This window comes from Macrotis lagotis, chromosome 3 (assembly GCF_037893015.1).
Source record: "Macrotis lagotis isolate mMagLag1 chromosome 3, bilby.v1.9.chrom.fasta, whole genome shotgun sequence".
NCBI lineage: Eukaryota > Metazoa > Chordata > Mammalia > Peramelemorphia > Peramelidae > Macrotis > Macrotis lagotis.
Window position 1 is genome coordinate 32,290,358 of NC_133660.1, and position 144,179 is coordinate 32,434,536.

The 144,179-nt window shown below is 35.9% G+C and overlaps 1 protein-coding gene, 4 long non-coding RNA genes and 1 other non-coding gene across 19 annotated transcripts; 3 read left to right on the plus strand and 3 right to left on the minus strand.

Annotated features, from left to right (window-relative positions):
• Positions 1-10,011: 10,011 nt before the first annotated feature.
• STATH (statherin) lies at positions 10,012-109,214 on the plus strand. The gene is made up of 5 exons (XM_074228391.1): positions 10,012-10,030; positions 60,926-60,988; positions 105,137-105,160; positions 108,054-108,281; positions 109,025-109,214. Exons 2-4 carry the CDS (start codon positions 60,938-60,940, stop codon positions 108,231-108,233), a joined length of 255 nt encoding a protein of 84 aa, XP_074084492.1. The 5' UTR covers positions 10,012-10,030; positions 60,926-60,937; the 3' UTR covers positions 108,234-108,281; positions 109,025-109,214.
• On the minus strand, positions 11,463-47,871 carry LOC141517424 (uncharacterized). Of its 14 annotated transcripts, none has more exons than XR_012476851.1 (9): positions 43,284-43,505; positions 36,145-37,003; positions 29,244-35,716; positions 25,447-28,518; positions 16,478-16,539; positions 16,034-16,060; positions 15,773-15,799; positions 13,523-13,621; positions 11,463-11,659 (listed from the first exon to the last, which is right to left on the minus strand). It is a non-coding gene; the product is annotated as an uncharacterized LOC141517424 (long non-coding RNA). The 14 variants fall into 14 exon arrangements; XR_012476853.1 differs by having other exon boundaries at positions 29,244-29,434; positions 30,309-37,003; positions 43,284-43,491; XR_012476854.1 differs by having other exon boundaries at positions 29,244-29,434; positions 32,199-37,003; positions 43,284-43,461.
• LOC141519814 (U6 spliceosomal RNA) lies at positions 26,790-26,896 on the minus strand. Its single transcript, XR_012477449.1, has one exon. It is a non-coding gene; the product is annotated as a U6 spliceosomal RNA (small nuclear RNA).
• LOC141517421 (uncharacterized) lies at positions 68,155-73,534 on the minus strand. Its single transcript, XR_012476846.1, has 4 exons — positions 73,428-73,534; positions 68,788-68,850; positions 68,324-68,347; positions 68,155-68,240 (listed from the first exon to the last, which is right to left on the minus strand). It is a non-coding gene; the product is annotated as an uncharacterized LOC141517421 (long non-coding RNA).
• On the plus strand, positions 78,268-80,717 carry LOC141517422 (uncharacterized). Its single transcript, XR_012476847.1, has 2 exons — positions 78,268-79,600; positions 80,524-80,717. It is a non-coding gene; the product is annotated as an uncharacterized LOC141517422 (long non-coding RNA).
• A 20,355-nt stretch (positions 109,215-129,569) lies between the features above and the next one.
• On the plus strand, positions 129,570-142,576 carry LOC141517425 (uncharacterized). The gene is made up of 5 exons (XR_012476862.1): positions 129,570-129,675; positions 134,136-134,198; positions 134,639-134,662; positions 141,468-141,641; positions 142,386-142,576. It is a non-coding gene; the product is annotated as an uncharacterized LOC141517425 (long non-coding RNA).
• The last annotated feature ends 1,603 nt before the right edge of the window (positions 142,577-144,179 follow it).

Genomic DNA, 144,179 nt, shown 5'->3' on the forward strand with positions numbered 1-144,179 from the left:
TTAGCATAGTGACTCCCTTTTACAGGAGAGGCAGATACCAATGAGGTGAAGGGGACCTCAGAATTTAAATATCTCCAGAGCAAGTTAATTAAAAAGGAGGTTGAGGCAGACAGAGAGGAATGAGTGAAGGGATTATATCATGGACTTTTCTGAAATAATGTTCCTTTACCATGACTTAATGGATGGTCAAAAGGTCAAATATTGGTTGATCTTGCTTATTGCTTGAAGATGTCAGCCATCTTTCCCTAGTTGACATTCTAAGAAACAAAAAAATACCATCAGCAAATGTCTGTTAAATTGATGATTAATTATAATAGCTAGCATTTCCATAGTACTCACAAATATGATCTCATTTGATCCTCATAACAATATTGAGAGGTAGATACTATTGCTACCCTCATTTTGCAGATGAGAAAACTGTGGCAGAGATTAAGTGACTTGCTCAGGATCCCACATCTGAGGTAGGATTTGAACTCAAGTCTTCTTGAATCTAAGTACACTATTTTATTCACTGTGCCACCTAACTGCTTAGATGATTCAAGGCAGATGAGGATTGTTGCTAGGCAGAGAGGTGAGGGGTTGGATTTCAGGAATGGAATGCAATCTGTTTAGGAGAAAGAATAGCAAACTTAGGCTAAATAGACAGTATTCATGTTGGTTTGAAATCTAAACTCACTGAAAAGGAGTAATGTGAGAAGTAATATGAAATAATAAAGGAAGAATAATCTGGAGTCAGATTGTGAAGGTCCTTCAATGCCAGAATCAGAAAAACTCCTGAGTCATCATATTATTCTAGTAAGGAATGGTCAGATGCATCTTGGGAAGATTATTTTGGAAACTACATAAAAGGTGAATTTGTAAAATATTCAGGTTAAGGAGTAAGTAGGCTGTGTGATCAATTTATAGATTATATAAAACTGGGAGAAATACCTGCTGTATTGAATGTCAATACAAGTACAGAATATCTGAGAAGGGTTAAAAAGTAGATTAAACTGGGGCAGCTAGGTGGCAAAGTGGATAGAGCACTGGCCCTGGAGTCAGGAGGACCTGGGTTCAAATCCGACCTCAGACACTTAATAATTTCCTAGCTGCATGGCCTTGGGCAAGCCATTTAACCCAATTGCCTTGTGAAAAACCAAAAAACAAAACTTAAAAAAGAGTAGATTAAACTAAGATGAGACTTAAGAGGAAGAAATGTAAAGTTCTGCTCATGGATTAACAATCAGCATAACATGTTGTTGCACCCTTCTGCAGGTGCTCTCACAATTTATACTTGTCACTGTCCAGAGGGTGACTATTATTACTTTCAGGGTTGTGGGGTAACCATTAGGAAGTGTGCATCTTGACCTATTGTTTTTGAGCCCCTACTAGTTATCGTCCTATTAACAATCAGTCAGCCAGGCTTAGTTAGCTTTTAGAAAAGGTACAGCAAAAACACTTGGTACAAAGTATTGTACCCCAAATCGGGAGTGCACTCTGCCCCAAACACATAGCATCGATTGAAAAGGCAAGGTTAAACTTATAATGCAATGGTAATGAGATACAGGGGCAGGGAATAAATGTAGCAAGCCCTCACCATTAACTCTTTGTAGAGTTCTCATGTTGTTTCCTGTATGTGAAATTCTGGGCTTTGAGAGATGATCCCTTCCTTGATTCCATGGCTGACATTTCTCTCCAAGAGGAGGGGGTCCCACTACCTAAAGCTCCCACCATTTTCAGGTGTCTGCTTTTCTGCATCCATCCACCATAGCTGTCTCACTGCTATCAGTTCTCACTGCTCCATTGATGGCTGATTCTGGCATCATTAATCACTGCCACTGACACCATTCCTTGCTAATCAATAATGGAACCTGACAGGATAATTCTGGACCTACCAAATCACTCAATTTCTTGGATACTTGTTTAGTAGAATGCTCTCTCACCAGACATCAAGAAAGAACAAATACAAGAAACAGAGATGGTCATGTGATCACAGGCGTGATGACCAAGAAAGAGATAGGACCATCATCCTTCCTTCAACACCTTCAGACATGATACAAAGTAGTTCTGTTTCCCCGGAGCAACAAAGGAAGTAGTAATCAGAAGTGGGCTGACCTTTTTGTATCACAATTGGGTTCTAGGTAAGCAACCCATTCTTTCTCCACAGTCAATCAGAAACCTTTCATCATCATCATTATCAAGCTCCTCAGTTGCATCTAGATGAAAACTGCTTCCCCTTAGTTTGAACTGGAACCAAGGAGGGAAATATTGGTGCTCTCTTCATAGGAACAAATATGAAATTCCATCCCAGAAGGGAGCAATCATGACTTGATGAATAGTTTCTGTAAAAAAAAATCTGGTGATACAAATCTGGTGTGCCAGTATAATATGAGGTACCATTATGGCATAGCAGTCCAAATTGCTATTCGCAATGATGGAGTTATATAATTCCAAGTCTCATTTTTTTTGAAGGAGAGATAATCTAGTGTACATGTGGAAGCAAAGATCTTGAGGTCATTATATCTAAGGATAGGTTGAAGGAATTGGGCATGTTTCAAGAAAAAGAGAACATGATAGCTGTACTCAAATATTTATGAGTCTTTCAAATGGAGGAAGGATTATCCTTATCCTGTTTGGCCCCAGATATCAGAATGAGGAATAATAGGTGGGTATTTCAAAGGAGGCTAATTTAGGCTTGATACCAGGAAAATTTTCCAAACATTGATAATTGTCTAAAAGTGGAATAGACTTCCTTGAGAGGAGATGGGTAATCCTCCTTGGAGGCATAAGCCAAAGTTGGATGACCACTTGTGTCAGGCTTATGACAGTGGCTATTCTATTCCTCTGTTGAATGGTTGGAATAGATGGATATTGACTGGGTTCCTTTCAGTTCTCAAATGAATGTGTGTCTGTGAAGTATATTCTTATAACAAATCTAGATCCCTTCTGAAATATTTGCTTATTCCTCTTGGTTCTGCTATGAGGAATCAAATGTAAAAAGTTTGATCCCTCTTATACAGGATAACTTTTCAACCACTTGAATATGTAGATCTCCCCTCTGCATTCTCTATTATTCTGTAACACTAGCTTTCTTGCTGTTCCTTACACTCAACCTTCCAACTTTAAGTGGTCCATAATTAGCATTTAATAAATACTTGTTGGCTAATTGATTCTAGGCTAAATCTATTTGATTCCTTCAACCTATTCTCATTGGTTTCTATATTGCTTGATATCTTGATTATCTTTTTTTTGGTTTTTGAGGGACAGAATTAGACCTTATCAAAATTGGAAAGGATTCTTTAGTTCAGCATGCAACCGAAAAGAATTCTCTCTGTGGTACCCTATCTAATAAGTGGACATCCAACCTTTGCTTCAAGTATGATAAGGATTGGAGCAGGAACTCCCCTAAACTCTCTTAAATTCTTCTCCCAACAATTTTAAATAATTCCTCAAATGGAATTCTGAAGTGGTAGAATAAAAAAAAGGTTGGGTGAAGTAATCTCCCAGTCCATGACATTTTAGGAGGTTGGCAAGAAAGGTCTATCTCACCAGAGTAGTGGTTAGCATGGCGCACAGTGCAGAGATTATAGGGGATCTTTTGCCTATTTTATTGCCCATACATAGTACCTGGATTACAGTCCCAGGGTGAAAAATCTGTATTATTGATTGTGGTTGCAAGGGAATATGGATTCTAGTCATGGTTCCAGGGCAGGAGAGTGCTTGTGGTCATCCACAAAGTAATATGAACTCTGATCTTAGTTCCAAGATAGAAAGGATGTTCATAGCTAATGTTCATAGCTACAAAAGATCAGGGAACTTGGTCAAGTTCTATGACCAAAAGAAAGACTCTAGTACTTGTGACTTTGAGGAAGCAAGGTCTCTTTCTATCCAAAGAAGTGAGCACATCTCTTGTTAGATCATACCACTTTGGCAGCACTGAATACCCAGAGTTAGATGTGAAAACAACAGTCCCCAAAACCTGAATCTTTGGCCAATGCCCCTTCTACTCTAGGAGCAGAAGCCAACTTTAAGATAAAATTAAAAGTTAAGAAATAGGTTGGTAAGTAAAATGAGCAAACAGCAACAACAGAACCTGACTATAAAGAATTTCTATGATAACAGGGAAAATCAAGACACAAACTCAGAAGAAGATAAGAGTGTTGAAATAATTATGAGTAAAACCTCAAAGAAAAAAAATGAATTGGACATAAACCCAACTAACTCCTGCATGATCTCAAAAAAAAATGTAAAAAATCAAATAAAAAAGACAGAAGAAAAATGGGGAAAAAAGGAATGAGAGAAGAAAAAATTATGAAAAGAGCTTATTAAAAAAAAGACTTGGTAAAATAAGAACAAATACTGAAGAAAATACCACCTTAAGAAATAGAATTGGTCAAATAGAAAAAGAGACTCAAAAATCCACAGAAGAAAAGAATTCTTTAAAAATAGAATTAGATAAGTGGAAGCTAATAACTCAGTAGGATTTCAAGAAACAACAAGACAAAATCAAAAGAATAAAAAAATAGAAGAAAATGTCAAATAAAAGATAATTTCATTGGAGAAAGAACTGCCTTGGAAAATAAGTAGAGGAAAGATAATTTAAGAGTTATTGGACTAAGCTGAGTGACCTTGGGCAAGTCACTTAATCTCATTGCCTTGCAAAACCTAATAAAAGAATAATTGGACTACTCAAAACCATGATTTAAAAAAGATAGAAGTTATATTTCAAAAGAAATTATCAGCGGGGCAGATATAATTTTTTTTTTAAAAGATTGGTCCAAAAAATACAGCCATGATTCCTTACTTCAAGTTTTAAATTGAATTGTCTGTTCCCTTCCATTCTTTCCATCAAAGGTTTCCAGATAACATGTATTTTATTGCAATAGTGAACCTGTAAAAAATAGAATTTAATTTCAAAAAATAAAAGTGTTTCTGTCTCAACAACTGGAAGCTGCTTCTATCCAAGGAGAAAATAATAGTACATATCAACAGTAATTTAAAATTATTCACATAATTATATAAATGAACCCAAGAAGAGTTCCCTGATCCTCTTTTCTTCTAGTTTGTTCTTGTACTAAATGGTTCATTTAAAAAAATCTATTTTAGAAAATGAAGCAATAAATAAATATTACTATAAAAATTCATTGGAAACTAAATAATTCTAAAGAATGAGTGGATCAAAAAAAGAATGAATGGATCACAGAATAAATCACTGAAACAATCAATAATTTAATTTAAAAGAATGAAAACAATGAGACAACATGCCAAGATTTTTGGGACGCAGTCACAATTTTATTTAGGGGTATGTCACTCCTTGGATCACAGTTTACTAATCTATAAAATGAAGGGCTTGGAATATATATAGTCTTCAAATTCTCTTTCAGATCTAAATTAATGATTCCATGGTATCTCTCATGTAAAAGTCCCTTACACTCTCAAAGATAGTTATTATATTTCCCCTTAGTATTATCTCCTCCAGACTAAACTTTCTCAATCACTTCAAGCAATCAGTGAATAGAATTATCTCAAACATCACTCAGTAGCTGCACCTTCCAGAGACTCTAGTTTTCTACATTCTTTCTAGAATGTGATACCAGGTGCTGATTTAAAACATTTTGGATAGTCAGACATTGGTAGAGTACAACACACCTGACCCTTTTTTAGTCTAGGAATTATTTTAAATTTAAAAAAAATTTTATTTATTTAATGCAATGGGTTAAGTGACTTGTCCAAGGTCACACAGCTAGGCAATTATTAAGTTTCCAAGGATGCATTTGAACTCAGGTCCTCTTGATTCCAGGGCCAGTGTTCTATCTACTGTGCCATCTAGCTGCCGCTAGTCTAGAAATTATTCTTTTAATTCACATTGCCTTTTTTGATTTCATCATCATACTATTGGCTGATATGAAATGGCAGTTCATTAATATTACAAGTCACTTTTTCAGTTAAAAAAAAAGCTTGTACCTACTCACATAATTTATATCTGTAAAGTTAATTTTTTTAAAAAAAATGTTACACTACATTTTTTATATTTTCAGTTTTATCATAATTGAATTCAATCCAATTTTCTAGACTATTGAGATATTTTTGAATCCTAATTTCCTCAATCAGTAAGAATGCCAGCATGACATGGTTGAAGGAGAGAATGGCTTGGGGCTTGGAGACAGAAGGATTTAGTAGTTCCTTTCTAAATTCAATGAGTCACTATTTTAACATTTTCTGGAGCTTTACCGGAAATGAAAACAGTTTAAAGATGATCCTCTTCCTTGCTTTGGAAATTCAGGACATTTGTACTCCAACCTTACTGAACCTGTCCTGTGCTTCTAAGCTTTCCAAAATCTTTCCTTTAGAGGTGCTCGGCAGTGATGCCTACCAGTTATTTTTCACCAGAGTATCTAGTTTGTCCTGCCTGGTTGCTTAAACTTAATTCTGGCATCAGACACTCTCTTATTATCTCCTTCTTGATTTCTTCTTTTGGATGTCTTGTTAACCATTTACATTGAATACTTTGTGGTTCAGAAGTCTTCTTCCTAGGAAGCAAAAATTTTGATAGAAGAAAAAGTCAGTAGTTATGTCAGTAACAAGGGTTGTGATTTCAGAGAGAGAAATCACTAATAAGGTGTGGAACCCCAAATTCTTATTATAAAAGGAAAGGGTGAAATTGTGAGGAAAATGTGGGTTTGGGTTCCACAAGGATGTGAAGGGAGGAACGAAAGTTTACATTACAAAGACTGGGCTCTACCTGTATTGCCTTTTGGGCAGTTGACCTCCATCTGATTAAAAACTGATGAGATTGCCCCACCTGTTTTTAACCTAACCTAGAGTCTTGACCTTCTCCTTTGGGCATGCTCAAGGAGATTTAGCTGGTTTGGCTCATTAGTATAATGAGTAGTGATTGGAACCAATGTATCAATTAGATTTGTGACCCCAGGTTATGATCGGCATGAGGGGGCACAACAAAGCCTTTCAAACTGCACAAAAGTGCTTGTATTTTGGGATTTTCTTGCCCCTCTCTCCCACCATGAGAGAGGTGTGCCATTTTGTTAAGGTATCTTAATAAAAAAACATTTTAATCACTCTGGGAAAAAAAGACGTCTTCCACCTAAACAAAGAAAACTAAGGCAAAATAAAAGTGCTCTCCAAACAGTGGAGCTTTACTTCTTTTTGACCATTTTGCCACTTCAAATAGTGCTATCCTTAGAATTTGTCAGTTTGAGCATCATCTGTCACATGGTTGTATCATTCCTTTCTAGTCATAGTCTGTCATCTAATTTTTTTTACATTTATTGGTTAACGACTTCCTAGTGCTTCCCAATTAGCTTCTGTAGACAGATCTCCTTTTTTTCTCTATTTGAGTTTGAGTTTCCAAAACTTTATTCTCACAGATTTCCCATACCTCTTAGCTTCTTCCATAAAATTTTTGACTATGGTCAAGGATGATATTTGGAAGTTTTTTTAGTACTGAAGAAGAGACGAAATTTTAATGGTAAAAATGCCAAAATTGGCCATGTGCTACCAGTCAGAAAGAACTAGCCACAGAATGTTATTTATTAGCTTCAGTGAATAACAATGACTAGGGATATAATAAAAAAGGGAAGAAAGAGACTTTTGTTGTGTAGTTCCAATCACAGGGACCCTTATCCAGTTGCTTTTTCTCATGGTTCCTTCTGTGAATATTCAGCCATCTGATTAATAATTAATTCTCAGCTATACCAGTGTCCTAAGAGACTTAGGGCAGGAGGACCATAGTACCCTACTTTGTGAACAGAATGAAAAAGCATTAGGCAGAAACCATAGTCCTCAGAGAATATATGATCCAGTGTATAAATTGAAATGTATCCTGTTGTTTACCTTTCACTGACATTTAGGAAGGCTTGTAAACTTGGCAAAATTCTTACAGCTTAACCCATTCAAGCCGCATAAAATCTGTAAGGGATGAAGTGTAGGCATTCTCATCTTTATTTTACTGATTAAGAACCTGAGGTTTTGTAATTTTAAGAGACTGGTAAAAATTATATATAAGGCTAGCTTTTGACTTTACATACTTTTATGTTAAAAAATTGCTCTCTGCCTAAACTTTGTAGCTTTTTCATTGAGCATAAATGAGCTATACTTTGTCAAAAGATTTTTCAGCATTAAGTTAATAATATGGTTTGGGTTGCTTTTATTTTTTAATAGGATTTTTTTTAACTTCAAAAGAGTATTTTTATAAATTGTCAGCAGCACCTCCAGTCACTTTTCCTTGTTAGTGATAAAAAATTTCATGAATCAGAAAGAAAAAATGATAATTTTTAAATAATTTATGAAACTATCCCCAACATTTGTTTTTCCTATTGCATTTGTTATGACCAGTTTTTTTTCTAATGTTGGATGAGCCCATTCCTTAAGAATACACTTAAGAACATGGGTCTTTTGCTGATACCAGTCTCCAATAGTTGTAGATACTGTTTCTGGTCAGCTTACTGTGTGACTAAGAGAAACTTCTTGATTGACTACTGAGTCAGGGTATATTTGAATGAGAGGCTTGCTGTAAGCTTTTGGTGGGGAGAGGTCTCCAGCCTGTGAGCTTGAAAGGCAGAACACCAGAATTTTCAGTAGCTGAAGTTTGGGGCTAACTCAAGGCCAGACCACTGATATAGATTCTGGGAGTGACTAGGATCCAATTCAGTATTAGCATAATAGTTGCAACCTGGATGTTGATCCCAATAAGCATGTACACAACTTTAATCATTAGGTATACCAAGTCAGAAGTGAATTTCATGGAGCCAGTGCCTTATAAGTCCATTCTCCCATGCACCAAAATTGTATAAGAGTATCTGTGTCCCTGGATGTTGGGGAAATTTTTGCCATTCTCTTCTTGTTATATATTTTCAGTAAATATTCCTTTTCAAAAACTAATTAGTATTAATTTATTTAAAAATGTAATTTACCTGTAGATGTATTATAAGATTTAATCCACCGTACTTCAGATCTACTGTCCTATCTACACATCTACTATTTTTAAAAATTCTCTTTATATATCTTAATTTCTTAGTCTTTAAAAAATCTGATCAATTCCACTTCATTGTTTTCTCTTGTTTAACTCTATGGGTCAAATTCTTTCCCACTTCAAAATAAACCCAAGCGAGGAACAATTTATTTTGTACTTGGTTCTTCTTATTTTGGACTTGGTAATCAGACTTATTCACCTTTGTTGTTAATTGGTTAAATTGGTTAAAGGAGGCACTAACAAATAAGGCTATCTATGATATAAGGGTTGATATTTAGGAGAGCATACCAAAAATGAAGACTCAAATCAATGGCATTAGAAAAAGATATTTACCCCCAGCTTCTTAGAGGTACTTTTACAACCTTTAAGAAAAGATATGCCCATATCCTGGGCAGCAGACTTGTTAATTCATGGGTAGCTTTGATCTCATTGTATTTGCATCCCAGGTATAAATCCATTTTGATTGTAAGAAATAATTTTTTGAATCAATTGTTGAAATATTCTACCAGAATCATATTGATATTATTAATATGGTGCTTTCTGTCTCTCTCTGTCTCTTTCTCTTTCTCTCTGTGGTCTCTGGTTCTCTTTACTGAAACTTTAACTATAAAAGGGAGATAGGCTCATGGGAACAGACAGATCAAATAGAGGTTTTTGAGAATTAGGGAGCCAGTTTCTCCATTTATGACTAGGAGGATGGCAATGCCTTCAAGAGAAACAAGACACTTTGTAAAAGAAGAGGTTGAAGATAAAAGAATCATTCTGTTTCATACTTAAACAATGATGGGATATGCAAATAGAGATGGAAAAAATATCATGATGATCCAGATTGACATGATCCAGATTGACAGAGGGATATGAGGGCTGGCAGTGTAGACCAGTGTAGACTTTGTTCCACAGAAAGAAGACAAATGAACCCGTGAAAGCTCATGATATCATCAAGGTATAGTAAACATAAAAGAGGAAACAGAGAGAGAGACTAGGAAAAACTGCATTTTGCTATGAAACCTCAAAGGAGACAAAAGGAACATGCATATGTGAGGAACAGCAGGAGAGACCAAGGTAATAATAATAATGAGAAGAGTTAGCATTGGCTTGTACTTTAAGGTTTACAAACTGCTTTACCAACACTATATCATTTTAGCCTCATGATAAACCTGGGAAAGAGCTGTTATAATTATTATTATTTTCAATTTATATAAGAAGAAAGTGGAGTAGAGGGTTGAAACATGTATAAGTTGTAATGAATTAGAGGTAGAGATAACAGGATTTTGGAAGCAGAATGGAGTTAGAGATGTGGATTCAAGTACTCCTGGGGGAAATAACGTAGTACAAAAGAAAAACATTTTATGAAGACAAACAAATTGAATTTGACACATATATGGACCAATTAAGGTCAGAAAGCTGCTATTCATAAGTTATGGTATTACTATGTATGGTCTGTTTCCTTCACTATCTGTCACTCCTAGAACTTGCTACAAGAACATGGTCAGTGGTTGGGTTATTTGGACACAGTAAGAATCAAGAATTATAAAGAACATTTTTCTTCCAATTGTCATACTGTCTCAAACAGTGTAGCAAGTATTTGTTTGAGGAAGCTGGTGTATATATAAATTTCAAGGCATTTGTTCAGAGGTAATATTGAGACTTTTTGCTTTTTTAGTAAAATGCCACATTGTATGGAAATACCAACTCTTTCCTTGGCCATGATGGTTCATCTGCTCAGAGGACCACTTGAAAGAGGACTGCTGGGTGCTCCTTGAAACTGGACTATATCTGACCAGTTAAGACACATTCTTCAGATTTCTAATTCAGATCCTATTCCAGGAAGGAACTGATAATATTATCACCACTTAAAAATTATTGATAGATTTGCTAAAATGGAAATTCACAAGAAATGGAATATGCTTTTTTTTTTAACAGCATCTTGAATGGGTAGTGCTCCAGTTCAACTTAATGAATCAGTCTTCATTTACTAAACAACTATAATAGGGGAGTTTTAGACTGTGGGAATAGTCAGTGAGTTAGCTTTTATTATGTACATGGTACTATATTCACCTCTGAGGATATAAAGAAAGAGAAAAAAGTGAACAATAAAAGTCAAACTGTTCCTCCCTTCAAGAGTTTACATTCTATTCATGGTAGACCTGTGATTTCTTCTCTGAGTTTGCTTATGAATATCATCATATTCTGTCACAATTCTCGATAGTTTTTTGGACCACCAACAGGTTAATTGCCTTTTCCATGGTCACAAAGCTACAACTGGAACCCAGGTGTCCCCAACTCCAAGATGGCTCTTTTCTTACTGTACCATGTTACAAATGTGTGTCTGAATTAATACAGATTTTTACGAATAATGTCATTTCACCTCAAAAGTTCAGTTCTAAAGGGGCATCTCTACTTCTTAGATTAAGAAGCATCACATCTTCTCTTTATGTTATTTTTGTCTACATGATGGATCAGAATTGAAGAATCGAAATAAGGACAACAGAAATTCTTTATGCTGTGAGCTGAATTTATTTATTGCATGGAGAATGTAAAGGAGAGCATTAGTTCCATGGAGGGTTGATTCATATTAATCTAACAAGTTTGGATCTACTATCTAATACTCAGTAGGCAGGAGGAGAGATTCATAGATTTGTTGATTTGCAGATTCATCACAAACAGGTTTCATCAGTCTTCCAGGCAAGCCTAAAAGGAAACAAAAAAATTGCCTTAGGTTTTGCTCCTTCAAATTATTTTTGAGATAATCTGTTCCCATTATCAATGCTATTAGTCAGAAACAATTTCTGTGCATTAGACAGATTCTCACCTAATGATTCTACCTGGTCCCCAAACCATCCTCACAATCTAGTCCAGGATAAGTTAGTGGAATAGTCCATAGAACCGTAGCTGAGCATATATTAAGAGGGCTTCAGAGTACCTCAAAATATGATTTTTGCATTGTCTATTTCCCATTGATTTGATAGAAATTTGTCTATTACTCCTTAGTAAAGTTTATGGGCACTAGAACAATCCTTTCTTATCCAACCATTGAGGGTGAACTTCCCAGCAGATTTTGGAAGCTGGTGTTGGCCAATTTTATGAAAACAATTCATGAATAAATCAAACATCTCTCCACCCTTACAATTCACTTTTCTTACACTCTTCTGTTTTTCCTGTTGTTTCCCAATAGGTTATTGAGAGTTATTCATCCACTGAGAAATCCTGAAGGAAATGGATGGGATGGTCAGAAAAATAAAAAAAAGGTGATACAGGCAGGTAGTAAAGATGAGTGATGAGAATGAGCAGAGGAGGTATTGTACTGGTACCCAGAAAATGAAAAAGGGTGTAAGGGAAAGCCTGTAACATGTCAGTATGCCTTCTAAACAGGAGAGCACAATCAAGATCTGCACAGGACTTGGGCTGCAATCTGCACATTTGAGGGGAAAGCCTACCTCACTGAGATCATAGGACCACAGAAGTCAAAGGATATTACAGAATATCCTATTGAGAGGAAGGAAATAATTTTTTTAGTGTGCCAGTGCAACTGGCTCTTTCTTGTACTCCAGTGGTTAAATCTGGTTGGCCCTGCACTCCTCCTAAGAGAAGCGATGGAAAGTTGCAACTCGGGATGTGAGCACTCAATGATTGCCATTTTCTTGGAGAGGAGGTGATTGTTTTCTCTTACTATAAGGAGTAGGAAAAACCTATGGACTTCTCAATAGCCAAGAGCCTCCAGCTTCCTTTTGCCAAAAGCAGATGGGGAATTTGATCAATGCATTGCCCAGGGAGGAGTTCAGTGGATTCAAGAATCCAGGCCATGGGTTCCCTCGTCAGGGCTCTTTCCCCTAAAATGGTCATTTAGGGAGTCTCGGATTAGGAAACGTTGAACAGTGAGCCATTCTACTTTTCTCTCCTATGTCTGAGCATGAGAAACTGAGGTATGTCCTTTTCTCATGATTGAAAAATGAATCATTTTTTCCCTGTGGAAGTTCAAATCACCGTCAGCTGGATTTTTGAAAAAAAAAATGATATCAGTATGGAGATAGATCATGGAGATGGTTGACCGCCCTATTCTACTCTACTCCTACTCTAGCCAGGATCTAATGCCTGAAAGTCCCAGGGGACAAGAAGAAAGTTGAATCAATCAACATTCAGAGTTTATTCTAAGAGTTAGGGATAAAAAAATAGGATAGATGATGCCATGGATGAGAAATGGCAGGGAGACCAATATGACTGGACCAAAACAGAGGCAAAGTATAAGAAAATTAGAAAGTTAGGAAGGAGTTTCTTTCAAAACCAAACAGAGGATTTATAAAGGGAACCACTAGGAGGGAACTGAACAAGCAACATAGTCATACATAAGTTTTAGGAATATTCCTTTAGTAACTCAATGGAGATTGGACACAGAAAAATCTTCTGCAAGAAAAAAAGATGTTCAGATTTTGACTGGTCCAAGTCCTTCAGCTATTAAGGGGCACCTATGAAGTTCAAATAGGAATTTTAACTGTAAAATCCAATATGCTTGCCACACTACCCATCATCCTTTCAGAAAGTACAGTTTATGTTTACCTTTGTTCATTGAGGTCTTCCTTGTGCATTTTGAACATTTGGAGTATATCAGTAATATATATATCCATTTTCATAATTATGTTCTTTTTGCTGACTGCTCTAAAAGAAAGAAAACAGTAGACATAAAGGTGGGACTCTCTGGTTCATTTTTAGTATTGTAAAATTCTTAGTATCCATGATGGAATTAAAATAATAGGTATATACAAATGAAAGGGGGTGGTCAGGTGGATAGAATGGATAGAATACTGGGACTGGAGTTAGAAAGACTCACTTTCACATCTGACTTCACTTACTAGTTGTGTGACTCTGGGAAAGTCACTCCACTCGTTTGCCTCAGTTTCCTAACCTGTAAAATCATCTGGAAAAGGAGATGACAAACCACTCCAATGATTTTTGCTAAGAAAACTCCAAATAGGGTCATGAAGAACTAGAAATGACCAAATAACAACAATGACACAGATGTATTATTAGGACAACTGCTCACCCATGACAGGTTATTTGGATTACTAGACTCATTTGTATCATTTCAGCCTAAGCTGATATACAGATATAAATATATAATACACATATTTGTATGCATTAATATAATTTTATGAAATCTCTCAATCAGTTAAACTTATAGCATTCACCAATTCATCAAGTGTGATTTATTTAATAAATTGGAGAAACCTCATTTCCAAATAGTAGTTATTTTTTCAGAATTCTTCATTTAAAAATGAAAAATATATTCTCACAGATGAAAAAAAGCAAAAAAGGAAACCATGTATTTTCTCTGACTGCATTGGGAGAACAATGAAAAAGAAAATCCAAATACTTTCCTTGATTCCATAGGGAGAAGATGATTGCTTCTCTATTCTTATGCATGATGCCCCAGAAAGAATTACAAACTTCTAGAATTAAAAGACCTGGCTTCAAATCTTGCCCCTAAGATCTATTTGAACTTGGGTGACTGATTTAATCTCAATGAGCCAAAGTTTCCTCAATGAATGGGTTAGATGAGAGAACCTGCAAGAGTCCTTCCACCTCTGGATCTCTGACACTGTGAAGGAGATACTGTGGTCTCTGAAGGACAGAGGTTCCTAGATTGAGTGAGTTGGAACCTTACAAATCTGGTTCAACATCACTGAATCTTAGAATAGGAAAAGGGAAGGGACCTGGTCAGTGAACAGAGGTAATAAGTGGCAGATTCAAAGTTCAATGATTGGGAAATTGATGACGACTAAGAAGGAAATGCTCTTTGCTTATAAACTGAAATCTTTCTTTAGACACATTTATCCTCAGGCTTAAAGGACATGGACCCACAAACCCATCCACATGGCAGTAAGAATAAATGAAAAGAGTTAATTTTCAGTTTGAAATCATCCAATTTGGTGGCCAGGATTCTTCATTATTCAAAGAGTTGTCACTGGTATTTGCAACAATCTAAAAGCTGTGAGTGCCTCAAGAAATGTTTTCAATTCAAATTCCTCAGATATGGTCAATAATGAATGAATTGGAGAACTGAGCATTTCAGAGAAACAAGCAAAAATCTATTGTTGCTTAGTGACATGGGTGTCATCAAGTCCATGTGGAAGCCCCATTCTGTTTAGTCACAACAATGTGACCAGAAATCAGTTTGGGGGCCAGAAGTTAGTCCAAAATAGAGTAACTAGACTGAGTAAATGGAATTGGAGAGCTCCTCTCTCTCTCCAAATCCAAACCAAACGAGTCATTTGAGTCAAATATTTATTAAGATCTTTTATTGTGCAAAGTTCTGGGCTTTATTTAGGACTCCATAAATAAGCATAAAACATCCAATAGTCCACAGAATTTCTCTGATGTCTTTTGTGCTTGGAATGAGTTAGTGAGATCCTAAAGAGCCATTATTAAGCAAAATCATGTAAAATGTAGAAAAGCAGGAACAAGAGACTGAATATGGACATAATTTCTGGCAGTAAACATTTTACCTTATTCAACATGGTCATTGCAATGTAGCAATTTTACCCCAATCCAATTATCCAGAAGAGAAATATATCCAAAGACTGTGTGTTCTGTTTGTAAACTCCAGGTAGTTCTAGTAGTCGCACATGTAGTGATTAGAAGCCATATCTGTTTCTGATTCATTTAAATCATTGTTAGCTCAGGGATGATGAGTGATGAGATATTTGGTGTGGGGAAAAGGTTAAAGAGAAAGAAAAGGAAATACACTAAGATTTTACAATATGGTAAATCTAAAAATTACATGTTCAACACAATAAATTATAATTTTACCTCAAAGAAAGGAACTTGCAAGTTTTCCTGTTCAAATAAAAAAAATATTTTTAGGATACAGATTACTTTTTTTTTTAGGGTTTTTTTTGCAAGGCAAATGGGGTTAAGTGGCTTGCCCAAGGCCACACAGCTAGGTAATTATTAAGTGTCTGAGACCGGATTTGAACCCAGGTATTCCTGACTCCAGGGCCGGTGCTTTATCCACTACGCCGCCTAGCCACCCCCCACAGATTACTTTTCATTTATTGGAGAATGTCTTACCTCTTCAGATAGAATGTCAGCTCCCTTCTGAAAAGAAAAACAATAACAGACTCCATTATATGACATGTATTTGAAAAACAAAACAAAATACCCCAAACCTAAACAGTTATTTGAAGTAAGTATCTGGGTTATGGAATGAGATACCCCTACACTGAGTAAAGAACAGGATTTTGTCCCAGATAGCTAGATTAAAAATTCATTATCTTCATTTTCTTTAGTGACAGTAAAAATTCTGAATAGAAAATTAAGAGACTATTACCCCAAGGAATTTTTCAATATTCTTCAAAGATTAATACAGATAGAAAAAAAATAAATCAAAATGTACTCAGAGACATGGGAAAACTAATAGAAAGCCAAGTCTACAGATGCTAAAGGATCATAGTTAGAAAGCAGAATGAATCATTATGAACACCAACCCCCTTCTTCATTTCCCCAAGTACTTACAGACAGAGTCATCAAAAGAGCCACAAAAAAAGTTAGAAGGAAGAGCTTCATGGTCAAGACTCCTAAGGAATATACAAAAATATAAGTTGCCTATTTAAAATGAAGAGGAAATTAAATATCTAAATAACCCTATCTTAGAAAAGGAAATTCAACAAGCCATTAGTGAAATCCCTAAGGAAAAGTCTCCAGGGCCAAATGGATTCACACCCAACATTCTTTTTTTTTTTTAAGTTTTTTTTTTGCAAGGCAATGGGGTTCAGTGACTTGCCCAAGGCCACACAGCTAGGTAATTGTTAAGTTTCAGAGGTTGGATTTGAACTCAGGTACGTGCTCTATCCACTGTGCCACCTAGCTGCCCCCACATCAAAATTCTATCAAGCATTCAAGAACATTTGGTTCTAATTCTATATGAACTCTTTGGAAAAACAGGCAAAGACAGAGCTCTGCCCATCTCTTTCTATGACACCAATATGATGCTGATACCTAAACCAGGAAGAGTCAAAACAGAGAAAGAAAATTATAGACCTATCTCCCTATTGATGCAAAACTCTTAGCAAAACGATTACAAGTTATCACTAGGATAATACATTATGACCAAGTAGAATTTATCCCAGGAATGCAGGATTGGCTCAATATTAGGAAAACTATTTATATAATTAATTATATCAATAACAAACCTATCAGAAATCATATGATTATATCAATAGATTCTGAAAAAGCTTTTGACAAAATGCAGCACCTATTCCTACTACAAACACTAGAGAGTGTAGGAATAAATGGATTGTTCCTTAGAATAATAAGCAGTATCTATCTGAAACCATCAACAAGCATTATATGCAACAGGGATAGGCTTGAGGCATTCCCATTAAGATCGGGTGAAAAAAGGATGCCTACTATCACCACTACTATTCAGTATTGTATTAGATTATTGTATTATTGTATCAGCAATAAGAGAAGGAAAAGAAATTGGGAGAATTAGAATTGGGAAGGGAGAGACAAAACTCTCACTCTTTGCAAATGACATGATGGTATACCTAGAAGAGCCCAAAAATTCATCTAAAAACTACTAGAAACAATTAGCAACTTTAGCAAAGTTGCAGGATATATAATAAGCCTTATAAAAACAAGCCATTGACAAATGGTCAAATGATATGCAAAGGCAATTTACAGATGAGGAAATCAAAGTGATCCATAGTCATATGAAAAATTGCTCTAAATCATTACTTATTAGAGAAATGCTAATTAAAGCATCTCTTGAGATACCACCTCACACTTCTCATACTGGCCAATATGACCAGAAAGGACAATAATCAATGTTGGAATATACATTGTTGGTGGAGCTGTGAACTCATCCAACCTTTCTGGAGAGCACATGCTTTGATCCTTATGAAAAAAGAGTAAAAATACCACTTGTACAAAAATATTCATGGCAGCTCTGCTTGTGGTGGCAAAGAACTGGAAATTAAGTAAATGTCCTTCAGTTGGGGAATGGCTTAACAAATTGTGGTATATGTATGTGATGGAACACTATTGTTCTATTAGAAACCAGGAGGGATAGGAATTTAAGGAAGCCTGGAGGGATTTGCATGAACTGATGCTGAGCGAGATGAGCAGAACCAGAAAAACACTGTACACCCTAACAGCAATGTGGGGGTGATGATCAACCTTAATGGACTTGCTCATTCTATCAGTGCAACAATCAGGGACAATTTTGGGGTATCTGCGATGGAGAACACCATCTGTATCCAGAGAAACAATTGTGTAGTTTGAACAAAGACCAAAAACTATTACCTTTAATTAAAAAAAACCCCATTATCTTATTATGTAATCTTGCTATCTCTTATACTTTATTTTTTTCCTTTAAGGATATTCTTCCTCTCTCATCACATTCAACTTACACCCATATAAACCATGGAAATGATGTAGAGACTAACAGACAGCCTTTTGTGGGGGTGGGGAGAGGGAAGCAAGATTAGGGGGCAATTTTTGACATTAAAAATAAATAAATAAATAAATAAATAAATAAATAAGCAAACAAACAAACAAACAAATAAATAAAAGACTCCTATGCAATGGAGAGGAAAAAAATCCTTGATGGCTTTGGTCTGTTTTCTGCTTTGTGTCAAATTTGTCTCTTCAATGAAGAAGCAACTTAGGTAAAGAAATTAATTCCCACTTGAAAGGTGCTTTTAAGCTTTAAAGTGTTTTTATTCCAAGAATGATGAACAAATGTTAATGTTTTCAATTCGCAGATGAGGGAACTGAGTCTCAGTTGACTTGTATCTATGTAGGTAGAGACTGCCAGAGATAGAATTTTAATTTATTTTTATTTTTTGATTTTTTCAAGGCAGTGGGGTTAAGTGACTTGCCCAAGGTCACACAACTAGGTAATTATGAAGTGTCTGAGGCCAGACTCAGGCCCGCCCGTATCCAAGGCTGGTGCTCTATCCACTGAGCCACCTATCTGCCCCCAGTGACAGAATTTTGATTCAGGGCGCCAAATCAAGAAACTTATTGTACAAAGAATACAATTTCTCTCTCTCTCTCTCTCTCTCTCTCTCTCTCTCTCTGTCTCTCATCACATACACACACATACACATACATACACACAGTCACATTTACATATAACCCATAAATATGGTTTTTCCAAGGTTTGAGAAACAATTTTAAAAATTACAATTTTATTTTATTTTCAGTTCTAAATTCTCTCTGTTCCCCTCCCCACTCACTTCAGAAAGCAAGAAAACAAAAGCCATAATGAATATGTAGAGTCATATGAAGCAAATTCTCTTAATAGTTGAGAGATAGAGAAAGGAAGAAAGAATGAAAGATGTAGTTCAAAGAAGAGAAGACAAAGGGGGAAGGGAGGGAGAGAATGAGAAGGTAGGAAATAAGAAGAAAAGAGTTGGAAGCACTTTCATTCCTGTTTAATGATTCTCAGTTTTCATGACCACAGTTGTCCATATCAATTATCCCTAATCAACTGATGAAGAGAGGAAACTCAGAAAATGCTATTGTATCCAGATTGAATGATTGTTCCATGGTCATTCCATGAGTGCAACACTGGGACTATGTTTTTCAAGGGACTATGTTTTTTCTTCTCCGGGGAATTCTGTGCTCAGGAGCCTTAGGGAACTATAGCTCATCGTTTTGGAGAAAAGGATAGGGTCTTGATTTCAAAGTCTCACTGCAATAAAGGACTTTCTGAGGAAGAAATTCTTCCAATGCAGGCTGGCCCCTTCTCTGCAACTGAGGGTCTGAAAAAGTTGCCAGGGACCCAGACAGAGCAAGTGATTTGCATAGGGTCACAGAGCCAGAGTGAGTGAGAGAGACTGAACATTCTGCCCTGAGACCAGATCTTTAATCTCCCTATCTTGGCTCTCTCTACCTCATATGTTTCTAATGCTTTGAAGGTATTTCCCCTGTCCATGAATTATCTCCTCTCATCCTTATATCTCAACCTTGCAAGGTAAGTGCCAGCAGTGTATTTTTACAGATGAGGAAGCTGAGTCCCAGAGAAACAAATCTGAGCACTTCAGACTTGTAGTATCATAGCAACAACTTACATTTACAAAGGAATTTACATTTAAAAAAATGCTTTGGGGCAGCTAGGTGGCAGTGGATAGAGCACCGACCCTGGAGTCAGGGGTACCTGAGTTCAAATCCGTCTTCAGACACTTAATAATTACCTAGCTGTGTGGCCTTGGGCAAGCCACTTAACCCCACTGCCTTGAAAAAAAATGCTTCCAACATTGGCAGTACAGTTGATTGAGAGCTGACCCCGAAGAAAGGAAAATATGGTTTCCTTGGACATTCATTTGCTCTATGAATCTGGACAAGTCAATTAATCTCTGCATCCCTCAATTTCCCCATCTGTGAAAATAGGATAATAATCACACTTACCTCCTAAGGCTATTGTAAAGATGAAATGAGATTTTCATAAATTGTAAATTTTAAAAACAATACCAATGCTGTCTCTTGTGTGCTATTTTATTTGATATACACAGCAAAAAATAAAAAGGACAACTATTATTACCAAAGTTTTAAGGATATGGGAATTGCATTATAGGAAAGATGCGTGGATAGTAAATGACTCAGTCTGGTCTCAAATAGGGGTTTTGTCAATCAACCAATCCACAAATATTTCTGAAGCATTTACTAAGGACAAGACATAGTTCTGGGGCTAAGTCCTTGCCCTCAAGGAGATTATATTTTATGGATAGGAATGAATTGTATGCACATGTTACATTTGGTAAGAAAATAACTCAAACTATAAACTTTAGATAAACTGTAAAAAAAAAGAAACAAAAGACTTTTTTTGGGGGGCGAGAGGCACTAGGACTTGGGGAATAAAGAAAAGACTCAGTGAAGGGGGGCTGGGTTGTGACTGATGATGAACTTTGAAGAAGAAAAATGATGTGTTCTAAGTAAAGGAGAGAAGGAGGAGATGTATTCTAGTCTTGAGGGATAGTATACAAAGCCTGTACAAAGCCAGGAAAAATAGAGATGGATCAAAAAATACAGCAAGAATGTTGACTGGACTGTATTTCTTCAAGAGAGTAAGCAGAGAAGGAAAAAACCTAGAATTTAAGGTCTGAGACTAGTTTTTGAAACAAGGGTCATCATATTTTAGCCTAGAGTTCCTGGAAATTAAGAAATAAAATGATGACCTGATCAGAGCTATTTTTACTTGTAGAAAGGATGGATTGAAGAAGGGAAAGAACAGGGAGACCATTGAAGGGGCTATTGGAATCATTCAGGGGAGAGCTGATGAAAGCCTGACCTCTTTTGGAAAGGGATGCATGGGAGAGATGTGGGGATGCAGCATCATCAAAAACACTGGATATTTGGAAGAGAGAGTATTGGGCTATAGGTAGGTATAGCACAGTAACTGACTCATAGCAGGAACTTAATAAATACTTATTTTTTTCCCTCTTTTCTTCTCCCACTCTGACAGAAATAGGTAAGTTCAAAATAGGATTGGGACAGATAATGGTTCCTATTTTGGTTTTGAAGAGATAGAGACGATTCTGGGCTAGTCACTTCAAAATGTCCAATAACTCCTTAGATGGTGCCATGGAACTGGTACTCAGGAGAGACACCATGACCCTAAGTAGAAATTGCAAAGAGGAAGCTTTAGGTTTCATGGAAAGAAAAATATTCTATCGATTAGAGCTACCCCCAAAAAGAATTGTCTGCCATTGTAGGTAGTGAGTGCCATTCATTACCCTTTGTCACCACCACCACTAGACATCATGTAAAGTGTCAGTGACATTTGTACAATATATTGTTGAGAATATTTTTGAGAACATGTTCCTATGAATCAGACTCACTACCCTATGAAATCCCTTCCAACTCTTGTTCAATCATTTCAATGGTGTCTGTTTCTGTGATACATTTGGGATTTTTGTGGCAAAGATTTTACAGAAATTAATTTTATTTCTTTCTCTAGGTCATTTACATTGCCTTAGAGGAACTAAGGCAAACAAGATTAAGTAATTTGCCCAGGTTCACACAGCTAGTAAGTGTCTATGGAAACCAGAAACTTGGAGTTTTTGAAAGAGCTGCATTCTTTCCCAAATAAGATCTTGGTTAGGTGATTTTACACACACACACACACACACACACACACACACACATACACACACACACACTTGCACATATATATATATACATATATATATATATATATATATATACTTACATTATATATTTATATATCTATATCACAAATATACAAACACAAATATGGAACTCACAAAGAAAAGATGTTAAGGAGGTATGGTGTTTGGGAAATTTATCAGTCCTTGGGCATTCAATAAATTATTAAAATCCATTAACAGTCCTTAGTCTTTCTATGTTTCTCAGCAGTATGTATCTGATTTACTTATATTTACTTGTGTAACTGATTTACCTTAAGACTGAGGTTCCTTAAGAGACCAGGATGTTTTAATTTTTATTTTTTAATATCAATTATATCCAGTCTTCTATCTAGTAGTTTAATAAATCCTCGATGAATCATCTCCATTTCACATATCCTCCTTCATAGGGAAGATTCTAGTAACAAATTTTTACTTTAGATAACAAAACTCATTGTGGGCCCTTTGGTAACTTACAGTTTATCAAATCCATGTTGCCCTCTCCACTGAGACTTAGTTTCCTCTTCTGTAAAATGATTGGGTTAGTCTAAATAGCTTCTGACTTTTTTTTACCAGTTCTAGATCTGTAATTATTTCACATCTCTTTCCCCACCAACAAATATTCATATATTCAAATAGTAACAGTATTTCTCTAAAACATTTACAACATAAACCATTATTAATTTTATACATTGTATAATTTAATCCTCATGTAAATTTTTCATCTATAAGATGCCCATATGGGGAGAGACTGGAATAACAAAGTTAATTGAAATTAGGAAATATTACCTAAGAGAGATGACTGGAAGGAGAGATTTTTTTTTCCAAGAGAACGTGAGCTTCAGGGTATCTCAGAGCTATTTAAACCCAATCATTTTTGATATGCTAATTTTTGACTGGAAATAATATCAATAGTGACCTTTAATTGTCATTAAAGAGATATTGATTTTCTGCCCATTTTCAGTACCCACCCATGTCAAGAAGTCTTTTAACAAGGCAGGTTTCACAAAAGACTGTATAGTTGAAGCTTCCAAGTTGAAAACTAAAATATCAAATACTTAATCCTAGTGTCAATTTGGACAGTTTGAGGTATAGAGGATGTGATGACTTATAACTGGGATGTACGTTCTTAAAATGATACAGTTTGTAAGTCTCTGAGGCTAGATTTGAATTTAGAGCTTGGCAACGCCAGTCGTGGTCCTCTATCTACTATGCCATGCTACCTACAGAGATATTTTAAAAGATATTCCTCTTGAGTCTCCTTAAGTCTGAGATGCTGATTCAGTGATCTTAGCACTTTTGAAATATAAGTAATTTACCGACCAGAATAAGGCTGATGACTTTGGGAACTCCGTCTCACTTAAATCTAATTCACACACAAGTCCTTATAATTCTGCAGGAATGAAAGACTCCCCCCACCCCACCCCATCAATGAAGCTAAAAGGATGCATAGTCTAAGATTAGCCTTTAGAGACTACTTCTGACCCATCCTGACTAGGTTCCTGGGGGAAAGTCACCTTACTACTTTAGACAAGTCTTGATTACTGTATCATATCATCCAGACAGGTTTGGGATTCATATTGCTGAAGGGAATTTCAATGGTAAAAAGTCTCTTGTATCCATACAGAAGTAGAAAATAAGAAAAAAAGTGTGAGTTACTATGCTAGATACTAGTAAGACAAAAATAAAACTATCTCTGCTTTCAATTAAGTCCCTTATTGGAAAGGGAGGAATGTGCAATAGATAGATAGATAGATAGATAGATGATAGATAGATAGATAGATAGATAGATAGATAGATAGATAGATAGATAGGTGGTAGATGGACAGACAGACAGAAAAACAGATATGTAGGTAGGTAGGTAGATGGAAAAACACAAGACAATTTGAAGAGAGAAAAAAAATTAATGATGGGAGGGATCAGAAAAAGATTTAATGTCTGAGCTGAACCTTCAAGAATGGTAAAGATCCTTTGAGGTGGAGGCAAACAGGAATTTATCTATTACTGCATTAAAGGCAGGAAGCATAAGGTGTGCAAATTTTATGGAGGTAGGAGATAGAATGTTGAGTTTAGGAAATGCTATTAAGTCCAATTTGGTTGGAACATGGTGTATTTGAAAGTAAAGTGAGAAAAGAAAAGGCAGGGACAATCATACTGGAGTGAGATTGAGAAAGACAATGGAATTTGTATTTTAGTTTGACTCTTTGGAGCACAGGCCTTGGATTCAGGAGAAAGGGAGTTCAAATCCAACCTCAGACACTTAACTCTTATGGGCTGTGTGATCTTGGGTAAGTCACTTAATTCTGATTGCCCCACATCTAGGCCATCTCCAGTTGTCCTGATTTATATCTGTCCATTGGATCCAGATGGCTCTGGAGGAGTAAGTGGGGCTGACTTAACCCAGCCCCCCCCCCCCACTGAAATCCAATTCATGTGCTTGTCATGGCATCACCTCCCTGATGTCATGGTCTTCTTAAAAAATGTACAAACATATTAATAATAATAATAATATGTATCATCATCATAATAATTATTATTATTGTTGACTGCGCCATTACCTTCAAAATGATCTCCCAAGTCTGGATATGGCATCCTTTTCTCTCTACATACTCCCTCAACTAAAGTCCCTCCTCAATTCCCATAAGTGTCAATTATCACCTTTTTGCAGATGACTTCTAGATCTATACACCCAATCTTTATCTCTCTCTAGAAGTCTAACTTTACATTACCAAATGCCTCCTTGGCATCCTCAATACATACCCTATAAATAGATAGACTCCCAAAGTGCCCAAAACTGTATTTTCTATCTTAAACCTATCTTTTGTCCAAACCTACTTATTTTTTCTGGTAGAACCAAATCTTCCAGACACTTACATCCACATCTTTCCTCTGCCCTCTCCCTCACCCTGCATCTATCTTAACCAATCATGAAAATTTGTTGACTCAACTTTCATAGCTTCTCTAGTATCTATCCCTCTTTTCCATTCACATAGCCATCACTTTAGCTTAAGCTTCCATTACTACCTTCACCAAAATGATTGCAATAGTTTCCTAAACTCTTTTTTTGTTTTTATTTTCTCTTTTCTCCGGTCAGCTTTTCACACAAGTTCCAAAAATGACTTTCTTAAGATTTTTCTGAAACTAAAAATGTCACTTCCTGCTCAAAAAACTTAACTCACTCCTCCTTACTCCTAGACTAAAATACAAATTCCACTGTCTTTCACATTTTTACTCCAGTGTAACTTGTCTTACTTTTTTCTCTATAGCATTACCTTTCAAAATACATTATGTTGCAACAAAATTGCACTTAATAGCATTTCCCATACTTACCTTTCTATCTTTCACCTCCATTCATTTCCACACCTTGTCCTGTTTGCCTTTAAGCAATGATAGATAGACTCCCATTTCCCTCCATTTTAAAGGATCTCTATCTTACCTGAAGGCTCAATTTAGACATAATATCTGTGACAATTTTTTTCCTGATCCCTTCAGTCAGATAAATAGAAAAAGAAACCTGGTAAAGGAAGCAATTGAATATAAGTACAGCTCGCTCCAACCATATCACCCCTATCACATAATCACATAACTTGTAAGAGAAGTAATCTCAAATGAAATTCTCAGGTAAGTGAAATAAAAATATTTTAAAAATAAATTTTCATGTCTTTACAGTTTTATTCCTTGGCTGTATAGATAAATTAACTTCAAATTTCATTTTGGTTATTCCCCCACGTCCCAAAAAACAATAAATGAAATGGAGTCTTGTGTGATTATCTGGATTAATCTCTTTTTAAAAGTCCAGTTAATGTTTTCTGTTGGAGGAAATGAGATCTGCCCTTGAGGTTTCAACTAATAATTGATAATCACTAATAAAGTAAATGCTAAGTTTTGTCCTTGTTTAGTTCACTAGGATGCCACTTGTCTTTAAAAAACTAAAAAAAAAAAAGATCACTTGTACAGAAATACTCATAGCAGTTCTGTTTGTGGTAGCAAAGAATTGGAAATCGAGGGGATGTCCACCAATTGGGGAATGGCTGAACAAAGTGTGGGATATGTACATTATGGAACACTCTTGTTCTATTAGAAACCAGGAGGGCTGAGAATTCAGAGAAATCTGGAAAGACTTGTATGAACTGATGATGAGCTAGATGAGCAGAACCAGAATGTATGTTGTATACCCTAACAACAACGTGGGGTTGATGATAAACCTTAATGGACTTGCTCATTCCATCAGTGCAACAATCAGGGACAATTTTAGGGTATCTGTGATGGAGAATACCATCTGTATCCAGAGAAAGAACTGTGGAGTTTAAACAAAGAACAAAGACTATTACTTTCAATTTTTTTTTTAAAATTGTCTTATGTACTACATAATTTTGTTTTCTCTAATATTTTATTTTTTCCTCAAGGATGTACTTTTTCTCTCAACACATTCAATTTTGGTCAATGCATGGAAACAATGTAAGGATTATAAGACTTGCTTTCATTAGGGTGAAGGGGGGAGGGAAGGAAGGTAGGGGGAAAATTGGTAAAATCCAAAATCTTACCAAAAAATGATAGGTAGAAACTACTATTGCATATAATTGGAAAACAAATGAAATATTTGCAATCTGTCTTAAAAAAGAATTTAAACTGAAGCCATAAATGCTAAGTATTCACTGTAAAACCTTGCAAAAACAAACAAAAAAAACTTCATGAAATTGTGTGTCATTCTTGTTCAGGGGCCATGCTAATCTTCTCTGTATCATTCCAGTTTTAGTATATGTGCTGCCAAAGTGAGCACACAAAAAAAATAACCTCAAAAATATTTTTGCCATGAATTACAAAAGACTACTAAAATATAAAGAGGACAACTGCATGGAGACATACTTGGGCAAGAAAATTTTCAGGTCAAAAAAAGTATTTCTAGACTTTTAACCATCATTTAATACTTATCAATTGTTATATTGTAATGTTTCATCAGAATGATTCTTATTCAGAGTTTGACTTAAGTTCACTAAAATAGGAACTACATGGAAAATGCGGAACTATAGGAACCAAGAATAACAAATATTAGAAACAAAAAGAATCTTGTGAATGCTATCTCGTCATCTCTGATACACTCTCAATAGGAGGTGATTTGAAAAACTAGTGGACCTGAAAATGTCATGATATTTATAATGAGTTCAAAATGAGGCCTTTTTTCCTATTGAAAAAAATACCCTATTCTTTCTAAATGCCAACTCTGTACTCTTAAGGATGTTCTTTCATTTGTTTGTGAAAAACTCACAAAGAATCATCAGTTCCCAGTCGGTGACCCATCAGTGGCCTCTGGAACCCACACCTGACTAGCATCTGGATACTTCCAATTCATTTTCCTGTTGGCTTTTTTGCCAAGAGAAGAGCAGGATGATCCTTATCACCTGAAGTCTACATTCATGAGAGTGATTCATGCCAGCAAAGAGAGAATTCTGAGAAGCATCTTAGTTAATCAGATAAGAGTCCATGGACTCATCTTTTCCTATAAATGCTGATTCAATTTACTAAGGCTCTGGCTCACAGAGGTTAGGTATTGATGCCTGATCCTTAACAGAAATTTCATTGTCAATTTGAAGAGGAAAATATCTTCTAACCAATAATCTGAGAACTAAATTTCGAACATCCGAGGGGTGCTCAGTTTGTGTAGAGTTTTCAGTGTCATTGAGGAGGGGACTTTCTCCTCAATTTTAGAGCACCACTTGAGGTAGAGAGGCAAGAGAAAAGCAGATAAACAAGAAAAGTGGAATCAAATGTGTGACAGGGGAGTAGAGTAATGAGAGAGGGAGAAGCAGAAGAGGGAAACAGGGAGACCAAGTCTACTTAGCTCCATTCTCCCCTGGTTCTTCAAAGCCTAGAGATGATTCTGACTTTTGGTTCAATTGCAGCATTCTAAATTTTGTTTAATTGTTTATCTTAATTTATTTATGTTTTGATACTGTTAATACGTTTCTTGGTTGCTAGCAGTGGGGTGTCCAATTGTATTGTTTGTTGTTTGAGAAAAAGACATTTAGTCCATAGGGGAAATCTTATTTCAGAGTAGTTGGCTGAGCCAATTAGAGGGAATTTTCTAAATTTTTGAAAATATCCCAAAGCATATCTACAAGATTACTGTTAAACCAGGTAGGAAAGAATTAATCAGGAAAGGAATCCTTATCAGCTTGAAGAATAGAGAGGGATGATTTCCCAGGGGTGTACCTTTGATATCTTGTCTCACACATCTATAGGGAAGCCAGGTGACACAGTAGATAAAGTGCTGTGTTAATAATCAGGAAGGCTCATCTTCTTGAGGTTAAATCTGACCCCAGACACTTCGGAGTTGTGTGAGACTGGGTAAGTTATTTATCCCTATTTGCCTCATTTTCTCATTAACAAACCACTCCAGTATCTCTGCAAGAAAAACCCGAAATGAGGTCACAAAGTCAGAAACAATTAAATAGCAACAACAAAAATCTCACAGCCCCCAAATATCTCTGAATAAATCAATAATTCTTCACAAGAACTTTTGATATATATTTCTATCCCAAAGAGAAAATGTTCTATCTGATATTCTTGTTGTTCTACAACCAACATAGGTAGATAAAATTTTAAATTTAAATCAAATCAATAAAATTCTAGCAAGTGTCTCCAGAAGAGGGACCACTATATTAGTACTGTGGGATGCCAAGTTTATGCAGACATGACCCTCTATCCTTTTTTGACCTTTAAGTCTAATAGGAAGATATTAAAATCTTACAGTTATATCATCCTTTGAAATTTAGAAAGCAATTTTTTAAATAAGTGAGCTTATGAAATAGGCTCTCCAAATTAAAATAAATTTTTCTTTTTGTTTTTTTTACTATAAAGCAATTTGAGCTTCAGAGAACATGACACGTTCAAGGTTGTCCAGTGAGTATGTGACAAATGTCAGATTCAAATCTATGCAATTTGAAATTTTATGAGCACTCTATCATGTGGCTATACACAAAAGTTTCATAATTATAAAAATTTATAATAATGCATAATAATTACTTTCCCTCTCAGATTGATTTTTTTGGTACTATGCAAAAAAGGAGGCTCCTTGCTTCTTTTTTTCTCATTCACTTTAATCATTGAGATACACCTGAGGGTCTTACCTTCTCAATAATTTTCTTCTTCTTTTTTCTGTTTCTGTCGCATTCTCTTAACCAGTCTTGTGATTTTTGGTCATTGTCTCAGTCAAACTGTAACCAGGGAAAGACCTAGCTTTAAAAAGCTAAGATCTCCCACTACATCCAGGGCCATCTCTAGTTCTCCTGTTCCATATTGACCACTGGACCCAGATGGCCTACAAAGAAAATGTAAAACAGATGACTTTGCACAGCTTTCCTTCACTTGAATCCAATTCACCTCCCTGATGTCCTGGTCTTCTCTGAGAAAAAAAGAACAAAAAATCCAACAATACATACAAGAAGTGAATGCACACAATGTTTTATTAAGTCTCAGAGGGGAAAAGCTATGATTTTTTTTAAAAAAAGAAGTATATCTGCTCATGTCAAATTTCTTTGATTGGATTTTACCTTTTATGTTAAAACCTATTTGTATGGTCAAGATCTTTAATTCTCTTTAGTCCCAGGAATCCTATATCCCACTCTCATCAGTTTAAATTAAAATGCAAGTGTGTGAATGGAAACTGAGGAATTATGAATCAGATCTAGAATAACTAAAATTGATGTCATAGAGTAAGAATGATTTGATAAATGGTGGAAGGTTAAAAACCTCATGAAATGATGTTGTAAAACTTGAAGATTTTGAGTTTCTATTCAGAGTCTTCAATCCCCAACTCACAGTATGTGGTTGCACATTGCTCATCCTTTTCTTTCAGGATCTGGCTTCAGGCATTTCTTTTTTGGTAGAGAAAATGTTAGGAGGAAATATGTTCTATAATTAATCTCTTTTTTTCTTCACTGACCATGCACTTTACATTAACACAGAGCTCCCCACCCCTCATCCCATTGTCCAAACTATTGAAATGAGGTCAATTAAGCTTTTAGTAAAGCACCCTGCCCCTCCCTGGCAAGGACTTGGTAAATCCCTGCCCCTAGGCACAAGACAAACACCTAGCAATGGATATCTGCTCTAGTCTGACAGGATTGAGCTATTGCCACTCATCAGCATATCCCTTATTGCTTCATCTTCCTACCCTTTAAATGTTTACTCACCCCTCAATTGAGTTGCTTGTCTTCTTTTGGGAAGTTAGCTTACTCTTGGGGAGCATCATCCTCCAGCTAAACTCTCCTGCCTCTCTATTTATATCCTGATGGCTCATCTTTCTTTGGGAGATCTGTCTATTCTGGGGGTGTGTGACTCCCCCAGATAACCTCTCATGATCCTATACTCTCATTGCTACTTATTTTCCTATTGCTGCAGTGACTAATCCTCTTAGTGGATCATGGTTTCCAACTGCCCCAATTGGTTTATTCTTTCTTTCCCTTAGCAATACTTAAATTTTTTATGTCTTTAATTCTTCTGGGTCAGAGCCAATCTTTTAAGTGAATTCTTTCACATTTTCTTGAACTCCTGAAACACATTTTCCTGCAATATAACACTTGGTAAATGCTGACTACTTAGCTATCTGAATTTTACAGATGTTTGATGCCTTTCTCCCTAGATTATTGCAAATAGGGATTTTTTCATTCTTTGTACTTGTCATTGTCCAGTAGACTTTTTGGCACATAGTAAGCAGGTTATAAATATTTATTTTTGATTGCTTAATTTTTGAAAATCTCTTGAAAAGTGGCCTGGGATTACTGTGGTCTCAGCTATCTTCTTAAAGTTAGAAAGAATGGATGTGCATTAAGTGGAAACAGCAGCCAATTTCTTGCATTTCCACTAATGATTTTATGTATGTATTCATATATATATATGTTTGCATGACAAAAGTATAATTTTTGATCAATGACTCAATTTTACTTCAGGAGGTGATCAGTAGATCCCCTCAATTTCTATTTTACCTTCTGCTTCTAGGATATCAGGACAATGCTCCTGTGAAATTCTTTAAAAATGAAATCTAGGCTCTTTTTCCAGTCATGACTTTCAGGTTGTCCAGTAATTTTTAAATGATCTCTTCAGGATCTATTTTTTTTTTTTGTTTTTTTGCAAGGCAAACAGGGTTAAGTGGCTTACCCAAGGCCACATGGCTAGGTAATTATTAAGTGTCTGAGACCGGATTTGAACCCAGGTACTCCTGACTCCAGGGCCGGTGCTTTATCCACTATGCCACCTAGCCACCCCCCTAGCCACCTAGCTGCCCCCCGGATCTATTTTCTAGGTCAGTTGTTCTTCTAATGAAATAGTTCACATTTTGTTCTGGTTTTTCATTCGTTTGGTAGTATTTTATTGTTTCTTGATTTCTCACAAAGTCATCAGCTTCTCTTAGCTCCATTCTACATTTGAAGGAATTATTTTCTTCCAAGAACTTTTTTAATCTCTTTTTTCCATCTGACCAATTTTGCTTTTTAAGGCATTCTCTTCATTGACCTTTTGGATTGCTCTTTACATTTGACCTAAACTTGTTTTTAGATGTTATTTTCTTTTTTTTTTGTATCTTCTTGACTGAGCTGCTGATTTAGTTCTATGATTTTCCCACCCCACTCTCATTTCTCTTCCCAATTTTTCCTCTGCCTCCCTTATTTGCTTTTCAAAATCTTTTTTGAGTTCTTCCATGGATTGAGACCCATTCATATTTTTCTTGGAGGTTTCAGATACAGAAGCTTTGACTTTGTTATGTTCCAAATGTGTATTTTTGATCCTCCATGAGACCAAAGTAATGGTCATTGGTCAAGTTATTTTTTCCCCCCAGCCTATGACCTGATTTTAACAATTCCTCCAAGGTTTAATGAGAGGATCTGACTGCTCATCTGGCTTGTGCTCTGGTTTGTGGATGACCACAAGCTCTCCCCTCTGCCTTGCAGCTGTGAGGATGGGTCCTTGCTCCACTATGGTAGTATGGGTGCCAAACTGGGTCCTGGATCTGAGTATGGGCAAAGCAACAAAATGTTGTCCCAGAGAGAGCAGAGAGACCTCTGTAGTCTCCCCTGATCCCCCCTTACCTTCTGTGGGATGAGTACTCTGGAAGTAGCTTCCAGGTGGCTCCTCAGGCCTGTTTCTGGTTCCCAGGGGCAGGAGGGATGGCTGAGGCCTGCGCTGGTCTGGGCTTCATGCTCACTCTGGCAGTGTTCCCACTGGCCTTCTAAGTTGTCCTGGAAATCCTTGGGCTGAGAGGTCTGGGAATTGCCCTTGCTGCCACAAACCCAGGTGCCTCAGGGATTGTTCCTGGAAGATTGGAGTTGGTTTGCTCCAGTGTAGAGTGGATGGGGCTGTGCTGGGGCTCTTTCAACCCTGTAGAACAAGCCCTTCTTGTAGATTTTCCAAGTTGTCTTGGACTGGAAAATTGTTTCACTCAGTCTTTATGTGGGTTCTACCACTCTAGAATTTGGTTAAAGTCACAATTTTAAGGCATTTGGAGTGGTCTGGGGAGAGTTTCTGGGAATTCCTGCCTCCCCTTCACCATCTTGGCTCTGTCTCATGTCTATAGAAATCTTAAAAGACATGAGAGGATAATAAAGACTACAAATACTGAATATCTCTTTTGGGGAACTGAAATTTACTTTAACTCACCTCTTTTATTTATAACAAAAATAAAATGAAAAAATGAGGAGTTTGTTGTTGGGATCCAAGATGACTCTAAGCATTTAGCTATATCACCCAGTCTTGTCTATACCTTTTTACATGTCATTTCTTGCATATTGCCTCCCCCATAGACTCTGAGTCTCTTGAGTGTAGTTTTTTCTTTTTGTTTTTACCTTTAAGCATGCAGTATCAAGAAAAATAACATACACAATTGCTACAATTATTTGTTTGTTACCTTGATTTTATGTACTTTTCCCTCTTATCATTTTTTAAAACTGCTGCATTCCCTTCTACCACCTTGACATTGAGACTACTCCTTAAGAAGTTTAGAAGTTTTACCCCCTGAACTGTATTATCCTATTAGGTGAGATCTCACAAAAATCAACTGACCCCAGCCCCCAACAAGCTGTTTCCTTGAGAAATTTTTTTTAATTGATACCTTTTGTTTTTATATTCTCTTAATTTCTATCTATATACCTTTCCTGGCCTTCTCTCGAAGAGCTACCCAGATAACAAAGAATTTTTTAAAAGAAAAAAAAAGAAAAAAAATAGAAAATCAATAAGAATATTGAAAAGAATCTGAGAATATTCCATAATCCTGAACCTCCTACTTCTGCAAAATAGGTGAAACTTGGTCTTTCTAATTTTGCAACATTCATTTAAAAAGTATATATGGGGGGGGCAACTAGGTGGCGCAGTGAATAGAGCACTGGCCTTGGAGTCAAGAGTACCTGAGTTCAAATCTGATCTCTTAATAATTACCTAGCCATGTGGCCTTGGGCAAGCTACTTAATCCCATTGCCTTGAAAAATATAAAAAAAAAGCATATATAGGGCAGCTGATGGGGCACCTGGGTGGCACAGTGGATAGAGGACTGGCCCTGGAGTCAGGAGCACCTGAATTCAAATCTGCCTCAGACACTTAATGATTACCTAGCTGTGTGGCCTTGGGCAAGCCACTTAACCCTATTGCCTTGCAAAAAACTTTTAAAAAAAAGTATTTATAGTGGCTATTCTTTCCATTTAAATTTTTGTAATTAATCAGAATATTTATTCCTTATCTCTATCTTATTTTATGTCAGTTCCTGCAAGTCTTTTGATGTTTATACTCATCATAATAGTCTTTTTTTAAATTTTTTAAATTTTTTTAGTTTTTGTAAGGCAAATGGGTTTAAGTGGCTTGCCCAAGGCCACACAGCTAGATAATTCTTACGTGTCTGAGGCCAGATTTAAAAGAATAGTCATTTTTTAAAGCACAGTAATATTTTACATATTACTTTTTCACACATAATTTATTTGACCATTCCTCAGTTGATGACTTTTTTTTATTGTTGTTTTTGTTGCTATTGATTAGCACAGTGTCTGGCACATAGTGGTTCTTAACATTTATTGGCTGATTATTGACTAGTAGATATTCACTTTGCAAATTCTGGGCTGTCATAAAAAGTGTTACTGTACATTTTTATATATATGAAGACATTTTATTGGCAGTAGCATATTTAGAGTATAAACCTCACAGCGAAAACTCTTGGTCAAAAGGTTTACTTTACTCTATTTGCATAATTTCAAATTAGTTTCAGATAATTATCCTATGCAATATTCCATCAAAAATTCAAAATAGATATATATGACCTTAATATTGAAGACCATGTTTAAAAATTATAACAATACATATTTTTCATAGCTATGGGTAGGGCATATATATTTAACCATGCAAGAGATAGGGCAAGTACAAAATAAAAAATCAAATATATCATTTTGATTACATGAAATTGAAAAGCTTTTACATAAAATTAATACATATAGAATAAGGAGGGAAGCAGTCAAATGGGAGGGAAATATCTCTGCACTTCTCAGAAAAAGGGTTTAGTAACCAAGAGAAAGAAACAGTTAAAGGACATATTTTAATAAATATATACATTGATATATATATATATAATATATAAATATATATAATATTGATATGTGTGTATTTTTTATCCAAAAACCATTCCCTAGCAAATAGTCAAAGGATATGAAGAAAGAGTTCTCAAAAGAAAAATTGTGAACTATTTGTGATCATATGTAAAAATGCTCCAAACCACTGATAATATGAGAAATGAAAAGAAACAACATTGAGATTTCACCACACACACACACACACACATGCACACACAATAACACAAATGACAAAAGAATGATTATAGTTTATATTGGATGGATTATGAGATCACTGGGCATGGTTAGTGATACTATAAATCAGAAACCTATTTTCAAGAGCAATCTGGAATTACACAAGTAAAGTGATTAAAATGTTCATGTCCTTTTACATAGGTATTCTAGTCCCAGAAATTGTGTTCATACCTAGGTGGCACATAGGGCAGCATTCTGAATTTGAAGTCAGAAAGAGTCATCTTTCTGACTTCAAATTTGGCTTGATAAACTTCTGCTTGTTTCAGCATGAAACATGAGGATGGGTAAAATAAACTGGAAAAGGAAATGCAAATCATTTCAGTATCCTTGCCAAGAAAGCCTTAAATGGCATCATGATAAGTCAGACACACTGAAATGACTGAACTACAACATAAACCAAAATATTTAGTAAATTTATTATAGCAAAAAACTGGTAACAAAGTAGATGACCATCATGGCGAAAGCTATACAAATCTGGTGTGATAAATTGTAATATTGAACATTACTGTAGAGAAGCTTGGAAAGACTCACATGAGCTTATAAAGAGTGAAGCATGCAGAATCAAGAAAATTACTACAATAATTTACATCAAAAGAAGGCATACAAAACAAAATTAATATAGAAAAATTTCAAAGACCTTTCTTTGTTGCCAAAGAAGAAAATTGAGAAAATATTCAAGGTGGAAATCTGTATAGGTTTGGGTGAAATATTGGTTTTGCTGATTTTTTCTTCCTCCTTTTCTTTTCTTTGTTTTATGAGATGGCTTTCTGGAAGGAAAATAGGGAGTGACATAATGGAAGAAAATTTGATATAAAAGTATTAATAAAATAAATTTTTTAAAAAGATAATTCAGTTAATGGTAATCAAGTCACATAATTGAAGATAATGCCACCTCTGTGTGCCCCTTTATTTCAAGCATTAGAACATAAATTATTATAATGCTTTATTAATTTAATTTTATGAATTAAGTCCATGTCATACACAGGATATGCATATCTGCACCACCTCCTCCTCTTAAAAATATAGCTTTTAATTGTTTATTTAGTGTGAGAAGTTGCTTCCAAGAAAGAATCCTTGCCAATTTTATAATTACAAAAGAATTCCAGTAATAAAAAATTCTAAGTAAATTGCAAAAGTGTGGAAACTTTCACTAACTAGAATCTACAACTGAAATCAATAAACCATTCATACTCACCAATGAGGAATTTTACAGCCCCAGGCCCAGACTGTTGGTTCCATGAACAAAAATTATCGAAAAGAAGGAAACAAGATGAACACTTAACTTGCTATTTCACATACTTTGGGTTAATTTCAAACTCATGTTCTTCTAAAACACCAAAGGTCATGCTGACATTCATGTTGATCTAGTCCCTTTATTCCAATACATTCTATAGCTTTATTATCTTTTCCATTTTTAACTGACTTCAAACTGGCTCAGCAGAAACTTTGTTGAAATGCATATAAATTGACTCAGATGCCTAATGGAAGGAGAGTTGGTGTCAGAGCCATTCATTCAAGTTAAACCTCTGCCCTGTGATATCTGTGTGGCTGTGGACAAGTCACTTAATTTTTTGGTGCCTTAGGCAACTCTCCAATAGTTTAGGGATAACAGAATTGGTAGAGGGAGATTCCTTCTCAAACAGATCCCTATATAAGTGAAATCATAGGGTCTGTCCATATCTTTTAAAGAGGTTCAAGCAGAAAGCATTCTAAGAGAACAAATGCATTTAGGTATATTACAATATTGCAAAGTAAAAAATGAGCATGGTCAAAGAAAATGGTCAGAAAAGTTATTTCCTTATAAATAAGTTATGAACAAAGTTCTCACAAAAAGGAGTACAAAAACATTACCAACCACATGAATTAATGCTTCAAATCACTAATAAGATAAATAAAAATTAAAAATTCCTGTAAGGTTTATTTTTTTTTAACATTTAAGTCAAACTGGACTAAATTGTACATAAAGAAAAGCTTTATATAAAAACCTGGAAATGACGGTCTGATTCTACTTGTGAAAGTCTCCAAAGGCCAAAGAAAGGTGTTTATATTTGATCCTAGAGATGAAAGAGAACCCTGGAGTTTATAAAACAAGACAATGACATGGCTAGATGTCTTCTACCATTTTCTTTTCCCTCCCAGTCAGAGAGCATGTTGCCTTCTTCCTAAGCTCCACATTGTACCTATGGGAGATGGCTGGAGACTCGAATCCTAGAATATTAGAATGTTGGACTCTTTGTAGAAACTTGGAATATTGGACTTTTTGTCCAAAATGGTTGAAGAAAGAGATCCCATAAGATGGACAACATGGGAGAGGCATGGGAAGGCAGACTTTCTTTTGTTATAGATTTACTTTCTATTGATAATATGGTTGAGTTGGGTAGTATCACTTAACTTTAAGTTCTGTTGGTCATAGGAGAGCTGGAAGGGATTATTTCATTCCCCAGAGATGTGTCCAGAGGACCTCATTGGCTTGCTTAAAAGAAAAACACAGGGAGCAAGCTGACTTGAAGAATATCATATTGCCAGCTGATTGCAGAAGGCAGAGACTAGAGGGGAGGACGTGAATGAGAAGGGTACTGCAGTTGTCTATGAGAGAGATAATGAGGGCTGAAGCTAGAATGGGATCCCTTCTATAGAAAGGAATGGATGTGAGAGATGTGATAGACACAAAAAGCAACAAAACCTGAAATTGGTTAGATTTTCAGGGATATTAAGTAGTGTAGAGATGAATATGGACTTCTATGTCTAGGTAACTGAAAGGGTGATCAAATACAATAATATTTGAGATGCACTTAACATGGCACCTTTCAAATAGTAGAGGCTTAATAAATGCTTCTATCCTTCTCTTCTTCCATACCACCCCCCCAAGGGTTTCACTCTTGCCCAGTGGAGCCTAGTTGGATATAATTTCCTGTGAAAATGAATCCAACCTCCATAGAAATTTCAAACAACTCTCAATTTCAACTTGGCACTCCCCAAACATCCTCCATGGAGACCTCAAATGACTCTCATTCCCTATGAAAACCCTGCTTCCTATGTCCCATACCCTATAAAAAGTGTGATCCCCAAATAATCACTGCTGAAGTCTGTTCTGACCCAGTCTGCCATTCCTTCTTTCAATAAACAATTTTACATTCCATTTGCCTCCATTGCTATCCTCCTTAAACTGCAGGTGTTCTGACCCCACTTTTTGACTTTTCAATAGTGGGTGAAAACTGCAAAGAGGACACTACAGATTGGATAGAAAGGAAAATATCACAAGTTTTAGAGTTCTGCAAAAGACAAGTGGTCTGTCTTGGTAGGTAGTGAAATCTTTCAAAGATGGATGGCAAAGCCTTGTTGAGTATGTTGTAGAAAAAGATTCTGTTTCAGAGTGGGTGAGACTAGATGCCCTCTGTGGTCTCTTTCAGCAATGAGATAACATAATTTGGGTGAGTAGGTCTAATTCTCTTCCTAATAAAAGATATTGTCACTTTGTCTTTGTAGTTAACAAATCCTGAGAAAAACATGGCATTTCTCCAAAAGCCAGACTATCAAAAACTTTGAGAAATTAGATTTTTTTAAAAATAGAGTTTGGGGGTCTACAAAACCTCACATCCTGATGAGTAAAAGTCACTGTGCAATTTGACAAATAAGTGAATACTCAAAATACTGGAACCACTTTGGTTATGGAAAGAGAAAAGAGTTCAAAGAAAGAACAAAAACATACTGCTAGTTGTAAGAAGAGCAACAAAAAAGAAACCAGAGACAGAATAAATCAGATGAAGAAAGAACTGTAGACTAAGGAGAGGGATATATGGGCTACAAAGGAAAAGAACAACTAAAATAGGTGATATTCCTTCAGTGGGACAAAAGGCCATGTCAGAAGATTTCCAAAAGTCCTGCATTGGGAAAGGAGAGGAGCATAAAAGGGGTGTCATTGAAAGAGAAAGTTAATATCTGTCCGTCTTCAATGTAAGAATAGTTATTCTTAATCAAGAAGGAGACAAAATGGTTGATTGTCTATGGTCTATGAAATAAAGGATCAGAAGGGACAGTTGCTGAATTGTTTATGATATCTCCTCTTAGAGGTTCAGCATAAAGTTATTTTCATATTCCTCATGACTCTTTCAAAAATCTGTAGATTAGAGATTCATCTTTACCTTTTGGAAAAATAGTATATTTGGTCCTCTCCAGGCTTCTAATACGAAATCAATTGAGTGATGTAGGAAAAATTTTCTCAAAAATTTTCTCCTCATCTGCAAAATAAGTATTAGACTGGAAACCTTTGAGGTCCCTTTAAGCACCAGATCTCTGATTCAGTTACATTTCCCATTCTTCAGACCAAGGGCTCAGATGCAAATTATTGAAATTTTATCTCTATAAAAAACCTATAAATTATTACTGTTATTTTTACTCAGTCTTTCTATTTTTTCTTTATTGATACTTTTTATAGATTAAGAATCAATCTAGTGATAGGTAAGAAAAACAAAGAACACATTCAAATTATATAGGAAAACATTACTTCTCTTAATAGGACAGACGATGGACAGATGAAAAGTCTTGATTCAAGAGGCAATGGGACCTACAGTGCTTCATAGCTATTTGAACTCCACCCCTGATGAAATACCCAATTTATAATTGCAAATAATGCCAATAGTGCTCTTAAATTGTAATCACTGAGCATGATTGAATGCTGATTTTGGGGCCAATTCACCAAAGTTCATCTAACAAGATGAATCTACAACAATCTGTAGAGTTAAAATGGACAAGTTAAATATTAAAATAGCAAATGCGTAATCCCAAAATTATTCTAGGCTAAACTGGAGGTTCAGGATATGATGATTAGCTATTACATATAATACCTTTAAATAATATTGATTTAGGCTATTAAAAGATCAAGAAGACAATGATAGGAAGAAGACAAATCAGACAAAACAGAGTAGCTATCCAAATTTGGCTAAGTGGGGATCATCATGGTATGATGGAAAAGAGTTCTATATTTGGACTTAAGAGACTTAAAATCCTTGATTTTAGTCCTACTAGCCATGATACCCTAGGTAATTCACTTTACCTCATTCTCTGAATCTCTGTTTCCTTATTTGAAAAACTGCAGCAATCATATTTGTACTTCTTATTCCTCCAAGCTGATTTGGGAAACTTTAAATCACCGTAGAAATATGATTTTGTTGTTTTAGCATTGAATGATCCTCATCCCCCCCCCCCCAATGTTTAGTGTACTTCCCTCAGAATTGAATAAAATTTGAATAAAATTGAATAAAAAATTTGACATTTAATCAAAGGACTAAAATGAAGCATTAAAAATTAAACATTAGTTAGAAATTATAAGGGCAAAATAAGTGAAATACTTATATTCTGACATGGGGAGATGATAAATGTAATCCCTCAGAATTTCATCATTGCTAGAGTATTTTGAGGGAGTATAATTAGACAGAGGCTAGGTGTGATTCTATTATGTTTAGATGATCTCAAAAGAAGAATAGAATAGGTAGAAAGGAGAATGCATTGGAAGAGGAGGGGAAGGAGAGGAAGAATAGGGAAAATTGTCTCATGCAAAAAGGAAATTAACAAAAAGTTTATTCAATGGAAGGGGAAAGCAAAGGGGTTAGGGATGAGGAACACAAACTTCACACTCATCTGAACTGGTTTAAAGAGGGAAAAATACATCCACACAGAGTTTGGTATAGAAATTTGTCTTACATAATAGGAAAGTAGGAGGGTAAGAGGTTAAAAGAAAGGGAGACGGGGAGGAGAATAAGGAGGGATATAGTTTGAGGGACCAGTGGTCAGAAGGGGGGGGCATTTTTGAGGAGGGGATATTTTCTCATATGAGAATAAAATAGAGGGAGAGATGAAGTTAGCAAGCAAACTATATATATATATATATATATATATATATATATATATATATATATATAAATGGGATGGATTTACGCACAAAATGGAAAGATAGCAGAATGCTTTAGAAACCCAAGTCCAACAACATAATTAATAAGAAACACATTTGAAACAGAAAAATATACAAAGAACTAAAAATAATGAGCTGGAAGATAATGTATTATGTTTCATCTGAAGTAGGAAAAAATTAGAGGTAGTAATCATGATCTCTTACAATCTAAAGGTAAAAATAGACCTAATTAAAAGAGAGAATTATTGTAAGCACATTTTAAAAATGTACCATTAAAAAAGAAATTAATATCAATACTGAACATATACATTCTAAACTTCAAAGTATTTAAATTCTTAAAGTTATGGGAAGAAATAAAAAAACAATCCCTTTATAGTGGCAGTTGCCAACTTATTCCTCTCAGATTTAGGAAATTAACTGTGAAATGAGCAAAAAAGAAGTTAAGGAGATGAATAGAATTTTAGAAATGCTTTGTATGATAGTCCTTTGGAGAATACTGAATGGTAATAGAATGGAGCATACCTATTTCAAATTGTACATAGCACCATCACAAATATCGATCACATATTAGATCATAAAATCTTTATAAACAAATATAAAAAAGACATAATGAATTCATCTTTCTTTGAAGAAAATGCAGTAAAATTACATTAAATAAAGAAGTATATTTTTAAAGTTAATTAGAAAATTAATCCTAAGGAATGACAATTTCTCTAAAGATAATGAAAGTGATGAGGCAACATAAGAAAATTTGTGGGATGCAACCAAAATAGAATTTAGGGGCAATTTTATATCTTTAATTTCATATATCAATAAAAGAGCAATCAATCATTATACATGCAATTAAAAAAAAGAAACAAATCTAGAAAACAAGCAGATTTAAAATCTCAGTTAAACACCAAGAGAGAAACTCAGAAAATCAGACAGATTAATAACTTGAAAGTTAAGGTGACTAGGTGGGACAATGGATAAAGTGCCAGGCCTAGATTCAACAAGACCTTAATTCAAATTCAACTTCAGTCATTTACTAGCTATGTGACCCTGTGCAGGTCACTTGTCACTTAACACACAGGCTTGTTACAAGGATCAAATGAGATAATACTTGTATTATCTTTAGCACAATTTAGCACAATGTCTGACATATAGTAAGTTCTATAGGGAATTTGCTTATTCCCTTCTTCTCATTGTCTTCTCTTTCCCTTCCCCAAAGTAAAAAGAAAAATATTGAACAAACAATTAAACTAGATCTTGTTTTTTTTGGGGGGGGGGGAGGATAGGGGAATAAAATAGATAAGATATTTGCTAATTTTATCAAAAGAAAAAAAAAAGGGAAACTCAGATTAATGATAAGGTGCATCTGTAACCAATACAAAAGACCACAAACAGTTAATAAGATCTATTTAGCCAAATTATATGACAATAATAAATAAAATAAAATAAAATAAAACTGCAAGTCTAAATGAAATGCATTACAAAAATATAAATTGCCTAGGTTGACATAAGTTGAAAGAGAATGTTTAAATATTTTCACCTGAGAAAAGAAATTGAACAAGCCAAAAATGAACTAAATAAAAAGCAAAGCTAGGATATATAGATTTGTAAGTGAATTCTACAAAAATTTTAAAGAACAATTAATTAATAATGCAAAAACTTTCCAAAAAAATAAAGAAAAATCCTGTTAAATTTTTTATGACATAAATATAGTTTTGATACTCAAAGATAAAACTGCAAAGAACTTTTCCAAATACATATTAATGCAAAATTTAAAAAACTAAAATACTAGGAAAAATACTACAGCAATGTATCAAAAAAACATATACTATGACTAGGTTATAGTTCTACCAAGAATTCAGACCAGGTTCAGTATTAGGAAAACTAAACATAGTTAACCATATGACATCAGATTAAATACAATGATAAAAAATATAGGAAAATGATAACTGAGAGAAGGAATGTGGAAAAATAGGCACACTAATTTACTATTAATGGAGATGTGAACTAATCCAACCATTCTAGAAAGCAATTGTAACTATGCCTAAAAAGGTACTAAAATGCATAATTCTTGACTCTGTCATATTGTCAAATAACAGAGAAAGAGCAAAAGGACCCAGATGTATAAAAATATTTATAGTAGCTATTTTTTTGTGGTGGTAAAAATTGGAAACTAAGTATGTTCATCAAGTGGGGAAAGGGCTGAACAAATTATGTATTTAAATGCAACAGAATACTACTGTGTTCTTAGAACTGATAAATGAGATTATTTCATAGAAACCTGTAAAGACTTATGAACTGATGCAAAATGAATTAAGTCCAGTCCAGTTGGAGCCTGGAAGGTTCGGCTTCAGATCTTACTTCTAAGACATGCTGGCTGGCTGACTGTGGGCAATGTACTCAACCTCTCAGTGCCCTATCCATTAATATTGTACCTTTTAAGTAAGCTGCTGCTCTCCTAATGAATGATATTTCCCCAGAAGAAGTCCTCCATGCCGATGAATAGTCAGAAAGAAAAATGAAAACAAGATGATTGGAAAGTCTTGTGCTATGCACCAGGGTTATAGAAACAAAACTCCTACAGGGACATTACGGCCTCCTTTGAGGGACATAATATAAAGAAGCTGAGCTTCAGGGTGGGACGATGGTTTTTTTAAATTCATTTCTATTTTATTTTCAGTTCTAAATTTTCTTCCTCCTTCTCTTCCTCCTGACTAATTCATCAAAAAGGCAAGATAAACAAAATCTATTACCAATATGTTGTCATGAAAATTAAATTTCCACATTGGCAATGTCTAAGAAAAAGAATGAAAGAAGAAAAAGATGTTTCAATCTTTATTTAAGTCCATCAGTTCTATACCCAGGGCTGTATATCATGTTTCCTCATGAGACCTTTGAAATTATAGTTGGTCATTATGTTGATCAGAGTTACTAAGTCTTTCAAGGCTGATAATGTTTACAATATTACAGTTATTGTACATATCATTCTCCCGGAGACTCCTCTTATCCAGGATAAATATCATCATCTTGAATTTCTTCAATCATCCTGATTTACTTGTTTTGAATACTGTCCAGTGAATTAGACTATTACTAAAATGTAGCCCCTGAATCAAACATGGATCTCTGATGAGACACATTATTCTCCTGGAGACTCCTCTTATCCAGGATAAATATCAACCACTTAGTTAAGCCAGTTTTCATGTGACATCATTTTGAATCCCTTCCATCATCCTGATTTTCTTATTTTGGACACTGTCCAATGAATTAGACTATGTGGCCCCTGACTCAAAACGGTCTAAAAGCTCATTGAAAGCCCCGGAACTTTTTTCAGAACTGCTCTTTAATCATATCTCCCCTTCCTTCTACTCTTGTGATTATTTTTAAAAACTCAAGTGTGAACCTTTACATTCTCCTCATGTAGTAGATAATGGACTAATGAGCTATCAGTCAGTATGGTCTTTCTTGTCAAATCTTCCATCTTTTCCTTGTGAGCTACTCATCAGTATGACATAATTGGCAAAAGCTTTAACACTAGGACAATGCCATCTTGCCATTCATAGGACGATGCTGCTCTGCTGTTGGCTAGTGGACACTCCCTAGAGCTCCATCTCATCAGAGGCCCCCAGAACTGTGATGCTGTCCAAGACTCAGGTCCCTCACTCGGGGTGAACCTATTCTAGGGTAACCCTGCTCTTCACAAAGAAAAGACAACTATCTCTAGTGTTCCCACTGACTTCTCCAGGATCAGTCACATTACCATACCGGATGTTTTGTGGTATCCATCTCTACTACTCCAGATTGGGGATCTGAACCTGGCTCCCTTTCCATTGGCTATCTATGATTTTAAATCCTAGTGCCTTCCCTCTATTAATTATTTCCTATAGGGCTTGTATATAGCTTGTTTTCACATGTTTGCTTGTCTCCCCCAAAATGATGGTAGGACCATTTTTTTTCTTTTTTGATTCTTCAGAATTTAAAAAAATAACGTCTATTATAAATTATACCCTTAATAATAAATCTATTTTGATTCATTAACATTAACCTTTTCTTTCATTTTTTGCTAACCTTACATCCTCACACTAACTTTATTTAGGATAGAATTAGAAAAGGAAAAAATAACTCATAACAAATGAGTATAAGCAAGTAAATCTAATCCAAAGCAATGGTCATGCCAAAAACAATTTGTCTGCACATTGTCTCCATCACCTCTCTTTGACATACTTCATCATAGATCCTCTGGAAACCTGATTGTTAAAAGCTTTGTTTAGAATTCTTAAGTCTTAATATTATTTCTCTTTACCAATTAGTTAGTTGTCCTTGTATAAACAATTTTGGTTCTGTTCACTTTCTCTGCATCAGTTATTATTCTCTGAAAGAATCTCCATCATTTCTTATAGCACATTGGTATTCCCTTACATTCAGATGCAATTTGTTCAGCCAGGAAGATTCAGCTTTTAGTCCTTTTCTCTTTTCTCCTTACCCCTACCCACTTTGAATCTTCCTTTCAGAATCATTAGTTTTGTCTGACTTATGACTATTTCATCCCTGGTATTTTTCTTCTTAACTGTCCCTCTCTCTTCAGTCATATCAATGTGGCAAAAACCAGTAAAGTTATCCTTGTGGCTATCAGGCCAAATTTGAACTCATGAGAATGAGTCTTCCTGATTTCTAGAGAGGCTAGAAACATTGCTATGCCCTACTGACCCTTTTGTTTAACTTAAGATTTTGTACAACCTAGCCACACTGACCTAATAACAAGCTCATGTGGTGAAAACCAGTGAAGTTATCCTTATGGTTATCAGGAGTATAGGAAAAACATCAAGCTAGCTACTTATATTTCAGAAAGTTTAGAGAGTTTGAGTCTTTTTTCCCCTTCAGTTTACATACCCCATAATATAAAGGTAGAGGATGTTCCTTACCCTTAATTATTTCTTGGAATATGGACTACTTTCATTTCTCTCTAGACCCCACTGAATTAAGACTTCCCTTCCTTTTACATCATGGGGCAATCCTCTCCAGTCAGAAACCTCCTATCATTGAACCCAACAAGGGTAGCCTTCAAAACAGTGGACTTCCCAGGGAGTTAGACTAACTTTGTAACTGTTAATATATTACCTTTCCTCATTAAAAAAGCAAGGATCTTATTCTCCTTGCTATGATTTGATGCAATTCTAGCAAGCCTAGGAATATACCTAGCTGTGTGACCTTGGGCAATTCACTTAATCCCACTGCCTTGTAAAAACTTAAAAAAAGCCTAGGAATAGCAGTAAGATAAAAGGAAAAAATAAAGCAGATCCAGCAAACAAACTAGACAATGAAGAATTGAATGTAATGAAATGTAATAGTCCAATATTCACGGAGGTATTCAGTACTGGCACATGGTGGACACTTAATGCTTGCCTCCTTCACTATGATCTCTTCTCCCTCATAACTATTCAAGTATTTGTAGAGATTACAATCTTCCCTGTGGAGTCTTTTCTTTTACAGATTAAAAAGCACTAGTTCCTTCAATCAGGGCTCCTAAACATGATCTGGAATCCCTTCAAGTATTGTGATTTACCTGTTCTAGATTTTCTCCTACTTATCATTGTCCTTCCAAAATGTGGCACCTGGAACCCAACATGGTGTTCTTGCATCTTGAGATCTATGTTAAAACTCAGTAATAAAATGTGCTGTGATCATCTGTTATGTGCAAATTTCAGTGAAAAGACAATACAAACTGGGGATTATTTAAGCCCAAATAATACAAAATTCCACCTTCAAGGGATTTAAGCTTTAGAAGATTCTTTCCACCCAATGACACTGTAAGGTAGAGGATACAAATATTTGTACCTTCAGATAAGAAAGGTACAAGTACCTTTAGATAAGAAAACTAAGTCTCAGTAAAATGAAGTTAAACTATTGGTTAGGTCTCATAACTAGCAAAGATCAGAACTCAGTCATTCCAACTATTGGAGTTGTCCTTTCTACCATACTTCATTGGTTTATACTCAAAGTTTAATAATTATTGTATCACCCTTCCATTATTTTCTTTCTCAAGTTTCAAAGATATTTTTATTTAAAATCTTACATCTAAATAATCAAGCATTACATGCTCAGCTACTAGTTTTTCCCAGATTATGAAGGAATTAGGCATTTGATATTTTAATTTTCAACTACAAAGTTGATTTTCATCCTTTTCTAGTCAAAGGACTTCTTGCCAGTGGATGACTACTGAAAATGGGCACAAAATCAAAATTCAGTTATGCTTAGTAATGGCAATTCAAAATCACTATTGATATCATTAAAACCACAAAATTTGCATATCATTAATAGCAGGGTTTAATAGCCCTGGGGCACACTGGAGTCCATCTTCTCTGGAAAAAAGAATTCTCCTTTCAGTCATCTGTCTTAGGTAAAATTTCCTATAGAGTTCAAGACTTTTTTTGTTGTTTTTCTGTCTTATCTAGAAAAAATAGCTATGAGGAATGAAATATAAATATGTTTACAATAATAATGGTTTGCTGAGAAATACTGATACTATTTGCATACTGAATATATGAATATTTGGTGAAGAGAAAAGATGTACTAGGATCTCAGATCTAGAGATGGAAGGGACCCAAGAAGCCTTCATGTAAAACAAAATATAAAAGAGTTAAGTGACTTGTCTGAAGCCTCACAATGGGTAAAATATTGGAGAACTAGAGTTGACCCGTTTACACAGAAGACAACATAGATTCTACAAACTATAGGCTACTAAGGAAACTGTAAGGATCATGGAAATAACTGAGTATAAATACACTAAAATAGAAACCTTTCAAAAAAGTTGTAACAATTGGACAATCTGGTATACTGCTCTCTACTTGACTCTAGTCATTTCCTCATTCTCTAGAAGGGTTTAGATACCTGTTTTCTCTTTTAATTTCAGTAGATTCCTTTATGCTCTTCTCTTTTCTTTCTCATTGTAGCAATTTTGGAAATCTTCTTCTGAAAAGACTTGTTGTCCCATTGAAGAAGTGCTACCTGGTTCATTTAGTCCTCTCCTCTGCCGTCTTTCTTTAGCTTTACCTTATATTGATTTGTTCTGCCTCTTGTTTCACCTCTGCTATTTTTCTTTCCCCAACAATGTTTATTTGTTCCTTGTTAAGGCTCATTTCTTTGAACCTCTCCTTCCACCCCTAAATCTTTCCATTGGATATCATAAATGTCATCTGGGTTGACAGAGTAAATATACTATGCTTACCAAGTTGTGAAGTTTTGCTGTTCCCAACTTAAATTTTTTGAAAATTCAATTAACTCAAGTGTTTTGGTTGTCTGACCTTTGGGAGAAATGCAATGTGTTTCTTAAGGAGTAGGTAACAACATTTCTGTGTGAGGGAAAGAGAATAATCCCTAATAACATCAAATTATGTTATATTAGAGTTGGAGAGGGACCTCATTGGGATATTGAGTCTGATTTATAATAGCACAGAATATTCTCAATAATATATTCTACAAACGATCACCCAGACTTTACGTGATGTCTAGTGATGATGGTAACAAAGGGGAATGAATGGGGCTCACTATCTACTACAGCAGACCATTCTTCTTTTGGATAGCTCTAATTGTTAGCATATTTTTCTTTCCATGGAACCTAAAGCTTCCTCTTTACAATTTCTACCCATGAGACTATGGCTCCCCTCCTGTTTCATATCACCATCTAGTGAGCAATTGGACATTTTGAAGGGGCTGGGTCAGAGTCTCTCAAACACTCCTAGAAAAGAATAAGAATCATTGATGGCTACTTTCATATAGAAAAAGAACCCATTCAAACTGACCTTATTTTTTGTTTGTTTGGGTTCTTTTTAGGTTTTTGCAAGGCAAATGGGGTTAAGTGGCTTGCCCAAGGCACACAGCTAGGTAATTATTAAGTGTCTGAGACCGGATTTGAACCCAGGTACTCCTGACTCCAAGGATGGTGCTCTATCCACTACGCCACCTAGCCGCCCCTAAACTGACCTTATTTTTGCTCTTCTTTCTACATGATCATCCATCCATCTCTCTTCCCCTTGGCTTGGCACAAGCTGTCCCTGAAGACTGGAATGTTTCCCTCTCATCTCTTCTCAATAGAACCTCTAACTTTTCTTCTTCAAAGCTCATCATCTGTCCTATTTCCCACCTGTATTTTTCCTAATTACATAGGTCCAAATGCCTCTACTTCTAAAGAAAATGTCTTTTTAAAATTTTTTTACACTGATTGTCTAAAATTTATAGTTTGAATGTAGTTTTACATCATTTGAAACTTGTGAAACTTTGATGGAATGAAATCTCCTTTTTGATGGAATGCAAGGACTGTTCAGGCATGTATTATTCATCATACTTAGTATCAGTATGTCTTATCCTTAGTTAATATTCTAGAAATATTTGTTGATTGATAGAAAGGGTCAGAAAACTCATGCTTCACTTATTATCATGGTGTGTCTTCTCTATATTACAAATACCATGTCCTTAAACCCTTGGTAATCATATTACTTCTTATTCACTATTCTAAATATCAAATAAGAAGACACAAAATGGTCAGTATTTATTTTACATTTAAAATTTACAAAGAAATTTATGAATATCTCATTTCTTCCTTAAAACAATGTGATTAGTAAACTTATTTCACAGATGGCTAAATTGAGGGAAGCATAGTTCAATCACATAGCTAATTGCCCAGAATCACAAAGCTAATGAATGTTCAAGGAACATAGATTTTCCTGATTGTAGGTTAAGTACTCTAACCATTGTTCTACCTTAGTATATGTTAGAAATCTTAATATATGTTAGAAATATTTTTAAAATGTGAATTCTTTTTATAAATGTGAGTTGTTGCTATGATATAACAAATCTGAAGTCCTCATCCAGAAATACGTAAAATTTGGGACTCAGTTTCCTCATCTGCAAGATACATTTCCCCAAACAAAAGTGAAGCTAAAATGCATTTCTAGATATGTGGGGCAAAATTCCGCTGTTTTCTCAGTGGAAGAGTAGTTCATTCCATACCAGAAAGTTAACGCAATTCACTGTATAGGTTTGGAGTGGGTTTTTTTTTCTTTTAAACACATCATATAACTGACTGCTAATGTTTTTCTTTTCAAAAGAGAGCTGACAGCGCATCTGAAGAAGTAAAGCATTTTCAAACAAATGCAAAAAAAAGTTGAACATTCAAAATATATATCCTTAAAATATTTTAATTTCTTTTAACAGAGACATCTTTGTTTCCTTAAGGTAAATTTATAATTTATTGTGTTGAACTTAACATATGCAATATCTTTCCTTCTTTATATATCTTTTACCTTCCCTCACCCCACCCCACCCTAAAAAATCTCAGCTTCATAGTTTCTGAGCTAACAATGATTTCAATGAAGCAGAAATAAATATTGGTTCCATTCACTAAATTTGAGTACACAATCTCTGTAGACATTTATCTTCTGGATTCATGAAATGGAATAGAATTACTATACTGCAATAGTCATGAAAAAATTATGTCCATATACAGTGTCTTTTCCCTATTGCCTTAAATTTTGCCTCAGTTTGCCAAAGATTCTAAAGTACAATGTGTCCAAATACAAGAGACATCAAAGGAGCTCTTTGGACTTCTGTATGTGTGAGTTCTCTGCTCAATCATTGAGTCCTCTGTGACTAACACTGAAATGTCCAGGCTTTTGCACCAAGTAAGATCTTAATAAATATTGACTGAAATGACACAATTTTGGGGCGGCTAGGTGGCACAGTGGATAGAGCACCAGTCCTGGAGTCAGGAGTACCTGAGTTCAAATCCAGCCTTAGACACTTAATAATTACCTAGTTGTGTGGCCTTGGGCAAGCTACTTAACTCCATTGCCTTGCAAAAACCTTAAAAAAAAAAAAGAAATGACACAATTTGGTTTGGTTTGGGTTTAGAGAGTGAGAAGTTGACCTATCTCATCCAATTGCAGTTTGATTGAATTACTATGCTGTGGACTAGCTTCTTGTCCCCAAACTGATTTCTGGTCACACTGTTGTGACTGAACACAAGTGTGCTTCTACATGGGCTCAATGATGCTGTTACTAGGCAACAGTGGATTTTTGCCTTGTCTTCTATGAAATGCTTACTTCTGCCTTTCACTGACTCTTGGTCATAGACAAGGGATTAGAATTGAATACATTTTCTCAAATCCCTCCTAGCTATTGTATTGCTTCCAAATAACAGGAATAATTCTTTGAAGCCTGAAGAGCTCTGTCCACAAATTTGCACGATTTTTATACTGAAGACAGACCTTTTTATTTATTCTAAATGCCCCTTAAATGGGTGTGTATAGCAATGTCCTTTAAGCATGAGGATAAAAATTTTAGATGCTTTTAAAGATGGATTTCAGTGTATAGCAGTGAGCATTTCCTTCCCCAATCACTGTCATCTTTCTTTCCCAGTCATTCACTTTTGAATTTATTCTTATTACCTCCATAAGATGACTAGGGCATTTCCCTTTTCTCATTCTAAGATTTAATTATGCTGGACCAGATTTATAAGGTCCCGTCTCATTCAGAAGAAAAGAACTGTCTAAGTTTCTTTTTTTAAATCAAGAATCATGAAAAGAATAACTACTATTTTGAAATGAGGATTCTCCAGTTTATTAAATGAATAATGTTTGATAAATTAGTGGGTACTGTTGGTTTAGTTGTTTGAGAGATATCCTGAAATTGTATTCATGAGTACAAATATATTCATAACTGAGTTCTAAACTAGGTGATCCAGATAATCCTGGATTATGAATCCATGAATAATCTACATATGAGCATTTGTTCTAATCCTGTGAAATTTGTACATATATATTTGTATATACCTAAATTTTCAATGTTACAAGGATGCAAAATTAGTAATATTATGAATGGACCAGAATTCCCCAATCTTGTGTCTCTTTTAATAGACATACAAATATCCATATATTATATATTCTGGATATCCTTCACTTTCTGAAAATTCTGAAAATCCCAGATATCCTCTGAATTCTGGATGCCCAGATTCTAGATATCCTTTATTTCTTGAACAGTCACTCAATGCTCAAATTTATACATAAGGTGGACCTCAATAAACACAGGTAAATATAAATCTTAAATGAATAAAATGGTGGATAGGGTGGTGGAAAGAATACTAGAATTTGCAATCTAATTTTAAAAACTTCTATTTGAAATTCAGATATGCCATTAATAGTTGAATGATTTGGATCAGTCAGAATCTGAACATTTTGTTTCCTGCAGAAGATTTTTCTGACTTCATTCTCCATTGAGTTACCAATGGGATAATCTTAAAGCTTAGTCATGACCATAGCACTGGTTCAATTCCTGTTCATTATCCAATAAATTCTAGTAGTTCTCTATATTAAGGATCTAATATAAAAGCCTCTATTTGACTTTTAAAGTCCTTCAAAATAAACCCCTTCCTAACTTTCCAGTTTTCTCTTTTTTTATATAACATTTGATTTTCCCCAATTAACTGTTAAAATTATTTTTAATATTTTTATGTTTTTTCAACATTTTGAGTTTAAAATTTTAATTCTGCTTTGTTTCCTTGCAGTGTCCTTTGAGAAATGACAAGTAGGATGTTTTCAGAATAACCTGGAAAGACTACTTTCCAGTTTTTTTTTTTACATTACTCTCCTCCATCTAAGCTATGATTCACCTACACTGGCTTTTCTGCTGTTCGTCCCCCCAGCATACCTTCTCCTGACCCCATGCCTTTTTTGTCACGTATGAATGTTGATTCTGAGCAGTATGAACTACTTATAGCAAATCTAAAGTTGCCATGGGGATAACAGACTTGTGTCAGTCCAGCATTCATAGTGATGTTGCTTTTGATCCTTCAATTCTGGTTCTTCCTCTCACAGTGAAGCAGAATTCATTAAGTGTTGGCTTGTTCACCCACATGGAAAGGCCAAAGGACTCCTGTAGCATTCAGACCATCAACAATAGTCTACTTTCCTATCAAATCAGGATTTGAGATGGAATGGTTCTGGGAAAGGCACAGGAGGAGGCTGCCTTGCACACCATATCCCTCACGATAATAAACATAATTGTTCAAGTCTTGCCATCAGTCATTTGGTTTACATAGTCGTCTTATAATGGATAACTACTATAATACCAGGAACAGATTATTCCTCAAATTATATGATTTTGTAAAAACTAAGGTAACATTTTCTTTTTACTCATAGGTTTACCTTTAATCTGCCTCAACTGATGTATTATGAATCTACAAATCTACAATCTGTCAATCTCTCCATGTTCCTACTTATCCGCATCCATTGTTGAGGAACAAATAGTAACTGCAAGCTTGTTGTGTTAACATGAATCATTCTTCCAAAGGATTAAAAATAAAATTTATATTTTCTATAGAATAAATTCAATTCACCTCTTGTTAAATTTCTGTTGTCCTCATTTCCGCTTTTCAGTTCTGATTCATTATGTACATAAGACTAGCTTTAGGGAAAGAAGATATGGAGCATGTTGAACTAAGAAACAGAAACAGACTTTCAGAACTGGGATTTCAGATTGAAATGACATATTATACACAGAAATTTGTATCTAACCCAGATACCCATTTGCAACATGGGTGGGAACAGAGTCATCTTGTGGCCCAGGGACATCTGAGTTCCACTTCCAGGATTGTGACCCTGGGCAAGGAGTCAATACTCCAGATAACAATCCAGAATTATAAGTAACAGAAAATGGAGATCTCTATAGGTAGACTCAAAGATGAAGTCATGAGACTCCTGTAGCATTCAGACAATCAACAATAATCTACTTTCCTATCAAATTAGGACTTGGGATGGAATGGTTCTGGGAAAGGCAAGCAAGGAGGCTGCCTTGCACACCATGTCCCTCATGATGATAAACATAATTGTTCAAGTCTTGCCACCAATCGTTTGGTTTACATGGTCCTCTTATAATGGACACTACTATAATACCAGGAACAGATTATTCCCCAAATTATATGATGGTGGAAAACCTAAGGCAACATTCTCTTTTTACTCATAGGTTTACCTTTAATCTATGTATGATGAATCTACAAATCTACAATCTGTCAATCTCTCCATGTTCTGACTTATCACCATCTATTGTTGATCATTAGATAGTAGCTCCAAGCGTGTTGTGTTAACTTGAATCATTCCCCCAAAGGATTAAAATTCTCCTTTTTATTTTCTATAGAATAAATTCAACTCATATTTAATTTCTGTTATCCTTATTTCCACTCTTCAGTTCTGATTCATTACGTAGATAAGAATAACTTGAGCAAAAGAAGATATATAGCCCATCTTGATCTAAGAAACATACACAGACTTTTAGAACTGGGCTTTCAAGTTGAAATGACATATTATACATATAAATTTGTATATAATCAGACACCCATTTGCAACATGGGTGGGAACAGAGTCATCTTGGGGCCAGGGACACCTGAGTTCCAGTTCTAGGTTAATGATTGAGTAGGAAGTCACTACTCCAAATAACTCTCCAGAATAATAAGTGACAGAAAAATGGAGATCTCCATAGGCAGACACAGAGATGAAGTCACTGGTTTGCAAAATTAATATGTGTTTAAGCTAGTTCTACTGATAGAATATCAGTTCTTAGAAGGTAGACACCATTTACTTTTTGTTGGCAACTTTTTGACTTTTGCACAGTGACTGGCTTATAGTAGGTGTTTATAAATGCTAGCTCACTGATGTTCTGCCTCCATTCCTAGGTTCTAGAAAACCCTGGTCCATGATAGTTGCTTAATGAATGAAAACTGGTTGATTGATTTGATACTTTATCACACTGGAACACTATTCACTATGATGTTTTTTTGGGGAAAAAGAGGACATTCAGAGGGCTCCACTGAAGATACTTGCCACATTCTCTCTGAGTGACTATAGGCAGGCCAGATTCAGTCCTCTAGATTTTGGTGATTTCATCTGGAAAATGAAAGGTTTGGAATTGATGACCTGGAACATTGCTTTCATCTCTGATTGCAGTCATTAGCAGTATCTCATTTTCTGGCAAATGCTGTCACCCAGAGATTTGAAAAGTCTTCCCCCTAACTTAACTTTGTCTTCAACTCTGGCTTCTTATCTCAAGAGCTTCAGTGAGAGGAATTATTATTTTGATTGCCCATTTCCATCTTCTTCTGGAGAGCTGGTTCAGATTTCAATCACTTTACTCCCCAGCCTTTCTCTCCAACAGTCTCTCAGTATCATATTCAGTTGATCAAGCCTTCTCTTGCTGTACTATTCACTGATACCAACAATCTGGATTTGTATTTCACCTTTCCCAAGTCTCTAGAGACCTCTTTCAAAAGGTTAATCTGAGCTAATCCAATGAATGGAAGCACTTAACATCTTTCCCCTTCACCATCTGGTCCTATTCTTTAAGCTCCATTTTTCCATTTTCACAAGAATAGTATATGACAGTGTCAAAAATTTTGCTAAAAATCTGGATAAACTTCTAGCCTCTTTGATCTCCTCTACTAGCTTGGCAATCCTCTTCAGTAAGGAAAGAAACATTTTGTGGCAGGGTTTGATTACGAAGCCATGTTGACCCTTTGTAGATATTCACCAACCATGTCTGCCTACAATTTCCTCATGAAGGAAAATCAAGGTCATTGTCTTATAGTTTGCAATCTATTCCCCTCCCCTTTTTGGGGATAATCAGGATGACATTTGCTCTGGTCCAAGCTTGTGATTCACTTGTGAAGGGCTTTTAAAGATAAATGGAGGGGCTGATATTTGATCCTAGCAGCATCAATAGGAGCCAGTGGAGTTTATTGAGCAAGAGTTATGTGATCATATCTGCACTCCAGGCATTTTGGTAGCAGGGAAAACTGTGCATTCTGTCTCTTTGGACTCCAAAGAGAAGTCAAATCCTAACAGTGATTCACTTTTTGAGAAACTTCTGAACCACTTGTACCATCCATTGCACACTGCTGCGTCAAGAAAATAGATTACTATGGAAGTGAATTTGATAACAGTGGTATGATTGCTTATTCCACCTGCTAGTAACAGAATAAATATCTAAGACTGTCTCCAGATCTCTGGAAGATGACTTGTTTATTTTCTCAGAGGGTCTATCAAGTCTTATATTTTTTAATCCTTCAAATCCTTCAGGCTTAAAGAGACTCAAGGGGGCATCAAGTCTAAGCCAAACCTGAAGAAGAAAACCTACAATGTATCTACAGGTAGCATGGTATAGTACAAGAGTACTACAAATGGAGTCAGCAAGATCTGGGTTCAAATCTAGCCTCAGACATTTACAAACTATTATTTAAAGAATTCCCATCCCAAAATATGAACCATCCCATACTCTACACTTTGAACTGTCCAGACTGACACTAGGATTATATATTTGATATTTTAGTTTTCAACTTGGAGGCTATATAACCTTTTGTGAAATATGCCTTATTAAATGACTTCTTGGCATCTGTGAGTACTTGAAAATGGGCACAAAATCAATTTTTGTGCATTGTCAATGATGACTATTCAAGGTCACTACTGATATTATTTACAACCACAAAATTAGCATATCAGTTATGGCAGAGTATAAATACCTCTGGGATACCCAGAAGTTCATCTTCACTTACAACAAGATCTCTTCTTCCTGTCAGCTGTCTTAGGTAATATTTCCTACATATCAAGTAGATTTTTGTTCTAATCTTTCTCTGTATGGCATGTTATGTAAGAAAAATGTATGAGAGGTATAAAGTATAAAATATAGAAGACAATAATGTTTTTAGAATGTTTTATAGAAGACAACAATGTTACTATTTTAATATTGTAAATATGAATATTTGGTGGTGGGGGGAAGAAAGATGTGATGAAATTAGAGATCTACAACTGGTGAAAACCTCAGAAGTTATTTAGTCTAATCAGATCAATTTACAGATGAGGAAATTGAGCTTCAGGTAAATTAAGTCACTTGCTTCAAGCCTCACAATTGGTAAGATAATGGAGAACTGGAGATGGACTATTTTTCACTAAGGGTAACATGAATTCTATATACTGTAGGTTACTTAAGGGGACCATGATTGTTAGGGAAACTGATAACAAATAACCTAAAAATAGGAGTAGTTAAAAAAATCAGAGTAATTGGACAATCTGGCATGCAATTCCACGATTGACTCTTTGTTACTGTCCTTTCTTAAGATAAACTAACTTATTGGTTTTCTCTTTTAATATCTTTCTCATTTAATCCCTTAATGGTCCTCTTCTTTCTTTCCCAATGCAGAAATTTTGGAAGTCTCCCGAAGTGGTGTGTTTCATTGAAGGAGGGTCATTTGTTGACTTTTCCCCTTCTCTGCTGCTTAGATACTCTTATCTTCTAGATTTCCTTCATCTGAATTGCTCTGCCTCTTGTCTTTCCTTTGGTACTCTTTTTTCATCATCAATGCATTTTTAGTTTTCACTGTTTGGACTCGTTTCCTGGACCCTCTCCTTCTAGCATCTTAAATATCTTAAGAATTAGTTAATAGAGAAAATTTAATATGCTTTCCAAGATGTAGGGTTGTGATGTTTGCAAATTTTATCTTTTCAAAATTTAATTAATTCAAGCTTTTTGATTATCTGGCTTTTAGAGATATGACTTATTTTTGTTTGGAGTGAGTAACTACAAAGATCGAGTGACAATATGATATAATGGACAGAAATCTGTCCTAATGTCACAAAATTATGTTCTCCCAGTTGGAAGAGTACTGGGCTTAGAGTCAGGAAGGTTAATTTTTATAGGTTCAGATATGACCTGGGACATTTACTGTCTGTGATCCGGGGCAAGTTACTTAATCTTGTTTGCCTCAGTTCCTCATCCGTACAGTTATCTGGGGAAGGAAATAGGACTGTGATAAAAAAAGACTGGCACAATTAAAATAAATCAAGAACAAAATGGGAGGGAGAATGTTGGAGTATCTGATCTGATTCAAATCGAAACAGAATCTTCTTAGCAATATACTCTACAAAAGGTCATTTAGACTTTGCATGATGTCTAGTGGTGGCGGTAACAAATGGGAAAGAGCCTTGCTACCTACTGTGGCAGGTCATTCTTGCTTTAACTGCTAGTATACTTTTCTTTCCAAGAAACCTAAGGCTTCCTCTCATCAATTTCTATCCATGAGGTCATGATCACTCTACCGAACTCCAGTTCCACCTCAACACCCAATAAGCTATTGGACATTTTGATAGCTTAAACTCTCCCCATCCATGTTCTGAACTTACCTATTTCTTTCAGAGAGTGAGAAAGGGGCAGGGAGCAGGAAAGAAATAAGAATTTATTAAGCACCTGCTATACTATGTAGAAATACTATCCCATTTAAACCCCAGTTATCCCATTGTAGAAACTCGTCCCTCACCCTCTATTATTCCCTCTCCAAAAATGTCAGATCAGCTACCAGATGGTTAATGGATCAGGGTCTGGAACGTCTTTCACATCCATCCCCTTCCAGAGCGGGTCTGGTCCCCATTACCTCTCACCTGAATGATTCCAAGAGCCTCTCCAATAGTCTCCCTGCCTCTAGTCCCTCCCGATTTCAATTCATGCTCCATTCAATTGATAATACAATATTCCTCAGACACAACACTGACCAGGTCACTCTTCTGTTCCTTAAGTTTCAGGGACTCTAGGATAAAAAAATATGACATCCTTTTCCCCTGATTTCACAACCAAGTTCAAACATTAATTTCTAGGCTTTTATACATTGCCTACTTTCATGTAGAAATAGAGTTCAGCCAAACTGACCTTCTTCCTATTATTCGCACATGATGCTCCATCCATCTGTTCTTCTCTGTGGCTTTGTATAAGACTGTCCCACAGGACTGGCATATATTTTCCCCTCATATCCTCTGCTTTTCTTCTTCAAAGCTCATTATTACTTCCACCTTCCACTTGGGACTTTTCCTAATCATTTGAATCCTGGTGCCTCCCTCCCCCTAAAGAAATACTATTTACTTCATATTACTGTATTTTTTTCTTTTGTTCTTTTTTTTAAGGTTTTTGCAAGGCAAATGGGGTTAAGTGGCTTGCCCAAGGCCACACAGCTAAGTAGTTATTAAGTGTCTGAGGTCGTATTTGAACTCAGGTACTCCTGACTCCAGGGCTGGTGCTCTATCCACTGTGCCACCTAGCCGCCCCCTCATATTACTGTCTATAGTTAATCTATAATTTATAGTTTGAATATAATTTTTATGACATTTGGAACCTGTGTGCCCATGTTATTCCTGTAGATCTAATGTAACCTGAGTGTTCATGACCATTCAGTTCATGTCTTGGTCTCATTTAGCACCTAGATGAAGTTTTGTCCTTTGTGAATGCCCAAGAAATCCTTGTTGACAAATTGATTGATAGAGAAAACTCATTTGAGTCCAGACTCAGACAAGGTGTCTTCTTTGTATTCCAATTCCATTATCTTTATATTATTTGTGCTTATTCTTTGCTGTGAATATCATAGAAGACAGAACATATTAGAATTTATGGTGCATCTTAAATTTGCAAAGCTCTCTTTAAGTATCTTATTTCATCCTTATAACCTTCATAGGAGCTAGGTGCAATTATTATCCAAATTTCACAGATGGAGAAACTAAGGAGGGCTGAGTTTAATTGACTTGCCCACAATCACACAGAGAATGTATGTCCAAGGAACACACAGGTTAAGCTCTCTATCCTCTGTGCCACCTGGCTCTCTCATGATATGTTAGAATTATTAATAAGAATGTAAATTCCTTTGCAAATGTTAGTTGTTGCAATGAAACTATGAGTCTGAAGTCTTCAGCCAGGAGTATGCAAAATTGTTTTCTCTGACTCAGTTTCTTCATCCGTAAAATACACTGAAGCACTTACCTTGCAAGGTTGAGATTTAAGGAGGAGAGGAGATCTTTCATTCAAAGTAACTTGATACCTTCCTAACACTAAAAACATCTGAAATAGAGTGAGCCAAGGCAGCATGAAGATCTCTCTCATCCACCTCTCTGAGTCCCTACCAACTTTCTAGGATTCTCAGTTGCAGAGAATGTACCAACCTGCAATGGTAGAATTTCTTCTTCTGGAAATACAATCTAGCTCAGTAAGAGGCCCTATTCCTTTCCTCTACAACGATGAGTTGTTATTGCTTTCTAAGGTTCCTGAGCACAGAATTCCCTGGAGAAGAGAAATATTCCCCTGATACTCAATAGAACAACCCACTCAATCTGGAAACATTAGCATGTCCTGAGTTACCTCTCTTCATATCAGCTGATGAGGGATAATTGATATGAACATTAGGGGTTATTAAAACTGAGGTTCATTATACAGAAATGAAAGTGCTTTTGTCTCTTCCTTCTTCTTTACCCCCACAGTCTCTTCCTTCTTTCCATTCCTCTTTCCTTCCTTAGGTCCTTTTTTTCCTTTTCCTTCTTTCCTTGCTTCTTTCTTTGTTTCTTCCTTCTCTCTCTCTCTCTCTCTCTCTCTCTCTCTCTCTCTCTCTCTCTTTTCTTTTGCTGGTTTGTTTCCTTATTTCTTTCTTCATTTTTTGTTTGTTTTTTGTTTTTTTAGTTTTTGCAAGGCAATGGGGTTAACTGCCTTGCCCAAGGCCACACAATGAGGTAATTATTAAATGTCTGAGGCTGGATTTGAACTCAGGTACTCCTGACTCCAGGGCCGGTGCTCTATCTACTGAGCCACCTAGCTGCCTGTTTCTTCTTTCTTCTTATTCTTTCCTTCATTCTTTACATTCTTTCTTGCTTCATTTCTTTGTTTATATTTTCTTTAATCTCTCTTCTTTTCTTTCTTTCTCTTGGCTATTTAAGAATGTTTTTCATAGAATTCTAAATAATGATGATAGTTTTCATTTTCTTGTCTTCTGAAATTAGTGGAGGGGGGGAGAGGGAGAGAATATGGAACTGAAAATAAAGTGAAACTGAGCTTTTAAAATTTTTTTAAAAAAGATTGCTCATTAGTTCTTGAAATGAAAACACTCTGATGCTCAATACTGCCATAGAAATGGGAGTTAATTTGTATGCCCATGTTTCTTCTTTACTGAAAAGAAAAAATAATGATGAAAAGTAGAAGACCAAAGATATCACAGATTTCTCTCTTCTCCATTCCACAGGAGCCTGGAACCATGAAGCTCTTCCTTCTAGCTTTTCTTATGGCTTTTCTGGTTTCCTTGGCTGTAAGTACTCAGGAAAATGGAGAATTGGTTGGTGCTGGGAGTGATCCATTCCTCTTTCCAATTTCAAGCTTCCTCTACATCCTGTATACTTAGCTTTATAGTTGTCTCTGGAATAGTACTTTTTATTTTGTTTTAGGTTTTACTTTCTGCATTGATATCTAAAGAATCTAGAAAAAATTCCTCATGGGGCTAGTAGCCTCAGCTAAGTAACACTTTGATTTATATTCACAGTTATTTTCCTGCCACAATTTCCATTTCCCCAAAGAAAAGTGAAGATAATCAATGTCCATGTATTTCAGAAAAAATTCTTCTCTTCCCTCAGTGTAGGGAGAACTCATTCTTAACCCACAGACAATTCAATTCACTGTCTGGGTTTGAGATTTTATTTTTCAAACATAGATCATATAACTGAATCTTTTGATGTTTTTATTTTTTTCCAGAGAGCTGAGAGTTCATCTGAAGAGGTAAGATATTTTCAAATAAATAAAAGCTAGTTTAATATTCTGTAATGCATATCCTTAAAAACATTTTTCTTTGTTTGAACAGAGATATAGATTCCCTCATCACAAGGTAAAAATTATAATTTATTGTATTTAATATGTAATTTTTGAATTTAACATATGTAATGAATTAGCACATTTCCTTCTCTTTATCTTTAACCTTTCCCCTGCCCTCAATATGTCATCATGCATAGTTTCCAAGCTAATAATTATTGAAATGAAGTAGAAATATATATTGGTGCCATTTACAAAGGAAGAGGCTACTAGGAATTTACAAACAATGAATACACATTTTTCTATATACATTTATCTTCTGTATTCATGGTTTGGGACAGAATTGCTACATCGCAATAACATATTAAGTAAGATGAAATGTTTATTATAAGAAATTAGGTCCCTCTTCAGTCTCTTTTACCTGATGCCACAATTTTTAGCTGTGTCAATAATCCTATAAGATTTTCTATTCCAAGCACATGAGGTATCAGAGGAGTTCTCGGGACTTATGGATATTTAATACTCATTGATGGAGTCCTAAGTAACTCACATTAAGAAGATGCCCTGGGCCTTGCACAAAGGAAAATCTTAACAAGTATTGGCTGAAATGACTTGATTTGGTTATGTTTGAGTTTGGAAAGTAAGAAGTTTACCTATTTCCTCCTATTCCATCTCCCTTGTCTAATTACTCAACCCTTGCCCCCAAACTTATTTTTGAGTATAATGTTATGATAAGCAGAATTGTACTTAAATGTGGGCTTCATGATACTCATGTCACTTAGCAGCAGGGGCTTCTTGCCAGGTCTTCTACATAACACTCCATTTGACTTGTCATTGACTCCGGGCCATATCTGAAGAAATCAATTAAAATGCATTTTCTCAAATTCCCCATAGCTGTTCGATAGCTACCAAATACAAGGAGTCGCTCATTGAAGCCTAAAGAGTTCTGTTCACAAAACTGCATGATTTATATCCTGAAAATAACTTTTTATTTATTATCAATGGAACTTAATTGGGTTTGTTGCCAATGTCCTTTAAGCATGAGGATAAATTTGTTAGATGCTTTGAAACTGATTTTAAAGAAGGATTTTAGTTTATATTTGTGAGGATTTCTCTTCCAAGCCAATGTCATCAGTATTTTCTAGTTTTTCAACTTTGAATTTGCTGCTTATTACCCATGAAACACTGATCAGGTCACTTCCCTTTTCTTATTCCAAGATCAGTGATGTTAGATCAGATTGACAAGATCCCCACTCAGACTAGGAATCTCTTGTGTAGATTCATTCTTGTATAAGCTTTGTTTCTCAACTCTGTCCTCCAGAGGCCACAGTTTCAGAAATCTAGAGTTGGAAGGGCCCTTGCAGGTCATCTCATCTAATGCCTCCATTTGACAGCTAAGGAAACTGAGCTCCAATGAGATTAGATGACTCACCCAAGGTTACTCAGTGGATTTGAGAGGCAGGATTTGAAACCAGGTCCTTAAATCTAGAGGTGTTTAATTCTTTCCATCATATAATCCATAGGTACAGAGAAGTCAGTAGTTATAGTTGTAACTGTCATTTTTGATTATCTTCTCCATTTTGAATCAGGGAAACTATGTGTTTTTTTTTTCTTTTTCATTGTTTTCCCAATGAAGTTAGGGAGGATTTATAATTTGCTTTTGCTTTTTCCACCTGTGATAAAATATGGGCAGAGTACTGTTTTTTTTTTAAATCAAGAATCATGAAAAGAGTAACTAGTTTTTGGAAATGAGGTTGCCCAGTTTATTAAATAAATCATGTCTGATGAATTGGTTGGTGCTTCCAATTTACGTAAATGAGAGATTTCTGGGAATTGTATTAATGGGTATATATGAACAACTCAGGTCTATACCAGAACTCAGACAAGTGAGTCTGGTGATCCAAATAATCCTGTTATAGGTGAGCATTTTTACTAATCAAGTACATTTATTCATAAGTAGTTTTTCAATGTTTTCTAAGATGTTAGCAATACAATGAATGAACCCAACTTTATGTCTCCTATTTTTCTCTTTTTTTAAAAGAATTTTAGACGTCCTATAAATTTCTATCCTCCAAATCCTGAAATTCCCTCTGATCCTGGATATTCTCCAGATTTTGGATATATCCCACTTGCTTAAAATAAATGACAAGAGCAACCTCAATAAACACAGGTAAAAATAAGTCATGCTTACTGAAAACATGGTGCTGGTGGTGGTAGAAGGAATACTTGATTTTTCAATAAAAAACAAAGCAAAAGTAGTTGAATGTCAGTTATGACCTTTAGTATGAATGACTTGGACCAGTCAGTCTCTAAACATCCCATTCCTGCAGATTTCTCTGACTCTGTTCTCCACTGAGTTATCAAAGGGATATTCTTAAAATTTAACTGTGACCATATTCTTATTCAATTCCTTGCCAGCACCCAATATATTCTAATGCTTCTCTTTTTACATCTAGGATCAAATAAAAAATCCTCTAATTGTCTTACAAAGCCTTTCAAAATAAGTTACTTCCTAATTTCCCAGTTTTCTTTTTTGTTTATTACTTAATTCTTCCCAATTTCCTGTTATAATCATTTTTCACATTTGCATTTTCTTTAAATGTTCTGGTTTCCAAATTCTGTTCTTGCTTCATAACCTCCTATAGTGCAATAAGAAATGACTAGCAGGATGATTTCAGGAAAAACCTGGGACAACTTACAGGAATTTTGCAGTTTTCTTAGAGTTTACTCTCTTCCACCTATGCTATGATTCAGCCACACTGCCCTTGCTGCTATTTCTGCTCCCACAGTACACAACCTCCTAACTTGATACCTTTCCTGAAATATATAGAGGTCTCATTTAGCTTGAACTACTTATAGCATTCATAATGATAACAGATTATCCTCCAAATAGTATGATGGAATAAAGTCTATGTTTACTTCTAGGTTTGCCAGGAAGACTGATTCAAATTGTTTGTGATAAATCTACAAATCTGTGAATCTCTCTATCAGTCTACTTAACAACATCCATTATTGGGCAACAGATAGTAGCTCCAAATTTATGTTAAAATGAATCATTTCCTCAAAGAACTGAAAGTCTCCCTTACACTTTCCATTTAATAAATTCAGCATATTAAATTTCTGTTGTCTTTATTTCCATTCTTCAATTTTGATTCATATGTAGATAAGAATAACGAAAGGAGAAGATGTGAAGCTTTTTGATCTAAGAATCAGAGATATACTCTTAGAACTGGGATTTCAGGCTGGAATGACATAAAATAGATAGGAAATTAAAGATATTCAGATACCTGTTTGCATAATGCAGTGGGAAAAGAGCCATCTTGGAGTCACGGAAACCATGATTTGAGATCATGAGCAAGGCAGTTAAACTGCCAGACCTCCAAATAAGTATTCAGAACTATAAGAGACAGAAAATGGAGATCTCCTTAGGCAGACTCATAGGTTTGCAAAATAGAATATGTGAATATACTGGTTCCATGTAGAAATTCTTTGAAGCCAGAAACTATTTAATGTATGTCGGCAACTTTTTCTGCCTTTCTTAAAATATTCAGAACTTGGCACAGCGTCCTTAATAGTATGTCCTTATTAAATGCTTGCTCACTGACGTTTTGCCTCCAGTTCTAGGCTCTAGACAACCTATCCCATTGTAGTTTGCTTAATAAATGAAAACTGGTTGATTAAGTTGAAACTTTATTACACCACCCACTTAATAGGCTCTTTGGGGGGAAAAGAGCACATTCCATGTTTTGTGGCATTCCATTAAAACAAATCTGTTAATTATTTTAAATGGTAGTAGTTTGAAATGGTGATCCTTTCCTTGAATTTCCAGAAGACCACTAATACTATAATTAAAAATTGATCTGAATTAAAAATCTGAAGAATGACAAATGACTTCAGAAGTAGTACAGTCTCAAGAAGCACCTGTGGGAAGCCAGCAGCCATCTCTGTCAAATTACAGTCTAAATTAAATGGATAAATATTTACAAAAAGATAAATTGCCTAGATTGACCTAAGTTGAAAGATAATATTTAAGTATTTTCACCTGAGAACAAGAAATTGAACAAGCCAAAAATGAATTTCTAGATAAAAAGCAAATCTTGAACATATGTATTTGCAAGAGAATTCTACCAAAGTTTTAAAGTACAATTTATTAGAATAATGCAAAAAGTTTCCAAACAGAAAGAAAAAAATTCTGTTTTGATACCTTTGATTGATACCTACTTGATTGATTTGACAACTTTAATTGATGCTTAAACCAGGGATATTGAAAACAAATGAAGGAAACTATAAAGAAATTTCCCTAATGGATATTAATGCAAAAACTTAAAAATAAAATGCTAGGAAAAGATTACAACAATATATCATAAAAATATATACTATGATCAGGTTATTTTTATACCATAACCAAGTCCCCCAAGTGTGAGTCTTCATATTCTACAGACTGATGTACTAGGTATTTGTGAGCTACTCATCAGTATGACACAACTGGCAATAACTTTAACACTAGGACAGTGTCAGTTTGCCATTCGTAGGGCAATGCTGCTCTGCTGGTAATACACTCCTTAGAGCTCAGTCTCGCCAGACACCCCCCCAGAACTATAATGCTGTCCAAGGCTCAGGCCCTTCTTTTGGGGTGAACCCTTTCCAGGGCAGCCCTGCCCTTCAGAAAGAAAAGACAACTCTCCCCAGTGTTCCCACTGACTTCTCCAGGATCAGTCACATTGCCATACTGGATGCCTTGTGGTGCCATCTCCACCACTCCAGGTTTGGGGATCTGAACCTGGCTCCCTTTTCATTGGCTGAGGGCAACAGGTGTCATTGGCTGTCCCTTCAAAAACCTGCTTTCCTATCTCTCAGGATTGCCTGACTCAAGCTCACCATGGAATCCTTCTCCACTCTATTCTTCCAAGTTCCCATTTGTATATTTTGATAATCACATTCTGTCACCAGATATCACATGCCCATCATTGGGGCACCTTGTTTCCTCACTGATAGGGGAAGAAGAATAAACAAGGAAGGGCTGTTAGCAAAGGCCAAACTGACCCATCGAGGGACAGATTAGGATGGTCCTAGTAGTCCCATTCTGTTGCCACATAGCAATGATGAAGCATGACACCTCGCTGATACAAGAGGAATCAGAATCAATGTAAGACTAAGAGATTCTCACAACAGCCAGACCACCTCCAGTAGTCTTGTTTCCTATCAATCAATCCAGGAGATGAAATGATTCTGATAAAGGCAAGTGAGAAGGATGCCTTGCTTATCATACTTACTCACTATAATAAACATAATCATGTAACTCACTCCTCTCATCATTTGGTTGGTTGGTGTGGTCCTCTTCCATATCAAAGGACTATGATTAGTAGTAGATAATACTTAGACTCAGAGCCAAGAAAACTTGGGGTAAAATTCTACCACTAATCTGTATTCTTTTGTGATGATGGACAAGTGACAACTTAGGGAAAATTTCTGAATCTATGGGTTGGAGAGAAGATGCCATGCTTTGATACAGGGAGTTACCCCAAATATTCCTGATGTCTTTGAATGCATGGGTCTAATCCCTATCCACATCCCTAGATTTCTCCTTCTTTGCCTATATTTTCATTTCTTATAGGAAAAGGGAAGTGACCTGATCAGTGTTACATGGAAAATAAGCAGCAAATTCAAAGCTAAATGACTGGGAAAGAATGATGACAATGGCTTGAAAGAGAAATGTTCACTAAAATAAATTAAAATGCTTCTTTAAAATCAAATTCAAAGCATCTAACAAATTTAGCCTCATGCTTAAAGGACATTGGCAACAAAACCATTTAAGTGACATTGATAATAAAGAAAAAGTTATTTTCAGTATAAAAATCATGCAGAACAGAACTGTTCAGGCTTCAATGAGTTATTCCTTGTATTTGGTAGTTATCCAATAAAAATGAATGATTTGCAAAAATGCATTTTAGTCGAATTCCTCAAATATGGTCAGTGTCAATGACAAGTAGAACAAGTGTTTTGTAGAAGACCTGGCAAGAATGCCCTGCTTCTAAGTGACATAAGTATCATCAAGCCCACATTTAAGCACAATTCTGCCTATTACAACATTATGCTCAGAAATCAGTGTGGGGGCAAGAGTTGAGTAATTAGACAAGGGAGATGGAATAGGAGGAAATAGGTAAACTTACTTTCTAAACTCAAATATAAACAAATCAATTCATTTCAGCCAATACTTGTTAAGATCTTCCTTTGTGCAAGACCCAGAGCATCTTCTTAATGTGAGTCACATAGGACTCCATTATTGCGTATTAAATATCCATAAGTCCAGAGAACTCCTCTGATATCTCATGTGCTTGGAATAGAAAAACTTATAGGATTATTGACACAGGTAAAAATTTAGGGCATCAGGGAAAAGTGACTGAAGATGGATCTAATTTCTTACAATAAAGATTTCATCTTACTTAATATGTTATTGAAATGTAGCAATTCTGTCCCAAACAATGAACACAGGAGATAAATGTATATAGAAATTGTGTATTCATTGTTTGTAAATTCCTAGTGGCCTCATCCTTTGTAAATGGCACCAATATATATTTCTACTTCATTTCAATCATTATTAGCTTGGAAACTATGCGTGATGAGATTTTGAGGGCAAGGGAAAGGTTAAAGATAAAGAGAAGGAAATATTCTAATTCATTACATATGGTAAATCCAAAAATTGCATATTAAATAGAATAAATTATAATTTTTACCTTGTAATAAGGGTATCTATATCTCTGTTAAAATAAAGAAAAAATGTTTTTAAGGATATGCATTGCAGAATAGTAAACTAGTTTTTATTTATTTGAAAATAATTTACCTCTTCAGATGAACTGTCAGCTCTCTGCAAAAAAATAAATGCATCAACAGATTTAGTTATATGATCTATGTTTGAAAAGTATAATCCAAAACCCAAGCAGTGAAATGAGTTGTCTGTGGGTTAAGAATGAGTTCTCCCTACACTGAGGGAAGAGAAGAATTTTTTCTGAAATACATGGACATTGATTATCTTCACTTTTCTTTGGGGAAATGGAAATTGTGGCAGGAAAATAACTGTGAATATAAATCGAAGTGTTACTTAGCTGAGGCTACTAGCCCCATGAGGAATTTTTTCTAGATTCTTTAGATATCAATGCAGAAAGTAAAACCTAAAACAAAATAAAAAGTACTATTCCAGAGACAACTATAAAGCTAAGTATACAGGATGTAGAGGAAGCTTGAAATTGGAAAGAGGAATGGATCACTCCCAGCACCAACCAATTCTCCATTTTCCTGAGTACTTACAGCCAAGGAAACCAGAAAAGCCATAAGAAAAGCTAGAAGGAAGAGCTTCATGGTTCCAGGCTCCTGTGGAATGGAGAAGAGAGAAATCTGTGATATCTTTGGCCTCCTGCTTTGCATTATTATTTTTTTCTTTTCAGTAAAGAAGCAACATAGACAAATAAATTAACTCCCATTTTTATGGTAGCATTGAGCATCAGAGTGCTTTCATTCCAAGAACTGGTGAGGAATAATATTATGTTTTCAATAAACAAATGAGTGAACTGAGTCTCAGATGATTTTTATCCATATGACTAATAGTTGTCAGAACCATAATTTTGATTCAGGACACCAAATCAAAAACTTATTTCTTACAGTATGAAATTTTTCTCTTTCTCTTCCCCTTTTATTACACACACAAAAAAAAACCACAGAGTTTTCCTGAGGTTTGAGAAATATTTTTAAAACTTCAATTTCACTTTATTTTCATTTCCATACTCTCTCTCTCCCTCTCCCATCTCCACTAATTTCACAAGACTTTGAAAATGAAAACCATTACCATTATTTAGAATTCTATGAAAAAACTCTTAAGTACCCAAAAGAAAGAAAGAAGAGAGAATGAAAGAAAAAAATAAACAAAGTAATGAAGCAAGAAATAAAGGAGAGAAGAGAAAGAAAGAACAAACAAAGAAACATGGAAACAAACCAGTGAAAGAAATAAAGAGAAGAGAAAGAAAAAAAGAAAGAAAAAGAAAGGAAAAAAGAAGGAAAAAAGAAAGGCAAGAAAGAAAAGAAAGGCAAGAAAGGAGAAAGAAAGAAAGAAAGAAAGAAAGAAAGAAAGAAAGAAAGAAAGAAAGAAAGAAAGAAAAGAAAGAAAGAAAGAAAGAAGAAAGAAAGAAGGAAAGAAAGAAAGAAAGGAAGAAAGAAGAAAGAAAGAAAGAAAGAAAGAAAGAAAGAAAGGAAGAAGAAGGAAGGAAGGAAGGAAGGAAGGAAGGAAGGAAGGAAGGAAGGAAGGAAGGAAGGAAGGAAGGAAGGAAGGAAGGAAGGAAGAGAAAGGAAGGACCTAAGGAAGGGAAGACAGGAATGAAAGAGGAATGGAAAGAAGGAAGAGATTGAAGAGGTAGAGAAGAAGAAGAAGAAGAAGAAGAAGAAGAAGAAGAAGAAGAAGAAGAAGAAAGGAAGAGAAAGGAAGGAAGGAAGGAAGGAAGGAAGGAAGGAAGGAAGGAAGGAAGGAAGGAAGAAAAAGAGACAAAATCATTTTCATCTGTCTTTAATGATCCTCAGTTTTTATGATCACTATTGTCCATATCAATTACCCCTGGTCAGCTGATGTGAAGAAAGGTAACTCAGGACGTGCTAATGTTTCCAGATTGAGTGGCTTGTTCTACTGAGTCTCAGGGGAATATTTCTCTTCTCCAGGGAATTCTGTGCTCAGGAACCTTAGACAGCAATAACAACTCATCTTTGTAGAGGAAAGGAATAGGGACTCTTACGGAGCTAGATGGACTTCCAGAGTAAGAAGGTTGGCACCTTCTCTGCAACTGAGAATCCTGGAAAGTAGGCAGGGACTCAGAGAGGTGAATGAGAGAGATCAGACCTCCTAACTGAGACCAGCTCTTTATTCATGCTGCCTTGGTTTACTCTACTTCAAATGTTTTAAGTTTTAGGAAGATATCAAGTTCCTTTAAATGAAAGATCTCCTTTCCTTATATCTGAACCTTGCAAGGTAAATGCTTCAGTGTGTTTTACAGATGAGGAAACTGAGTCTCAGAGAAACAAATTTTCCATACTTCTGGGTGAAGACTTCAGACTCAGTTTCTTTGCAACAACTAACATTTACAAAGGAATTTACATTCTTATTAATAATTCTAACACATAATGAGAGAGCCAGGTGGTATAAAGGATAGAGTGCTTCACCTATAGTCAGGAAAACCCATGTTTCTTGGGCATTCATTCTCTGTGTGATTTTAGGCTCCCTCAGTTTCTCCATCTGTGATATAGGACAATAATTGAACCTAGCTCCTATATGACTGTTATAAGGATGAAATAAGATACTTAAAGAGATATGCAAATTTACAATTTAATGTAAATTATGTCTACTATGTACTGTCTCATATGATATTCACAGCAAATAATATAAAGATATTAGAATTAGAACATAAAGAAGACACCTTGATAATAAATAACTGAGTTTGGAATCCATTAATCAGTTAAAGTATTTCTTGGGACTTCACAAAGGACAAAGCTTTGTGTTGGTGCTAAGTGAGACCAAGACATGAACTAAATGGTCATGAACACTCACATTGGATCAACAGGAATAATATGGGCACACAGGTTCCAAATGTCATAAAAATTATATTCAAACTATGAATTATAGATTAACTATAGACAGTAACAGGAAGTAAATGGTATTTCTTTAGGGGGAGGGTCACTAGGCCTTGAGGGATGAGGAAAAACCTCAGGTGGGAGATTAGACTAATGATGAGCTTTGAATAAGAATCAAAGCAGAGCAGATGAGGGGAAAATAAATGCCAATCATGGGACCAATGGAGAAGAGAGATGGATGGAGCATCATGTGCAAAGAATAGCAAGAAGAAGGTCAGTTTGACTCTATTTCTACATGAAAGTAGGCAGTGTACAAAAGCCTAGAAATTAATGTTTGAACCTGATTGTGAAATCACGGAAAAGGGATGTCATAATTTCATCCTAGAGTCCCTGAAATTTAAGGAACAGAAGAGTGACCTGGTCAGAGTTATGCCTGAGAAATATTCTATTATCAGTTGAATGGAGCATGGATTGAAATAGGGAGAAACTAGAGGCAGGGAGACTACTGAAGAGATTCTTGGGGTAATTCAGGTGACAGGTAATGAGGACCAGACCCACTCTAGAAGAAGATGGATGTGAGAAATGTGACAGACCCTGATCCATCACCATCTGGTAACTGATCTGTCATTTTGGGAGAGGGAATAATAGAGGGTGAGGGATCAATTTCTATAATGGGATAATGGGTTTAAATGGAATAGTATTTCTACATAGCATAGCAGGTGATTAATAAATTCTCATTTCTTTTCCTCTCTCTGCCCCTCTCTCCCACTTTGAAAGAAATAGGTAAGTCTATAACATGGATAGGCTTACGGGGAAAGATAATGACTTCTATCTTGTTCATGGAGAGTTTAAGTTGACTATAGAAATTCTACCTCAAAATATCTGATAGCTAGCTAGATAGTGTGCAAACTGGAGTTCAGCATAGAGATTATGACCTCATGGACAGAAATTGAAAAGAGGAAGCCTCTGACTTCTTGGAAAGAAAAGTATGCTAACAAACAATCAAAAAAGAAGAATGACCTGCCATGGTGGGAAATAAGCCCCATTGCCCCTTGTTACCATTCCCACTAGACATTATGCAGAGTTGGATGACCATTTGTAGAGTTTATTACTAAGAATATTCTGCTTCAATTTGAGTCAGGTCAGATACTCCAACATTCTCCCCCCACCCCTACTTTGTTCTTGATTTGTTTTAATTGTGCCAGTCTCTTCACAGTCCTATTTCCGTCCCCAGCTGATTCTACAGATGACAAGCTGAGGCAAATAAGGTTAAGTAACTTACCCAGGATCACACAGCCAGTAAATGTCTCAGATCAAATTTGAATCCATAAATATTTGTATTCTTGATTCTAACCCCAGTACTCTACCAACTGGGAGAACATAATTTAGTAACATTAGGGCAGATTTCTGTCTATTACATCATATCCTCACTCAATCTTTGTAGTTGCTCACTCCAAACAAAAACAAGTCATATCTCTAAAAGCCAGATAATCAAAAAACTTGAATTAGTTGAATTTTGAAAAGATATATTTTGTACTTTTGTACTTTTGTACTATACTTTTTTAGAAATCATATTAAATTTTCTCTATTTGCTGATCCTAAGGATATTTAAGATACTAAAAGTGAAGACTTGGGAGTGGAAAAAGAGGGTCAAGGAAAAGATCTATATGAGAAAAACAAAAATGAACTGGTGATGAAAAGAAGAGGAGCAAACGAAAAACAAGAGACAGAAAAAATCAGAAGAAGGAAATCAGGAAGAAATGAATGAGCAGTAGAGAAGGGGAAAAGTTACACAAGTGACCCTCCTTCAATGACACAAAGAATATTTTAGGAGACTTCTAAAATTTCTGCATTAGGAAAGAAAGGAGAAGACCATAAAGGGGTTAAATGAGAAAGATTTTAAGAGAGAAAATCAACATGTGAGCTTATCTTAAGAAAGGATAAGGAGTGAAATGGGGAATCATATACCAGAATGTCCAGTTACTCCAATTTTTTTTACTAGTTCTATAGAATCCATGTTCCCCTCTGTGAAAAAATTGCCCATCTCCAGTTCTTCAATATCTTACAATTATGAGGCTTCAGGCAAATCACTTAACCTGCCTGAAGCTTGGTTTCTTCTTCTGTAAAATGATTTGATTAGACCACATACCTTCTGAATTTACCAGTTCTAAATCTAATTTTTTACATATCTCTTCCTCCCACCAAATACTCATATGTACAATATTTATAAAGTAGCATCATTTCTCTAAAAAATATTATCATCTCCTAGTTTTCTTACATTAGATGCCATACAGTGAGAGATTAGAACAATAAGGTATTTGATATGTAGGAAATATTACCTAAGACAGACGACAGGAAGAAGAAATCTTGTTGCAAGAGAGGATGAACATTGGAGTATCCCAGAGGTATTTAAACTCTACTGCAAATGATATGCTAATTTTGTGGTTGTAAATAATATCAATAGTGACCTTGAATTGTAATCACTGACTGTGAACAAAAATTGATTTTGTGCCTATTTTCAGTACCCACCCATGCCAAGAACGCATTTAACAAGGCACAAAAGACTATATAGTTGATGCCTCCAAGTTGAAAACCAAAATATCAAATACTTAATCCTAGTGTCAGTCTGGACAGTTCAAAGTGTAGAGGATGCGATGACTCATAGTTGGAATGTAAGTTCTTTAAATAACACAGTTCTTAAATGTCTGAGGCTAAATTTGAACCTACATCTTGCCAACTCCAATTGCAATACTCTATGTACTCTGCCATGGCACCTACAGATCAATTGTAGAAGCTATCCTTCTGCAGATTTGGCTTAGACTTGATGCTCCCTTGAGTCCCTTTAAGCCTGAGATTCTGTGATACAGGGATCATAGCTCTTATCAAATGTAAGTCATGTACTGACCAGAATATGAAGCTGACAACTTTTAAATTTAAATCAAATTCAAATGCAAATCATGACATCACCCTCATAATATCATTAGGTCTCTGTGAGTATGAAGGATGACCACCAACAATGCACTTCTGAAAAGAAGTACAGCCTAAGATTGGGGTCCCAAATCTGCTTCTAACCCATCCTGGCTGGGTACCTGGCGGGGGGGGGGGGTTCTTATCCTCTTAGCACTCTCAGCAAATCTTGATTCCTATATCATCTAGTCAAGTTTGGGATCCATACAGCTGAAAGGAATTTCCATAAAAGAAGTTCCTCATGTCCATAGTACAGTAGAAAAAAAGAAAATAAATTTAAATAAATTTAAATTACCAACTACTAAACCAATGATATGAAAACAAAATGGTCTCTGCTGTCAATTAAGTCACCTGTTGCAAGAGGGAGAAGTCTACAATATACACAGATAGACACATGCAAAGCAATTGGCAGAGGGAGAGAAAGCTTTTGACTGGAGGGCACAAAAACAGATACAAGAGGAATATAATGTCTGAGCTGATCCTTTAAGAAAGATAAGATTCCTCATGGTGAAGGCAAACAGGGATTTATCTATCATTGCATTTAAGGCAGCTAACATAAGGTGTGTGAATTATTAGAACTGGGGATGGAATGTGCAATTTGGAAAACGGTATTGAGTCCAGTTTGATTGGAACATGATGTGCTTGAAAAGTGTAATGTGACATCAGAAAGGGCAAGAAAAATTGCACTGGAGCAAGATTGCAAAAGACAGTGGAATTTGTATTTTAGCCTGACTCATTGGCTGCATGATTCCCTTTAACACAATGTCCCTAGTCTGGGTCTTACATCCTCCTCTCTTCTCTCTACCTCCTCTCTCAACTAGAGTCCTCCTGTGGTGTTCAGTGTCCCATCTTTGCAGGTGACTTACAGATCTTCATAACTGATCTCCACCTCTCTCTGGAAATATAAGTATATGTTACTAAATGCCTCCCCTGTATCCTCAATGGATATCCTATAGATAGATAGACTCCAAAGTGACTAAAACTGTATTCATCTCTCTCTATCTTAAGCCTGTCTTTTGTCCAAACCTTCTTATTTTTATTTACTTAAACACCACCATCCTCCTACATTCACACCTTCAGAATAATCCTTTTCTCTGTACTCTCCTTCACCCCCATATTTAAACAGTCATGAAAAATTTCCACAGCATCTTTAGTGTCCATCCCTCTTTTCCATCCACATAGCCATCACTTTAGCTTAAGCTTTCATCACCTTTACAAAAATGTTTGTAATAACTTCCTAACCTTTTTTCTTGTTTTTTATTTTCTTTTTACTCCAGTCAGTCCATCACAAAACTTCCAAGAATGACCTACCTGTTTTTCCGGAAGCAAACAATGTCATTTCCTGCTGAAAAATGTAACTTGCCTGAGTAGTGGTGGTGCAGTAGCTAGAGCACTGGCCCCAAAGTCTGGACATTCTGAGTTCAAAACTGGTCTCGGACACTTACTACTAAGTGACCTTGGACTATGTAAACTGGGGCAAATCACACCTCTAATTAACTTGCCAAAAAGAAATCAAAACAAATTCACTTACTCCTTCCTGACCCTAGGCTAAAATCCAAATTCTGTTTTCTGTTTTCTTTTGCTCCAATATAATTTTCCTACCTGTTTTTTCTTCAGTTACTCCCTTTGAAAACAAACTGGTCTTAATAGCCTTTCCCAAACTCAGCATTTTATCTTCCACCCCCATACATTTCCATTCCCCAGTTGCCCTCATTTCTTTTCTTTTTCACAGAAAAAAAGAAAATATATTTTATTCACTCGAGCTGGTTTTATTTGGAATAGCTTTAATCCAAAGATTTCACCAGACTATTTACAATTTTGAATTTACAATTATGTATGTATGTATGTATGTATGTATATGTGCCTTTTTGACAACAGGGTACCATTCTCGAGCAGCAATACATATTTCAAAATATAAAATATAAAGATGCAGTATCATTTCTCTGATCTTAATCCTTCTTGAAGGTTCAACTTAGACATAATACTTCTGTCAGATAGGTAGGATAGAAACCTGGAAAAGGAAGTAATTGAAGAATGTAATTACAACCCCTCCACACTCAAAATTTCAGGGCTTAATCACAAAATTGTAGAGATATGCAATTTCTCCTGATATTCTCAAATACTTGAAATAAAAATATTTGATAATTATTTTTCATATATTCATCATTTTATATCCTGATTTTATCTTTTCATATTTAATTTTGTAATTGTTTTTCCAAAGCAATAAATGAAATGCAGCCTCAGATGATGAGCTGGACAAATCTAGGTTTTCCTAGAGGAGGAAATGTGAATACCCATGTCAACTAAGATTGAATAAGCATCAAGAAAGAAAAAACAAATTATTTTCCCTGTGTAGTTCTCTAGGATGTCATTGTTTTTTTAGATTTTTTTGCAAGTCAATGGGGTTAAGTGGCTTGCCTAAAGCTACACACCTAGCTAATTATTGACTGTCTGAGGCCAGATTTGAACTCAGGTACTCCTGACTCCAGGGCCAGTGCTCTATCCACTGCACCACATAGCAGCCCCCATTAAACCATCTTTTCTAATCAAATAAGCATCAATTGTGTGTCTTTTCTTTAAGTGCTATCTCTATTTCCTAAGTTTCTGGAACATAGAAAGTTTAGATATTGATGATTATTCTTTAGTAAAATCAAAGATTCCCTGTCACAAGAGAACAAGTCTTCTAACCAACAATTTGAGGAGAATTGCCATCACAATTTGAAGGGAGTTCAGTTTGTTTATGGATTTCAGTGGCTTTTAGGAAGAGAGACTTTCTTCTCAATCTGAGGGCATCCTATGAGGAGGCAGAGAGGCAAGAGAGAAGCAGATAAACAAGAAGAATGGAGACAAGTGTGTGACAAAGGACTTGACTGTAATGTGACAGGGAAGACTAGAAGGGAGAACAGGGAGAGCACATCCACTTTTTCCCCTAGATTTACAGAGCTTGGAGGCAATTCTGACTTCTGGTTCATTTGCAGCATTCTATATCATTTAATTATTTATTCTCTCTTTTCATTCTTGATTCTGTTAATAAATTACTCGGTCACTGGCAAATTTGTTGTTTGAAAAAAAGGAATCTAGTCCTTGGGAGAAGCATAATTCTAGAGTAGAACCAATTAGAGGGAATTTTGTTATTTTTTGTAAATAATCCAGAGTACATCCACTCAATTAGTGATAAACCAGGTAGGAGGTAATAATAAGGAAAGGATGAATGAAGAGTGGAGAGTGGTGGTTTTCCCTGAGTAGTTTTGACATCTTGTTTCATACCAGTGTAGGGCAGCTATGTGGTGTAGTGGATAAAATACTGGATCTGAAGTCAGGAAGACTCAACTTTAAATATGAGCTTGGATATTAATAGCTGTGTGACCTGGGCAAGTCACTTAACCCTGTTTGCCTCATTTCCTCATCTGTCAAATGACCTGGAGAAGTGCAGAATGAAATATATTTTTTTTTATTTGCTGTGGTTATTTTTGTTTCCTTTGTTTTTCTCCCAGCATGTAGAAATATGTTTTGAATGACTTCCCATATATAATTGACTGACTTCTCAAAGGGTTGGGAATGGATCCTATGAGGCAATTCAAGATTTGGAAAAACACTAAAAATAAATATAACTAAATTAAAAAGTCAAATCCAAACAAACAAAAAAAAAAGAACTTTGATCATCCTAATGATCAATTGTAAATCCTGAGAATCAATACTGGGCAATCTGCCCCATTCTTGAAAGGGGAAGGACTGAAGGTGCAAAAAGAAGACTTATTTTTACATGAACAGTGGAGACATTTGTTTTGCTTTTTGACATCTACTGGTAGCAAGACTTTTAGCTTTCTTATTTTTTTTATCATTTGGAGAAAACAGGAGGTGAAATGGAGAGATTTTCATTGCTTGAAGGAAATTAAAATTTAATTTAAAATAAAGCTATTAATGGTTTTTTTTTGAAGGCAATCAGAATTAAATGACTTTCCCAGGGATACATAGCTAGTAATTGTCTAAGGTTGGTTTTGAAGTCCAGGTGCTCTGGACTCCAGGGCTGAGCTCAATCCACTGTGCCACCCAATTACATCCATTATTGACTTTTTAAAATATATTAAGTGCTTACTATATTACAAGAACTTTGTTATCCCTTGAGGAAACAAGGAAAGGAAAAAAATCATGATAAAATGATTGCCATGTTTAAGAACCTCCCATTCTAACTGGGGAGACCACATATCCAAGATCAGTGATGTTAGATCAGATTGACAAGATCCCCACTCAGACTAGGAATCTCTTGTGTAGATTCTTGTACAAACTTTGTTTCTCAAGTCTTTCCTCCAGAGTCATAATGCCTCACAGTTTCAGAAATCTAGAGTTGGAAAGGGCCCTTGCAGGTCATCTCATCTAATGCCTTCATTTGACAGCTAAGGAAACTGAAGTCCAAGGAGATTACATGACTCACCTAGGGTCACTCAGCAGATTTTAGAGACAGGATTTGAAGCCAGGTTCTTAATTCTATTGTCATAGGTATAGAGAAGTCAGTAGTTATAGTTGTAACTGTCATTTTTGATTATCTTCTCCATTTGGAATCAGGGAAAATATGGACATCATTTTCCAATGATGTCAGGGAAGAGTGCTGTCTAAGCTTTTTTCTTTAAATCAAGAATCATAAAAAGAGTAAATAGTATTTGGGAATGAGGAATCACCATTTTATTGAATAAATTATGCTTGATGAATTGGTCAATGCTTCCAGTTAAGTGGATTAGGAGATTTCCTGGAATTGTACTAATGAGCATATATTCATATATCTATATCTACATCTACATCTACATCTACATCTACATCTACATCTACATCTACATCTACATCTACATCTACATCTACATCTACATCTACATCTACATCTACATCTACATCTATATCTATATCTATATCTATATCTATATCTATACCTATATCTATATCTATCTATCTATATATCTAATCTATATCTACATCTATATCTAATCTACATCTACATCTACAACTACATCTATAACTATATCTATATTTGTATCTGTATCTATATATCTATAACTATCTCTATCTCTGTCTCTGTCTCTGTCTCTATCTCTATCTCTATCTCTATCTCTATCTATCTCTATCTCTACCTCATCTACATCTATATCTATATCTATCTATCTATCTGGCCTACACCAGAACTCAGATATGTTAGTCTGGTGATCCAAATAATGCTGCTATGGATGAGCATTTTTACTCCTTGTTATATATGTACATAAATATTTTTCAATATATTCATGAATACTAAGAAATTAGCAAGAAAATGAACGAACCAAACCTTATGTCTCCTATTTTCTCTTTCTTTTAAAAGAAATTCAGAGATCGTCCAATTTTTGGATATCCTGTATATCCAGAAAATCCTGGCTATTTTCCAGTGCCTAGAAATCCTGGCTATGTTCCATATCCTGTAAATCCTGGCTATCTTCCAAATCCTGGAAATCCTGGATATCCTCCATTTTATGGATATGCACAAAATGCTGAAAATGTACCACTAGAATAACCTCTATAAACACAGGTAAAAATAAGTTATTCTTACTGAAAATATGGTAAATATTATGGTAGAATGAATATTTTATTTTCAAATAAAAAACAACGTAAAAGTAGTTGAACATCAGATATGCCCCTTAGTATGAATGCCTTGGACCAGTCAGAATCTAAACACCTCATTTCCTACAGATTTTTCTGATTCTGTTCTCCATTGAATTACCAAAGCGATATTCTTGTTCAATTCCTTGCCAGCACCCAATAAATTCTAGTGCTTCTCTTTTACATTCAGGATCAAATATGAAAGTTTTTATTTGACTTTCAAAGTCTTTCAAAATAAGATTATTCTGGGGTGGCTAGGTGGTGCAGTGGATAGAGCACCAGCCCTGGAATCAGGAGTACCTGAGCTCAAATCTGGCCTCAGACACTTAATAATTACCTAGCTGTGTGGCCTTGGACAAGCCACTTAATCCCATTTGCCTTGCAAAAACCTAAAAACTAAAAAACAAAACAAAATAAGATAATTCCTAACTTCCAGTTTTCTCTTTTTTATCTTTTATTTAATTTTTCCCAATTTCTTGCTACAATCATTTCAAATGTGTGTTTTCTGTAAATATTTTGATTTCCAAATTCTGTTTTTCCCCTCATACCCTCCTATTGTGAGATAAGAAATGATAAGCAGGATGTTATCAGGAAAAACCTGGAAAGACTTACAGAAACTTTCCAGTTTTTTTAGTTTACTTTCCTCCACCTATGCTATGATTCAGCTACACTGGTCTTGTTGCTATTTCTGCTCTTAGTACACAACCTCCTAAATCAATGCCTTTTCTAAAATATAGAGAGGTCTTTTCTGACTTGCTTGAATCATTTATAGTAATTAAAATAGTAACAGATTATCCCCCAAATAGCCTGATGGAGCAAACCCTAAGGGCTATATGTTATATTTACTTCTAGGTTTTCAAGGAAGACTGGTTTGAGTTGTCTGTGATGAATCTACAAATCTGTGAATCTCTTCATTGGTCTACTTATCAACATCCATTACTGAGCAACAGATAATAACTTTAAACTTGTTATATTAAAATGAAACATTTCCTCAAAGAACTGAAAGTCTCTTCTATGGTTTCTGTAGAATAAATTCAGCACATTAAGTTTCTGTTGTCCTTATTTCCATTCTTCAGTTCTGACTTAATATATAGATAAGAATAAAATAAGGAGAAGATGTGAAGCTTTTTGGTCTAAGAAGTAGAGATATAGTTTAGAACTGGGCATTCAGGTTGCCATGACACATCATAGACAGGAAATTGAATATATTCAGATACCCATTTGCATAATACAGTGGGAAAAGAGCCATCTTGGAGTCAAGGACACCATCATTTGGGACCATGGGCAACACAGTTAAACTGCCAGATCTCCAAATAAGTGTCCAGAATTATAAGGGGCAGAAAATGGAGATCTCCTTAGGCATGCAGAGTCATAGGTCTGCAAAACAGAATATGTGTATATATGGGTTCCAAATAGAAGTTCTTTGAAGACACCATTTAATGCGTGTTGGCAACTTTTTTTTACCTTTCTTTGTATATCCAGAACTTGACACAGTGTCCTTAATAGTGTGTCCTTACTAAATGTTTGCTCACTCACTGTCTGCCTCCAATTCTAGTCTTTAGACAACCTATCCCATTGTAGTTTGTTTAATAAATGAAAACTGGTTGATTAAGTTGAAATTTTATTTCCCACTCTTTGGGGGATAAAAAGAGCATATTCCATTTTTGTGGCATTTCATTAAACAAACCTGTTAATTATTTTAAAAAGTAGTACTTTGAAATGGTGATCCTTTCCTGGAATTTACAGAAAACCACTAGCATTATAACTAAAATTGATCTGAATTATAAATCTGAAGAAAGAGAAATGACTTCAGAAATAGTATAGTGTCAAGGAAGACCTGTGGGAAGCCAGCAGCCATCTCTTTAAACAGTTCTCTGGGCAGATGAACCACTGTAGGCAAGGAAAGAGTGGACATTTCCACACTATGTGGAATTTACCAGAGATCAAAAGGCTTCAACATTAACTTCAAAATACCTTGAATTTTTACATCCACTATCTTCCTTAAATCATCTATTTAATGCTCATTGCTCATGATTTGCAATCCTAAGATAACTACAAGATAAAATTATTAGATGAAATTTAAAAATCTATAATGTGTATTATTCCCAAATAACCCAATCACAGACCAAATTCTTATATAAAACCAAAGGAATAACAAAGGATAAGAGAAGCAGATCATATTCATTTTCCCTTTTCTTTGATCTCTTTGGGGCTTAGACATAGTAGTCAAAGGAGAGGCTCAGATTTATAGTCCCATGGCCAGAGGACATTGAATCAATTTTACTGACAAGGCATTAAGGAAACAATTTTCTATACCACCTCCAATATTTGTCATTTTTAATTTACTCTTGTGTTAGTCCATCAGATAAGTATAAGGTGGTACCTTAGTGTTTATATATATATATATATATATATATATATATTTATCTAATTAATATTTAGATTTAGATTCAGAGCATTTTTTGCATAACTATTGATACTTTTAATTTCTTCTGACAATTGCTTGTCCATATCCTGTACTATTCATCAGTGTGGGTACATAGGCTATTCTAACAGCCATGACACAAATAATTCCCAAGTAAACCGCCACCTGGAAAGTCTCAGGAGCTGGAAAGCCACCCTTAGAGATAAAGGTGTGCTGGAGTCCTTGGGAGCTGGAGTCCTTGGGAGTTGAACATTCCACCCCACTGACCAAGGGCACTAGACACAGCTATGCCTTATCACCTCCTCCCTAATGTACCCCCCATCCTGTAATGCAAGATGCTGCACATACACAACACTTGCACCCCCATTCCCTCATTATTCTTTGTTCTACCCCAGAAGACCTAACAGTATATATATGTAATAGCTAAGCAGTAATAAAATTGAGCTGGAGGCATAAGGCAGTAGTGGCTTGACTCCTTATTCTCAGCTCCCCTCTGGGAGGGAGGTCGCCGCTGTGGGCCCCAAGGAAGCAAGCCACACCACATCAGTTTAGGAATGACTCATTCTTATAAATTTGACTCAGTTCTCTACAAATTTGAGAAATAAAACCTTTATTAGATTATCCCCACCCAAACACACACACACACACACACACACACACACACATTCTTAAAGCAAATGACACTACACAAGAAGATATAATTTAAAATCACTGGGCTCCTTAAAACTTGTAACTTTTAAAAAATGTATGAATATTGTATTTTGAGAAATTCTATATGGAAATTGCTCAGATGTATTAAAACCAGTGGGAGAAAAGAAGAACTGCTTTATTATCTCCTGAAAGAAACCTCAATAAGAAAAATATCAGGATTATCCCAACCATAATCCACATATCTAAGAATTTATCTAAGGAAACAATAGAGCAATCATTCATACAGAATTTCAAGTTCATAGTTAGGATCCCACACAAACTGGAATCTTCATCTACAAATATGAAATCTTAGAAAGTAATATTCTAAGATAGATCATATTTAGATTTATAACCAAGAATCACTGTAATACTGAATATAATGGTATACTGAAAAAAGGAGAGTATTAATGGCCGAGTCTCTCAAAAATTACCAGATTTAGGTTGGAACTTTAAATTGGAAATGCAAAGATCCAGAGGAACCTTGAAATGTAAATGTATTTGAACAATTAGAAGGGACTGTATGATGATATAGAGCTAACATCCTAACAGGGAAGAGAGGAAACAAATATTTTTTACAAGACCTTACTATTTTCAAGGTATGGGTCTGGAATTATATAAGAAAAAACAGAGGATCTGGGGTGGCTTTTTTTTTTCCGTTCTGCACTTTTAAAGTGAAAAAATAAAATGGATGGCAAACATTATAGACTAATGTAGAAAGAAATGAAGAAAGAGATGTAAATTGCTATTTACCATAATTGAGATTTGTGAGAAGAGTATAAAAATTTGGAGGAATGACTAGGGAGACAGGGATCACAGGAAGCTCACTTTTATCAGAAACAGATAAAGAATGCTCAAACGCATACAAACAGTTTGGCATAAATGTGCATCAAACTCAACAGGGAGAGTAAGGATGCAGAGAACTGTTCAGTTATTTTTTCAGTCATGTTCTCTTTGCCACTCCATTTAGGAATTTCTTGGCAAAGATACTAGAGTGGTTTGTCATTTTCTTCTCCAGTTCATTCTACAAGTGAGGAATGAAGCTAAACAGGGTTACACTTCATCAAGACCATGAGTCTTCTTGATTTTAAGCCTAGTGCTCTTTCTAACTGCCATAGGAGTTAAGGGGTGAAAAATTATTGCAAATAAATCCAGTAGTTTGATACTGATTAGGCTTTAAAAAGGCAAAACAAAAAGGAGCAGAGGGAAGAATTAATATTTAAAGGAGTTTCTATCTGTTTATGAATGGCTGAATAAATAGTGACATACAAATACAATAGAATTTGATTACATCATAACCATGGTGAAAAGATACTTTTTAAAAAATTATTTATTTTTTATTTATTCTTATTTTGTACAAATAATGCTTTTTTATACATTATTAAAATATACTTGTTTAAGAGTAATCAAAATACCCCTTCCCCTCAAAATATAGACCCATGTGAGTGATAGAGAAAAAAAATTAATATTAAAATTTAAAAACTAATAATAATATTAGGTGTGGCCAGGTGGCACAGTAGACAGAGCACTGGTTCTGGAGCCAGGAGCACCTGAGCCCAAATCCGGCCCCAGACACCCAACAGTCACCCAGCTGTGTGACCCTGGGCAAGCCACCTCAACCACATTGCCCTGAAAAAAAAACAAAAAAAAAGACCCAAAATAAAATAAAATAGTAATAACAATAATAATAGTAGGGGTGGCCGGGTGGCAAATAGAGTACCAGCCCTGGAGCCCGGAGCACCTGGGTCCAAACCCAGCCTCAGGAACCCAACAATCACCCAGGTGTGTGGCCCCAGGCAAGCTACCCAGCCCCATTTTCCCTGAACCCCTTCCAAAAATAATAATAATAAAAATGTGCTTCAGTCTGTATTCCAACACTTCCAGCTCTGTCACAGGTGGATCACATTCTTTATGATAAGTCCTTCACAAAAGTTACTTCCATATTTTTCCACCATTGCCATTGTTGATTGCAACTTCCTCCATTCATATTTCTCCACTAACATATACTATATTTTCTCTCTCCTTTCACTCTGTCTCTGCTGTAGGGTAGCTGAGTGACACAGCAGACAGATTTCCAGCTCTGTGGCCGAGAGGCCCCGAGTCCCCCTACCACCCCTTAGGCCCAGCATCCACCTGGCCCTATGGTCCTGGACAGGCCATCCAATCCCAGTCCCTTGCAAGAAGTAAAAAAGAAAATGTGTTATATCTAACCACTCTCCCACCATGGTCCATCCTCTCCTCCATCACTCACATCCCCCCCTTCCCCCTGTCTCCCTTCTCTCCTTCTTACTCCAGATGTCTATACCCCATTGAGTATATATGCTGTTTCTTCTCCTAGCCACCTCTGATGAGAGTGAAGATTCCCTCATTCCCCCTTGCCTTCCCCCTTCCATATCATTGTAATAACTCATTGTAATAAAAAAATCTTATTATATGAAATATCTTAGCCTATTCACCTCTCTTTTTTCTTTCTCCCATTACATTTCCCTTTTAGCTATTGACTCCATTTTTACTTCACATTATATCTTCAAATTCATCTGTCTCCTGTGCCTCATTTATAAAAGCTCCTTCAACATGCTCTATTAAATGAGAAGGTTCATATGAATATTATCAGTATCATTTTTCTATGCAGGAATACATGTAGTTCGTCATCACTAAGTCCCTCATATTTTACCCTTCTCCTTCACTCCTTATGATTTACCTGAGTCCTGTATTTGAAGATCAAACCTTCTGTTCAACTCTGGCCATTCCAACAGGAACATTTGAAATTCCCCTGGTTCACTGAAAGTCCATCTTTTTCCCTGGAAGAGGATGTTCAGTTTTGCACGGTAGTTGATTCTCAGTTGCATTCCAAGCTCTTTTGCCTTCCAGAATATTATATTCCAAGCCCTAAGAGCTTTTAATGTAGTTGCTGCTATGTCCTGTGTGATCCTGACTGCAGCTCCACAATATTTGAATTGTGTCCTTCTGGCTGCTTGTAATATTTTATCTTTGACTTGGGAGTTCTGAAACTTGGCTATAATATTCCTGGGGGTTGGGTTTTTTTTGGATTTCTTTCTTGGGGAGATCAGTGGATTCTCTCAATTTCTATTTTACCCTCTACTTCTAGGATATCAGGGAATATTTCCTGTAGTAATTCTTTGAAAATGATGTCAAGGCTCTTTTCCTGATCATGACTTTCATGTATTCCAATAATTTTTAGATTAGCTTTCCTAAATCTGTTTTCTATATTAGTTGTTTTTTTCAATGAGATGCCTCACATTTTCTTCTAATTTTTCATTCTTTGATTTTGAAGTATTGTGTCCTGATTTCTTGTAAAATCAGCAGCCTCCCCCTGTTCCATTCTACATCTGAAGGATTTGTTTTCCTCAGAGAGCTTTCTTTTCTCTTTTTCCATCTGGCCAATTTTGCTTTTTAAGGCATTCTTCTCCTCAATAACTTTTTGAACTGTTTTATCCATTTGACCTAAGCTGGTTTTTAGCATGCTATTTTCTTCAGCATTTTTTTGGATCTCTTTGACTAAGCTACTGACCTCTTTTTCATGTTTTTCCTGCATCTCTCTCATTTCTTTTCTCAATTTTTCTTCTATCTCCCTCACTTGATTTTCAAAGTCTTTTCTGAGCTCTGTCATAGCCTGAGCCCAATTTCTGTTTTTCTTGGAGTCTTTAGGTGCAGGAGCTTGGACTTCCTCAACTTCAGATTGAGTGTTTTGATCCTTCTTGGGATCACAGGCAAAGTATTTCTCAATGGTGTTCCTCTTTTTTTATATGCTTACTAATTTCCGCAGCCTGTGCCTGGTTTTGGGGTGCTTCCTGAGCTTTTGAGTGTGTGAGGTTCTGTTTTTCCCTCCTGGTCTGTGAATGACCACAAGTGCCCCCTTCAGCCATGGGGCTAAGGTTGGGGGGATGCTGTTCTATGGGGGGCCTAGACTCCAATTAGGATTTGAATGTGGTCAGAGCCCCAGAGTCCAGTTCCAAGGACAGAGGACAGACCTTGGCAGTCTCTCTCCACTCCCCTCCCTAGGTCAGCACTCATGACCTGGGGGATCCTGCTTCCTGTTCCTGGATCTGGGCTGCTGGAGCCATGCTGCTGGCTGAGTGCCCTGAGCGCTGGATTCATGCACTCGCTCTGGCAGGGGACCCCCGCTGATCCCCCAAGTTGTGCCCAGTGCTCCCTGAGTGTAGCTCAGGAAACTGCCCCCACTGCCATGAGCTGGGACTCCCAGCACCCTGGGCCTGCCTCTGGGAGGCTGAAGTTCCTTCACTCTGATGGGCCACCAATCTAGCCCCCATGGAACAGAGCCTTTCTGCTTTTTTCCAGGTTACCTTGGGTTGGAGAACTGCCTCACTGGGTCCCTCTGTGGAATCTGTCTCTTGAAAATTTAGTTAGAGTCCTTAGTTTATAAGTTTTCAGAGAGAGCACCTAAGAGATGATACTCTCCTGTTGCTATCTTGGCTCCACCAAAAAAATACTTTTTTAAAAGAATCCTCTGTAGCATGCTCTAATGTAACCAGTATAATTTCTATAAGAGGAACAATACTGCAAAGAAAACAAGTTTGAAAACTACAACTTTGATCATTGCAGTGATCAACCATATTTTGGAAGCACTTTGGATGGTTATGTACCCTCTCAGGGAAAAGGGATGGAGTCAACATACAGAGATATGCTTTTGGAGGTAGTCACAGAGACAATTTTGATTCATCATTCTTGAATATATTTCTATGATATAATTTTGGCTTTCTTTCTTTCTTTTTTAATATAGGGTATGACTATGGAAGAATGATATGAGCTATCTAAAGATAAGTGAAATATAAACAAGGACCACATAAACATGGTTTTAATAATGCACTGAAATTCAAAGGAAAGTGACATTTCAGCTTTCCTCATTTACCTTTTCCCTAAAGATTTTAACTACAAAATATTCAGAAATGCATATAATATTTAAGTCTTAAAAGTTGAAATACCATATAAGAAGGGTAGAACTTCATACTGTACTTTTAAAAATATTGCTTTACTTTCATTCCCTCATTTCCAGTAACTAAAGAATGAGGCACAGTCTAAGCAAATTCATATTGCTTATGCTATACATAAGTTTCTAGGCACCATGAGAAATTCATAACAAAATTTAAAAATGACTGATAGATGAATTAGTGCAGTTCTTCCAAATTAAATAAATGCAAAATGCTCACTTCTCTTTAATATATCCAGTTTTGCAAGAGTAGAAAGAAGAGAAGGTAGGAGAATCAAGGTTTCACCAGTAGAGTTGTGATGAGAGAGTGGGCTGCAGAGCCATTCCTGATCCAGTGAAATGTCAAGAGAGAGGGAAGAGGGAGGACAAAGAGTTTATGGGAAGATAAAAACTAAAAACACATAATTTCCTGTAGTTTAAACATCTTTAAAATCATGCCAGTTAACAGCAGTCATAATTGTCATCTCATTTTTAATCATACCAATAGAGATACATATAGGGTAAAAGTAAAAGGTTGGAGCAAAATAGATTTTACTTCAGCTGAAGTGAAAAAAGCTGGCATAGCAATCCTTATCTCAGACAAATCAGCTGCAAAAATAGATAGTATTAAAAGAGAAAAGGAAGGACATTTATCCTCCTAAAAGGTATCACAGATAACAATGAAATTTTTATTGATTCCATTTTTTACACCATATTTTATCTTTGAATTCAGCTTTCTCCTGTGCTTCAACTATAAAAGCTCCCTCTACCTGCTCTATTAACTGAGAAGGTTCATATGAGTATTATCAGTGTCATTTTTCTATGCAGGAATACATGCAGTTCATCATCATTAAGTCCCTCATATTTTCCCCCTCTCCTCCAATCTCTATGCTTCACCTGAATCCTGTATCTGAAGATCAAACCTTCTGTTCAGCTCTGGCCATTCCAAAAGGAACATTTAAAATTCCCCTGGTTCATTGTAAGTCCATCTTTTTCCCTGGAAGAGGACATTCAGCCTTGCTGGGTAGTTCATTCTTGGCTGCATTCTAAGCTCTTTTGCCTTCCAGTATATTGTATTCCAAGCCCTACGAACTTCCAATGTAGTTGCTGCTAAGTCCTGTGTGATCCTGACTGCAGCTCCATGATATTTGAACTGTGTCCTTCTGGCTGCTTGTAATATTTTCTCTTTGTCTTGGGAGTTCTGGAACGTGGCTATAATATTCCTAGGGGTTGGTTTTTTGGGATCGCTTTCTCGGGGGGATTGGTGGGTTCTCTCCATTTCTATTTCTGCCCTCTGCTTCTAGAATATCAGGGCAATTTTCCTGTAGTAATTCTTTGAAAATGATGTCAAGGCTCTTTTCCTGATCATGACTTTCAGGTATTCCAATAATCTTTAAATTATCTTTCCTAAGTCTGTTTTCCATATCAGTTGTTTTTTTCAATGAGATATTTCACATTTTCTTCTAATTTTTCATTTTTTTTTGGTTTTGAAGCATTGATTCCTGATTTCTGATAAATTCATCAATCTCCCTGAATTCTATTCTTTGTCTGAAGGATTTGTTCTCCTCAGAGAGTTTTCTTATCTCTTTTTCCATCTGGCCAATTTTGCTTTTTAAGGCATTCTTCTCCTCAATAACTTTTTGAACTGTTTTATCCATTTGAACTAAGCTGGTTTTTAGCATGCTATTTTCTTCAGCATTTTTTTGGATTTCCTTGACTAAGCTGCTGACTTCATTTTCATGTTTTTCCTGCATCTCTCTCCTTTATTTTCCCAGTTTTTCTTCCAACACCCTCATTTGATTTTCAAAGTCTTTTTTGAGCTCGGTCACAGCCTGAGCCCAATTTCTGTTTTTCTTGGAGTCTTTAGATGCAGGAGCTTGTGCTTCCTCATCTTCAGACTGAATATTTTGATCCTTCTTGGGCTCATTTGCAAAATATTTCTCAGTGTTGTTTCTCTGCTTGCTCATTTTCCCAGCCTGGGCCTGGTTTTGGGGTGCTTCCTGAGCTTTTGGGACACTCCCACAAGGGTCTCAGTGTGTGAGGCTCTGTCCTCCCTCTTGGTCTGTGAATGACCATAAGTGCCCCCCCCTCTGCCACGGGGCTGAGGTGGGAAGGGCCCTGCTGTTCTATTGGGGGGCCTAGACTGCAATCAGGATTTGAATGTGGTCAGAGCCCCAGAGTCCTGTTCCAGGGGCAGAGGACAGAGCTCAGCAGTCTCTCTTCACTCCCCTCCCTAAGCTCAATGGGCTCATGCCCTGGGGCTTCCTGCTTACCAGTTCCACCTGCTCCTGTTTCTGGATCTGGGCTGCAGAAAGACCAAGCTGTTTGCTGTGTGCCCTGAGGGCTGGGTTCCCCGTGCTCGCTCTGGCAGAGGTCCCCCACTGTTCCCCACTTTGTGCCCAGTGCTCCTCGGAGTGCAGCTCAGGAGGCTCCCCCGCTTCTGTGAGCCGCGGCTCCCAGTGCCCTGGGGCTGCCTCTGGGAGGCTGAAATTCTTTCATTCTGGCGGGCCACCCCTCTGGTGGGCTGCCCCTCCGACCCTGGGGAGCAGAGTCTTTCTGCTATTTTCCAGGTTACCTTGAGTAGGAGAACTGCTTCACTGGGCCCCTTTGTGGGTTCTGTCTCTCTAAAGTTTAGTTAGAGTCCTTAGCTTATGAGTTTTATCAGAGAGTGCCTAAGACTCGATCCCTTCTTGTCGCTATTTTGGCTCCACCCCCCAACAATGAAATTTCAGTGTTAAATATGTATGCACCCAATGGTATAGCATCCAAATACTTAGAGAAGAAGTTGAAAGAGCTACAGGATGCCATAGACCCCAAAACTCTACTAGTGGGAGACCTCAATCTCCTGCTCTCAGATTTGGATAAATCTAATCATAAAATACACAAGAAGGAAGTGAAGGAGGTAAATAGATTGTTAGAAAACTTAGATATGATAGACTTATGGAGGAAATTGAATGGGGATAGAAAGGAATATACTTTTTTTCCGCAGGACATGGCACTTACACAAAAATTGCCCATGTACTAGGGCATAAAAACCTAATGATAAATTTCAGAAAGGCAGAAATGGGGAATATAACTTTCTTAGATCATAATGCAATAAAAATCATATGCAATATTGGGTCAGGGAGATATAGACACAAAACTAATTGGAAACTAAATAATCTCATTTTAAAGAATGAGTGGATTCAACAACAAATTAAAGAATTAATTATTTCATCTTATATAATGACAATAATGAAACAACATACCAAAACTTATGTGATACACTCAAGGTGGCTGTCAGGGGATATATTATATCTTTAAATGATTACATGAATAAATTAGAGAAAGAGGAAATCAATGAACTAAATATGCAACTAAAAAATTAGAGAAAGAACAAATTAAAAATCCCCAATTAATTACCAGATTAGAAAATCTAAAAATTAAAGGAGAAATTAATAAAATTGAAAGCAAGAAAACTATTGAACTTATATATAAAACCAAATGTAGGTTTTATGAAAAAAACAAAGAAATTGATAATCCTCTGGTCAATTTGATTGAAAAAGAAAGAAAAAAATCAAATTGCTAGTATCATGAGTGAAAAAGGTGAACTCACCACAAATGAGGTGGAAATTAAAGTAATAATTTGGAATTATTTTGCCCAACTCTATGCCAATAAATTTGACAATCTAAGTGAAATAGATGAATATTTAGAAAAATATAAATTGCCCAGATTAAATGAAGAAGAAATTAATTACCTAAATAACCCTATCTCAGAAAATGAAATTCAACAAGCCATTATTGAGCTCCCTAAAAAAATCTCCAGGAGAAGTTGAATTCACAGGTGGATTGGATCAAACATTTATGTAACAATTGGGTTCCAATTCTATATAAACTCATTGGAAAAATAGATGAAGATAAAATACTGCCTAACTCTTTCTATGACTCCAACATGTTGCTGATACCTGAACCAGGAAGAGTTAAAACAGAGAAAGAAATTATAGATCTATCTCCCTGATGAATATAGATGCAAAAATCTTAAATGAAATCTTAGCAAAGCGATTACCACAAATTATCACCAGGATAATATATTATGATCAAGTAGGATTTATCCCAGGAATGCAGGGTTGGTTCAATATTTGGAAAACTGTTATTATAATTAATTATATCAATAACACACCTTTCAGAAATCATGTGATTATATCAATAGAAGCTGAAAATGTTTTGACAAAATACAGCACCCATTCCTACTAAAAACACTAGAGAGTGTAGGAATAAGTGGATTATTCCTTAGAATAATAAGCAGTATCTATCTGAAACCATCAACAAACATTATATGCAATGGAGGGATAGGCTAGAGGAATTCCCAATAAGATCAGGATTGAAACAAGAATGACCACTATCACTACTACTATTCAATACTGTATTAGAAATGTTAGCTTCAGCAATAAGAAAACAAAAAGAAATGGAAGGAATTAGAATTGGGAAGGAAGAGACAAAACTCTTCCTCTTTGCAGATGACATGATAGTATACTAGATAATCCCAACAAATTATCTAAAAGATTACTAGAAATAATTAGCAACTTTAGCAAAGTTGCAGGATATAAAATAAACCCTAATCCTCATCATTTCTATATATGACTAGCAAGATACAGCAGAAAGAAATAGAAAGTGAAATCCTATTCAAAGTAGCCTCAGACAATATAAAATACCTGGGAGACTACCTGCCAAGGTAGACTCAAAAACTTTTTTAAAAACAATTACAAAACACTTCTCACAAAAATAAAACGAGACTCAAATAACTGGGCAAATATCAACTGCTCATGGAGAGGCTGAGCTAATATAATAAAAATGACAATTCTACCAAAACTAAACTATTTGTTTAGTGGCCCACCAATCAAAATTCCAAAAAAATATTTTAAGGAATTAGAAAAATTGTAAGTAAATTCATATGGAGAAATAAAAAGTAAAGAGTTTCCAGGGATACAATGAAAAAAAGTGCAAAAGAGGGTGGTTTAGCTTTACCAGATCTAAAATTATATTAGAAAGCATCAGTCATCAAAACTGTCTGTTATCCAGCAATACCACTCCTGGGTCTATACCCTGAAGAGATTATGAAAAAGGCTAAAAACATCACTTGTACAAAAATATTCATAGCAGCCCTGTTTGCAGTGGCAAAGAATTGGAAATTAAGAGAATGTCCTTCAATTGGGGAATGGCTTAACAAACTGTGGTTTATGTATGTCATGGAACACTATTATTCTATTAGAAACCAGGAGGGATGGGAATTCAGGGAAGCCTGAAAGGATTTGCATAAACTGATGCTGCCTGAGATGAGCAGAACCAGAAAAACACTGTACAATCTAATAGCAAAATGGGGGTGAAAATTAACCTTGATGGACTTGCTCATTCCATTAGTACAACAACGTAGGACAATTTCGGGTTATCTGAAATGGAGAATACCTTCTGTATTCAGAGCAAGAATTGTGGAGTTTGAACAAAGACCAAAGATTATTACCTTAATTGTGGAAAAATAACTGTTATCTTATTATGTAAATTTATATCTCTTATACTTTATTTTTCTTCCTAAAGGATATGATTTCTCTCTCATCACATTCAACTATATTAATGTATACCATGGAAACAATGTAAAGTCTAACAGAATGCCTTCTGTGGGGAGTGGGGGGAGGGAAGCAAGAATAGGGGAAAAATTGTAAAACTCAAAAATAAATGAGATATTTCTGAAGAAAAAAGAAATCATTTTTTTTAAAATTTATTTTTATTAAAGATATTAGTTGAGATTTACAATATCCCCCCCAATCTTACTTCCCTCCCCCCCCCCCCCCACGGAAAGCAATCTGTCAGTCTTCACTTTGTGTGCATGTTGTACCTTGATCCAAATTGGGTGTGATGAGAGAGAAGTCATATCCTTAAAGAAGAGACAAGAAGTCTAAGACGTAACAAGATCAGACAATAAGATATCCGTTTTTTTTCTAAATTAAAGGGCATAGTCCTTGAACTTTGTTCAAACTTCACAGCTCCTTATCTGGATACAGATGGCACTCTCCTTTGGGGACAGCCCAAAATGATTCCCAGTTGTTGCACTGATGGAATGAATGAGTCCTTCAAGGTTGAACATCACTCCCATGTTGCTGTTAGGGTGTACAGTGTTTTTCTGGTTCTGCTCATCTCAGGCAGCATCAGTTCATGCAAATCCCTCCAGGCTTCCCTGAAATCCCATCCCTCCTGGTTTCTAATAGAACAATAGTGTTCCATGACATACATATGCCACAGTTTGCTAAGCCATTTCCTAGTTGAAGGACATTTACTTGATTTCCAATTCTTTGCCACCACAAACAGGGCTGCTATTAATGTTTTTGTACAAGTAATGTTTTTACCCTTTTCATCATCTCTTCAGGATATAGACCCAGTAGTGGTATTGCTGGGTCAAAGGGTATGCACATTTTTGTTGCCCTTTGGGCATAGTTCCAAATAGCTCTCCAGAAGGGTTGGATGAGTTCACAGCTCCACCAACAGTGTAATAGAGTCCCAGATTTCCCACAACCCTTCCAACAATGATCATTCTCCTTTCTGGTCATATTGGCCAGTCTGAGAGGTGTGAGGTGGTACCTCAGAGAAGCTTTAATTTGCATTTCTCTAATAATTAATGATTTAGAGCATTTTTTCCTATGGCTAGGGATTGCTTTGATCTCCTCATCTGTAAATTGTCTTTGCATATCCTTTGTCCATTTGTCAATTGGGGAATGGTTTTTTGTTTTAAAAATGTGACTCAGTTCTCTGTATATTTTAGAATGAATCCTTTGTCCGAATCATTAGTTGTAAAGATTGTTTCCCAATTTACTACATTTCTTTTGATCTTGGTTACAGTGGTTTTATCTGTGCAAATGCTTTTTAATTTAATGTAATCGAAATCATCTAATTGGTTTTGGGGATGTTCTCCAACTCTTCCTTAGTCATAAACTGCTCCCCTTTCCATAGATCTGACAGGTAAACTAGTCTTTGATCTTCTAATTTGCTTACAGTATTGTTTTTTTATGTCTAAGTGCTGTAACCATTTGGATCTTATCTTGATATAGGGTGTTAGGTGTTGGTCTAAACTAAATTTCTTCCATACTAACTTCCAATTATCCCAGCAATTTTTATCAGAGGGAGTTTTTATCCCAATGGCCAGACTCTTTGGGTTTATCAAACAGCAGATTACTATAATCATCTCCTGCTTTTACACCTAGTCTATTCCACTGGTCTATCACTCTATTTCTTAGCCAATACCAATGGCTGATGCTTTATAATATAATTTGAGATCAGGTAGGGCTAAGCCACCTTAAAAGAAATCATTCTTTAGAGAATCCTCAGTTGAATTCTGCACTAATGCAGAATGAAGTGAACAGAACCAGTACAGTTTCTACAAGGACAGAAACATCAAACAGAAAGCCACATTTGAAAACTAGAATTTTGATCACTACAATGATCAATCATGTCTTGAAAGGACTTATGATGATATATTTTATCTACCCTCGGAGAGAAAAATCAAGTCAGGTTACATTTTTTAGATGTGGTCTTTTCAGATACGGGCTCTATTCTGATTAATCTTGCTTGAATATTTTTATTTGATATAATTTCCTCTTTTTTTTTAGTTTAGCATCTTATTGGGATTGATAAGTTAGTAGCAGTGATATAGAAACAGGAATCATTGAAGCATATTTGTAAAAATGCACAGAAGAGAACTAATGAAATTCAAAGAAGATGGACAGGACAATTTTGAATGTAACTTGTTTAATTCATTATGCACTTTTTTTGCAAAGTAATGGGGTTAAGCCAGTTGCCTAAGGTCATACAGCTAGGAAAGTAATATGTGTCTGAATCTGGATTTGAACTCAGGTCCTCCTGACTCCTGGTCCAGTGCTCTATCTTGTATGCCACTTAACTGCTGCAGTGTCATGCAGCTGACACCATGATTTTTTTTTAAAGAAAGAGATATGTAATATAAGTCCATGGCTCCATAGCCAAACCTGCATCTCTGTTTTTGTGTATGTCAGGATAGTCCTCTCTTAGATAGTTATGTTTAGAAAAAATTAGAAAAAATGTTTCTGAGGTATTTTACATTAGTAGTTGGACTTCAGTTTGTTTTGGTTTTGGCATCAAATGGATGCCATTTGATTTGGATCAAATGACATCTTGTAAAATCACTATGAGTTTTTTTTGGAGTAAGTGAAAATTTGACTCACTGATGCTTTTCTACTGATCCCTACCAGATTTGAGGTAGCTCAATTTAGGTTTATTTGTAGGTTTATTCATTTCTATCTTTGCTTTGACCTTTTGAACTCACCATTAATCCTTTCAAGAGGCTCAGGGATTCATGCTTTATTCAACAGATTACCTGTCTTGGTGTACCTGAGAGTGAAGTGGAGATGCATCAACTCTGTTACTATGAAATTTTAGGCTTAATATTTTATACAACTGACTCCTCCATATTTTTTGGCATGAATCAGTGTTGACATAATCCATTCCAAGTAGTTTTGTTTTCATTTCAAGGATTGCCAGTATTTTTTCCCCTTTCTTGGGGGTCTCAACGCACTATAACTAGAGACTCAAAATCTCAATTTCTCAAAAATTATTTTGCAATTTCCCAGTTTTCAGCCTCAAGGAAAATCTAAATCATGTTTCCTTTTGCTATGCCCTCAAGAAGGAAGATTCACAAAATGACAACAAACAGGCTTATGAACAACTACAAAGCCAGATGTTTTTATGGAGGCAGCAAAGTATTACAGAGGTTGTTTAGAATTGAGTGTCAGAGTGCTCCTCTCAAGACACTTGCCACTTTCTCTCTGATTGACTATAGGCAAGCCAAATTCAGTCCTCTAAACTTCACTGATCTCATCTGCAAAGTGAAAGGATTAGCCTTAATGACCGGGAAAACTGCTTTCATCTCTGACTGTACTCATTAGCAGTATGTCATATATGTAAACAGCTATATCACAGAAGTTTGAAGAGTCTTCCCTCTAATTTAACCTTGCCTTCATCTCTAGGCTCAAGGGCTTCAGTGAGAGGAAATCACCCACCTCCATTTTCTGGAGCTGGTTCACTCCCCTTCCAATACTTCTGAGTTGGATTCCAGTTAAGGTCATGGCCCCTTAAACTCCCAGGCCATCTCTCCAACAGTCTCTCAGTAGCATATTCAGTTGAGCAACCCTTTTCTTGTTGCACTAGTCATTGATACCAACAATGTCACCATTGTATGTCACCATTCTCAAGCCTCTTTCAAAACCTCTTTCGAAAGCTTAATCTGAGTTAATCCAGTTAATGGAGGCACTTAAAATCTTTCCCCATCACTGCCTGGTTATATTCTCTAATTTCCATTTCTCCATTTTCATAAGAATGGTTTATAATACTTAGTCAAAAATTTTACTAAAAATCTGGGTAAACTTCTATCTTCTTTGATCTCATCTATTAATTTAGTAGTCCTCTTCAAAAAGAAAAGATTATTGTGGCAGGACTTGATTATGAAGCCATTCTAGCTCTTTCTAGAAATTCTCCAACCATATCTGTCTACAGTTTCTCCAGGAAGGAAAGAAAAGATCATTGCCTTATAGTTTGCAGCCCCCCCCCCTTTTTTGGATAATCAAGATAACATTTTCCCTGCTCCAAGTTTGTGACTCACATGTAAAGGGCTTTTAAAGATAAACAGAGCAGTGGAATTTTGATCCTAGGAGCAATAGGGAGTCACCAATGATTATTGAGCAAGAGTTATGTGATTATATGTGCATCAAAGGCACTTTGGCAGCAGGGAGAACTGTGCCATCTGTCTCTCTGGACTCCAAAATAGAGTCAAAGCCTATCTGATCACAGTGATTCACTCTTTGAAAAACTTCAAAACCACTTATGTCATATATCCTGCACTAATGGGGCAAGAGAAGAGTTTGGGATGGCAGTGAATTTGATAATAGTAGTGTGATTGCTTACTCCACCTGCTGGTAACTGCAAAGAACAGGAAAAACACCTAGGACTATACCCAGATCTTTGGAAGATGGCTTCTTTATTTTCTCAGAGGTCTATCAAGTCCTGTTTTTAATCTTCCAAATACATTTCATTGTATTCATGTTCTGAGCTGCTTGCTGGCAAGAAGGGTTGATGCCAGCACATTGAATGACATCCAAGAATGGTTTCCACAGATTTTCTCCAGAAGTCAGACTAACTTAAATTCATATTACACTGGTGATCAACCTTCTATAGCCACAATGTTAACTTAACAAGAATATTGCAAAAAAAATTAAAATTCTTTAAGCACTTTCCTCATGAACATTTATCCACTCATCTCTCCAACCAACTCTGGTAACTGCCTCCCCACATGCTTCCTTTGGGTGATAGGGAACCAACCCTTCTAGAGTCAGCACATCTTTCAGGGGAAATCGATGGAAGAAATTAAGTGCCTGGGATAACCTCTAAAATTACTTTCTGTCAAAATCTATGTAAAAAGCCCTAAACTTCTCAGAGTCCCTAAAGTTGAAATATAATTTTAAGTAATTAAAGCTATTAAATTATAAAGTTCTACAAAGATTTTTGTGTGGAATGGCAGAGTGCCGAGTTTGTTGTCAAAACATCTTATCTCCTTGGTTCAAATCCATCCTTAGACACTTACTAGCTCCATGACCTTAGCCAAGTCACTTAACTTGGTTTGCCTCAGTTTCCTCTTCAGTAAAATGAGCTGGAAAAGGAAATGTCAAACTACCCCAGAATTTCAGACAGGAAAACCTCATTGGGGTTACAAGGATCAGAAATGTTTGAACAACTACAAGAACATTTTTTGCATACATAGTTATTTGTTTTTATTATCTCCAGTTAGAATGTGAAGTCCTCAAGCATGGCAAACATGGTGTCATGATTTTTCCCCCTTTACTTGTTTCCTCAAGGCTTTGCACAGTAATATAGTAAGCATTTAATAACATTTTTAAAAGCCAATAATGGGTGCAGCTTGGTGGCCCAGTTGATTAAGCTCAGCCTTGGAGTCAAGAGCTTCAAAATCAACCTTAGGGGGCAGCTAGGTGGTTCAGTGGATAGAGCACTGGCCTTGGAGTCAGAAGTACCTGCGTTCAAATCCGACCTCAGAAACTTAATAATTACCTAGGCGTGTGGCCTTGGGCAAGCCACTTTAATGCCATTGCCTTGAAAATATAAAAAAAAAATCAACCTTAGGCACTTACTTAGTAGCTAAGTGACCCTGGGAAAGTCACTCAATCCTGATTGCCAACAAAAAAAAGCCTTTAATAGATTTACTTTCCTTTAAATTAAAATTTACTTTTCTTTGAATCAAGGAAAATCTCTCCATGCCACCTCCTGCCTCCTCGAAGTGATGAAAAAAATAAGAAAACTAAAAGTCTTGGTACCAGTAGATCATAAAGCAAAATGAATCTCTCCATTTTTCATGTAAAAAAATAAGTCTTCCCTTGTGCCTTGAGTCCCTGAGAGCTGGGCAGATTGCCAGGTATAGGTTCTCTGGTTTTACAACTGATCATTATGATGACCAAATTTCTTTTTTGTTTGTTTGTATTTGACTTTTTAAAGTTAATTAGGGTTAGTTTTATTATTTTTAAAAATCATGAATTACCAATTGTTTCCCCCTGATAACTTCCTTCCCCCACCAACTGAGAAGTAAGACAATTATAAGACTGAAGTAATTCAAGACATATTGCCTTATTGTATCAGTTATGCCAGGAGGAAAACAAAGGAAATAAAAAACCCCAACCAAAAATAGTGAAAAAATCATTGTTCAATCTATATTTCTCCAGGTCATTTGACAGAAGAGAAAAGGAGGCAAACAGGGTTAAGTGACTTGCCCAGGGTCACACATCAATTAATATCCAAGCTCATATTTAAAGTTGAGTCTTCTTGACTTCAGATCCAGTATTTTATCCACTACACCACGTAGCTGCCCTACAATTGTGTGAAACAAGATGTCAAAATTACTCTGGAAAACCACCATGCTCTACTCTTCATTTATCCTTTCCTTATTATTACCTTCCTACCTGGTTCATCACTAATTGAGTGGATGTGCTCTGGATTTTTTTACAAAAATTAGCAAAATTCCCTCCAATTGGTTCTACTCTAGAATTGGACTTCTCCCAAGGACTAGATTCCTTTTTCTAAAACAACAAATCTGATACAATTAGATATTTCCCTGTTAGTGGCCAAGTAATTTATTCACAGAATCAAGAATAAAAAGAGAATAATTAAACGATATAGAATGCTGCAAATGAACCAGAAGGTAAAATTGCCTCCAAGCTCTATAAATCTAGGGGACAAAGGAGCTAAGTGGACCTGCTCTCCCTGTTCTCCCTTCTAGTTCTCCCTATCACATTACAGTGAACTCCTTTGTCTCACACTTGTCTCCATTTTTCTTGTTTATCTTCTTTTCTGCCTCTTCATATGATGCTACAAATTGAGAAGAAAGTCTCTTTCTCAAGGTGATCGAAGCCCATAAACAAATGGAACTACCTTCAAATTGTGATAGCAATTCTCCTCAAAGTGTTCCTTAGAGGGGCAGCTAGGTTGCACATTGGAGAGAGAACTGGCCCTGGAGTCACGTGTACCTAAGTTCAAATCCACCTCAGACACTTAATTACCTAGCTGTGTGGACTTGGGCAAGCCACTTAACCCCATTGCCTTGCAAAAAACCCTAAAAACAATGAAGACTTGTACTCTTGTGACTGTGAATCTCTCCATGATTCTGCTAAACATCAAGGATCAATATCTAAACTTTCTATGATCCAGAAACTCAGGAAACAGACACAGCTCTTAAAGAAAGACACACCATTGGTTCTTGGTTCTGATTAGAAAAGATGGTTTAAGAATTCTTTTCATGGATATAGATTATCTATGTATAAATTAGTAAGGAAAATGCTCTTCATTGGGCATAAAAATCAACAAAAATAAATTGGAAGTTTCCAGTCCGGTGTCAGTTCCATAGGCCACCAATGGGGCACAACTGAAGGGGAACTTATAAGTCTTTGTCAAGTTTTTCATTAGCAAATTGAAAAACATCCATCAGATAGTATATTTAGATTCAGAAAGCATTTAGAAAGAACAAGGCATCTTTTTCAATGGGGAAAAAAAGACTTCATTTTTAATGCATTACAAATGTTATTTTTTTGGGTCCAGTAACTTTTCAAATCATCTCCCATTCATATAGTGTTTGAATAGAGATAAAAAGAGATTACTTAAAAGATTCCTTTTGTTTCTATTATTTGTTATTCTTGGTTCCTTTACTCAAAAGCTTTCAGCATAGTTTCTCTCACAGTGAATTTAAGGCCGATTCGGAATAAAAGTAACATTCTGATGAGCTACCAAAGAAGAAAACTTGATATGTGTTGAATAATCGATGAAAAGTTTACATATTTTCTTGCCCCAGTATGACTCAATGCTGTTGTCACTGTTATAATTTAGAGACTTTCTCACAAGGCATTTGTAATGCATGACAAAATCTTTTTGAACTTTTTAATGAAAAATGACATCCTAGACAAGTACAGAAGGAAAATAATTTGTTTTTTCTGTCTTGGTGCTTATTGACTCTTAGTTGACTCCTCATGTGCAATCACATTACCTCCTATGGGAAACATTGACTTGGCTTTTAAAATTAGATTTCTTTGCATTTCATTTATAGCTTTGGAAAAACAGTTACAAAATGAAATTTGAAAGGAAAATCAGGATATAAAATTAATAAGATATGAAAAATTATTACCAAATATTTTTATTTCAAGTATTTGAGAATATCAGGAGAAATTACATCTCTACAATTTTGTGATTAAGCCCTGAAATTTTGAGTGTGGAGGGGTTGTAATTACATCCTTCAATTACTTCTTTTTCTGGGTTTCTATCCTACCTATCTGACAGAAGTATTATGTCTAAGTTGAGCCTTCAAGAAAGATTAAGATCCTTTAGAAAGGAGGGCAATTGGGGAATGGAAATGTATGGAGGTGGAAGATGAAATGCTAAATTTGGGAAATGCTATTAAGACCAGTTTGTATTCGAATGGAGTAAGTGAAGAAAAAATGCTATTAAGATCAGTTTGTTTTCAAAGGGATTAATTGAAGAAAAAAAGGCAGGAAAAATTATATTGGAGCAAGATTATGAAAGAAAACAGAATTTGGATTTTAGCCTAGGGTCTGGAAGGAGTAACTGAATTTGTTTTGATTTCCTTTTGGTAAATTAATTAGAGTTGTGATCTACCCCAGGTTACATACATAGTCCAAGGTCACTTAACAGAAGTAAGGGTTTGTGGCCAGATGTGAACTCTGAATGTCTAGACTTTAGGGCCAGTGAGAGCACTATACCACCACCACTGAGGAACGTTAAATTTTTCAGCAGGAAATGACATTGTTTGCTTCATCAAAAACAGGAAGGTCATTCTTGGAAATTTGTGATGGGCCTGACTGGAGTAAAAAAGAAAATAAAACTAAATTAAAAGCTTAGTAAGTTATTGAAAACATTTTTGTAAAGGTGATGGAAGCTTTAGCTGAAGTGATGGTTATGTGAATGGAAAAGAGGGATGGACACTAAAGATGCTGTGAAAATTTTTCATGGTTGTTTAGATATGGGGGTGAAGGAGTGTACAGAGAAAAGGATTATTCTGAAGTTGTGAATGTAAGTGTCTGGGAGGACGGTATTTAATTAAATGAAAATAAGAAGGTTTGGACAAAAGACCAGCTTAAAATTGAGAGACGTGAGTATAATTCTGGGCACTTTGGAGTCTATCTATAGGATATCCATTGAGGATGTCATGGAGGCTTTTGATAAAATATACCTACACTTTCAGAGGGAGAGGTGAAGATTGGGTATGAAGATGTCCAAGTTACCTGCAAAGACAGGACACTGAACACCACAGTTGAGAGAGGAGGTAGTGAAAAGAGAGGAGGATTTAAGACCCAGACTAGGGACATCATGTTAAAGGGAATAATGCAGCCAACGAGTCAGGCTAAAATACAAATTCCATTGTCTTTTTTACAATCGTGTTCCAGTGCAATTTTTCTTGCCCTTTCTGATGTCACATTACACTTTTCAAGCACATCATGTTCCAATGCAACTGGACTCAATACCCTTTTCCAAACTGCACAATTCCATCCCCGCTTCTAATAATTCACACAACCATTTTGTTTTCATATTGTTGGTTTAGTGGTTGGTAATTTAAATTTATTCAATTTTTTTTCTTTCTTTCTACTGAACTATGGACATGAGGAACTTCTTTTAGGCAAATTCCCTTCAACAGTGTGGATCCCAAACTATACTGGATGATATAGAAATCAAGATTTGTTGAGAGTGCTAGGAGGACAAGTGACTTCCCCCCCCCACCAGGTACCCAGCCAGGATGAGTTAGAAGCAGGTTTGGGACCCCAATCTTAGACTGTACTTCATTTCAGAAGTGCATTGTTGGTGGTCATCCTTCTTACTTACAGAGGCCTAATGACATTATGAGGGTGATGTCATGATTTGCATTTGAATTTGATTTAAATGAGAAAGAATTGGGCAAAGTTGTCAGCTTCATATTCTGGTCAATACATGACTTACATTTGATAAGTGCTATGATCCCTGAATCACAGAATCTCAGGCTTAAAGGGACTCAAGGGGGCATGAAATCTAAGCCAAATCTGAAGAAGGATAGCTTCTAGAATTGATCTGTAGGTGCCATGGCATAGTACATAAAGTATGGCATTTGGAGTTGGCAAGATCTGGGTTCAAATTTAGCCTCAGAGACTTACAAACTGTGTCATTGAAAGAACTTCCATCACAATTATGAGTCACCACATCCTCTAAACTTAGGACTGTTCAGACTGACACGAGGATTAAGTATTTGATATCTTAATTTTCAATTTGGAGACTTCAAGTATATAGTCTTTTGGAAAGCCTGCCTCGTTGAATGCCTTCTTGGCATGGGTAGGTACTGAAAATAGGCACAAAATCAATTTTTGTTCACAGTCAGTGATTGCAATTCTACATCACTACTGACATTATTTACAACCACAAAATTAGCATATCATTAGCAGTAGAGTTTAAATACCTCTGGGATACTCCAATGTTCAACCTCTCTTGCAACAAAATTTCTTCTTCCTGTTGTCTGACTTAGGTAATATTTCTGATATTTGAAACAGCTTTTTGTTGTAATCTCTCACTTTATGGCATCTTATTTAAGAAAACTATGCATGAGAAAAAATATAATATTTTGGAGATTTTAATATTATTTAGAGAAATGATGTTACTTTAAAAATATTGTACATATGAACATTTGGTGAGAGGAAGAGAGATGTGAAGAAATTAGAGTTTTTGAAAAGGTAAAAACCTCAGAAGTTATCTAGTCTAACCAAATCATTTTACAGAAGAGGAAACCACAAGTTTCTAAATTATAAATAATGGTAATGGTTTTCATTTTCTTGCCTTCTAAAATTAGTGGAGGGGGACAGGAAGAGAATATGGAACTGAAAATAAAGTGAAATTGAGCTTTTAAAAATGTTTCTTAGACCTCAGGAAGACTCTGTTTGTATGTTTGTGTGTGTGTATGTGTGTGTGTGTGTGTGTGTGTGTGTGTGTGTAATAAAAGAGAGGAGAAGAGAAAGAGAAAAATTTCATGCTGTGAGAAATAAGTTTTTCATTTGGTGTCCTGCATCAAAATTCTGACTCTGACAATCATTAGTCACATGGATCAAAACCACTTGAGACTGAGTTCATTCATTTGTCTATCGAAAAAAAATAATATTCTTGCTCACCAAGTCTTGCAATAAATACACTCTGATGTTCAATGCTACCATAGAAATGGGAGTTAATTTGTTTTCCTATGTTTCTTCTTTATTGAAAAGAAAAAATAATGATACAAAACAGAAGACCAAAGATATGAGACTTCTTTCTTTTCCATTCCACAGGAGCTTGGAACCATGAAGCTCTTCCTTCTAGCTTTTCTTATGGCTTTTCTGGTTTCCATGGCCGTAAGTAATCAAGGAAATGGAGAATTGGTTTGGGAGCGATCCATTTCTCTTTTCAATTTCAATATTCCTCTACAATCTGTATACTTGGCTTTATATTTGTCTCTGGAATAGTACTTTTTTATTTTATTTTATTTTTCTTTCTGCACTGATCTATAAAGAATCTATAAAAAATTCATCATGGGGCTATTAGCTTCAGTTAAGTAACACTTCAATTCATGGTCACAGTTTTTTTTCCTGCCAAGATTTCCATCCCCCCCCCCAAAAATGAAGATAATCAGTGCTTGTCCATGTATTTCAGAAAAAAATTCTTCTCTTCCCTTAGTGTAGAGAGAGAACTCATTCTTTACCCACAGACAACTCAAATTGCTGCTTAGGTTTGGGATTTTTCTTTTCAAACTTAGATCATGTAACTAAATCTCTTGTATTTTTCATGCTTTCCAGAGAGCTGACCAGTCATCTGAAGAGGTAAGATATTTTCAAATAAATAAATACCAGTTTTAATACTCTGGAATGTATATCTTTAAAAGCATTTTTTCTTTATTTGAACAGAAATATAGAACCCCTTATTTTAAGGAAAAAATATAATTTATTGTATTTGATGTATAATTTTTGGATTTAACATATATAATGAATTAGAATATTTCCTTCTCCTTATATTTCAACCTTTCCCCTGCCCTCAATGTCTCATTACACATAGTTTCCAAGCTAATAATGATTGAAATGAAGGAGAAATTTAGAGTAGAAATTGGTGCCATTTACAAAGGATGAGGCTACTAGGAATTTATAAATAATTGAATACACAATTTCTATATACATTTATCTCCTGTATTCATGGTCAGGGATAGAGTTGTTTCATTGCAACAACATATTAAGTGAGATGAAATGTTTACTGCAAGAAATTAAGTCCATATTCAGTCTCTTTTCCCTAATGTCTTACATTTTACCTGTTTCAATAATCCTATAAGATTTTTCTATTCCATGGACAAGAGATATCAGAGGAAATCTCTGGACTTATGGATTTTTAATACTGTGGGGGGTGGGCGGAGGGAAGAGTAGTCTTAATACTTGATGGAGTCTTAAGTGCCTCACATTTAGAAGATGCCCTGGGCCTTGCACAAAGGAAGATCTTAACAAGTATTGGCTGAAATGACTCGATTTGGTTATGTTTAAGTTTGGAAAGTTAGAAGGTTACCTATCTCCTCCAGGTCCAGCTCCCTGACCTAATTGGTCAACTATTGACTAGCTCCTTGCCCCCACACTGATTTCTGAGCATAATGTTGTGATAAGCAGAATTGTGCTTAAATGTGGGCTTGATGATATTCATGTCACTTAGCAGCAGGGGCTTCTTTTTTTTTTTAAAGAAAGATTTGATTTCTTTTGAATTTTACAATTTTTCCCCTACTCTTGCTTCCCTCCGCCCACCCCCCCCACAGAAAGCAGCCTATTAGTCCTTACATTGTTTCCATGGTACACATTGATATAAATTGAATGTGATGAGAGAGAAATCATATCCTTAAGGAAGAAACATAAAGTATAAGAGATAGCAAAATTACATAATAACGTTTTTCCCCCTAAGTTGAAGGTAATAGTCTTAGGTCTTTGTTCCAACTCCACAGTTCTTTCTCTGGAAACAGATGGGATTCTCCATTTCAGACAGCCCCAAATTGTCCCTGATTGTTGCTCTGATGGAATGAGCGAGTCCATCAAGGTTGATCATTACCCTCATGTTGCTGTTAGGGTGTACAGTGTTTTTCTGGTTCTGCTCATCTCGCTCAGTATCAGTACATGCAAATACTTCCAGGCTTCCCTGAATTCCCTTCCCTCCTAGTTTGTAATAGAACAATAGTGTTCCATGAAATACAAATACTACATTTTGTTAAGTCATTCCCCAATTGAAGGACTTCATTTCCAATTCTTTGCCACCACAAACAGGGATGCTATGAATATTTTTGTGTTGCTATGAATATTTTTGTGCAAGTGATGTTTTTACCCTTTTTCATCATCTCTTCAAAGTATAGACCTTGTAGTGCTATGCAGCAGGGGATTCTTGCCAGGTCTTCTGCAAAACACTGAATTCTATTTGTCATTGTCTCCAGGCCATATCTGAGGAATTCAACTAAAATGCATTTTCCCAAAGCACTCATTTCTATCAGATAACTACCAAATAAAACTACCAAATAAAAGGAGTAACTCATTAAGCCTTAACACTTCTGTTCTGCATGATTTTTATACTGAAAATAACCCTTTTTCTATATTATCAATGTCACTTAAATGGTTTTGTTGTCAATGTCCTTATGACATGAGGCTAAATTTGTTAGATGCTTTGAATCTGATTTTAAAGAAAGATTTTAGTTTCAATTAGTGAGAATTTCTTTTCCAATCCTATATCATCAGTCTTTCCCAGTCATTAAGCTTTGACTTTACTGCTTGCCCATGTAACACTAATCAGGTTGCTTCCCTTTTCCTATTCCAAGATTTAATGTTGTAAGATCATATTGACAAGATCTCAACTCATTCAGGCTGGGAATCTCTTAGGTAGAGTCTTGTAAACACTTCTTTTTTTCCTCAACTCTGTCCTCCAGAGGCCACCGTTTCAGAAATCTAAAGTGGGAAAGGCAATTGCAGGCCATCTCATGTAATGCCTTCATTTGACAGCTAATGAAACTCAGGTCTAATAAGATTTCATGACTCAGTGGATTTTAGAGGCAGGATTTGAAGTCAGGTCCTTAATTCTAGAGGTGATTAATTCTTTCAATTATATTATCAAAAGTACAGAGAAGTCAGTTGTTATAATTGCAACTGTCATTTTTGATTATCTTCTCCATTTGGAGTCAGGAAAAATGTGATATCTTTTTTGATCTTTCATCATTTTCCCAATGAAGTCCAGGGATGTTTATGGTTTTCTTTGCTTTTTCTACCTGTGATAAAATATGGGAAGAGTATTGTCTAAGCTTTTTGTTTTTAAATTAAGAATCATGGAAAGACTAAGTAGTATTTAGAAATGAGGATCCTCCAGTATATTAAATAAATCCTACTTGATGAATTGGTGAGTGCTTCCAGTTTAGTTAATTAAGAGATTTCCTGGAATTGTATTAATGAGTATATATCTATATATCTCTATCCAAATCTATGTATCTATCTATGTATCTATGTATCTATGTATCTATCTATCTGGTCTCCACTAGAGCTCAGATATGTTATTCTGGTGATCCAAATAATCCGGTTATAGGTGAGCATTTTTACTCTCTGTTAAATGTGTACACAAATATTTTTTTCAATATTTGCATGGATTCTAAAAATTTGCAAGAAAATCAATGAACCCAAACTTATGTCTCCTATTGTCTCTTTCTTTTAAAAGAAATACAGAGAACGTCGACTTGGATATCGTTTTTATCGTCAAAATCGTGGCTATATTCCAGTTCCTAGATATCCTGGCAATTTTCCATTTCCTACAAATCCTGATTATCCTCCAATTCCTTTTAATCCTGGTTATCTTCCAAATCCTGAAAATCCTGGATATCCTCCACTTTATGAATAAGCCCCAAATGCTCAAAATACACCACTAGAACAATCTCAATAAACACAGGTAAAATTAAGTTATTCTTACTGAAAACATGATAAATATTATGTTAGAAGGAATATTGGATTTTCCAATAAAAAACAAAGCAAAAGTAGTTGAACATCAGAAATGCCCCTTAGTATGAACTGACTTGGACCAGTCAGAATCCATACACCTCATTTTCCTGTAGATTTTTCTGATTCAATTTTCCATTGAATTGCCAAAGGGATATTCTTGTTCAATTCCTTGCCAGCACCCAATAAATTCTAGTACTTTTCTTTCACATCCAGGATGAAACATGAAAGTCTTTATTTGTCTTACAATGTCTTTCAAAATGAGATAATTCTTAACTTCCTGTTTTCTCTTTTTTCTCTTTTATTCAATTTGTCCAATTTCTTGGTATAATCATTAAAAATGTGTTGTCTTTAAATGTTTTGATTTCCAAATTCTGTTCTTTGCTCATACCCTCCTATTGTGAGATAAGAAATGACAAGCAGGATGTTATCAGGAAAAACCTGGAAAGACTTACAACAACTTTCCAGTTTTCTTACAGTTTACTTTCTTCCACCTATGTTATGATTCAGCCACACTGGTCTTGCTGCTATTTCAGCTCCTAATACAAAACCTCCTAAATTGATGTCTTTTCTAAAATATAGAGAGGTCTGTTCTGACTAGATTGAATCACTGATAGTAAATAAAATAGTAAGAGATTATCCCCAAAATAGCCTGCTGGAGCAAACCCTAAATCTATATGTTTTGTTCACTTCTATGTTTTCCAGAAAGACTGATTTGAGTTGTCTGTGGTGATCTACAAATCTGTGAATCTCTCCATTGACCTACTTATCAGCATACATTATTGAGTAATAGACAGGAACTCCAAACTTACATTAAAATGAATCATTTCTTCAGAGAACTGAAAGTCTCCTTTACATTTTCCATAGAATAAATTCAGCATATTAAGTTTCTGTTGTCCTTATTTCTATTCTTCAGTTCTGATCCAGCATTTAGATAAGAATAACACAAGGAGGAGAAGAAGATGTGAAGGTTTCTGGTCTAAGAAGCAGAGATATCGTTTAGAACTGGACTTTCAGATTGCAATGACACATCATAGACTGGAAACTGAATATATTCAGATACTCATTTGCATAATACAGTAGGAAAAGAGCCATTTTGTAGTTGAATGACACCATGGTTTGGTACCATTGGGCAATGCAGTTAAACTACCAGATCGCCAAATAAGCAAGCAGAATTATAAGGGACAGAAAATGGAGATCTCCTTAGGTATACTCAGAAATGAACTCACAGGTCTGCAAAATAGAATATGTGCATATACTGGTTCCATGTAGAAGTTCTTTGAAGACAGACACTATTTAACATGTGTTGGCAACTTTTTCTGCCTTTCTTTGTATATCCAGAACTTGACGCAGTGTCCTTAATAGTGTGTCATTACTACATGCTTCCTAATTCATTGTGTGCCTCCAATTGTAGGATATAGACAACTTAAGCCATTGTAGTTTGTAGTGCAGTCTCAAGGAGTACCTGAGGGAAGCCACCATCCCTGTATGTCAATGGTTCTTTTGGCAGATGAACCACTGTGGGCAAGGAGAGAGTAGACATTTCCATACTTTGTGGAATTTCCCAGAGTGCAAAAGGCCTCAACATTAACTTTGTATAAAATGCCTTGAAAGTTTTACAGCCACTATTTTCCTTAAATCATCTATTTACTGCTCATGGCTCAGGATTTGAGATCATAAGATAACTACAAGAATAAAATTATTTGATGAATTTTTAAAATCTCTAATGTGTATTATTCCCAAATAACCCAACCACATACCAAATTCTTACAGAAAACCAAAGGAATAACAAATGATAAGAGAAGCAGATCATATTCATTTTCCCCTTTCTTTGATCTCTTTGGCATTTATATATAGTAGTCAAAATAAAGATTCAGATTTATAGTCCCATGACAAGGTTCCAAGTAGTTCTTCAGACATTGCATCAATTTTACTGACAATGCATTAAGGAAACTAGTTTAACATATGTGTCCAAAATTTGTCATTTTTAATTTACTCTTATGTTAGCTCATCAGATAAGTATAAAGTGGTACCTTAGTGTTTCTTTTTTTTCCTGATTTTTTTATTTTTTTAAAATTTTTATTAAAGATATTATTTGAGTTTTACAATTTTCCCCCATCTTGCTTCCCTCCCCCCACCCCCACCCCACAGATAGCACTCCATCAGTCTTTACTTTGTTTCCATGTTGTACCTTGATCCAAATTGGGTGTGATGAGAGAGAAATCATATCCTTAAAGAGAACAGAAGTTTCAGAGGAAACCAGATCAAACAATAAGACCTCTGGGTTTTTTTTTTCTGAATTAAAGGGAATAGTCCTTGTACTTTGTTCAAACTCCACAGCTCCTTATCTGGATACAGATGGTACTCTCCTTTGCAGACAGCCAAAACTTGTTCCCAATTGTTGCACTAATGGAATGAGCAAGTCCTTCAAGGTTGAACATCACTACCATGTTGCTGTTAGAATGTACAGTGTTTTTCTGGTTCTGCTCATCTCACTCAGCATCAGTTCATGCAAATCCTTCCAGGCTTCCCTGAAATCCTATCCCTCCTGGTTTCTAATAGAATAATAGTGTTCCATGACATACATATGCCACAGTTTGCTAAGCCATTCCCCAATTGAAGGACATTTACTGGATTTCCAATTCTTTGCCACCACAAACAGGGATGCTATTAATATTTTTGTACAAGTAATGTTTTTACCCTTTTTCCTCATCTCTTCAGGGTACAGACCCAGTAGTGGTATTGCTGGGTCAAAGGGTATGCACATTTTTGTTGCCCTTTGGGCATAGTTCCAAATAGCTCTCCAGAAGGGTTGGATGAGTTCACAGCTCCACCAAAAGTGTAATATTGTCCCAAATTTCCCACATCCCTTCCAACAATGATCATTATCCTTACTGGTCATACTGGCCACTCTGAGAGGTGTGAGGTGGTACCTCAGAGAAGCTTTAATTTGCATTTCTCTAATAATTAATGATTTAGAGCATTTTTTTCATATGGCTATGGATTGCTTTGATCTCTTTATCTATAAATTGTCTTTGCATATCCTTTGACCATTTGTCAATTGGGGAATGGCTTTTTGTTTGAAAAATATGACTCAGTTCTCTGTATATTTTAGACATGAGTACTTTGTCAGAATCATTAGTTGTAAAGATTGTTTCCCAATTTTTCTTTTGATCTAGTTTACATTGGTTTTATCTGTGCAAAAGCTTTTTAATTTAATGTAATTGAAATCATCTAATTGGTTTTTAGTGATATTCTCCAAGTCTTCCTTAGTCATAAACTGTTCCCCTTTCCACAGAAATGACAGGTAGACTAGTCCTTGATGTTCTAATTTGCTTATAGTATTGTTTTTTTATGTCTATGTCCTGTAACCATTTGGATCTTATCTTGGTAAAGGGTGTGAGGTGTTGGTCTAATCTAAGTTTCTTCCATACTAACTTCCAATTATCCCAGCAGGTTTTTTTTTTTTTATCAACGAGGGACTTTTTATCCCTGTGGCCTGACTCTTTGGGTTTATCAAACAGGAGATTACTATACTCCTCTCCTGCTTTTACACCTAGTCTATTCCACTGGTCCACCACTCTATTTCTTAGCCAATACCAAACAGTTTTGATGACTGATGCTTTATAATATAATTTTAGATCTGGTAGTGCTAAGCCACCTTCGTTTGCATTTTTTTTCATTAAGTTCCTGGCAATTCTTGACCTTTTATTTTTCCATATGAATTTACTTACAATTTTTTCTAACTCATTGAAGTAATTTTTTGGAATTTGGATTGGTAGGGCACTAAACAGAGAGTTTAGTTTTGGTAGAATTGTCATTTTTATTATATTAGCTCTCCCTATCCATGAGCTGTTGATATTTGCCCAGTTATTTAAATCTGATTTAATTTGTGTGAGAAGTGTTTTATAATTGTTTTCAAAATGATTCTGAGTCTGTCTTGGCAAATAGACTCCCAAGTATTTTACACTGTCTGAGGTTACTTTGAATGGGATTTCTCTTTCTAGCTCATCCTGATGTTTATTGCTAGACATATACAGGAAAGTTGAGGATTTATGGGGGTTTATTTTATAACCTGCAACTTTGCTAAAATTGCTAATTGTTTCCAGTAGTTTTTTAGATGGTTTCTTGGGATTCTCTAGGTAGACCATCATGTCATCTGCAAATAGTGAGAGTTTTGTCTCTTCCTTCCCAATTCTAATTCCTTTAATTTATTTTTCTTCTTTAAATTCTGATGCTAACATTTCTAATACAATATTGAATAGTAGTGGTGATAATGGGCACCCTTGTTTCACCCCTGATCTTATTGGGAATGCCTCTAGCCTCTCCCCATTGAGTATAATGCTTGTTGATGGTTTCAGATAGATACTGCTAATTATTTTAAGGAACAGTCCATTTATTCCTACACTCTCTAGTGTTTTTAATAGGAATGGATGCTGTATTTTGTCAAAAGATTTTTCAGCATCTATTGATATGATCATATGATTTCTGATAGGTTTGTTATTGATATAATTGAGTATACTAACAGTTTTCCTAATATTGAACCAGCCCTGCATTCTTGGAATAAATCCTACTTGATCATAATGTATTATCCTAGTGATGACTTGTTGTAGTCGTTTTGCTAAGATTTTATTTAGGATTTTTGCATCTATATTCATCAGGGAAATAGGTCTATAATTTTCTTTCTCTGTTTTAACTCTTCCTGGTTTAGGTAACAGTACCATATTGGTTTCATAGAAAGAGTTAGGCAGAGTTCCATCTTTCCCTATTTTTCCAAAGGGTTTATATAGGATTGGAACCAATTGTTCCTTAAATGTTTGGTAGAATTCACTTGTGAATCCATCAGGCCCTGGAGATTTTTTTTTAGGGAGTTCAATAATGGCTTGTTAAATTTCTTTTTGTGAGATAGAGTTGTTCAGGTATTTAATCTCTTCTTCATTTAACCTGGGCAACTTATATTTTTGTTAATATTCATCCATTTCACTTAGATTATCAAATTTATTGGCATAAAGTTGGGCAAAATAATTTTGAATTATTACTTTAATTTCCTCCTCATTGCTGGTGAGTTCACCTTTTTCTTTTATAATACTAGCAATTTGGTTTTCTTGTTTCTTTTTTTTTAAATCAAATTGACGAGAGGTTTATCAATTTTATTGGTTTTTTCATAATACCAACTTTTGGTTTTATTTATTAGTTCAATAGTTTTTTTTTTGCTTTCAATTTTATTAATTTCTCCTTTAATTTTTAAAATTTCTAATTTGGTATTTGGGGATTTTTAATTTGTTCTTTCTCTAATTTTTTTAGTTGCATGTTTAGTTCATTGATTTCCTCTTTCTCCAATTTATTCATATAAGCATTTAGAGCTATAATATATCCCCTGAGAGTCACTTTGAATGAATCCCATAAGTTTTGGTATGTTGTTTCATTATTATCATTATGTACGATAAAATGTTTAATTCTTTTTGTAATTTGTTTTTTGGTCCACTCAATTTTTAAGATGAGGTTATTCAGTTTCCAATTTGATCTGGGTCTATATCTCCTTGGCCCAGTATTGCATATGACTTTTATTGCATTGTGATCTGAGAAAGATGTATTCACTATTTCTGCTTTTCTGCAGTTGATCATTAGGTTTTTATGTCCTAGTACATGGTCAATTTTTGTATACATTCCATGTACTGCAGAGAAAAAGGTATATTCCTTTCTATCACCATTCAGTTTCCTCCATAAGTCTACCATATCTAATTTTTCTAACAATCTATTTACCTCCCTAATTTCTTTCTTGTTTGTTTTATGATTCAATTTATCTAGATCTGATAGTGGGAGGTTGAGCTCTCCTACTAGTAGAGTTTTGCTGTCTATGTCTTCCTGTAATTCTTTCAGCTTCTCTTCTAAGAATTTGGGTGATGTCCCACTGGGTGCATATATATTCAATATTGAAATGACTTTATTGTCTATAGTGCCTTTTAGGATGATAAAGTTTCCTTCCTTATCCCTTTTAACGCTATCTATTTTTGCTGCTGCTTTTTCTGAGATAAGGATTGCTACCCCTGCTTTTTTTACTTCAGCTGAAGGAAAATATATTTTGCTCCAACCTTTTCCCTTTACTCTATAGGTATCTCTTTGCTTCAAATGAGTTTCTTGTAAGCAGCATATTGTGGGATTCTGGTTTTTAATCCACTCTGCTATTTGCTTAAGTTTTAAGGGAGAGTTCGTCATTCACATTCAAGGTTATGATTACTAATTCTTTATTGCCCTCTGTGCTATCTTCCCTCTGTTTGTATTCTTCCCCCTTCCCCCCCTTTTATCCATATTCCCCAGTATTGTGTTTTAGAATACCACCGCATTCAGTGTGTTTGCCCTTCTATATCACACCCTCCCCTTTATTTCCCCTTTCCCTGTTACCTTCCCTTCCTTTTGTTATTTCCCCTTATTTCTTCCACTCCCCTTCCCTTTCTCTGTCCTCCCCTCCCGTTTTCCCCTTTTAATTCTTGAAAGGTTAGATGTTTTATAAGTTAACTGAGTACGTGTAGGTTGACTTTAAGCCAAGTCTGATGAGAAGAAGATTCAGGTGTTTCTCCTCTGCTCCCTTCTTCCCCTCTATTACCATAGGTTTTTTGTACTTCTTAGTGTAATGAGATTTGTCCAATTCAATCCCCTCCCTCCTCCCGTCTCTTTCCTGTCCCCCTTTTTAGGGAGGTAGTGTATTTTTTTTAGATCATTCTAACTAAGTCATAGAAAATTCTGAATGTCTGTCCCTTGTAGTTCAGTATATTCTGTTGAATAGAATCAAAATTCCTGAGAGTTATTAGAGTCTTTCTCCCCAGTGGAGTTAAAGCCAGTTACATCCCATTAGATATCACTCTCATGGATAGGTCATGGATGCCCATCATTTCTGGTAGGTATATTCTCTCTGTTAGAGTTACATTTCTCAGGATTTATGAGAGTCTCTACCCCCCCCCCCCCCCCCATGCTGGGATATAGCCAGGTTCAACTTGCTGGATTGCATTTTTTTCCTTTCACTGCCCCATTTTTTCTTTTTTACCTTTTCATGTGTCTCTTGAACCTCCTGTTTGATATCCAAATTTTCTGTTTAGCTCTGGTCTTTTCTTCAGAAATGTTTGGAATTCTTCCATTTCGTTAAATGTCCACCTTTTTCCCTGGAAGAGAAGGCTTAGCTTTGCAGGAAAGTAGATTCTTGGCTGTATTCCAAGCTCCTGTGCTCTTCGAAATATCTCATTCCAGGCCCTTCGATCCCTTAAAGTTGATGCAGCCAGGTCCTCCGTGATCCTTACTGTGGCTCCTTGATATTTAAATTGTTTCTTTCAGGCTGTTTGCAGGATTTTTTCTTTTATCTGATAGTTCTTGAGTTTGGCCACAACATTCCTTGGTGTTTTCATTTTAGGATCTTTTTTTTGGTGGGGATCGATGTACTCTTTCAATAACTCCTTTGCCCTCTGATTCGATGATGTCAGGGCAGTTTTCCATCACTAGATCCTGTAATATTAAGTCCAGGCTTTTTTTCTCTTCAATGTTTTCAGGAAGTCCTTTAATTTTCAGGTTGGCCCTCCTCGATCTATTCTCTAGGTCAGTGGTTTTGTTGATGAGGTATTTAACATTTGGTTCTATTTTTTCTATTTTTTGATTTTCTTTAACTGACTCTTGCTGTCTCGTGGAGTCATTACTTTCTGTAGACTCCATTATTTTTGGGGGGGAGGAGTTTTCTTCATTAACCTTTTCCAATTGGTCAATTCTACTTTTGAAAGAGCTTTCCATTTGACCAATTGAGGTTTTGAGAGAATTAATTTCTTTTTGCATTTGCTCATTTGAGGATCTGAGAGATTTATTCTCCTTTTGTGTTTGTCCAATTGTACTTTCTAAGGTTTTGTTTTCTTGTTGCAAGGTATTGTCTCTCCCAAATTTTTAAGCTCCTTCCTTATTTCTTCAAGGAAGTCTTTCTGTGCTGGAGACCAGATTGTATTCTCCTCAGAGGTTCCAGGTCTCTCTGGATTGGGGTTTTTCCCTTCCAGGAATTTTTCTATGTATCCACCTTTAGGCTGACCCTTCTTCATTATGCTAAGACCTTGAGTTGGGTGGGGCTGGTTCACCTGGGCTTGGGATCTCTAAAGGCTTTACTGAGTGCAGTTTCTCTGGCTGGCCAGTAGGAGGTGCTGGTTGCCCTCTCTGGAGTGTCTGTGACCTTGGTTGCAAGGCTTTCTCCCTTTGCTTGAGGGAGGGAATTGGAGCTATTGCATTCTTTTGCTTTCAATCAATGGTGGGCTTTACCCTGGCCTGAGGTCATTCCTCAGCTAGGCTGGTTCTTTTGCTCACACACCTGGGCCTGAGGTAGAAGTACTTTGCATTTGTTTGGGAGGAGGCCTCAGTGCAATGGAGACATGGGCTCAGAGTTTCTCAGACCTGAGGAGTCCAGGGATGGTGTCTGCAGCTCTCCTGCACCAGACCTCTCCCCCGCAGCCCCTTCCCCAAGCTCCAGGGGGACAGCACCAACACCAGCACCTCTGCTTCCCCGTGGACCCAAGCCCCCTTAGTTCAACCCCACCACTGATCCAGCAGGTCTGGCTCTCGGGCCCTCAGTCTCCCAGTTCTGATTCAGCTGTTGATCTGGCTGATCCCGGGCTGATCTTCCCTTGGAGCTCAGACTCACCTTCTGGTACTCAGCCAAGGCTGCTGCAGGAGACAAATCCTGAGGTAGATTTTCCTTTCCTGGCTTTTCTTTCTGGGTTTCCTGGTTCGGATTTCTTTTAAGAGGTTTTTTTCATGTGATAGATGGGGAAGAGATCAGGAGACTTTAGAACTGTGCCTGTCTTCTCTCCACCATCTTGGCAGGAACCCTTAGTGTTTCTTTATATACATTTCTCTATTCAATATTAAGATGTCAATTCAGAGCATTTTTGCATAACTATTGATAATTTTAGTTTCTTTTTCTGTAAATTCCTTGTCTATATGTTTTGACCATTCATCATTTAAGAAATGACTCTTATTCTTTTAAATTTGGCTCAGTTCTATACATATTTGATAAATAAGGCCTTTATTAGCTTATTTCTCCCCACGACACACACACACAAGCACACATACACACACACACACAAACACACACACAAACACAACTCACAAAAAAACCCAAAAGTACATTTTTAAAGTAAATGATGCTATACAAGGAGACATAATTTAAAAATCACTGGGCTCCTTAAGACTTGGATCTTTTTAAAAATGTATGAATATTATATTTTGAGAAATTCTGTATGAAAATTGCTCAGACGGGTTAAAAACAGTGGGGGAAAAAGAGGAACTTCTTGATTATCTTCTAAAAGAGACCTCAATAAAAAAAATCAGGAATATCCCAACCATAAACCGCATATCTAAGAATTTATCTAAGAAAACAATTTTCTAGCTACCCTGAGAAATTCATACAAAATTACAAATTGACTGATAGACCAATTACTGCATTTATTCCAAATTATATAAATGCAAAATGCTCACTTCTCTTTGATAGGTCCAGATTTGCAAGAGTAGAAGGAAGGGAATGTCAGAAAATCAAGGTCTCACCAGTAGAAGTGGAGATGAAATGAGAGAGTGGGTTGCAGCATCATTCTTGATTCAGTGAATTGTTGAGAGAGAAAAGAGGGAGGAGAAAGAATTTATGGGAAGAAAAAAACCAAAAAAACCCAAATTTCCTGTAGTTTAAACATGTTTGAGATCATGCCAGTGAAGATCAGTCATAATGTTGGTCTCACTTTTAGTTATACCAGCAGCGATAATGAGCTCAGGAGCATCCCAGATTTTCTTCGACTGTTTTAAGCACATATTGTTCTTAAATAGAGGCAATAATTTAAAAAAAAACACACATTACTCTCAGAAAAATGACCAGGTTTCACTTCATATATCACAGACAAAGAAAAAGACATTTCAAGGCCTTAGAAGCAGAAAAAATAGTCTGCAGTATAAATACCAGAGGACTGAACTGCAGTTCATGCTTAGCACTTATCATTTCACCTCCTTAGCCACCTGGGAGCAACCCAAGGTTAACCATCTCAGAGTTTTTTTAATTGACATTTCTCTAATTAATAATGATTTAGAGCATTTTTATCATTTGACTATAGATAGCTTTAATCTCTTCCTCTGTCAACTGCCTGTTCAGCTCCTTTGATCATTTATCAATTGGGGAATGACTTTAATTTTATGAATTTGATTCAGTTCTCCAGACATTTTAGAAATGAGACCTTTATCAGAAATACTTGCTATAATAAATTGTTTCTCAGTTCTTCTGATCTTGTGGCATTGGAATGTTCTTTCTAGAGTTAAGTTTTAATTTTTAGTTGATTATACTTCATAGAACAATATCTGGAGAGTGGTTGGCAGAGAGGTGGACTGAGGGAATTGTGTGCTGCTGCAGAGTGGAAAATGATCATGGTGAAAGGATATAGTCAGCAAGATTATTTTGTTGCTAGATAAGTAGCCAACAGTATGAACAGCATTCCCGAAAGAAGGATTGCAAAGCATCAATAACTGTAGAGATTAGTGCTCCAAAGCACTAAATGCAACTGTAACAAGGAGATTTGGCTTTACACTCAGCCACTGACAAAAATAACAATGCTTGGGCATAGTGACTCTCTGATGAGTACTGAAAATAGATACATGGATGTATTATTGATTTGGGCTATGAGTAAGCATGACCATTTTGGAAAGCAATTGATGATGATGCAAATAAATGCTCAAAGCATTTTGATCGAGATTTTTCACTGGGAGGTTTATAGCCCAAGGATGTTTTTGATAAGAATGTCTCTATATAGAGTTGGTATGGAAGAAACTTAGATTAGACCAACACCACAAATCCTATACAAGATAAAGTCAAAATGGATACAGGACATAGACATAAAAAACAATAGTATAAGCAAATTAGAATATCAAGGACTAGTCTACCTGTCAGATCTATGGAAAGGGAAGCAGTTTTTTACTAAGGAAGAGATGGAGAACATCACTAAAAACAAACTAGATAATTTTGATTACATAAATTAAATAGCTTTTGCACAGACAAAACCACTGTAACCAAGATCAAAAGAAATGAAGTAAACTGGGAAACAATCTTTACAACTAGTATTTCGGACAAAGGACTTGTTTCTAAAATATGCAGAGAACTGAGTCAATTTTTTTTTTAAAAAACCATTCCCCAATGGACAAATGGTTAAAGGACATGAAAAAGCAATTTACAGATGAGGAGATCAGAGGGAAACAAAGATGCCTACTGTCACCACTAGTATACAATATTATATTAGAAATGTTAGCTTCAGCAGTGAGAATAGAAAAAGAAATTGAAGGAATTGAAGGAATTAGAATTGGGAAGGAAGAGACAAAATGTTTACTCTTTGCAGATGATATGATGGTATATACCTAAAGAATCCCAACAAATCATTTAAAAAATTACTAGAAATAATTAGCAACTTTAGCAAAGTTGCAGGATATAAAATAAACCCTAATCCTCATCATTTCTATATATGACTAGCAAGATAGAGCAGAAAGAGCTAGAAAGTGAAATCCCATTCAAAGTAACCTCAGACAATATAAAATACCTGGGAGACTACCTGCCAAAGTAGACTCAAAAACTTTTTTGAAAACAATTACAAAACACTTCTCACACAAATAAAATGAGACTTAAATAACTAGGCAAACATCAACTGCTCCTGGAGAGGTCAAGCTAATATAATAAAAAATGATAATTCTACCAAAACTAAAGTACCTGTTTACTGGCCTACCAATCAAAATTCCAAAAAATTACTTTAATGAGTTAGAAAAATTATAAGTAAATTCATATGGAGAAATAAAAAGTCAAGAATTTCCAGGGATTCAATGAAAACAAGTCAAACGAGGGTGGTTTAGCCTTACCAGATCCAAATTATGTTATAAAGCATCAGTCATCAAAACTGTCGGGTATCCAGCAATACCTCTCCTGGGTCTATACACAGAAGAGATTATGAAAAAGGGTAAAAACATCACTTATACAGAAATGTTCATAGCAGCCCTCTTTGTGATGGCAAAGAATTGGGAATTTAGTGAATGTCCTTCAATTCTGGAATGGATTAACAAACTGTGGTTTATGTATGTCATGGAACACTAATGTTCCATTAGAAATCAGGAGAGATGTGAATTCAGGGAAGCCTGGAAGGATTTACATGAACTGATGATGCCTGAAATGAGCAGAACCAGAAGAACACTGTATACCCTAATAGCAACATGGGGCTTAAAATCAACCTTGATGGACTTGCTCATTCCATCAGTACGACAAGCAGGGACAATTTTGGGTTATCTCAAATGGAGAATAACTTCTCTATTCAGAGCAAGAATTATGGAGTTTGAACAAAGACCAAAGATTATTACCTTAAACTTGGGAAAAATAACTGTTTTCTGATTTTGTAAATATATATCTCTTATACTTTATGTTTCTTCCTAAAGGATATGATTTCTCTCGTACCACATTACACTTATATTAATGTATACCATGGAAACAAGGTAAAGACTAACAGACTAACTTTTGTGGGGTGTAGGGGGAGGGAAGCAATATTAGGGGAAAAATTGTAAAACTCAAAATAAATAAAATCTTTCTTAAAAAAAGAAATCATAAAAAGAAACTATTCTTTGGTTTCTTCAGAAACCAACTTCAGTTGGTTTCTGCACTAATGCATAATGAAGTGAACAGAACCAGTACAGATTCTACAAGGACAAAAACATCAAAAAGAAAACCAAGTTGAAAACTAGAATTTTGATCACTACAATGATCAATTATGTCTTGAAAGGACTTATGATGATATATGTTATCTAAACTCTGAGAGAAATATCAAGTCATGTTACAAAAAGAGATCTGCATTTTTAGATATGGTCTATTCAGATATGGGGAGTATTCTGATTAATCTTGCTTGAATATTTTTATTTGATATATTCCTTTCTTTTTTTTAGTTTAGCATCTTATTGGGATGGATCAAATTATTAGCAGTGCTAAAAAACAGAAATCTTTGAAACATATTTGTAAAAATGAACAGAAGGCAACCGAATGAAGTTCAAAGGAGAAGATGGACAGGGCAATTTTGAAGGTAACTTGTTTAATTTATTATGCAGTTTTTTGCAAGGCAAATGGGTTAAGCAATTTGTCTAAGGCCATACAGTTAGGAAAGTATTATGTGTCTGAGTCTGGATTTGAACTCAGGTCCTCCTGACTCTTGGTCCAATGCCCTATCTTATGTGCCACTTAACTGCTGCATTATTACCTGTCTGACCCCCTGATTATTTTAAAGCAAGAGATATGCAATATAAGTCCATGACTCCATAGCCAAACCTGCTTCTCTGTTTGTGTGCATGTTGGGATAGTCTTCTGTTTGATAGTTATTTTTAGAAAAAATTAGAAAAAATGTTTCTGGGGTATTTTACATTGGTAGTTGGACTTCAGTTTGTTTTGGTTTTGGCATCAAATGGATGCCATTTGATTTGGATCAAATGACATCTTGTAAAATCACAATGAATTTTTTGGGGAGTAAGAGAAAATTTGGCTCACTGATGCTTTTCTACTGATCCCTACCAGATTTTAGGTAGCCCAATTTTGATTTATTTGTAGGACCTTTTGAACTCACCATTAAACTTTTCAAGAGGATCAGGGATACATGCTTTATTCAACAGATTACCTGTCTTGGTATACATGAGAGTGAAGTAGAGATGCATCAACTCTGTTACTATGAAATTTTAGGCCTAATATTTTATGCAACTGACTCCTCCTTTTTTGTTGGCAGGGATCAATGCTGACACATCCCATTCCATGTGGTTTTGTTTCCATTTCAAGAACTGGCAGTATGTTTCCCCTTTCTGGGGGTCTCAATCCCCTATAACCAGAGACTCAAAACCTCAAATTCTCAAAAATTATATTGCAATTTCCCAGTTATCAGCCTCAAGGAAAATCTAAATCAGGTTTCTTTTTGCTATGCCCTCAAGCAGGAAGATTCACAAAATGACTGAACAAACAGGTTTATGAACTGCAATGCCACACCTTTGAATGTAGGCAGCAAAGTATGGACAGAGGTTGTTTAGAATTGAGTGTCAGAGGGCTCCTCTGAAGACACTTGCCACTTTCTCTCTGAGTGACTGTAGGGAAGCCAAATTCAGTCCTCTAAACTTCAATGATCTCATCTTCAAAGTGAAAGGATTAGACTCAATGACCTGGAAAACTGCTTTCATCTCTGACTGTGCTCATTAGCAGTATCTTATATTCTGGTAAACCGCTCTCCCACAGAAGTTTAAAGAGTCTTCCCTCTAATTTAGCCTTGCCTTCATCTCTAGGCTCAGATCTGAAGGACTTCAGTGTGAGGAACAATCCTTTTGATCACCCACCCCCATTTTGTGAAGCTGGTTCACTCCTCTTCCAAGACTTCTGAGTTGGATTCCAGTTAAGGTCATGGTCCCTTTAACTCCTAGGCCATCTCTCTAATAGTCTCTCAGTAGTATATTCAGTTGAGCAACCCTTCTCTTTTTGCACTAGTCATTGATAACAATAATATGGACTCGTATGTCACCATTCTAAAGTCTTTTTCAAAAACCTTTCGAAAGTTTAATCTCCATTTTTTCATTTTCGTAAGAATGGTTTATGATACTTAGTCAAAAATTTTACTAAAAATCTAGGTAAACTTCTATCCTCTTTGATCTCATCTATTAGTTTAGTAATCCTCTTCAAAAAGAAAAGAAGTTTATAGTGACAGGACCTGATTATTAACCATGCTGGCCCTTTCGAGATATTCCCCAAACATGTCTGTCTACAATTTCTCAAGGAAGGAAAGTCAAGATCATTGCCATATAATTTGCTACCCATTCCCCTCCTCCTCTTTTTATGGATAATCATGATAACATTTTCCCCAAGTATGTGACTCACATGTGAAGGGCTTTTAAAGATAAACAGAGTAGTGGAATTTTGATACTAGGAGCAATAGGGAGTGACCAAGGATTATTGAACAAGACTTCTGTGATTATATATGCATCAAAGATAATTTGGCAGCAGGGAGAACTGTGCCATGTGTCTCTCTTGACTCCAAAATGGAGTCAAATCGTATGCTTTCACAGTGATTCACGATTTGAGAAACTTCGGAACCACTTGAGTCATACATCCTACACTAATGGGGCAAGAGAACAGCTTGGGATGGCAGTGAATTTGATAATAGTAGTGTGATTGCTTACTCCACCTGCTGGTAACTGCAAAGAACAGGAAAAACACCTAAGAGTATACCCAGATCTCTGGAAGATGGCTTCTTTATTTTCTCAGAGGCTTACCAAGTCCTATTTTTTAATCTTCCAAATACATTTCATTGTATTCATGTTTTGAGCTGCTTACTGCGAAGAGAAATTGATGTCAGAGCATTGCATGACATCCAGGAATGGTTTTCACAGATTTTCTCCAGAAGTCAGAGTAACTTAAATTCATATTACACCAGTGATCAACCTTCTATAGCCACAATGTTTACATAATATGAATCATACAAAAAAATTCCTTAAGCAGTTTCCTCATGAACATTTATCCACTCATCTCCCCAACCACCTCTGGTAACTGCCTCCCAACATGCTTCCTTTGGGTGATAGGGAACTCTTCTGGAGTCTGCACATCTCTCAAGGGAAATCAAGGGAAGAGATTAAGTGCCTGGGATGATCTCTAAAGTTATTTTACTTTCAAAATCTATGTACAAAAGTCCTAAAGTTGAAGTACAATTTTAATTAATTAGAGATATTAAATTATAAAACTCTACAGAGATTTTTGCGTGTAATGGCAGATAGACTGCCGAGTTGGATGGCAAGACAACTTATCTCCCTGGTTCACATCCATCCTTAGACACTTAATAGTTCCATGACCCTAGCAAATTCACTTAACCTTGTTACCCTCAATTTCCTCTTCAGTAAAATGAGCTGGAGAAGGAAATAGCAAACCACCCCAGTATCTCTGACAGGAAAACCTCAATGGGGTTACCAGTTTCAGAACTGTTTGAACAACTACAAGAACATGTTTTGCTTACATAGTTATATGTTTTTAGTCTCCCCAGTTAGAATGTGACATCATCAAGCATGGCAATCATGTTGTCATGATTATTCAGCCTTTACTTGTTTCCTCAAGGCTTAGCACTGTAATATAGTAAGCATTTAATAAATTTTTTAAAAGCCAGTAATGGTTGCAGCTCAGTGGTCCAGAGGATTAAGCTCAGCCCTAGAGTCAAGAGCTCCAAAACCAACCTTAGGCACTTAGTAGCTATGTGACCCTGGGAAATTCACTTAATCCTGATTGCCTACAAAAACAAACTTTAATAGTTTTATTTTAGTTTAAATTTTACTTTTCTTTCAATCAACAAAAGCCTCTTTCCTCCTAGAATTGATGAAAATATTTGAAAGCTAAATGTCTTGCTACCAGTAGATCATAAAGCAAAATGAATCTCTCCACTTTTCATGTAAAGTAAGACTTCCCTTGCAGCTTGAGTCCCTTTACCCATTGAGAGCTGGGCAGATTGCTGGGTATAGGTTCTCTGGTTTTTCAGTTGATCATTATGATGATCAAATTTCTTTTTTGTTTGTTTGTATCTGACTTTTTCAGTTGTTTAGTGTTAGTTTTATTATTTTTAAAAATCATGAATTCCCAATTGTTTCCCTCATAGGTTCACTCACCCAACCATTGAGAAGTAAGACAATTATATGACTGAAATAATTCAAGACATATTGCTTTATTGTATCAGCCATGCCAGGAGGAAAACAAAGGAAATAACAAAAACACCAAAAAAGTGAAAAAAGTCATTCTTCAATCTATATTTCTCCAGGTCATTTGACAGAAGAGAAAAGGAGGCAAACAGGGTTAAGTGACTTGCCCAGGTCACACATCAATTAATATCCAAGCTCATATTTAAAGTTGAGTCTTCTTGACTTCAGATCCAGTATTTTATCCACTACACCACGTAGCTGCCCTACAATTGTGTGAAACAAGATGTCAAATCTACTCTGGAAAACCCCCAGGCTCTACTCTTCATTCATCCTTTCCTTATTATTACCTTCCTACCTGGTTCATCATTAATTGAGTGGATGTGCTCTGGATTTTTTACAAAAATTAGCAAAATTCCCTCCAATTGGTTCTACTCTAGAATTGGACTTCTCCCAAGGACTAGATTCCTTTTTCTAAAACAACAAATCTGATACAATTAGATATTTCCCTGTTAGTGGCCAAGTAATTTATTCACAGAATCAAGAATAAAAAGAGAATAATTAAACGATATAGAATGCTGCAAATGAACCAGAAGGTAAAATTGCCTCCAAGCTCTATAAATCTAGGGGACAAAGGAGCTAAGTGGACCTGCTCTCCCTGTTCTCCCTTCTAGTTCTCCCTATCACATTACAGTGAACTCCTTTGTCTCACACTTGTCTCCATTTTTCTTGTTTATCTTCTTTTCTGCCTCTTCATATGATGCTACAAATTGAGAAGAAAGTCTCTTTCTCAAGGTGATCGAAGCCCATAAACAAATGGAACTACCTTCAAATTGTGATAGCAATTCTCCTCAAAGTGTTCCTTAGAGGGGCAGCTAGGTTGCACATTGGAGAGAGAACTGGCCCTGGAGTCACGTGTACCTAAGTTCAAATCCACCTCAGACACTTAATTACCTAGCTGTGTGGACTTGGGCAAGCCACTTAACCCCATTGCCTTGCAAAAAACCCTAAAAAGAATGAAGACTTGTACTCTTGTGACTGTGAATCTCTCCATGATTCTGCTAAACATCAAGGATCAATATCTAAACTTTCTATGATCCAGAAACTCAGGAAACAGACACAGCTCTTAAAGAAAGACACACCATTGGTTCTTGGTTCTGATTAGAAAAGATGGTTTAAGAATTCTTTTCATGGATATAGATTATCTATGTATAAATTAGTAAGGAAAATGCTCTTCATTGGGCATAAAAATCAACAAAAATAAATTGGAAGTTTCCAGTCCGGTGTCAGTTCCATAGGCCACCAATGGGGCACAACTGAAGGGGAACTTATGAGTCTTTGTCAAGTTTTTCATTAGCAAATTGAAAAACATCCATCAGATAGTATATTTAGATTCAGAAAGCATTTAGAAAGAACAAGGCATTTTTTTCAATAGGGAAAAAGACTTCATTTTTAATGCATTATAAATGTTATTTTTTTTGGGTCCAGTAACTTTTCAAATCATCTCCTATTCATATAGCGTTTGAATAGAGATAAAAAAAAGATTACTTAAAAGATTCCTTTTGTTTCTATTATTTGTTATTCTTGGTTCCTTTACTCAAAAGCTTTCAGCATAGTTTCTCTCAAGGTGAATTTAAGGCAGATTCAGAATAAAAGAAACATTCTGATGAGCTACAAAAGAAGAAAACTTGATATGTGTTGAATAATCGATGAAAGGTTTACATATTTTCTTGCCCCAGTATGACTCAATGTTGTTGTCACTGTCATAATTTAGAGACTTTGTCACAAGGCATTTGTAATGCATGACAAAATCTTTTTGAACTTTTTAATGAAAAATGACATTCTAGACAAGTACAGAAGGAAAATAATTTGTTTTTTCTGTCTTGGTGCTTATTGACTCTTAGTTGACTCCTTATGTGCAATCACATTACCTCCTATAGGAAACATTCATTAATTGCTTTGGAAAAACAATTACAAAATGAAATTTGAAAGGAAAATCAGGATATAAAATTAATAAGATATGAAAAATTATTACAAAATATTTTTATTTCAAGTATTTGAAAATATCAGGAGAAATTACATCTCTACAATTTTGTGATTAAGCCTTGAAATTTTGAGTGTGGAGGGGTTGTAAATACATCCTTCAATTACTTCTTTTTCTAGGTTTCTATCCTACCTATCTGACAGAAGTATTATGTCTAAGTTGAGCTTTCAAGAAAGATTAAGATCCTTTAGAAAGGAGGGCAATTGGGGAATGGAAATGTATGGAGGTGGAAGATGAAATGCTGAGTTTGGGAAATGCTATTAAGACCAGTTTGTATTCGAATGGAGTAAGTGAAGAAAAAATGCTATTAAGATCAGTTTGTTTTCAAAGGGATTAATTGAAGAAAAAAAGGCAGGAAAAATTATATTGGAGCAAGATTATGAAAGAAAACAGGATTTGGATTTTAGCCTAGGGTCTGGAAGGAGTAACTGAATTTGTTTTGATTTCCTTTTGGTAAATTAATTAGAGTTGTGATCTACCCCAGGTTACATACATAGTCCAAGGTCACTTAACAGAAGTAAGGGTTTGTGGCCAGATGTGAACTCTGAATGTCTAGACTTTAGGACCAGTGAGAGCACTGTACCACCACTACTCAGGAACGTTAAATTTTTCAGCAGGAAATGACATTGTTTGCTTCATCAAAAACAGGAAGGTCATTCTTGGAAATTTGTGATGGGACTGACTGGAGTAAAAAAGAAAATAAAACTAAATTAAAAGCTTAGTAAGTTATTGAAAACATTTTTGTAAAGGTGATGGAAGCTTTAGCTGAAGTGATGGTTATGTGAATGGAAAAGAGGGATGGACACTAAAGATGCTGTGAAAATTTTTCATGGTTGTTTAGATATGGGGGTGAAGGAGAGTACAGAGAAAAGGATTATTCTGAAGTTGTGAATGTAAGTGTCTGGGAGGACGGTATTTAATTAAATGAAAATAAGAAGGTTTGGACAAAAGACCAGCTTAAAATTGAGAGATGTGAGTACAATTTTGGGCACTTTGGAGTCTATCTATAGGATATCCATTGAGGATGTCATGGAGGCTTTTGATAAAATATACCTACACTTTCAGAGAGAGAGGTGGAGATTGGGTATGAAGATGTCCAAGTTACCTGCAAAGACGGGACACTGAGCACCACAGTTGAGAGAGGAGGTAGAGAAAAGAGAGGAGGATTTAAGACCCAGATTAGGGACATCATGTTAAAGGGAATAATGCAGCCAACGAGTCAGGCTAAAATACAAATTCCATTGTCTTTTTACAATCGTGCTCCAGTGCAATTTTTCTTGCCTTTTCTGATGTCACATTACACTTTTCAAGCACATCATGTTCCAATACAACTGGACTCAATACCCTTTTCCAAATTGCACAATTCCATCCCCACTTGTAATAATTCACACAAATTTTGCTGCCTGTCTTAAATGCAATGATAAATCCCTATTTGGCCTCACCATGAGGAATCTTATCTTTCTTGAAGGATTACCTCAGAAATTATGTTTCTGTTCTATCAATTTTTGTTCCCTCCAGTCAATAGCCTTCTCTCCCTCTTCCAATTGCTTTGCTTGTGTCTGAGTGTTTTGTAGACTCTTCCCTCTTCCAACAGGTGACTTATTTGAGAGCAGAGACCATTTTATTTTCATATCATTGGTTTAGAGTGTGGTAATTTAAATTTATTTAAATTTTTTTCTTTCTGCTGAACTATGGACATGAGGAACTTCTTTTAGGCAAATTCCCTTCAACAGTGTGGATGCCAAAGTAGACTGGATGATATAGAAATCAAGATTTGTTGAGAGTGCTAGGAGGATAAGAAACTCCCCCCGCCCCACCAGGTATCCAGCCAGGATGGGTTAGAAGCAGATTTGGGACCCCAATTGTAGGCTGTACTTCATTTCAGAAGTGCATTGTTGGTGGTCATCCTTCTTACTTAAAGAGGCCTAGTTACATTATGAGGGTGATGTCTTGATTCGCCTTTGCATTTGTTTTAAATGAGAAAGAATTGGGCAAAGTTGTCAGCCTCATATTCTGGTCAGTACAAGACATATTTGTTAAGAGCTATGATCCCTGAATCACAGAATCTCAGGCTTAAAGGGACTCAAGGGGGCATCAAGTCTAAGCCAAATCTGAAGAAGGATAGCTTCTACAATTGATTTGTAGGTGCCACGGTAAAGTACATAAAGCATTGCAATTGGAGTTGGCAAGATCTGGGCTCAAGTTTAGCCTCAGAGACTTACAAACTGTGTTGTTGAAAGAACTTCCATCACAATTATGAGTCATCACATCCTCTAAACTTTGGACTGTTCAGATTGACATGAGGATTAAGTATGTGATATTTTAGTTTTCAACTTGGAGACTTTAATTATATAGTCTTTTGGAAAACCTGCCTTGTTAAATGCCTTCTTGGCATGGGTGGGTACTGAAAATAGGCACAAAATCAATTTTTGTTCACAGTCAGTGATTGCAGTTCTACATCACTACTGACATTATTTACAACCACAAAATTAGCATATCATTAGCAGTAGAGTTTAAATACCTCTGGGATACTCCAATGTTCAACCTCTCTTGCAACAAGATTTCTTCTTCCCGTCCTCTGTCTTAGGTAATATTTCTGATATATGAAACAGCTTTTTGTTGTAATCTCTCACTATATGGCATCTTATGTAAGAAAACTATGTATGAGGATAAATATAATATATGAGAAATTTTAGTATTATTTAGAGAAATGATGTTACTTTAAAAATATTGTGCATATGAACATTTGATGGGAGGAAGAGAGATGTGAAGAAATTAGAGTTTTTGAAAAGGTAAAAACCTCAGAATTTATCTAGTCAAACCAAATCATTTAATAGAAGAGGAAACCATAAGTTTCACACAGGTTAAATAAATTGCTTGAAGCTTCATAATTGTTAGATATTGGAGAACTGGAGATGGGTAATTTTTTCACAGAGGAAAACATGGATTCTATAACTGTATGTTACTAAGGGGATCATGGGTGTTATGGAAAGAACAGAGAACAAATCCCCTAAAAATAAAACTAGAAAAAAATTGGAGTAACTGGACAATCTGGCAAATGATTCCCCATTTAACTCCTTGCTTGCATAACTGTCTTTTCTTAAGATGAGTTCACATGTTGGTTTTCTCCCTTGAAATCTTTCTTGTCAAACTCCTTTATAATCCTCTCCTTTCTTTCCCAATACAGGAATTTTAGAAGTCTCCTGAAATGGTCTGTGTGTCATTGAATGAGGGTCACTTATATATCTTTTTCCTTTCTCTGCTGCCCAGATATATTTTTCTTCCAGATTTCCTTCATCTGATTTGTTCTGTCTCTTGTTTTTCCTTTGCTGCTCTTCTTTTCATCACCAATGCATTTTTGTTTCTCTCTCATAGATCTTTTCATTGACCCTATTTTTCCACTCCCAAGTCTTCAAGTCTAGTAACTTAAATACCCTTAGGATTCTCAAATAGAGAAAATCTAATTTGATTTACCAAAAGTATGGTTTTGCTGTGTGCAGAATATAGTTTTTCAAAATTCAACTAATTAAAGGTTTTTATTATCTGGCTTTTAGAGACATAACCTTTGTTTGGAGTGAGTAACTACAAAGATTGAGTGACAATATGATGTAATGAACAGAAATCTGCCCTAATGTCACAAAATTATGTTCTCCCAGTTGGTAGAGTGCTGGGGTTAGAATCACGAAGACTAATCTTAGTGGATTCCAATTTGATCTGAGACATTTCCTACTGTGTGATCCTAGGTAATTAACCTTGTTTGCCTCAACTCCTCATCTGTACAATTAGCTAGGGAAGGAAATAGGACTGTGAAGAGACTGGCACAATTAAAACAAATCAAGAACAAAGTAGGGGTGGGGGGAGAATGTTGGAGTATCTGACCTGACTCAAATCGAAGCAGAATATTCTTAGTAATTCATTTTATATAGGGTCATCCAACTTTGCATGATGTCTAGTGGGAATGGTAGCAAAGGGTAAGGGGGGTTTCTTCCCCACCCTGGTAGGACATTTTTATTTTAAATTACTTTAATTATTAGTATACTTTTCTTTCCAAGAATCCCAAGACTTCCTCTTTTTTAGTTTCTTACCATGGGGCCATGATCTCTATTCTAAACTCCAGTTTCCCTACTATTTAGTGAGCTATTGGTTATTTTGAGGTGGATTTTCTATAGTTAACTTAAACTCTCTGTGAACAAGATAGAAGTCCATTATCTTTCCCCCAAGCCCATCCATTTCTGAACTTACCTATTTCTTTCAGAGTGGGAGAGAGCAGCAGGGAGAGGGAAACAAATGAGAATTTATTAAGCACCTGCTATGCTATGTAGAAATACTATCCTTTTTAAACCCCAGTTATCCCATCGTAGAAACTTGTTCCTCATCCTCTATTATTCCTTCTCCCAAAATGTCAGATCATTTACCAGATAGTGATGAATCTGGATCTCTCATGTCTCTCACATTCATCCCTTTCCGGATCAGGTCTGGTCCTCATTATCTCTCACCTGAATGACTCCAAGAACCTCTCCAATAGTCTCCCTGCCTCTAGACTCTCCGTATTTCAATTTATGCTCCATTCAACCGATAACAGAATATTTCTCAGGCATAGCTCTGACTAGGTGACTCTTCTGTTCCTTAAGTTTCAGGGACTCTAGGATAAAATATTACATCCTTTTCCCCTGATTTCACAACCAAGCTTAAACATTAATTTCTAGGCTTTTATTACATTGCCTAATTTAATGTAGAAATAGAGTTCAGCCAAACTGATCTTCTTCCTATTCTTCCCACATGATGCTCCATCCATCTCTTCTTCTCCGTGGCTTTGCATAAGACTGTCCCACAGGACTGGCATATATTTGACCCTCATATCCTCTGCTTTTCTTCTTCTTCTTCAAAGCTCATCATTACTTCCACATTCCACTTGGAACTTTTCCTAATCATTTGAATCCTAGTGCCTCCCTCCCCCTAAAGAAATGCCATTTACTTCATATTACTGTCTATAGTTGACGTTTAAATATAATTTTTATGACATTTGGAAACTGTGTGCCCATGTTATTCCTGTTGATCCAATGTAACCTGAGTGTTTATGACCATTCAGTTCATGTCTTGGTCTCACTTAGCACCAACACAAAGCTTTGTCCTTTGTGAAGTCCCAAGAAATACTTTAACTGATTAATTGATTCCAGACTCAGTCATTTATTATCATGGTGTCTTATTTATGTTCTAATTCTAATATCTTTATATTTTTTTCTTGTGAATATCATATGAGACAGTACATAGTAGATAGAATTTATGGTGCATTTTAAATTTGCAAATCTCTTTAAGTATCTTATTTCATCCTTATAACCATCATAGGAGCTAGGTGCAATTATTATCCTAATTTCACAGATGGAGAAACTGAGGGAGGTAGAGTTTAATTGATTTGTCCAGAATCACACAGGGAATGAATGTCCAAGGAACAAGGGTTTTCCTGACTTTAGGTGAAGCTCTTGTCCTCTGTGCCATGTGGCTCTCTCATTATATGTTAAAGTTATTATTAAGATTGTAAATTCCTTCGCAAATTTTACTTGTTGCAATGAAACTACAAGTCTCAAGTCTTCACTCAGGAGTATGCAAAATTGGTTTCTCTGGGCCTCAGCTTCCTCATCTAAAATATACTGCAGCATTTACATTGAAAGGTTGAGATGTAAGGAGAGGAGATCTTTCATTTAAATGAACTTGATAACTTCCTAACACTAAAAACATTTAAAGTAGAGTGAGCCAAGGCAGGATGAGTAAAGAGCTGGTCTCAGTTAGGAGGTCTGATCTCTCTCATCCACCTCTCTGAGTCCCTCCCAATTTTCTAGGATTCTCAGTTGCAGAAAAGAATTACCTGCAAAGGTTCAATTACCAACCTGCAATTGTAGAATTTCTTCTTCTGGAAGTCCAATCTAGCTCAGGAAGAGACCTTTTTCCTTTCCTCTACAAAGATGAGATGTTATGGTTGTCTAGGGTTCCTGAGCATAGAATTCCCTGGAGAAGAGAAATATTCTCCTCAGGCTCAATGGAACAAGTCGCTCAATCTGGAAACATTAGCACATCCTGAGTTACCTCTCTTCACATCAGTTGACCCAGGATAATTGATAAGGACAATAATGATCATAAAAACTGAAGCTCATTAGACAGAAATGAAAATGCTTTTGTCTCTTTCTTCTTCTCTACCTCCTCAATCTCTACCTTCTTTTCATTCTTCTTTCCTTCCTGTCTTCCCTTCCATAGGTTCTTTCCTTCTTTCCTTCATTTTTTGTTTCTTTGTTTCTTTCATTCTTTTGTTCTCTCTCTCTCTCTCTCTCTCTTTCTTTTCTTTCTTCCTTTCTCTTCTCTTTATTTCTTTTGCTGGTTTGTTTCCTTGTTTCTTTCTTTGTTTCTTCTTTGTTTCTATTCTTTCCTTCAGTCTTTACTTTCTTGCTTCATTTTATTGTTTATATTTTCTTTCCTTCACTCTTTGTTCTTTTCTTTAATTGTCTTGGCCATTTATGAATTTTTTTTCATAGAATTCTAAATAATGGTAATGATTTTCATTTTCTTGCCTTCAAAAATTAGTGGAGGGGGAGAGGAAGAGAATATGGAACTGAAAATAAAGTGAAATTTAGCTTTTAAAAATGTTTCTTAGACCTCAGGAAGACTGTGTTTGTCTGTGTATGTGTGTGTGTGTGTGTGTGTGTGTGTGTGTGTGTGTGTGTGTGTGTGTAATAAAAGAGAGGAGAGGAGAAAGAGAAAAATTTCATGCTGTGAGAAATAAGCTTTTGATTTGGTGTCCTGCATCAAAATTCTGGCTCTGACAATTATTAGTCACATGGATAAAAATCACTTGAGACTCACTTCACTTATTTGTCTATTGAAAAAAATAATATTATTGCTCACCAAGTCTTGGAATAAAAGCACTCTGATCTTCAATGCTACCATAGAAATGGGAGTTAATTTGTTTTCCTATGCTTCTTCTTTATTGAAAAGAAAAAATAATGATGCAAAACAGAAGACCAAAGATATGAGACTTCTCTCTTCTCCATTCCACAGGAGACTGGAACCATGAAGCTCTTCCTTCTAGCTTTTCTTATGGCTTTTCTGGTTTCCATGGCTGTAAGTAATCAGGGAAATGGAGAATTGGTTTGGGAGTAATCCATTTCTCTTTCCAATTTCAAGATTCCTCTACAGTCTGTATACTTGGGTTTATATTTGTCTCTGGAATAGCATTTTTTTATTTTATTGTTTTACTTTTTGCATTGATCTATAAAGAATCTAGAAAAAAATTCCTCATGGGGCTAGTAGCTTCAGTTAAGTAACACTTCAATTCATGGTCACAGTTTTTTTTTTCCTGCCAAGATTTCCATTTCCCTTCCAAAAAGTGAAGATAATCAGTGCTTGTCCATGTATTTCAGAAAAAATTCTTCTCTTCCCTTAGTGTAGAGAGAACTCATTCTTTACCCACAGACAACTCAATTTGCTGCTTGGGTTTGGGATTTTTCTTTTTAACCTTAGATCATGTAACTAAATCTCTTGTTTTTTTCATGCTTTTCCAGAGAGCTGACCAGTCATCTGAAGAGGTAAGATATTTTCAAATAAATAAATACTAGTTTTAATATTCTGGAATGTATATCTTTTTTCATAAATAAATAAAAACATTTATTAAGCAACCACTGTATGTGAGATACTGTCCTAAGAACTGGGTTACAGAGTAAATTGGAAGTAAGTCCATGCTCCAAAAGAGTTCACAGTATAATAGGGGAGAAAACATACATAAAAAAGCTATATACAGGATAGTTTGGAGATAATCAACACAGTGAAGGAACTAAAATTAAGAATGATAGAGGGGGCAGCTGGGTGACACAGAGTGTGGAATACCAGCCGTGGAGTCAGAAGGATATGACTTCAAGTTGGTATTAGACTCTGTTTTTTTCTTTGATATTCTTTTTTAAAAAATTGATTAATTTAATTATTTTCAACCATTTACACATGCATATTTTCAAGTTACAAAATTTTCATCCACTCTCCCTTCCCCTCCGAGGCGAACAGTTAGATTAGCATTCTACACATATGTTTACAGATTAGTATTACTTATTTTCAGTTTGAAGAATTAGGATTAAAGGAAAGAGACACATAAGAGGTAATTTTTATAATGTGTTCATCAGATATTGTAGGGTTGTTTTGTGTGTGTGTGTGTGTGTGTGTGTGTGTGTGTGTGTGTGTATTTGTGTGTTTTGCTTTGTTTTGTTTTTCTTCCTCTGGATGGGGATACCATAGTCCATAGCTCATCTAATACAGTTGTCCTAGCTTTCTGAACTGCTGAGAGGAGCTGCTTCCATCAAGGTTGTTCATCTCATAATGTTGTTCTTTTTTTTATTTTATTTTTTTATTCTCATTTTGTACAAATGGTTTTTTTTTACATTAATAAACTATTCTTGTTTAAGAGTAAACAAAATACACCCTCCCCCCATAAATATAGACTTGCTTGAGCGATAAAGTAAAGGGGAGAGAAAATAAATTAAAATTAAAAAAATAATAGTAATAATTGTAGGTATGGCCAGGTGGCGCAATGGATGAAACACCAGCCCTGGAGCCACGAGCATCTGAGCCTACATCCAGCCCCGTAGACCGAACAATCACGCAGCCGTGTAACATGCAAGCCACTCGATCCCCACTGCCCTGCAAAAACCAAAAAAGAAGAAAAAAAAAGACCCCAAATAAAATAAAATAGTAATAATAGTAGGGGTGACTGGGTAGTGGACAGAACATTGGCCCTTGAGGCAGGAGCACCCGGGTCTAAATCCGGCCTCAGACAACCAATGATCACCCTGCTATGCATCTCCAGGCAGGCCACCCAGCCACATTTGCCTTTCACCCTCCCCCAAATAATAATAATAATAATAATAATAATAATAATAATAATAAATGTGCTTCAGTCTTTGTTCCAACACCAACAACTCTGTCACGGGTGGATCACATTCTTTATGGTAAATCCATTGCAAAAGTTACTTCCATATTTTTCCAACGCTGCCATTGCTGATTGCAACTTCCTCCATTTGTATTTCTCCACTACCATGTACTATGTTTTCTCTCTCCTTTCACTCTGACTCTGCTGTAGGGTAGCTGAGTGGCGCAGCAGACAGATCCCTGGTCCTGGGGCCAAGAGGCCCTGAGGCCCCATACCATCCCTTAGGCCTAGCATCCACCTGACACTATGGTCCTGGACAGGACTTCCAATCCCAGCCCAATGAAAGAAGTAAAAAAGAGAATGTGTTATATCTAACCACTCTCCCACCATGGCCCATCCTCTCCTCTTGATTCACATTCCCACCCCTTCCCCCTGCTCGCTCCTCCTTCTTACTCCAGATGTCTATACCCCATTGAGTATATATGCTGTTTCCTCTCCTAGCAACCTCTGATGAGAGCAAAGGTTCCCTCATTCACCCTTGCCTCCCCCCTTCCATATCATTGCAATGGCTCATTGTAATAAAGAAAAATCTTATTATATGAAATATCTTGGCCTATTCCCCCTCTCCTTTTTCTTTCTCCCATTACATTTCCCTTTTTTTCTATTGACTCCATTTTTACACCATATTTTATCTTTGAATTCAGCTTTCTCTTGTGCTTCAACTATAAAAGCTCTCTCTACCTGCTCTATTAACTGAGAAGGTTCATATGAGTATTATCAGTGTCATTTTTCTATGCAGGAATACTTGCAGATCATCATCATTAAGTCCCTCATATTTTCCCCTTCTCCTCCAATCTCTATGCTTCACCTGAGTCCTGTATCTGAAGACCAAACCTTCTGTTCAGCTCTGGCCATTCCAACAGGAACATTTGAAATTATCCTGGTTCATTGAAAGTCCATCTTTTTCCCTGGAAGAAGACATTCAGTCTTGCTGGGTAGTTCATTATTGGCTGTATTCCAAGCTCTTTTGCCTTCCGGTATATTCTATTCCAAGCCCTACGAGCTTCCAATGTAGTTGCTGCTAAGTCCTGTGTGATACTGACTGCAGCTCCACGATATTTGAACTGTGTCCTTCTGGCTGCGTGTAATATTTTCTCTTTGACTTGGGAGTTCTGGAACTTGGCTATAATATTACTAGGGGTAAGTTTTTTGGGATCTCTTTCTTGGGGGGATTGGTGGATTTTCTCCATTTCTATTTTGCCCTCTGCTTCTAGAATATCAGGGCAATTTTCCTGCAGTAATTTTTTGAAAATGATGTCAAGGCTGTTTTCGTGATCATGACTTTCAGGTATTCCAATAATTTTTAAATTATCTTTCCTAAGTCTGTTTTCCATATCAGTTGTTTGTTCAATGAGATGTTTCACATTTTCTTCTAATTTGTCATTTATTTTGGTTTTGAAGTATTGATTCCTGATTTCTGGTAAATTCATCAATCTCCCTGAATTCTATTCTTTGTCTGAAGGATTTGATCTCCTCAGAGAGTTTTCTTATCTCTTTTCCCATCTGGTCAATTTTGCTTTTTAAAGCATTCTTCTCCTCAATAACTTTTTGAACTGTTTTATCCATTTGACCTAAGCTGGTTTTTAGCATGGTATTTTCTTCAGCATTTTCTTTGAATTTCCTTAACTAGGCTGCTGACTTCATTTTCATGTTTTTCCTGCATCTCTCTCATTTGTTTTCCCGGTTTTTCTTCTAACTCCCTCATTTGACTTTCAAAGTCTTTTTTGAGCTCTGTCATAGCCTGAGCCCAATTTCTGTTTTTTCTTGGAACCTTTAGATGCAGGAGCTTGTGTTCTTCATCTTCAGACTGAGTATTTTGATCCTTCTTGGGCTCATTTGCAAAATATTTCTCAATGTTGTTCCTCTTTTTTTCTCTGCTTGCTCATTTTCCCTGCCTGAGCCTGGTTTTGGGGTGCTTCCTGAGCTTTTGGGACACTCCCACAAGGGTCTCAGTGTGTGAGGCTCTGTCCTCCCTCCTGTCTGTGAATGACCCTATGTGCCCCCCTCTGCCACAGGACTGAGGTGGGGGGGGCCCTGCTGTTCTATGGGGGGGCCTAGACTGGGATCAGCATCTGAATGTGGTCAGAACCCCAGAGTCCTGTTCCAGTGGCATAGGACAGAGCTAAGCAGTCTCTCTTCACTCCCCAACCTCAGCTCAATGGGCTCATGCCCTGGGGACTCCTGCTTACCAGCTCTACCTACTCCTGTTTCTGGATCTGGGCTGCTGAAAGACCAAGCTGCTGGCTGTGTGCACTGAGGGCTGGGTTCTACATGCTTGCTCTGGCAGAGGTCCCCCACTGTTCCCCCACTTTGTGCCCGGTGCTCCCCGGGGTGTAGCTCAGGAGACTCTCCCGCTGCTGTGAGCCAAGGCTGCCAGGGCCCTGGGGCTGCCTCCGGGAGGCTGAAATTCTTTCCCTCTGGAGGGCCACCCCTTTGGCGGGCTACCCCTCCGACCCCGGGGAGCAGAGCCTTTCTGCTCTTTTCCAGGTTACCTTGGGCAGGAGAACTGCCTTGCTGGGTCCCTCTGTGGGTTCTGTCCCTTAAAAGTTTAGCTAGAGTCCTTAGTTTATAAGTTCTATCAGAGAGAGCCTAAGACAGGATCCTTTCTTTTTGCCATCTTGGCTCCGCCCCCCGAATGTATATCTTTAAAATCATTTTTTCTTTATTTGAACAGAAATATAGATCCCCTTATTTCAAGGAAAAATTATAATTTATTGTATCTGATGTATAATTTTTGGATTTAACATATGTAATGAATTAAAATATTTCCTTCTCCTTATCTTTAACCTTTCCCCTGCCCTCAATGTCACATCATGCATAGTTTCCAAGCTAATAATGATTGAAATGAAGTAGAAATTTAGAGTAGAAATTGGTGCGATTTATAAAGGATGAGGCTACTAGGAATTTACAAACAATTGAATACACAATTTCTATATATATTTATCTCCTGTATTCATGGTCAGGGATAGAGTTGTTTCATTGCAACAACATATTACGTAAGATGACATATTTATTGCAAGAAATTAGGTCCATATTCAGTCTCTTTTCCCTGATGTCCTACATTTTACCTGTTTCAATAATCCTATAAGATTTTCTATTCCATGCACATGAGATATCAGAGGAATTCTCTGGACTTATGGATTTTTAATATTCATTGATGGAGTCTTAAGTGCCTCACATTTAGAAGATGCCCTGGTCCTTGCACAAAGGAAGATCTTAACAAGTATTGGCTGAAATGACTTGATTTGGTTATATTTAAGTTTGGAAAGTAAGAAGGTGACCTATCTCCTCCAATTCCAGCTCCCTGACCTAATTGGTCAACTATTGACTAACTCCTTGCCCTCACACTGATTTCTGAGCATAATGTTGTGATAAGCAGAATTGTGCTTAAATGTGGGCTTGATGATATTCATGTCACTTAGCAGCAGGAGCTTCTTTTTTTTAAAGAAAGATTTGATTTCTTTCGAATTTTACAATTTTTCCCCTACTCTTGCTTCACTCCCCACACCCCCCATAGAAAGCAGCCTATTAGTCCTTACATTGTTTTCATGGTACACATTGATACAAATTGAATGTGATGAGAGAGAAATCATATCCTTAAGGAAGTAACATAAAGTATAAGAGATAGCAAAATTACATAATAACTTTTTTCCCCTAAGTTGAAGGTAAGTCTTAGGTCTTTATTCCAACTCCACAGTTCTTTGGAAACAGATGGGATTCTCCATTTCAGACAGCCCCAGATTGTCCCTGATTGTTGCTCTGATGGAATGAGCGAGTCCATCAAGGTTGATCATTACCCTCATGTTGCTGTTAGGGTGTACAGTGTTTTTCTGGTTCTGCTCATCTCGCTCAGTATCAGTACATGCAAATACTTCCAGGCTTCCCTGAATTCCCTTCCCTCCTGGTTTCTAATAGAACAATAGTGTTCCATGAAATACAAATACTACATTTTGTTAAGTCATTCCCCAATTGAAGGACTTCATTTCCAATTCTTTGCCACCACAAACAGGGTTGCTATGAATATTTTTGTGTTGCTATGAATATTTTTGTGCACGTGATGTTTTTACCCTTTTTCATCATCTCTTCAAAGTATAGACCTTGTAGTGCTATGCAGCAAGGGATTCTTGCCAGGTCTTCTGCAAAACACTGAATTCTACTTGTCATTGTCTCCAGGCCATTATCTGAGGAATTCAACTAGAATGCATTTTCCCAAAGCACTCATTTCTATCAGATAACTACCAAATAAAAGGAGTAACTCATTAAGCCTTAACACTTCTGTTCTGCATGATTTTTATATTGAAAATAACCCTTTCTATATTATCAATGTCACTTAAATGGTTTTGTTGTCAATGTCCTTAAGACATGAGACTAAATTTGTTAGATGCTTTGAATCTGATTTTAAAGAAGGATTTTAGTTTTAATTAGTGAGAATTTCTTTTCCAATCCTATGTCATCAGTCTTTCCTAGTCATTAAGCTTTGACTTTACTGCTTGCCCATGTAACACTAATCAGGTCGCTTCCCTTTTCCTATTCCAAGATTTAATGTTGTAAGATAATATTGACAAGATCTCAACTCATTCAGGCTGGGAATCTCTTAGGTACATTCTTGTAAACACTTTTTTTCTCAACTCTGTCCTCCAGAGGCCACCATTTCAGAAATCTAAAGTTGGAAAGGCAATTGCAGGTCATCTCATGTAATGCCTTCATTTGACAGCTAATGAAACTCAGGTCTAATAAGATTTCATGACTCAGTGGATTTTAGAGGCAGGATTTGAATTCAGGTCCTTAATTCTAGAGGTGATTAATTCTTTCCATTATATTATCAAAAGTACAGAGAAGTCAGTAGTTATAATTGCAACTGTTATTTTTAATTATCTTCTCTATTTGGAGTCAGGAAAAAATGTGATATCTTTTCTGCTCTTTCATCATTTTCCCAATGAAGTCAGGGATTGTTTATGGTTTGCTTTGCTTTTTCTACCTGTGATAAAATATGGGAAGAGTATTGTCTAAGCTTTTTGTTTTTAAATTAAGAATCATGGAAAGACTAAGTAGTATTTGGAAATGAGGATCCTCCAGTATATTAAATAAATCCTACTTGATGAATTGGTGAGTGCTTCCAGTTTAGTTAATTAAGAGATTTCCTGGAATTGTATTAATGAGTATATATCTATATATCTCTATCCAAATCTATGTATCTATCTATGTATCTATGTATCTATGTATCTATCTATCTGGTCTCCACTAGAGCTCAGATATGTTATTCTGGTGATCCAAATAATCAGGTTATAGGTGAGCGTTTTTACTCTCTGTTAAATGGGTACACAAATATTTTTTCAATATTTGCATGGATACTAAAAATTTGCAAGAAAATCAATGAACCCAAACTTATGTCTCCTATTTTCTCTTTCTTTTAAAAGAAATACGAAGAAAATCAACCTGGATATCATTTTTATCGTCGAAAGCGTGACTATATTATACCTCTTATAAATCCTGATTATGCTCCAGTTCCTTTTAATCCTGGATATACTCCATTTTTTTAATAAGCCCCAAATGCTCAAAATACATCACTAGAACAATCTCAATAAACACAGGTAAAATTAAGTTATTCTTACTGAAAACATGATAAATATTATGGTAGAAGGAATATTGGATTTTTCAATAAAAGCAAAGCAAAAGTAGTTGAACATCAGATATGCCCCTTAGTATGAAATGACTTGGACCAGTCAGAATCCAAACACCTCATTTTCCTGTAGATTTTTCTGATTCAACTTTCCATTGAATTACCAAAGGGATATTCTTGTTCAGTTCCTTGCCAGCACCCAATAAATTCTAGTGCTTCTCTTTCAAATCCAGCATGAAAAATGAAAGTCTTTGTTTGTCTTTCAAAGTCTCTCAAAATGAGATAATTCTTAACTTCCAGTTTTCTCTTTTTTTCTCTTTTATTCAATTTCCCCAAATTTCTTGCTATAATCATTAAAAATGTGTTGTCTTTAAACGTTTTGATTTCCAAATTCTGTTCTTTGCTCATACCCTCCTATTGTGAGATAAGAAATGACAAGCAGGATGTTATCAGGAAAAACCTGGAAAGACTTACAGCAACTTTCCAGTTTTCTTACAGTTTACTTTCTTCCACCTATGCTATGATTCAGCCACACTGGTCTTGCTGCTATTTCTGCTCCTAATACACAGCCTCCTAAATTGATGTATTTTCTAAAACATAGAGAGGTGTGTTCTGATTAGATTGAATCACTGATAGTAAATAAAATAGTAAGAGAGTATCCCCAAAATAGCCTGCTGGAGCAGACCCTAAACCTATATGTTTTGTTCACTTCTAGGTTTTTCCAGAAAGACTGATTTGAGTTGTCTGTGGTGATCTACAAATCCGTGAATTTCTCCATTGGCCTAATTATCAACATCCATCATTGAGCAGCAGACAGGAACTCCAAACTTACATTAAAATGAATCATTTCTTCAGAGAACTGAAAGTCTCCTTTACATTTTCCATAGAATAAATTCAGCATATTAAGTTTCTGTTGTCCTTATTTCCATTCTTCAGTTCTGATACAGCATTTAGATAAGAATAACACCAGGGGAAGAAGATGTGAAGGTTTCTGGTCTAAGAAGCAGAGATATTGTTTAGAACTGGGCTTTCAGATTGCAATGACACATCATAGACAGGAAACTGAATATATTCAGATACTCATTTGCATAATACAGTAGGAAAAGAGCCATTTTTTAGTGAATGACACCATGGTTTGGGACCATGGGCAATGCAGTTAAACTACCAGATTGCCAAATAAGCAACCAGAATTATAACGGACAGAAAATGGAGATCTCCTTAGGTAGACTCAGAAATGAACTCACAGGTCTGCAAAATAGAATATGTGAATATACTGGTTCCATGTAGAAGTTCTTTGAAGACAGACACTATTTAACATGTGTTGGCAACTTTTTCTGCCTTTCTTTGTATATCCAGAACTTGACACAGTGTCCTTAATAGTGTGTCCTTACTACATGCTTCCTAATTCACTGTCTCCAGTTCTAGGATTTAGACAACTTAACCCATTGTAATTTGTTTAATAAATAAAAACTGGTTAATTAAATGGAAACTTTAGTATATTAACCACTTAATATATTTTTTTGAGATAAAAAGAGCACATTCCATGTTTTGTGGCATTCCACTGAAAGAAATCTGTTAATTATTTTAAATAGTATTAGTTTGAAATGGTGATCCTTTCCTGGAATTTATAGAAAACCACCAACATTATGGTAACTAAAATTGATCTGAATTATAAATCTAAAGAATGAGAATTGACTTCAGAAGTAGTACAGTCTCAAGGAGCACCTGTGGGAAGCCAGCAGCCCTGTATATAAACGGTTCTCTTGGCAGATGAACCATTGTGAGCAAGGACAGAGTTGACATTTCCACACTTTGTGGAATTTCCCAGAGTGTAAAAGGCCTCTACATTAACTTTGTATAAAATGCCTTGAAAGTTTTACAGCCACTATCTTCCTTAAATCATCAATTTACTACTCATGTCTGAGGACTTGAGATCCTAAGATAACTACATGAATAAAATTAGTTGATGAATTTTTAAAATCTCTAATGTGTATTATTCCCAAATAACCCAACCACATACCAAATTCTTTTTTTATTGTTTAATTTGATTTTCTTTTATTTGATTTTTTAATTTAATATTTATTCTCATTTTGTACAATTAATATTATTTTACATTAGTAAAATATTCTTGTTTAAGAGTAAACGAGATACCCCCTCCCCCCCATAAATATAGACTTGCTTCAGTGATAAAGTAAAAGGGAGAGAAAAAAAATTAAAATTAAAAAAAATAATAGTAATAGTTGTAGGTATGGCCAGGTGGAGCAATGAACGGAGCACCAGCCCTGGAACCACGAGCGCCCGAGCCCACATCCGGCCCCGTACACCCAACAATCACCCAACAATCACCCAGGTTTGTGACATGCAAGCCACCCGATCCCCACTGCCATGCAGAAACCAAAAAAAAAAAGACCCAAAATAAAATAAAATAGTAATAATAGTAGGGGTGGCTGGGTGGTAGACAGATCATTGGCCCTTGAGCCAGGAGCATCCAGGTCCCAATCCGGCCTCA

Coding starts and splice junctions, on each gene's coding strand:
- STATH (XM_074228391.1), top strand. CDS start 60,938: ATGAAGCTCTTCCTTCTAGCTTTTCTTATGGCTTTTCTGGTTTCCTTG. Junction 60,989..105,136: donor CTTTTCTGGTTTCCTTGGCT/GTAAGTACTCAG, acceptor CATGCTTTCCAG/AGAGCTGACCAGTCATCTGA. Junction 105,161..108,053: donor CTGACCAGTCATCTGAAGAG/GTAAGATATTTT, acceptor TTCTTTTAAAAG/AAATACAGAGAACGTCGACT.